This window comes from Oreochromis aureus, linkage group 3 (assembly GCF_013358895.1).
Source record: "Oreochromis aureus strain Israel breed Guangdong linkage group 3, ZZ_aureus, whole genome shotgun sequence".
NCBI classification, from domain to species: domain Eukaryota; kingdom Metazoa; phylum Chordata; class Actinopteri; order Cichliformes; family Cichlidae; genus Oreochromis; species Oreochromis aureus.
Window position 1 is genome coordinate 108,784,234 of NC_052944.1, and position 144,179 is coordinate 108,928,412.

Below are 144,179 nucleotides of genomic sequence, written 5' to 3' on the forward strand. Positions count from 1 at the left end.
CTGCAGAGCTGCTACTGTGATAAGCCAGGGCCAACACGGCTGACAGTTACTCATGTGCAGGACATCAAGTCTTCATTTGAGCATTTCATCCCAGATTCCATCCAGAAAATTATTCTGGATTGCAGTAATCTAGTAGGAAGATGTGTTTTTGGAGAGAGGTGGAAGGAGATGGACCAAATTGATCTAAGAACCCCAAAGGCCTACTTTGGGGTTCTTATCCTTGCAGGAGTTTTCAGGTCCAAAGGGGAATCCACAGACTCCCTGTGGGATGCAGAAACCGGCAAGAACCTTTCCGTGCATCAATGTCTCTGGAAAACTTCCACAAAATTTCCAGGATTATCTGTTTTGATAACGGAGACGACAGACCACCTCGACGGCAGAGAGACAAGCTAGCTGCCATCAGTACAGTGTGGGATAAGTGGGTGCACCACCTCCCCCTGTTTTACAACCCTGGGCCTAATGTCACCATTGATGAGCAGCTGATCCCATTTAGTTGTGAAACATATTGCTTCACGTGTAAATGTGTTGTGTCTTTCCACTCACTCCACTTGATTATAACTGATTTATTTTTTTCATAACATTTTATAAAAAATAAAAAAAAACAAGAAGCACATTAATTCATAAATGTGATCTAACAAAGGTAAAGGGAAAAAATTAACCATGTTTGCTGTTCATATGGCTTGTAATTGGGATGAAGTAAACATCTGTTGAGTAATTTAACATAAAATTGTTTGATAGTGTTAATTTGGAAAGCCAAAACTCTAGCGGGTCCACCAGACCCATGAACACTGGCTGAGTAACAAAAATATGAACACCACACAAGGGTTAAATCCATCTTTTACGTCACTGACACAAGACAGATGCCAATTATCAGCGCCGCCCAATCCCACCACTCCTGGTTCCAACTCCGTGTCCATATATACTAGTGATGTGTTGGTTGCGAACGAAATTAGAGCCGGATCTTTGAAGTGAACAACAGGAGCCGACTCCTTATTGGGAGCCGTGTTTCTTTTTTTCTTTCTCTCACCCTCTCACTTTTTTTCCCTTCACGCCGCACGTGAGCCTTGTGTTTGCGCTGAGCAGAGGGGGGAGGGGCGGTAGTAGTGATGGTAAATTCGATTCTTCTTACTGAATTGAGTTTGAATGAGTCACTCACCAAAGTGAATCTGTTTTTTTGAGTCATTTGAGTCACTGCGTCAGTTGACTAGAGAGTGCAAAAAATGTACATTTTTACTCAAACTTAATTTGTTTCTCTTTTCATGTATATCCTACTGCTAAGATGAGTAATTGTAAAAGAAAACAACTATTTTATAGAGCAAAAAAGATTCTAAAGCGAACATTTATTTTATTTATTTTTATTCATTTTATTAGTATTTTCCTTAAATGTGTCAAATATATATTTTCTCATCTTAATGTCCACTGAGCTGTGAGCCAGGGGGCGGTAATGCGTCTTAACATTGGTTGCCAACCAGGAAGAAGAAAAAGCTGTGAGCCAGGAGGGAGGGGGTGAGTGAGTGAGTGAGGCTGTGTCCCAATTAAGAGACCGCACGCTTGAAGTACACGCACTACGTGTACTACGTACGGTGCGTACTATAAGTACTCTAATCACATGAGCACATGAATGTCCACTGTGAGCGACCATCTTTGAACAGAGGCGGTGGTTTACGACACCAACTGTCTGCCATCTATAATCCAGTTTTGAGATTCTTCCCAGACGCCTTAACGCCCACTCACATCACACTTTGTCCCTCTTTGGGGGGGAACTCCCACTTGGGACCCTTAGAACTGAAGAAGCTTCTCGGATGAGAGGTGAAACGTCTTCAAGCAACTTAAAGACGTCCAGACGCTTTTCTTTGCAAACTCCTTTGACTACGAGGACCTGGATGACTGAGAACCTTCACAGACATATACAAACACATAACATCCTTATAGAATATGATGTAACACTATAGATCAGGGGTCGGCAACCCTAGGCCCGAAGGCACGAACATAGCTGGACTGGCCATCGGGCATACCAGGCATTTGCTCGGTGGCCCGATGATTTTGTTTTTTGTTTTTTTTTGTAACGGTATAAACAATGAAAGGTGGTGGATTGGTCAGATGCTGGCCAGTGTGTAAAAATAGCTCAGTTGTTTGGTGGTGGCTATGGCGGAGCTTCCACAGATTCAGTAAAATTAACAAGTGGTGGAGGCCAACAGGTGGATGAGGGAAAGGGGAGGCAGGAGGAGGAGAGACCCGAGGCGGCCGCCGGTCCGAGTGTCAGGTTAACTGAACTTCAGGTAAGAAGTTATGACCTGGAGTCTGTCTGGGTCAGATATAAAACAAGTTTAGGTGGAGTTTATTTTCATTGTGCTGACGTTTTACAGTCAGTTACAATAACTCGTACTGCGTGTTAGCTAGCATGACGGAGTGTCTATACAGCTGGGTGGGTGCTATGATGTTACAGATAGTGAACTTTATTTTATTCATAAGGTTAGTTAGTAGAGTTGCCAACCGTCCCGTAAAAAGATGGAATCGTCCCGCATTGAGAGAAAATATTATGTGTTTCGTGTTGAGCTGAGAAGAGACGCAGTTTGTCCCGGACTTCAGCTAGAATGAAAAAGACACAAAGCTGGAGTTATTCTGTCGTTATGCTGTCAGCTGCATCTTCTTCTCTCATTCTCTCCCCTCTCTCTCCTGTTGCTACTTCAATCATGAAACTGATCAATGATCAGCTGATCGGCTTTTCTCTCTTGTTTGTTTGTTTATCTCCCACTTTGCGCCAGAAAGAGGAAACCAGCGGATGTCTCGCTAAACAACAGCAGCACATTTAAGCTTGATCAGCTGTTGTTAGAGTTTCTTTAATATTACTTTCTAGTATCAGCTGATGTTTGCTGGAGCCACAGCTGTAAAAGCTGCTGGTCATAATATCGGTTTGTATATCTGGTGAGAGGGAAACATGCAGATGAAACCAGGAGATGTCCTTACTAAATCATCAGAGCTGAACAGGTGATGGAGAAACAGGTTTATCTTTTAGGTGACATGAATGAGTTGAAGTTATGAACTGTTTCTGAGAGACAAATAACACCAGGATCCTTTTCTAAGTAGCTGACAGCTGGTAACTGTGCAGGGGCGGATCTAACAACGTTTTGCCAGGGGGCCAGGTAGGGCATTAACGGGGAAAGGGGGGCACAAAGCAATACTTTCTTATTGTCATTTAAAATGTCTGGCTGTTATTAAATAATTATCTGAATCTTACAACCAAAGTTTTTATCTGATGTAAAATGTATAGAAATCATACATATACCAACAAGACAGTGTACATCACTGTCACAACAGCGTTTGTTTTCATTCAAAGGCTTTATGGCTTTAATACCTGGTGGGCCAGTCTCTAGTCAAAATGCCCGGGCTGTTTTTTTTTGTCCCAGTCCAGCCCTGGGCACGACACGCAGTGAATTAATCTGAGAAGGTGCATTAAAAAATAAATGGCCGCACCAGTGGTGCACATCGCAAATCAGCTCGCATAGTCACATTAGTTGTGCCTCATCTCAATGATGGTATCTTAGCTAACAACCCCAACTACCAGATTCAACTTGTAATTGGCTAAAAATAACTTAGCGTACTGGTGAGAGGGACGTTGTTAACTTTCTGCAATCCGAAACTTCAAATGCTTCAGGAGCTTTCCGCTCAGCACCACGGAAATACATGGATACATCCGTAGACTCGAGACACAATGCATTTTTGGGACTTTCAGGTGTATGGACCAAAGTTTTATTTTCTGATCAAACCACAAATCTTTAATGAGCAGCTAGATTTGTCTCGCATTAACTGGCTGAGTTAATGCCAGTTAATGCAACATCGAAGCAGCTGGAATCTACAGCTGTGCGTGTTCATGGAGCTTGCGTTTTCACCTGCTGGACATCACTACCTGACAAGTTTAACTGTCTTCAGAACATTGCAGAGGCCTTATTGACAGTATTTGGCTCTACATATCTGTGTGAGCAGATTTTCTCTCACATGAGTGTCCTCAGGTAGCTGTCTGAATGTTGGACACTCAGAGACCTGTGTCTCTGAGTGGGAGACCAGAGATCACATTAACATGTGTATCCCTGTATTAACAAACATGCCATATTGGCCCAGTTTATTTTTCTTATCATTGTTGTGAGGAGACCATAAATAAATTGTATTTTCTGTTGTACAGTTCATTTGCTGTTATGCTGTTTTGTTGTTGTTTTGTTGTTTCAAAATAGCTGATAACTATTCGCTGATAGCTGCCAACATCTGTGAACAAATATAATTCTATATATGTGGTTCTATATAGTGTGTAACTGTTAATATAGAGCATTATTAAATTTATTGCTAATGCAATCATATGGCACACTGACTTTTGGGCACCCTCTATCAACCTGGGTCATACCAAGTTTAAGGCTGCTACCACAGCGAGATTTGAGCGGTGAAGAGAGAGAGCGATATCAAAACAGCCATGAAAAGTCCCGCATATATGTGCCCAAGTGTTGTATTGAAGCAATCAAGTGATGAATAACTATTTTCCAGTATGTTGTTTGCGATGTTTTTGTTGTTGTTGTTGTTGTTGCATTATTGATTTGTTTTTCACTGAAGCAGCTAATAAAGCTAATGGAATACAGTTTTGCCTTTCTTGTAAGATTCTATAATAGAATGAAACAATAATGCCAGTTATAAATAAAGACAATAAATTGAATGAATTACAAAACACTCATTTCATTTCTATTAGATCTGAAAATTTAGTGTAATACTACAACCTGAAACGACAAATAGAAGCGTTGGCCTGTACAGGAGATAAAGGGAAAAAATTAACAACAGCTGTGAAATGGAATAGTCCAAATCACCAAAGTAAACTGGACCTGGGCTTGTTGCAGGGATCTGAAGTTACTAAACATTTTGTGAGTGTATGCACTCACACTTAGGACCATATAATAATAAATATGTGTGAGATGAAAGTTGGGCAGCACGCTAACGTCCTTACTCCATTCTGTATGCTCGTATGGGTCTAACTCTTTCACTCCTTTGATTATTTCCTCATACTTTTTTTGCCTTTTCGTCGAACTGTCTTTGTACGGACCTGCCGTGTTCTCCGTCGTTTTGTAAATAACTGTTTTTTGGAGCAAATAAAATGCAAGTAGGGATTAAAACCACAGAATTAATGATTACCGGTGCTAGAAAAGCTAGCGCTTGATGCAGTGTTTTGATTTTGTTGCCACGGGTACCCACAAAGCAATGCGCGAAAGTCACGTGGTCTGTCAATCTCTATTGTCTTCATGTGAGCTTCTACTCATAACTCAGATACTGGATGTTGTGTTTTTCTCCACAATTTTAATTATAAGCTAGATATATTTCTACTAATGAAATTAGTTTGCTAACAGCAACAGGGATGAGTCAGTGAGTCATTTGGGCTTGTGAATCATGATTCACGAGTCAGTAAAGTGATTCTCGAGTATTGAACGATTCGTTCATGATTTGCACATCACTAGGCGGTAGTTACACTCACAGTAGCACAGGAACAGAGCAGGAGGGAAAAGGAGAGAAAAAGAGCCAGGGACAACAGCAAGAGACAACATCATCATATTAGAAAGGTATAGTAATGAAAATGAGTGACACCAAGAAAAGAGAAAAAATCTGGAACCATTTCAATTTTATTGACAATACAAAGGCAGAGTGTAGAGTCTGCAAGAAAAGGATATCATATAGAGCCAGCTCCACAAACAACCTAGATAAAGCACAGTCAGTTGAGTGTGATATTAATGAAGGTACCAGTGTGTCTACAGCAACTGTTGCTGCTGCTGCTGCATCTACAGCATCTTGCAGTATACCACCACAACCACCTAAACCAACCCAGAGCTCTATGAGACAGTTTTAGCAGAAGTCTGTGATGCCAGCAAGACAGAACTCAATTGATAAAGACCTGGCAAAAATGATTGCACTTGATTTCCAACTATTTTCAGTTTTGGATGATAAAGGATTCAGAATGTTTATTTATGCAGTGAATCCTATGTATGCAATTCCAAGCAGGAAAAAAAACTCCCCAAAATCATCCCAGGCCTATATGACAGAGAACGTGTCAATAAGTTTGATGTGTCACATGGCCCTCTTCCTATTGAAAAAACAAAAGTTGTATCCAAGATGGCCGACTTCTAAATGGCCACCATGGTCACCACCCATCTTGAGAAGTTTGCCCCCTCACATATACTAATGTGCCACAAATAGGACTTTAATATCACCAACCATTCCCATGTTATTACGGTGTATCCATATCAATGGCCCACCCTGTATAACTCTGCACGGAGGTAGCAGTCACTGCTCCAGACAAGGCCATTGTTCTCTTTTTTCTCAGTGTCCTTCATTCTCTAATAAATTTGTCAAAATTCTGTTGGTTATGACTGTGCAGAAATTGATAGACTGCTGCAACAACACCTACTATTGTAGCTCTGTAGCCGCCTTTTTTACTCACGTAAACAGAGCGCGTTGTGTGTGAATTCTTCTTTTGCGCATTTGGGACACTTTTATGGCCGTGAACCGTTCACACTAGAGCGCTGTCATTTTATTTGTAGTGTGAACAACCAGACCAAAAAAAAAAGTGAGTAAAAACCTTCCTAAATGCAGTTAGAATTCATATCGAACTACTAATTAAATTTCTCTTAGCAATTATTGTTTTTTAATGTCACAATTCCAACCCTGCTCCTTTATCTGGGTGTGGACCAGCAAAAGTGACCCGAAATTGGCACTCTGGTGGAGTTACTTTGTGTGTGTGTGTTTATAAGTAGTTTTAAACCTTGTGATCCACAAAACAGCATAAGAGTAAAAGATGAACTGACTGCGTTACAGTCAGTGCGGGAGCAGCGGCTTCGCTCATGCGCGATTCATTTGCAGTTTGGACGCATAGGTGTGAACATCTCCTGCCCTGATAGCAGCTGGGTCCTGTGAGCGCTTTGGCATGGGTGAGGTGCCCACGGCAGCACCGCTGCTTATTGAGAGAGTGATACACGTTTTCACGTCAAAAAGTCATCATAAATAAGTCTCCAATTATACCAGAAAAAGTCGCCAGATTTGTCGCTAGTCGCTTTTTAGAAAAAAAGTAGCTAAGGGGGTCTGAAAACTCACTAAATATAGCAACAAAGTCGTTAAGTTGGCAACACTGGTTCCTATTCCAGCTCGGCCTGTTATTTTAGAAAGTTTCACTGTTTCACTACCTGAGCTGGTAAAAACTCATCTTTTGAGAATTTTACCTCAGAAACACAGCTGAACACTCGTCTCTCTGGAATGATTTCTCTACCTCCTCATATGTGATTCCAACTCTGCTAACAATAGTTAAACTTCCCACCGACATCCTGAAATATGGACAAAAGCAGCTGCGATAGAGCTTCAACTCCTGGACCAAACCATAATATTCTCCCTGCTGCTGAGAACTAGATGAACCCAGAATCTCAGTTTGTTCCTGTTCTTGTTTAGGAAGATCAACACCAACTCATCATTGCTTCATGTCCACTACGTAATTTCTAGTTTATTTTTTGAGGAAATATTTTACACAAAATTGCAACGTGTTTCGTCAGTTTGTGGGTTACACATCAAGTTTGGATCTGTAAAATTCAGAATTTTATGTAGTTTTTATGCATTTAGTTCTTTACAATAAACTTTTAAAGGTTGGTGTCCTACAGTCAGGTGACCTTTGTCCCCCTTTTCCCACCAGCTGAAACTCCCTCTGAATGGGTGACTGGAGCAAACTGTAAAAGGCCCAGGCCTCATCCAGTAGGTGGGGGAAGTTCTGGCTGGCACTCCTCATCTTCAGGATCCTGCTTCTGGGCACTGCGGTGGAATCTGCCTGGGGGGACGAACAGTCTGCCTTCACGTGTAACACCCAGCAGCCCGGCTGCCAGAACGTGTGCTATGATAAATCCTTCCCCATCTCCCACATGCGCCTTTGGGTTCTCCAGATCGTCTTTGTGTCAATGCCCACAGTCCTGTTCCTTACTCGTGTTTATAGTAGGAGGAAAGTTTGGAAAAACAAGAAAAACATAGATCTTAAGAGAGCATGCGAGCCAATTCCAGAAAATTCTTATTATAATAAATTTGATAAAAATGTTATTGAAAAATCTTTAAAGATAATAGAATTCATAAATAAACACTATGTAATTATGGAAGAAGACAGGGAAAAGGAGATGAGTAAAGAACTGTTTAAAATCTATGCAGTCAGTATTTTCTTCAAGTTTCTGTTAGAAGTGGCCTTCCTGGTTATTCAGTGGTGCATGTATGGCTTCACTCTGAATCCAGTCTACATCTGTGAGAGGGCCCCATGTCCACACCGGGTGGACCGTTTTTTGTCCCGTCCCACAGAGAAGACCATTTTCCTAATTTTCATGCTGGTGGTCTCACTGGTGTCATTGGTGGTCAGCATCATTGAGCTCTGCAGAGCACTCTGCAAAAAAAACAACCAGGAAGCTGATTCATGTGAGAGGGAGCAGAAAGAGGCCAACCATTCCTTAGAGCCGGACCAGTTTGATCAGAACGATGGTACAAACCCTCCATCAAAAGGTCATTCACAATATCCCCAAAATGCTCCTGATACCTACATCTACCTCTCACCAAGAGAGTATGTGGATTGCTGAGCTGTGATGAACTACAGTATTCGATGCCATAACAGCAGGAGAGTGAACAACTGGTCCGAAAGGAGCAGATATGTTTAAACTGTGGTTTCCACCTCAGACTGACTGACAGAACTTGTGTCTTCAACCAGAAACATCAGGACACATTTGATCTCACAAGTTCATGTGAGACTGACTGAACATCAGATCTTGTTGTGTTAAAGTGTCAAAGGTTTGAGTTTTAAAGGTGTTTTCTTAAATCATATTTTGTTAGTGTTGTAAACCCAACAGTTATGAGAGTTCTGAGTCTCAAAGAAACATCTGTTCAAGAACACAGACACACCGTGACACATCAAGTTTTACTTACCAACATCAAACAAAGGAATATTTATTGTTCTGGTTTCGGTCACAGTTCCTCCTGTTCTTCCAGCTGGACAGTTTTTGCACGACGTCTGAGAGTGTCTTTGTTTTCTTTACACCAGAAACAAATCAGTGTGTAAGATCAAATGTTTTCTTTGTGTTCAGTCATGCAGTGCAGTGTCACGTTCTGATTAATCTGAGGAAGCTGTATCATATCTGTACATCTAAAGTCCATAAACAGTCAGATTATTGAAATCTGAAACAGCACAATGACTTTGGGATACCAACAACACTGTTCACACCTGCAGTTTGTAGTCTGGGTTGGTATGTTTTATGAGCAGATGTTCCTTTAATTTTTTTTGTCCCAAAGATGTGTTTTTGCTGATGTACGGCGTCTCCAGTTTAAGATTCAGTTCATCTCTTAGTCTCATCAGAAAATTGTAATCCAGTTTTACAGATTTACAGAGAAACAGGTTTTCTATCTTAGTGTTTATTGGCAGGCATCTGTAGGACAACCACACCTTACATCCACTCCAAACAAACTATTTACTTATTGACAGAAAGATATTATTTTAACTTCTTCAGTCACCATGCATGTATTGCTACCTGATAAAATTTAAATGTTTTGGTTTAAGGTTGTTTTTTTGGGTGTACAGAGTGGCAGAGATGATGGTTTAGTTCATGTTTATTCCTTGAAGAGACTTTATTACTGTGCTAACTTTTATATTTGTAAAAAAGGACATGTTCTCAAACAGAATGACAACCTCTGTTCTTTTTAGTTCTGTGGGGATTGTTTACCACTTACTGCTTGAGAAGGGAATTTTTAGTTTTGTAAGTCAAGCAACAAACTGAAGTTTTTAGAAGACTGCATAGAGATGTGAACTAATATTTAGTCACTTATAATAAAAACATGCCAGTGTAGCTCTAAAACTACAAGCACTGGGATAAAACCACAACTCTCTTTATTGTAGGTTTGCTCAAACTGTCAGTTCATAATTATTTTGTGTGGTACTTACATGTGTAATGGATCTTTTGGGTACATTTATCATTTGCACTGAGAACTCGGTGATGGATATATGAGAAGAGTTTTGTAAAGTGTTTGATTAAACAGTTGTGGGTATATTGCTAAGCAGCAGAATGGGTCTGTGGGTTTTACAAAAATAATTATTTGCTGTTGTTTTGTTGTTTAGTGTAAGCAAACGAGTGTAAATGAAAACAGGTTTTACTTGTATGTGTGAAATGTGTGAACCAATACAGATAATACTAAAAGATAAGGCTGTGTTTCTTTGAGCTTTGATGTAGATTTTGTGTCACTGCGGGCTGTTACCAACCATTATCACTCCTTACCAGTTATCATCAGCTGTCAGCTTTTATCACCCTTCAGTGCTGTTAGAATAAATCAGCTGTCAGTCGAGCAATTCATACCATGTTAATCAGCTGTAGGCACACAACCACACAAACTTCCAAACCGCTTCCTGGTCCTTTGTCTTTTGGTTCTAATATTCATTTTCTGTTGTTTAGGAATTCTGCAGTTGGTTAATGTTTATACTGTTTCTTTAGTCATTTCTTTGGTATACTTAGTCTTGTTCGCTTAAACATTGTGTTCCTCCCTCAGTTTCCCGCCCTCTTGTGTCTAGTTTCTTGTGTTGGTTATTGGTGTCTCACTGGGAAGTCAGCCTTCTGTCATGGTAATCATGTCTCTGCATATCTGTCTCCTCCCTCCGTTCCCTCTACTTAGTCTGAGCCTATGTTTTCCTGTCTCTGTTTCCTGTTTTATTTTGATAGTCATGTGCATCCTGTTCAGTCTTGTACTCCTGGTACGAGAACTGCGGAAGTGAGAGGCTTGTGAAATCGGACAATCTGGCTATCGTCGCGCTGCTCAGGTTGATACTAACCGCGAGAAACGTTTCATACAGCATTGTTAGACAGAAATGAAGGACATCACTTTGATTAGTTGAGTATCTGAGGTTGAGACCACAGGACTCTAAAACATGATAGTTGTGCTTCATTTCTGTACTGAACAGTCATTTAAGATTAGTTAGGAAATAACAATTAGTTAGTGTTGTTCATGAGACTAAAGTCATCTCACTTTGGTCACTTTTGTAAATATAATATGGCCAATATCATATTTATTTTCAGATTATTATGATATATTACAGCAGTGACTGCTATAATATAAATGGGTCAAACTGGGCAGAAAGTACACAAACACATAACATCCTTATAGAATATGACGTAACACTATAGATCAACTTACCTCAGAATATATAAAGCATATAAACAATTACAGCAATATGATGCAACAAACACAGCAGTGCTACTAATCCAAAATACTCAAAGCTTCATAGAACTGAAACAAACATTTATCTTTAGCTCCATTCTGCTGCTGATACATACTTTAGGTTTCTGAATATTAAACTTGTTGCTGCCTTTCATAGTGTGTAACTTGAAGGCCCTGAGTACTTTCTCCCACACTGAAAACACTGGAATGATCAAATTATTTGAACATTACCTAATAAGACTGATTCAGGACAGACAATTAGTTATTTTAAACTTTTCTAGCAGTCCTTCACAAACAGGGAACAGTCTGTCTATTCTCTCCATCTGTCAGCTGCTGCTGGCTCTTCCTCCTCCTCTTCCTCACACACTGCTGAGTTTGTCCTGGTGGATCATCAGGGGTGCAAAGCCTCACAGATGATGTGCAGCAGTGGGTCCCTCAGTCTGTCCTCACTCTGGACACTTGCAGTTGTCACACATGGAAATCAAATGTGTGATAAGCTGCAGGATTCAAACACAAGTGTAACTTATAAATACATGTTCATACTTTTATTCCACAATCAGAGAGAAAGAAACAGAGAGAGAGTGCAGGACAGACAGACAGGTGACAGTCTCAGGTGTAGAGATGGGTACCGGTATCCGGTGCCATTATGGAATTTGATGAAACACCTGGCGACGCATAGCGTTTTTTTAAAAGCCGAGAAATGACCAAAGAAAAAGTGGAAAACAGCTAAACATGAGACGTTTTTGGACAAAGTTTGTGTTTTTCCATTGTTTAAGAACTGCTTCGAGCCAAAAGTGATACCATATATGCCCTATAGCTGCAGAAAAGGCTAACATTGTTACTTTTTTTTACAAAAACAAGCTAAACATGAGAGGGTTTTGGACAAAGTTTGTGTTTTCCATTCTTTAAGCACCGGTTCGAGCACCATTTAAGCACCGGCACCGTTTCAAAAGTACCGGTTTGGTACTGGTATCGGATAAAACCTAAACGATACCCATCCCTACTCAGGTGTATACACTGCTACAAAACAGCACCAGAGAAGGAGGATTTAGTGTTTGTGTTATTACGAGTGCTGAACAAGAAGAGTTCCCAGATGGTCCAGTGGACACATGTGTGACTCCTGTGATTAAAGCATCTTTCTTTCAGCTTAACGAGTGAACCGTCAGCTCGTTCAAACACACGTTAAAGTCCGTTTGGGACAGCCGTCGTCGCGTCGCTGTGACGTAATAGGTCTCAAAATGCGTACTGCAAGCGTGCGGTCACTGAATTGGGATACAGCCATTGACTGCATTTCCTCCTGTTCCTCGTTGTGATCTCTCTATTTTGCTGCGTGTCCTGTTTCTATGGTTATTCCCTGTATAATGTTGTGTGTTTAATATCTCACAGTTTAGTTGTTTGACTGTAAACTCAGCAATAAATCCATCCATGCGCAGTCCTTCCTGTCAGTCTGCATTTTGGGGCTGGAATGCTGCCTGCCACAAATAGTTTCACTTTTCAGCTTTATTAGTCATATGCAAGGTAACACTGGGTCTACATTGCAATGCAATGTGTTTGACGAGCAGAAGTCTCTCAGCAGTATATTACAATAATAATATTACACAGCTTATCATGCCATTTGTAATATTTAGTGTCAAATGAATAATTTTCACCAGTAGTGGCCAAATGAAGCTTGTATTGAAAACTGGCTCATTACTCAAAGCGTTTCTACACAGTCCTCTTTGGTGACATCTGGTGGCCAAATATATGAAGGGCAGCTTAACTCTTTAACTTTAACTCTTTAGCTTCTGTTTGGTATCATGTGACAGTTCTGGGGTGGGTGTGGGGGTGGGGGGGGGGGGATATGTTATGTTTATTTTAGTATAAATAATTTAGATGAACAGACCTTCATGGTTTAAACATGTGCCATGGTGATGGACAACATCTCCCACCCCATGCATGAGACTGTGACAGCACTGAGCAGCTCCTTCAGTGGGAGACTGCGGCACCCACGGTGTGGGACGGAGAGATTTCGCAGGTCTTTCCTCCCCACTGCTGTCAGACTCCACAATAAAGACTTTGACTGATCTAACACACACATCCACACATGTGCAATAACACTAAGTGCAATAATCTTTTCTGGCATCGTTGTATTTTTACTCAGTTGTATATAGCATTTGTATTCTATTTTTATCTTATTGTATATTTTATTCTATTTTATTCTACTGTATATAGTATTGTATTTTATTCTATTCTGTACAGTTGTGTACTGTATTTATTCTTATCTTATTTTATTCAAATTTTTCCTTCACAACTTTTGCACTGTCCACTTCCTGCTGTGACAAAACAAATTTCCCACGTGTGGGACTAATAAAGGTTATCTTATCTTATCTTATCTTATGGTGTGTTCTCCTCTTGTTTGTGAAACCTTTTTTTGTTTTTGTTTATGTTTTTTAGGAACAGGCACAGCGTCCTTTCTGGTTGTTCAGTTGCACACAAAAAGGCACTTCAGAGGGCCATTAACATAGCCCAAAAGATCATTGGACATCGTCTTCCTTCCCTGAAGGACCTATACAGCACTCGCTGTCTAAAGAGGACACCCAGCATCCTACAGGACTGCACACACCCAGGACATGGGGTGTTTAAGTTGCTGACGTCTGGCAGGATATTCAGGCTGCTGAAGTCCTGGAGAAACAGACTCAAGGACAGCTTTTACAACAGGGCTAGCCCTAACCAGTACAAACAGCTGACCAGATTGGCTACCTCTATGGGCAGAAATCTGTGCCATCAGAAACTGAATTTGAATAAGTTAAATTTGAATTTGAATTGCTCAGATTGAATCTGAATTGTAACTTGAATAAATGCTTTTGTAAGATTACACTGATAGTGTAATCTACAGCTGTGGCCAAACGTTTAGAGAATGAGAAGTGTTGTTTATTTACAAAGTTTGCTGTTTCAGTGATAGTTGTATATCATATTATATCACTTCAAACAGAGGTGATCCAGTAATGCTGCACTAATGAATTAGACTAACTATTCACTTTAGCTAAAGTTATTAAGTTAGCTAAAGAGTTGGGATGCTGTGTAAGACATAAATAAAGCTAAAATACAAAGGTTTGGACACCGTTTTGCATGTTTCCCTACTGTAGGGGTCTCTGCAAGCATACAGGGCTCTGACAGGGTACAAGATGACAACTTTGGAATTCTACTAGAAACAGTCGATCATATTTGTCAAAGCTAAATCCAGGGCAAACTAGGCTAAATTAGCGTTTTTAGCTAACAGCTACAATAAGCATAAACGTTACTGTACGGATATCATTTGTTAACATGACGCTTGTTCTTATACATGTAATACATTTATTACCAACCTGAGAGTTTATCAGCTGGTCATTCGACATGACGAATGACTTCTGAAGTCTTAATTCAGCTCAAGACGCTGTAGATTCCCGTCAGTAACACTTTCGGTAGTTCTATTAATCTGCGCTCGTTTACTCTTGAACCGGAACCGGATGTAAGTTCCAAAAAACTGAATTTTGGAACTGAAATTGAATGGTGCGAGTGAAACTGAAATTATTCGAGAGCTGAATTTTTAAAGGACAAAATGCAGTTTCAAAGCAAATGAATTCATTTTCAATATATAGAATTCAATTTCAATTAAGTGATGATCATTTTCAAACCATAAATTCAATTTCAAATTAGACTAATTCAAATTCAGTTTTCAAAAGCATTTTGGGGGGTTAACAACAATACCAAAAATAATACTTATTTTTACAACAAGGTGCAATAATGATCATAATGTGCAATACTAACAGTGTGCAATACACATTTTTATTACTAAGTTAAATAACTGTGTTGCCTTATGTTGTGTCGTGTTCTCTGAAGTGCTTGCGTGGTTTTCAAATTTCATTGTACTATTTTACCGTGTATGAATGTGCAATTACAAAGAAGAAGAAAGTTATCTTATCTTATCTTCCTGGTTTCATGTCTTATTATGTTTTAAGTAGTAACACAGGTGTGAAAAAACAAACTGGCGGGCAACCAAACCGGTTTGACAGGTTTTGTAATAAAGAGTAAGCAAAAACAGTGTTAGCTGGTTATAATTATTCATGGGGCGATCGTGGCTCAAGAGTTGGGAGTTCACCTTGTAATCAGAAGTTTGCCGGTTCGAGCCTCGGCTTGGACAGACACTTGGGCAAGACACTTCACCCGTTGCTTACTGGTGGTGGCCAGAGGGCCCGGTGGTGCCAATATCCGCAGCTTCGCCTCTGTCAGTGTGTCCCAGGGTGGCTGTGGCTACAATGTAGCTTGCCATCACCAGTGTGTGAATGTGTGCTTGAATGGGTGGATGACTGGTTCTGTAAAGTGCTTTGGGGTCCTTAGGGGCTAGTAAAGCGCTATATAAATACAGGCCATTTACCATTTACCACTAATCAGAATTAGCCGCTAATGGCAGCATACTTAGCATTAACTCCTAACATCGTTATAATGCAAGGGAAAAGTGTTAGCATTATCAGATAATGCTAACTCACATTAAATTAGCATTAGCCAATAACAGTCTACTTAGCAGTAGCTGCTCACATTGTTATAAAGCAAAGGAAAACGATATGACTATTAAGTTCTAATGCACATTTGCCTCGAATTAGAGGTACTAATGGTGGCCTACTTAGCATTAGCAGCTCAGATTGTTGTAATGTTGGGGAATAGAGTGTTAGCATTAGCCGTTCACATTGTTATAAAGTAAAGGGAAATAGTGTTAGCATTAGCTACTCACATTTTTAAAAAGTAAGGGAAAACAGTGTTAGCATTAGCGCATAATGCCAATTCACATCAAATTATCATTAGTTAATAACAGCAGCCTATTTATCATTAACTCCGCACATTGTTATAATGCAAGGGAAAAGAGTTAGCATTATTGGATAATGTTGACCTTGGCCCACTGGAAAAGTTCAGAACTCTGTTTGCTAAAGATTTAGGAGTGTTTCTCGATAGCTCTTTCTCATTTGAGAAACAAATAAATTCTATTATTAAAACCAGCTTTAAGGTTTATATTGTTGATTGTCATTTATACTTAGAATTATTTACTCATATATGCTTAGGGTTTTATAATCGATTGAGAGAGGTTTGATCATGGTAGTCTGTAAAAACTCTGTGTGCCTTCCAGAGTGCTCTGGCATGCACAGGCACCTTGGGGTCATGAGAGAGGTCGTACCTTCTCTTACTGATTTATGGTATCCGGTCGTTAAGTGATGACGTGACAAATCCTACTTCCGGGCCTAAAGCAGTCTGCGTTTAATATGGCTTTTGTGTTGTTAACATGTTTAATGTTTTGTATTTTCTTCTATTTAACCTCAAAAGGCTCCTAAAACAGTCAGTGATCACTGTTGACCTCCCTCGGCTTTTATTACCGCTAATCATTTATTTAAGTTCAGTTTTTAAAACCTTAGGATGTAACTACAGCCCAGCCCATGCAGCAGTATATGAATGACTAACCTCGTATTGTGGATGGATTATCTCAGTTGTTCTCCTGGCTGAAGTTTAATCCTTTTACAGCATCCTGCCATGCGATTACATTTGTTCCTGACCACCGAGAACACTCACGTTAACTTTTATCAGTGGAAAAAAGTTAGGTTGTTTATATTATGCTAACATAGTTGTGTCGCTAGCGGTCACGTAGCACATCATTATATACCAGCTAGCCAAACTTCAGTAACCCTACAAACGTCACGGCTGTTTAGTTTTCTGTCTTCATTTATGTTGGAAGTGATAACAGAGCTGTAGGTTTTAATTTGTTTCCAAAACCCCGCAGTCAGGACATGCTATATTGTATTTAGATAGAAGCTAGCGAGCTAACTTCCTGCTAACTTCTAACTCTGTTAAATGTCATAAATTCCGTTTTCATGGATGCCTGGATGTTAAACTCAATTGTTACACCTGGTAGAGCAGAACACTGATCATTTTATTAAAGATGAAAGACTTTAGACAGTTTTTCAACTCTCAGTAATGCCACAGTGATCGTTTGATATATGGACCTGCAGCGGAGTTTAGGCACAGACACGACTAGTGACGTCAGACTTTACGACCGGATAGGAGGACACCTACTCTGTATCTGCTTAAGTATGAGGGCCCTTTGTTAGGGCAACCGCTGGACTCTTAGCACCAGCTTTGGGGAGTCCTCACAGGGTCACATCTGGAACACACACACACACACACACACACACACACACACACACACACATATACCTACACTATGCACAGACTGGTACTCTTTGTTCATACCTGTGTAAGACTGTCATGGCCCTGTGCCTCCCCCGGCTAGCCCAGTCTGGCTACAAGTGTTTTTGCCTCTATTGTCCCTTCTCTCTTCCCTCTCGCGCTCTGCGCACCACCGGGGCAGAGTTCTCTGTAGTGATGGCCAAATGAAGCTTTCTGAAGCATTGAAGCTTGTATTGAAAAACGGTTCATTACTCGAAGCGTTTCAACACAGTCCACTCTGGTGACATCTGGTGGCCAAAAATATGAAGAGCAGCTAAAACCAACTGCTTCATAATGGTAGCCCACTCTACAGAGTGGAACTCTGTCTCATATTGGGCTGCTGTTGTGTTGCTTTGAACGCGTATTTTTTGGTGTTAAAAAATGTAGTTTATTTGTTTAATAAATAATTTTGACCAGTAAACTTCCCTTGTGTGAACATGCACCATGGTGTGGTCTTTCTTTGCTTGTGACTTCTTGATGCTGGTAAATACAATAATTGAAAAATACCACGTTACATATAACATACATATAATAATGCACATTATGGAGTATGCTTCTGCTGTGAGGTCCTGCCTCCATGTACTTATGCAATTAATCGCTAGACGGGTATATTTATAAATAAGATTATATTAGGGAAATTTTCCTATACATATTTTTGACCTGGGGGTAGAATTGATTGTGAAATGGAAAAGGAAATGCTTATGAACTTGCAAATTAAAACCATGATGCATTTAAGGAAACCCTTTTTCATTTTTATTTAAGAAGAAAATTAATTCCACTGTGCGATGGCCGAACCTGTTCCTTTTCGTGGAGATAATTTCTCCTGCCTTAAGGAAAATCCCTTCACATGGCACAGAGGAGGCTGGAGTGCAGAGAAACTGGTAGAGATGCAGTTATGGCTCCACAAACTATCAGCTAAAGAGAATAAATAAATTAAATTGCTGCACATTTTGTAGACTAACATTTTAAGATTATTTTTTTAAATAAAATACATCTTTTTATAACATTAAATGTTACGAGTCAAATGGAAGTTATTTGATGATATTTATATTATGAAAAGCAGATTTTTTACATTTTAAGTTTTTCCCGTTTTCAGATAAAATAAAGACGCACAAAACAAAAGCAAACACCCAGAACACAAAGCTGGAAAACCCACCCGATTGACCAGAATCAACTCAAAATACTCCCACACAACAGAACCAAATCTCTCAGTAGAATGATCAGTGGTTCGCTATCTGTCACCATCAAGACACTCCACAAATCCCGTGAATGATTCACTTCGTTCCATTTGAAACAGGTACCGAAGCAGTTACGTGCGTAATGAAGCTTCGGACGTCACTGGTCACGTGACTTTTGCCAAACGAAGCAAGCCTTGACACAGTGCTTCTGAACCAGTGTGTTGTTTTTCTCGACACACGCTCCGGAGCCTCAGCTTCAGGCGGGCCATCAGTAGTTCTCTGTGAGCTCCCGCCCCTGGCTCCTGCACCTGCGAACAATCTCCTGTGATCAGCGCTCTCTCTGGCTCGGTACTTAAGGAGGTGGCTGGAGGTGCCTCGTCGCTGGATTATTGTGTAACACTTGTTAGTGTCACTACAAATCAAGCTTTCTCTGAGTTTCACTCGTGCCGCTGCTTACCTGTTCTCCTTTCCTGTGTCAGACTTCTCGCCAGCCTGAGGATCGCCATTTGGTGAGCTAAAGCCAGAGTACGAGCTAGCCTGAGCGTCCGGGAGAGATTGTACATAGCCCGTGTGTTCCTTCCCTGTGCCTGTGTCCCTGGAGACCCTCCTTCCCGTGACCTCCCCCCCACTTGTACATATTCGCACCTGGTGTCTGTGGTTAATAAATTGTGAACCTTTGAGATGGTCTGCCTTTGAGTCTCTCCTGAGCCTGACAAAGACGTCATATGTTAATGAACTTATGCACATTCATGTAACCTCAATAAAGAGCAGTGTTACGAGGGAGCAGACGAGAGCAACTGAGGTCAAGCGAAGGAAAGGCGCTGTCACAGTTCTCTCTTAAACTCAACCTATGATCTCGAGATCATAGTTTGATCTCCTGCATGAGATCAAAGAGCTCTGCTTGGTGCTTTTTGCTGTTGTAGTAGAATTGTCTGGTTCCAGGGGTGGCTCTGTGCTAGAGAGACCCATCACCAGCCTTTTCCAGCTTTTTCCACTGGTTACCAGTACGTCGTAGAATCCACTTCCAGATCTTGTTGTTTGTCTTTAAGTCTCTGAGTGGATTGGCTCCATCTTATCTCTCTTTAACAAAAATAATCCAAGCAGAGCCCTCAGGTCTGCAGATAAGTAGCTTCTGACCCAGAACTAGACATAAAAACAGAGGTGAGCTTTATCGATCGCTGCAGCCAAACTCTGGAACAGTCGCCCTTCACATCAGGTCGTCACCAACACTCAACATTTTTAAAACCCGGTTGGAAACACATTTGTACTCTGTAGCTTTCAATTCTGACAAGTCTTTATAGTAATTACTGTGTATGTTTCCTATTTTATCTCTACTCTGTGCAGCACTTTGATTAACCTGTTTTTAAATGTGCTGATAAATAAATGAAGATTTCTCTGAATAAAACAGTGACTGACATCTTCAGTGGGGGGTGGACATGCTCCTGTACAGACCTCTGAGGAGAACCAAGGTGCAGTCAAAGAGTCCAGTCTGTCCTCACAGATGTGAACATGTGGTTTCATCAGGTCTGCTGTCAGCTAGCAGGCTCACATCAGAATCACTGTTCCTGAAAAACACAGTCTGTGTGACATCATCAGTCAGCTGATGGTCCCAGATCTGAATGGTTTCTGTCTCTACTGAGGAAGTCAGAGAATCTCACTGAGGTGTGGATCAGGTCTGAGTGACCTGTGGAGGGACAGCTTTAAACAGTCCACAGGTCTCACGTCCTGCTCAGTCTGGTAGCAGATACCTCGTATTGTTCCAGATGTGCTGACATCACCAGCAGCAGCAGCAGCAGCAGCAGCAGCAGCAGCACAGCTGTGTGATACGATGAATCTCAGTTATTGATCCAACACACAGTAAATACAAAGATCAGGATTTATGAGAGTGATCATTATGAGTCTGAACACATGATCACTGAATGTTAGTCTCCACAATAATAAGCTAACACAAGCAAACACAGCTTTCAGCTCTTATTTTGAAACTTCTTTAGAGAGCTGTGATGTGAGCGTGCCTGGCTCTGAGGCACTTGGGTCAGCCTCTGTTGTTTAGAAGTGTTACAGACTGTGAATGACACAGACCTGTCAGTTTCATGTTTGTAACACAGCTCAGGGGCTCCATGCTGAACGCATCCATCCAGTGTTATTGATCCAGGACTAATACCAGCATTGGGATCAATACTACACAATCACATGTGTCCACGTGATGGATTTGACCAGCTTTATTCATTAATGATCAATCAATGAATAGAGAGTGAAGGTGGTGACAGAGGAGGTTTAGAGGTGAGTGAAGGTGGTGACAGAGGAGATGCAGAGGAGAGTGAAGGTGGTGACAGGGGAGGTGCAGATTTTGGGTAGGAGAAAAGAGGGGGTGACAGTGGGTCAGATGAACAAAGAGAGAAAGGCTGCACATGGATGAGCAGGTGAAAACAACACAATAATTGTGCGTGCAAACACACACTGTCAGAACACTGAACTGATCTGTGTTTGGTTCACAACAGTCAGACAAATGAACAGGTGAGAATGCACCCACTGCACACCACAGACTGATCACTAAAACTACCTGATCTCCGTCCCGATGTCCAGATAGGACTGACTGTACTGAGATTCATGGATTCATATCAAATTGATTGATCAAACATTGCTGAAACATTGATCAAACTGGGTCAAACTGGAGCTCTTGTTGGGGGTAGAGGAAGCAGAATGGGGATGCCATACCCTGCATTTATGGACTTCCTAAAATCCACAAGGAAGGGGTCCCACTCAGACCCATAGTCAGTAGCATAAACGCAGCCACTTACAACATTGCGAAACACCTGGCTACCATCCTTGCACCTCTCGTGGGGAACACCCCACACCATATCAAGAACTCCACCGACTTCACTGACAAGGTCCAGAAACTTACCCTGGATCCAGATGAAACCATGGTGTCCTTTGATGTAGTCTCTCTCTTCACTTGCATACCCACCACGGAGGCAGTGGAGACTGTCAGAAAATGACTACAAGAAGACAGCTCCTTGGAAGACAGGACCAACTTCACACCCGATCAGATTTGCACACTGTTAGACCTCTGCCTTACCACAACATACTTCAAATACAACGAAGGCTTCTACAGACAAAAACATGGCTGTGCCATGGGCTCCCCCGTGTCACCTATTGTAGCCAATCTTTACATGGAGGAAGTGGAAAGAAAGGCTCTTGGCTCTTTTAAAGGGAGAGCACCCAGCCACTGGTACAGATATGTAGACGACACCTGGGTCAAAATCAAGACACAAGAAGTGGAATCCTTCACTGCGCACATTAACGCCGTGGATAAAAACATCAAGTTCACCAGGGAAGACACAAAGGATAACTGTTTGCCTTTCCTGGACTGCGCCGTCCACATTGAAGAGAATGGCAACCTCAACATTGAAGTTTACCGGAAGCCCACACACACGGACCAGTATCTCCTCTTTGACTCCCATCACCCTCTGGAACACAAACTTGGAGTAATTAGGACCCTACACCACCGGGCAGAACATGTTCCCTCTAAGCCTGAAGGGAAAAAGAAGGAACACACACACGTAAAGGAAGCACTGAAAACATGTGGTTATCCTAACTGGGCGTTCATAAAGTCAGCAAAGAGGCACAGAAAAGAAGATCAGACACCAGCGAGGGAGGATAAGAAAGACAGACGCAACAACGCTGTCATCCCCTATGTAGCCGGTGTATCAGAGAAACTCAGGAGAGTTTTCTCCAAACACGACATCCCAGTGTACTTCAGACCCAGCAACACACTCAGACACAAACTGGTTCACCCGAAAGACAAAACTCCAAAACACAGACTGAACAACGTGGTGTATGCTGTACAGTGCAGTGAGGAATGCCCGGACCTCTACATTGGAGAGACCAAACAGCCACTTCACAAGCGCATGGCACAACATAGAAGAGCTACCTCCACAGGACAAGACTCAGCAGTCCATCTGCATCTTAAGGATAAAGGTCACTCTTTCGAGGATGCCAATGTTCACATATTGGACAGAGAGGACAGATGGTTTGAAAGAGGAGTGAAAGAGGCCATCTATGTCCACTGTGAGCGACCATCTTTGAACAGAGGCGGTGGTTTACGACACCAACTGTCTGCCATCTATAATCCAGTTTTGAGTTCCCTCCCCAGACGCCTTAACGCCCACTCACATCCTGGGCCATCTGACCTCAGGAAATCACATGATAGGGTGGGGCCAGGTTTCACAATGAGCTCACCCGAAACCCTGGCTGATTAGGTCCCACACCCGCTTTCACACCTTGGCGCATGTGATTAGAGGATCACCAGGGGGTCCTTTGTCCCTCTTTGGGGGGATACTCCCACTGGGTTTAAATCTGGGACTGTCGGCCATTTGACCTTAGAACTGAAGAAGCTTCTCTGATGAGAGGTGAAACGTCTTCAAGCAACTTAAAGAAGTCCAGATGCTTTTCTTTGCAAACTCCTTTGACAAGCAGAATGAATAAACCCAGTGTAAGGTCTGAGGAGGTCACAGGAGGTTCATGCTGTGAAGCAATGCTTCAGTTTCTAACTGGAGATGCTGAAGAGGAGCGAGCATGAAGAGAATAATGTTTTTAAGTGGCAGGTCATTTTAAATGCAATGTTTCTATCAACTATTCTATCGACAAACATCAGCAAACATACAAACTATTTGTTTGCAGTTTGTCTCAAAGTGTGTTGCAACTAAAGTTCCATCTGCTGTATTTCACAAGGAGAGAAAGGACAGAGTGTTAACTTCACAAGAGATAGGAGAGGAAGAAGAGAGCTTAAATTTAAACATGAGGACTGCTCATTTAAAACGTACATGCCATATTTAATTGATGGCACTTTATAACAAAGCTCTAAAAGACATTTGTAAACATACGGCAGCAGACCTGATGGTATTTTCATGCTCATGCTTTTCAGCATCGTTTATTAGCACTCATGGTTGCTATCACAACAACAGCAGAGAGAGCACAGACTTTGAGCAGGCGAGGTGTAATGCGACTGGTTAGGCATAGAGCGCTGCAGGCCTGGTCATGAGCCAGAGCTCACAGGCAGCTGGTGCGCAGGACCACACAGCACGCTGGCCTCTGGTGGAAGCACAGCCTGTCCATACAGCACACCGACTTCGGACTGGGTATATCCCTCAACTTCATCCGGCTCAGGCTGGCAAGTCCCTCGCGCACCCTGTTGATCTCCACCTCTGGCTGGGGAGGTGCCTTGACCTCCAGTTCTGGTCGAGGACACAGTGGCTGCTCCGCGGCCCTTCTCCAGGGAACCGGAACAGGTGAAGGCCCCTGCCGGGCACCAGCTGCTACCACCCAAGGAGTTGGGTCGCAGGCTGCATCGTTGCTGGTCGCAACCTAGGGCCCGACATGGGTCCTGGAGCGGTCTAGACCTCAGCCACTCTCACGCCACTGAGGAACGCTGGCGAGGGTGGCAGCAGTGTCAGTCAGGACTGGATCAGAGAGGTCAAATTCTCCTTGTCCTGGGGGTCTCCCTGTTGGCGGTGTGACACCGCCACCTGCTCCTGCTGTGTGGCTGCCAGCTCGGCCACCATTTGGGCAGGCTCGTCCCCTTGCTCGCCCAGTTATGAGTCCCTTTTGAGAAGCACTTGATGAGTTATACTGAACAGAAATAAACTTGCAAGCACACAGCACATATCAGAGTAGCTAAAGGCTGCTTGAGCTAATATGACATTTCAGTGAGTCTCTTTCAAGAGTAAGATTTTCTGTATGTACATTTTTGCCCATAAAGGTGTCGAAAGCATGCAAAATGCATCAACAGAGTATGGATGACATGTAAGAATAAAAAACATTACATTTTTTAAAAAAAGACTGAAAAGAAGATTTTCTGCAAAATTCCATGCCACAAGCTATAACACAGCCAAAATGATCACCAAATAAAAAAAGAAAAATTGAAATAAGTGTACAAAAATGAGGGCATAAGCATTAACTGGATCCAGTTTATCTTGTTAAATTGCTCAGTAGTGGTAGATTTTTGTTTGGTGTGTGTTGGGGGTGGGGTTGGTATCTTCACTGCTTGCCTTTGTCTAGAAGTCACCACACACCACTGCTGTGATGTTGGTCTGTGGACGCCTCTCGTGTTCTTTCCATCCTGCTCAAAGTTTGCTTTCACCTTCCTTGACTTTGTGTTCGTGACTGATGATGATCATTTCTGAGTGAAGCTCCATATGAAGGTAATGTTTTTCAGTGTGTAATGTTTTCTTGGCTAACATCAGCTGTGTGCAGCTTAGCTCCAGCACAAACAGCACAAATCTGCTGCTCCATAGTTCATGGTAATAGACTCACAGCTGGACCAATGACCAGAGCATTGGACCAACCATTAAACACTCTTCCTCCTGATTGTGAGAATGTGTGTTTTAACATTAAATCTCTCTAAGCAGGTGTAAATGATCATTTCCACTCTAGACTATCTTCAGCCTGTGTATAAAAGATGGCTACAAACAGCAGGTTCATAGTTAATCTCATTGTTGAAGCATCGAGCTGAGTGTTTTGTCTTTAGTTTCTGGAAGTTTCAGCTGCTGTTTATAGAAATGTTTACTGTCCTGGTGTTTGTAGTTTGAAGCAAAAAAATGTAAATAATTTCCTGATGAACTGTAGAAAAATAACTGTTTAGTTAATAATAATTATGAATTGCATTTATATAGCGCTTTTCTAGGCACCCAAAGCGCTGTACAATTCCACTATTCATTCACTCTCACATTCACACACTGGTGTTTTCCGTACATTATGGAGTTTGTGGTTCAGAATGTGGGACATTTTCCAGATGTTTGAATGTTTGAAGGTAACAATTTTTTTTAACCTGTGCTATTCAGCAGTATTAGAAATAAGAATTATGGTCAGGATGCTTTGTAGTGCCAGATATATTTACTCTCCCAAGAGAAGCACCATGGACACTCTATAGGATCCTCTTGCTAATGTTTCTGTTTGATTTATTTACTTTTTAAAAATGTTTATGTCATTATGTAGTGGAGACTATGCCGGAGCATACAGGGTAAAGAACAAAAATAAGCAGAAAGCTGAGAAAAAGACTGGGATGGGGGAAAGTCATCACAAACCCCTGAGCCTGGCTACACTTACAGAAACTTCACAGATACTCATCCACCTCTAGTCCACCCTCTGAAGTGTGGATGGACAGGTGCCCTCCCGTAATTAGGAGTGATCCAGAAGGAAGCAGACAACCCGCCCCAGACCCAGCCAACCCCAGTGCCAGTTTTAAAAACGATGCAGTGTAAAAATTCTTTCCAATGGTTTTCTGTTGTCTAAAAGTTGATTTTGCAGCTAAACTACATGTAGACTGAAATCCAGTTATACAATGATTGTTTCTCTGATGTGATGAATGTGCAGCTGGAAACTATGATCAGCAGCTGAGCTGGAACAGCAGATTTGCTCTCAGCATTTCAGGGTTCAAAGACTTTTGAAGACTTCTGATCACTTCCTGTTAGAAATGTTTGACTGTAAACCTCTTGCTGAAATGATGCTGCTGATTTCAGAGAGGGTTCAGCCTTCACAGTGAAATAAAAGAGGAAAGATTTAAATGTTCCTATGCAGTGAGCTCCCTCAGACATTTGATTACACTCAGCAAACAGCAGCTTCACTGTATTTAGTTCATGTGTGTCTTTTTAGACACAATCACTGCTGTGTTTTAGTGTCTCTGCTGGAACTGCACAAAACTCCTTCATTCACCATCCCAACACTGAGAGGATGTTAGAGACATGGGGGCACCTTCACCCCTCCCCCTAGGTGAGGCCCTGGAGCTGAAAAAGTACCAGAACACAAACAGAAGACAAGATGTAATATCAGGAGCTCAGAAGGAATCACTTCAGTTTTCTTCCACTCGAGCAAAAAAAGCTAATCTTTGAAAGATCAGAAGTGAAAACATCAAATCTCTCAGGTGTTACATGAACAAGAAGATAAACTTTGACCTGAGCAGGAAGAAGAGAACAGTCTGAGGTTTCTCTGTTTTATTCTCCACCTCATCCTGGTCTGTGTGACATCAGCACAACTAGCAACAGCTTAGCAACCACATTTTCTGTTGTTTAACACCTGTATGGGCCCGTAAGTTGGACAAACATTTGCAGGACTATGATCACAGGAAGTGTACATATTCGGTGAAACCACATCCTCTTCTAACACAGGCAGAAATGCAGAGAAAGGTTTGCTCTTGGCTCTGTGGGTTTGTAGGTTTAGATCTGATTGGCCTGATTCTGACTTCCTGTGCAACTTGTTAGGACCCAAATAAAAAGTTCAGCTGTTACATTCTACAACACACAACACGGAAAAAGATTCTATGTAACTGATTCTTCCAAAATATTCCTTAAATTCAACAAGTACATATAAGGTAGCAGTAACAATAACAAAGATATGTTTTCAAACAGTTTCAGTAAAACATCCTGTTAAAACTGTAACTGTATTTAACAGGAACATGGTCATTCAAAGCATCCCTTGATGCTCCTGTCTCTTGTGTCTCTACAGAGTTTGAAGAAGAGAGCTGAACTCTTCTTCAGTCAAATGATGTTTCTCTGTCTCTGCATCTGTTTCTCTGAGTACAGCTGTGTTTGAAAGAACTGGAAAGCCCAATTCTCCAACATGTTAACTCTGCTGATCGTCTTTGAATCCTGGATCAGGAGGTACAGCTGGTGAATATTTGGTGTTTAAGTAAGGTTTCTGTCTTTGACTTAGTGTACTTTAAGTCTACTATTCACCTATACCAGGGGTCGGCAACCTGCGGCTCCGGAGCCGCATGCGGCTCTTTAGTCCTTATAGTGCGGCTCCGCGTGGTTTGGGCAAATAAATAGAAGTATTTAGCTGAAGTGTATTTTATTTATGTTAGTTCTTTTTAACTCGTAGTTCTAAAATGGAAGATTATTGTGATATTGAAATATAAAAATAAAATTATATTCTATTATTTTTTCATTGCTCAAAATAAGAGTCACACTCGCGGAAGCCGGTATACCGCTTGACAAACGCCGTGCATTTATCGAGACTTTCAACCCCAGGTAGGCCAATTATGGATCTTCGGATCCACATTATGTCAGCAGCTGTTCTCCACCGTGAACTATGTTAAAGACAAACACCGTTCACGCCAGACAGATGACAGTCCTGTGTAAACTGACTTCGTATAGCCCCGATTTGTGGACTCTGTGCACAGAGGTTCAGGAGCAGAAGTCCCATTGTAAACAAATCACGGCAGACCCGACCATGTTTCCATGAGCATGCTTTTCAGCATCTCTTTATTGAGCACTTTTCACACACGGTTGCTGTACGCATACAGCCGGCTGTAGCTTTTCAGCTCACAGCCTGACATACACCACCAACAACACAACAGCACAGATAGCGCAGACGTAAAGGCAGCGAGGCGTGATTGCGGGTGTCGCTCAGGTGCGTCCGCCTCCCCTGCAGCGGCGCTGCAAACCACGCCCCGCCGCACGCATTAACCAGGTAAAATACATATTTAGGCAGAATTTTGCAAATATCCATTTTTCAGCAGCATAGTGCTTTTTTCCAATTATTTTTTAAGAGTCAGGTCAAGGCTCCAACAGCCCAAAGGCGATATAAGGGTGGCGGCTGACAACAGTTTTTGTTTGCTACATGGATCATTTTAGTTCAGGTTGGTGTCTTTCCTTTTGTTATATTTCTTTAAGAGTTCAAAATGTGTTGATTACATAAATATAATTAAATTTTCTCTGTAGCACTTCATGGATTTCATAAGCAGCACACCTTAGTTGTTCACACAAAGCATGAAGATAAAACACAATATATACAGTGTTATCTTCATTTTAGATGTCAAAAAGTATTTGTGGCTCCCAGTGTTTTCTTTTGCGTGGAAACCGGGTCCAAGTGGCTCTTTGGGTGTAAAAGGTTGCAGACCCCTGACCTATACTGTCCTGCTGTAGGACAGTATAGGTGACAGCGTTGATGCCTCTTCCTTATTTCACCAAAGTTTATAAACTGTTGGCTAAATTTTCTTGTTGTCAGAGGTAAAGTGAAGTGAGAGGAGCAGATAATAAGGATTAAATGTAATGCTGAGTAACTAAGGCTACGTTCACACTGCAGACGAAAGTGGATCAAATCCGACTTTTTTGACCCTATGCAACTCATATCCGACCATGGTATGACAGTGTGAACGGCACAAATCCGATATTTTCAAATCTGATGTTTCAGAAAGCAACTGCTGTTTGAATGGTCAAGTCACATCAAATCCATCTTTTACGTCACTGACACAAGTCAGACGCCAATTATCAGCGCCGGAGAAGCGCCCGATTAGACATCGCAAAGGCTTCCTTGCCATCCGGTGTAGATGTTAGTGAAACTGTTGGGAAGACAACGTTGGAGAAACGTGAACATTCTATCTATACTGTATATGAAGCACTGCTCCTCTCTAAAACAGCAATAAGGATCATTATTAGGCCATATGTAAAAAACAAAACAACTTTATAACTTAAAGCAAAATTGGGAAACAAAGTCCGAAACAAGTCTTTATATTAATTAATATTAATCAGTCAAACAGTACTGTTTGCTCTGGGTCTAAACAGCGTGCGTTGTGTGTGACATCTTCTTTTGCGCATGCGGGCCGCTTTGAGGGTTCACACTAGAGCGCATTTGCTGTCACATTTTATTTGTACTGTGAACAAGCAGACAAAAAAAATAGGATTTGATAAAAAAATCGGAATTGAGCATTAAGACCTGCAGTGTGAACGTAGCCTAAATGCTGCTAGTCTGTGACGTCACTCACAGCAGCAGCATCATTCCCTTGCAACATGGAACTGGTGAAACATTTTTTTATGTCACACATTAAGGCCATTGGACTGTTTCTAAATTGACAAAACACGTAAGCTACTGTGTTAGTCAGGTCTGGACCTGTCAAAAGATGGTCATTTAGAGAGGTTTCTTGGTAGCGTGCAGAACAGTCAAAAACCACACGGATCTTGCCGGGTTTGTATGGATGGTAGACACCGTGTAGCATAGCATGTAGCATGCCAGTCGGTTATCTGGTTCAAACTGTGGCACCTTTTAATACCATTGGTTCGTTGTCATCACTTGCTAAATGTGAGAAACCAACAATGGTCCAGCCGAGATTAGTTCGCTATGCATATGGATGATTCTCATCACCAGACAGGTTCTCTGTTGGGTGAAGGGCTCGTTGACAAGCCTACTTGAAAGGCCTACTTCGCAATCCAATTGTGGTGGAATCTTTTCTGACAGTTGCTCTAGATGTTGCCATTTCAGAGGTTGGAATGTGTAATCCAGTGGTTCCCAAACTTTTTTTGCTAGGCCCTCCTTTGTTTTACAAGAAAAATGTTCGCACAAATGTTCGCGCGCACGCGCACGCACACGCACAAACACATCCTCCAAACACACAATTAAGCAAACAATTAAGCAAATACAAGTAATCTGCAATAAATTACAGGTAGTAGTAAAAATAAACTACTAACTCTTTCACGCTACATCCGCACCTACACTGAAAAAAAGGGATTGGCCAGCTCTTGGATTTATGTAAGCATCTTGCGTGTATTTAACACAATTGCCTCATGGTTTAAAGTTAAGTGTAACTATATAGTGTAGAAAATACATAATATGCAGAGCGGGTAGATTCAATTGGACATATGTTCGAGTGAAGTAAGTCAATGATATAGCAATGTTAAATCTCGCGACACTACACGGGATTTCAGTCTCGCACGCTTTGGATCGTGGTTTGAGTCAAGTCGTACAGCCGCCTCTACTTTTTTTGGTATACCGAAAGAAGTAAATTGGGTGGTTTTTACATTAAAAAAGTCTAACTTGTAAATTGAACACTAAATTTTCTTCTTTCTATCTTGAACGTAATTAAATCATGTAGGATCTGTACGGAATTCAACAACTTAATTTGTTCTTGTTGAGATGACATGATACAATCTTGTAGGAGTGGTTAATTGCTGGACTCGTGAAATTTACAAGATCACCTGAGATTTCAAACTGCAGGAAAATCACTAGAGTTATAAGAGGCAGATCACTACACACACACAACGTGTATGCTATTGCTTTTTATTGTGGTTTAACCTGTCAAGGACAAAAACGTACAGAAAATTCTGCATCAAGCCTTGAAATCATAGCTTTCCTACTTTTGTCAACCCTGGATTGGTGACATGGTGGTTAGCACTGTTGTCTCACAGTAAGAAGGTCCTGAGTTCAAATCCACAATATGGCTAGTTTGCACTGGTTTCTCCCTGGGTATTCTGGTGTCCTCCCACAGTTAAAAGTCATGCAGTTATTAGATTTAGCTTAGGTTGATTGGTGATTTGGAATTCGCTATGAATGCAAATGGTTGTTTGTCTCTATGTGATTGACTGGTGAGCTGTCCAGTGTGTACCCTGCCTAGTAACCCAGCGCCCCTGCAACCAGGATAAAGATAGGAGGATGTTAGTTGTTGTAGATCCATTCAACTTTTATGTTAACCAGACTCTAGACTTTGTTGAAAATTATGTAATATGAAGACAACATGTAGTATTTAAGTGATCAAGTAGTGCTGGGGTAAAAGCTATTGAATAGTGTTGAAATAAAATGACAAAATTGTGAAGGATTAAAATATTCCAAGAGCTCAATTTACTTAATCTAAACATGTTTCAATCGCGTTTTATGAACACAAAATGCACAGGTTTATTGACTATGAATAAGTTGTGTTGATTTAACTCAGTTGTTTAAGTTTCTGCCAAAGCAAAACATTTGTGTGCAACCAATGTCCACTATTGAATCAATTAAATCCAACATGGCCTTTTTTTCAGTGTACACGGGTATTTTTGAAAACGCAGCTGTTTTGTCCACACCTAAACGGCGTTTCGAATCACCGAAAAAGGAGATTTTTTTAAAAGTCCTTTTTTTCCCGCTTACGTGTGGACGAGGATTACAGAGTTCGTCACGCAACGTCAAAGGTATGTGCCTTTTTTCACGACACGCTGTGCGCCACGTTATTGTTTACGTGAGATGAATTTGCAGAATGGCAGATAGAGACAAAATACTGTTACTGTTAATCTGACTATCTTCAGGTTTTACACGCTTACATACACACACGCAGTTACTGTCCCTACATTTAGAAAGGCAGAGGCGTTGGGGTGTGATTATTTTACTGTAGTTATTTTTTTCATGTGTAATAATATTCAACATTGCTATCAATGCATTTTTCAAAAAATGTGCAAAATTGGTTTAAAAACATAAACACCTGTGGGATACTGTTTGTCCGTGATTTGAACAGCCCAGCGCTGCTCCCGACACAGGTAAAAACCAATTCTGCAGGGGAGACCTACCTCAGCACTTCTGCAGGTGAACCCAAAGGGAACATATGCTTCACCATATTTTCTAGTCTCTGGCTTAGAATTAAGTTGGTTTGGAAACATATTAGGCTATGCTTCATCTCCTGCTTTGCGTTTCTGTGGACGCCCCGTGCTAGCAGTGTCCAAGCGTTTTGTCCCCCTCTTTTTTTCATACCGCGTCCCCCCTGCAATGGCTCTGCGCCCCCCCTAGGGGGCGGGCCCCACACTTTTGGAAGGTCTGGTGGAGCCTGTTTACTGGGATAAACTGTTGTGTGAAAACTGCCACAGGCTGGGTCTGTGAACCAGCATTTTGCGTTTATTTTCTGTATTGTTGACTTATGTTTTTACTGAAGATATGTTTAGTTCTTGTGGCTTCTATTATTTGGATAGGATTGAGGTTCTTTGTAGCATGACATTATTTTGTTAGATTCATCTAGTTATCTTAAGCTCCTAATTTGCTTAGTCTTTAGTTCTGTTTATTTGGTCACTTTGTGACCAACTAAACTAAACACCTTCTGTGTTTAGTTTATCTTGTTAGTTCATGTCTTAAGCTGTCATGTTTCATGTCTGTGTGGTTAATGTTTGCCTAGCTCATATCAAGTCTGCGTCCTCTCCTGTTTCCTGTTTATTTTGAAAGTTTTGTTTCATGTTGTGTGCTTAGTATACATTTCCGTTGTGTCATTATATGCATTTGTGTAAGCTGTTTCCTCATGTGTTTCCTGTGTATTTAGTCTGTTTCCAGTTGTTCACTGTCGCGTCATCTGTTACCATCCCTGTCACTTAAGCTACACGTTATGATTCGTAGTTCTCCAGACTCTGGAGAATTATCTGCTCCTGTCATGTTTTCATAGTGTCATGAACTAGCTGTGTGCAGGCAGATGAGGACCCAAATGCAAAACTCACAGAGACAAAAGCTGAACTCAAAATCTCTGCTTTATTGCAGGCTTTACAAAGAAACAGAACTAAACTGGGAATGCTAAACTGAGGACCGAGGGAACACAGAGAAAGGCACACAGGTTCAGGGAAGAGACATTGATGACACGACACTGAACTGAGGGAGAAGTGGACATAAATACACAGAGGGTTAATGAGGGAAGTGGGAGCACACGGGGAACACAGGTGACACTGATAACCATAATGAGACACGGCAGGAGCAAACACAACACTGACACACACTGACGGGAGACTATCAAAGTAAAACAGGAAGCACACAGAGGCAGACCACAGGGAGAGAGAAAGCACGGGGAGAGCACAGACATAGCAGGCTGGGGAAAACATGCAATAAAACACAAGGAGGGGAAACGAGGACTCATAGATACACAGAGGGGCACACAGGGGTAAAGTCACAAGGGAAATCAAAGAAGCAACATCTTAACAGAACAATCTAGGAACCATGGCATAGATAAAGAACAAAATACAAAAACACACGAAAACTAAGAATGCTGGGTCAACATGACCCATGATCATGTCACATAGTCTTTCATGTACCAGTCCAGAATTCCGTTCTTTGCCTTTTCATGTCATGTCCATAGCTCATAGTTATAGTTCAAAGTCACAGTCTTAGTAATTCTTAGTCTTTAGTTGTTTCCCAGTTTAGGATCTTTGTTTAGGTCATTGCCATAGTTTATGTTTGGTTATTTTTGCTTTACTTTTTACCGGCCCTAATAAAGGCTTGCTTTGAGTTCAGTAAAAGTTTTGCCTCCTTCGTCTGTGTCCGCACCTAGGTCATCCAAACACCCTCCATGCGGTCTGCACCCGCAGATCGTGACAAAATCAGGTGGTAGTGGAATCCTTTTCTTTGAGTTTGATCCCCTCAATTGTAGACCTGACAGTTTCTGACATGGTACAACCTTTGACTAGGCAGACATTGTGGATATCCGCAGACTGATATTCTTTTTGGGTTTTTTTTTTGAAGTCTTGGGCTACTTCGTCTAGTATGAAGGTTGTATCGCTCTGCATGTCTGAGAGTGCATAAACTAGCGGTTCTTGATCTGACTGCTTAGTAGATGATACTCAGACTGGCAAGAAAGAGGATGTTTGTGTGCTTACACCCTCTTGGATGACTCTGTTGGAAGTTGCTGTTGCAGCCCTTTCTGTGGTGTCTGCCTTGTCCTTTGAGATGTTACCTCCATTTTGGCTTTTGACAGTCTTTGAACTTGTTATCATGCAAACATGTCAGATGTCTCCTTTGGCATTTCTCACATGTTCTTTTGTTATCACATTTTCTTGAGTGATGACCAGTCTTCAAACATCCAAAGCAAAGCTTCTGTGTGTGTTCAAAAGTAACACGATCCTGAACAGTTCGGCATTTGTCTAGGATGTATCCTATCCTTTTGCAGAAACACATGATGGAATACTCCTTTGCGTTGTGCTTGTGGTCAGAGTCTTTGCTTGAACTATTTGGATTCATGGATGCCTTGGTTTCTCACTTTCAACACTCTTGAGTGCTTGTATTGAGGAAATGGGATTACAAACAAGATTTGCTTCCTTTCATAGGAAGTCAACAAAACACCTTGAATGGTGGGTACTCAGCCTTCACTTGTTTGACTTCCATCACTTTACAATTCTAGCTGGAAACCAACCAAAATGGAAAGTTAAACAGAATCCTTTGACTTTCAGTGCAGTCATTCAAGACCTCCAGAATCTTAACGTGGGGGATCGCAGCCTCACAGCTCTTGAGAAAGTCTGCACATTCTCATAGCTCGTGAGCATCTTTAGAATATATCTTTGGCCATGCATGCAGCTTGTCCCAATTAACAATGGGTCTCGAAACGTTCTATAAAAGCTTCCAGGCTAAGTCATATGTTGCTTCTCTGCCCAGTAGAAGAAATACTTCCATGGCTTTCTTTGCTGTGCTATCTAAGTACTTTCTTAGGTAATATCGTTTTTCAGTCTCTGGAATGTTTTTTCTTTCTGTTAATGTTTCAAAGTATAATTGCCAGTCTTTAAATTTCAAGAGTTCTCCTGTAAACACTGCAGGCCCTGATGTTGGGAGCCGTGTTGCACTCATAGCTTCTACTAGCATATTAACCAGATCTGAGCTATTCTTCTAAAACTGAGGTAACTGTTGTGAACAAGGAGCTTGACTTGTAACCACTAGGGATTAAGGAATGAATAGGGGATTTGATGCATTGAGAGAATGGGTTGTGACTTGAAGCTCTGGTGGTATTTCAATACCATACAACAAATCAGTTGCTTCTATGTTTTCTTTAGCTTCATCATAGACCCTCACTCGAGCTCTAGCAGCATTGAGCTTCTTTACTTCTTCTGACGTGCAAGTTTTCTATGTGTGTGTTCGATTTCTTGCTGTCTGGCTAGGTTCTCAGCCTCGAACATTTGAAGTTCTGTTTCTTCCCTTTCTTGTTCCTCCAACGCTGCCAAGACCTTCTGAGTTGCAGCAGCTTCAGCTACAGCCTCTATTCTTTTGACTGAGTGGCTGCTAGAGATAGTAGACCTATATCCTGATTGATGAGACAGTGGTCTGGAAAAAGAACCTGTTGAGCCTAGCACAGATCTAAAATTAGGCCAAGGTTCTTCGTCTTCTCTTTATCTGCTTTTTGACCTTTAAGCTGTCTCTCTGCTCTTTGAAAAATGAATCCTGAGAATAACATGCATGTATCAACCCTGCACCTCAGGTCTAGTTCAGGGGTTTGCACTTGACGCAACTCCTCATAAACTGTCCTTATGTCTTCATCTGTGTTCCTGATTCTTTGTCCATCTCTTGTTGCTTGAGACTGAATCAATTATTTCACCAGGTCTGTCAGTTCATCCAGTCTATCACCATGGTTAACTTCTGCTGTAGTACCTTCACCATCTTCTGCCACTTCATTAACCCACTGGGGTCGCATCCCTCGACCCCAGTGGGTTAATGAAGTGGCAGAGTCAAAGTCCCATGACCAGTTTAAGACAAAGCAAGAAGATACAGCAACCCAGAGTCTCCATTCGAAAGTGAGGACTTCAAACTATATACCAGTTTTTAAATTGTGTTAATAGGCCAGAATTATGATTAAAAAAAACACGCAATGTTTTTTTCTGAATAAAACAGTGGCATTTACTATGGGTAGAAACAGTAAAGGTGTTCTCGTGAGACATTAGACTTTACACATTACACATGTACAAGTAATCCATTATCGATCAATCATCCAGATCATGAGCTTTACACAGAACATTGTTTAGCATCATGTGCAACTGCTTCATCAACATGGAGCTCTGAGTGTTTATTAAAGAATCATTGTGTGAAAGACGCTCTAACACAGCTGACTGCAGCCTTTAGCTGTGAGCACACAGTGTCTCACATTTACATTCACTTTCCTGTTAAATTCACTCAAAAACTTTAAAGAGCTGTTAGCAAGTGAAAATAGCAAAGATTTCAGGGCTGGGCTGAGCCCCAGTGTTTCAACATCATAGTAACACCTCACACAGTCACAACTCATCAAATCTCATCAAAGCTCATTATCATTAGGACAGATTTAAGTCAATATCATTTCACATTTCTGTGTCATCATCCATCAAATGTTGATACATAGTGGGTTTGTCATTCTCTCAGCTGACACTGAGACGAAGCAGGAAAGAAGCAGCTGATATTTGGACAGCACACATGATGGAAAGGAGGATTTCAGTTGATGTGCACATGAATGATTTGTGTTTCCTCTGCAGGTGAAGGTAGAAAGTGTGTGTGAGCTGAATTGAGCAGCATGGATCAGTGTGAGGACAGAGAGGAGGAGTCCCTCCTCTAAAAGCACTCTGTGTGGGGAACATGAGAGCCAGACCAAAGCTCAGAGGTGAGATGACCATCTCTAACTGTCCATGACTCTTCTCCATGTCACAGCTCAGCACTCACATCACTGCTCCATCATTATTCACAGGAACCAGCCTGGACCTCCACCCACTGTTTCATCTAAGAGCAAACGGATGAAGAATTTCTTTCGTGATTTAGGACGAAAAAATACATTGGATAAAAAGTAAGTTCATGTCATTGTTAAAGTATCTAAAATTTTCACTTTATGTGTGATGTGGTTTTTACTGAAGAGCTGAACTTTTTTAGGATCCATCAGAGACCTGGACCTGAACCCAGGACTGTGTCCTTAAAGAGTGACTGGTCAGAAGAATGTTTAAATAATTTTAAAGGAAAACAGTTTTCTGCTTCAGAAAGGTGAGCTGTTAGTAACATGAATTCTTGATGACTGTTTTAACTATTTGTTGTTCTATATAAGCTGCAGACACGTCATTCCCTTGATCCTATCTAAACTGTCTGTTTAAAGAACTTAAAATACACTTTGTTGTTTAGAAACATGAAATTAAATTACATTTTTAAAGAGCAATCTGTAAAGCTAACTGACGAGAAAACCCTGGTGTTTAACCTGCAGTGGGGTTGTTGGTTTTGAGGTGGTACTTAGAGTCGTTGACCTTGAGTCCCATGACCTTATTATTAGGGTCACATGAGTGAAGGCATGGGTGGGGGTTGAAATGTGTGGCCATGGGTCTGTGGACTCTGTTACAGGTGTCTGTGGTAACATGTATTTGCTGGACAAATAAACAGTTTTTGTAGTTTTGCATCTGTACATCACCACTGTAGATTAAAATCAAATAATCAATATATGATTCAAGTGCAGATTTTCATCGTTATCATAAGAGGGTTTAGAAAATCAGTTTTAACTAAATGTCCCTGGATAAACTAGCATTAACATCACCTAATTAATACAAGGGATGTCTCTTTTCCGTGTCTGTATTGACTTAATGAAGGTGCAGTTTATATAAGTACATATTAGTAAGAGTAGTTACTAGTCTGTGTGTGTTGTTTTCTTTGGCATTCAGGCTTTAATGAGCATAGTGCAGTCCAGGAATAATAACTTATTTTCTTTTATGTCCATCTGGTGAGCTTGATGGTTCGATCCAGTTTGTTGATGTGTTTGGTTAAAGCATGTAATTCTTCAGATGCTTATTGTTTTATTTTTTTTTCCTTTACTGTCTGGCAGTGTAGTAATCAGAAATCTTGTCTGAAGGTTAAAAAAAATAAGTGTGATTTATTTTCCCAAAACCATTATGGCTTTTGCTTGGATTGTTTTATTTTGAGTTATTAAAGTCACAATGGACAACAAAGTGGGACGGAAAAGAAAAAAAAGAGAGACAAGTTGGGGAGATATTTAACAGAAGAGCACAGAAAAATATCAAAGAAGCGGGCTAGAGGAAGAAAAGAAAATGTTCTTCATCACTCGCTGAAAAAAACAAACAACAGAACCCCCCCCCCCAATAACATCAAAACAGGGAAACCACAGCAACAACCAGAATAAGCATGAGTGACATTAAATAATAATTATTAAATGTTACTGAGCCACACACAGTATTAATGATACTTGACATTTTTAGAGGTAGCAGCTGACCAAGATAGTGTGCGTCTGTCAGTACCTGTTTATACGCCTGTGTGTGTGAGTGCAGGTATATTCATAAAGTTTATCCACACAACTGTCTAAAAGATGCAAGATGGCACTGGAGTGACGGCAGCCTTTCCAAGTAGCTCTAAAACACCATCCTTGTTTCTTAACTTTTAACTATCTTTAGACTAGTCTTTCAAACTTTTTTCACGGCAATGTGTCACGGTGTCACATAGGCTGTGTTCACTGTTTCTTCTGGTGAAATCATCTTCTCATGTTTTTATAGAAAGATGATGAAAGAACCTGTAGAAGAACCACTAATCAAAGCAGCTTCATCAGCAGGTAGGAGACCAGTGGTTTGTGCGATGAGATCTCTAGATATTAGGTAGATTCCTTTCCCTTTTTGTAATGTTTTTTGAAAAAATTGCCAAAGCATTTACACATCGTTATGTATATATAGTGGTCCTTTGCTAAATTCAATTCAATTTCAATTCAATTTTATTTATATAGCGCCAAATCACAACAAACGTTGCCTCAAAGCACTTTATACAGGGAGTGCAGAATTATTAGGCAAGTTGTATTTTTGAGGAATAATTTTATTATTGAACAACAACCATGTTCTCAATGAACCCAAAAAAACTCATTAATATCAAAGCTGAATGTTTTTGGAAGTAGTTTTAGTTTGTTTTTAGTTTTAGCTATTTTAGGGGATATCTGTGTGTGCAGGTGACTATTACTGTGCATAATTATTAGGCAACTTAACAAAAGAACAAATATATACCCATTTCAATTATTTATTTTACCAGTGAAACCAATATAACATCTCCACATTCACAAATATACATTTCTGACATTCAAAACAAACAAAAACAAATCAGCGACCAATATAGCCACCTTTCTTTGCAAGGACACTCAAAAGCCTGCCATCCATGGATTCTGTCAGTGTTTTCATCTGTTCACCATCAACATTACGTGCAGCAGCAACCACAGCCTCCCAGACACTGTTCAGAGAGGTGTACTGTTTTCCCTCCTTGTAAATCTCACATTTGATGATGGACCACAGGTTCTCAATGGGGTTCAGATCAGGTGAACAAGGAGGCCATGTCATTAGTTTTTTCTTCTTTTATACCCTTTCTTGCCAGCCACGCTGTGGAGTACTTGGACGCGTGTGATGGAGCATTGTCCTGCATGAAAATCATGTTTTTCTTGAAGGATGCAGACTTCTTCCTGTACCACTGCTTGAAGAAGGTGTCTTCCAGAAACTGGCAGTAGGACTGGGAGTTGAGCTTGACTCCATCCTCAACCCGAAAATGCCCCACAAGCTCATCTTTGATGATACCAGCCCAAACCAGTACTCCACCTCCACCTTGCTGGCGTCTGAGTTGGACTGGAGCTCTCTGCCCTTTACCAATCCAGCCACGGGCCCATCCATCTGGCCCATCAAGACTCACTCTCATTTCATCAGTCCATAAAACCTTAGAAAAATCAGTCTTGAGATATTTCTTGGCCCAGTCTTGACGTTTCAGCTTGTGTGTCTTGTTCAGTGGTGGTCGTCTTTCAGCCTTTCTTACCTTGGCCATGTCTCTGAGTATTGCACACCTTGTGCTTTTGGGCACTCCAGTGATGTTGCAGCTCTGAAATATGGCCAAACTGGTGGCAAGTGGCATCTTGGCAGCTGCACGCTTGACTTTTCTCAGTTCATGGGCAGTTATTTTGCGCCTTGGTTTTCCACATGCTTCTTGCGACCCTGTTGACTATTTTGAATGAAGCGCTTGATTGTTCGATGATCACGCTTCAGAAGCTTTGCAATTTTAAGACTGCTGCATCCCTCTGCAAGATATCTCACTATTTTTGACTTTTCTTAGCCTGTCAAGTCCTTCTTTTGACCCATTTTGCCAAAGGAAAGGAAGTTGCCTAATAATTATGCACACCTGATATAGGGTGTTGATGTCATTAGACCACACCCTTCTCATTACAGAGAAGCACATCACCTAATATGCTTAATTGGTAGTAGGCTTTCGAGCCTATACAGCTTGGAGTAAGACAACATGCATGAAGAGGATGATGTGGACAAAATACTCATTTGCCTAATAATTCTGCACTCCCTGTATTGTACAGTAGATTGCACAATAATAAATACCTTTCACGGCCTCACTGTTTTGCAGATATTTTTCTTTGTGCAATTTTGCATGCTTTGTTTTGTTTTGTTTTGTTTACAGTGCATTGTGTTCTGCGTCCTGATTCGCTGTAGACCATTGTCAATCAGTCTCGTGCCATGTCTCCTGTACAGTACAGAATGCGTTCAGCTTGTCAAATTTACATAAATCTTTGATCCCTAGCAGCGTGACTGTGAAGTACTGTTCTGTATCTTTGTTTGTAAGTTTTCTCCCTAACAAACACAACAATGTCAATAAAATGTTTTGCACCGTTAAAGGCACTTGCGGTAGCACCAAAAAGGCAGAGAAAGATGCTAACCATAAGCGAAACAAAACAGTCAAACTTTACTCAACTCATTCTTCTTGCTTCCTCCACTTCTGTACCACTGATTCATTAATGTTGAATTCTCTGGCTGCTCTATTCTCATGTTCTGGACCTGAAAATTCTATAATACTGGACTTGTTTTTCTACCAAGGTTTGAACTTTATGTTTAAACAAGAGAGGAAAGTGTGAAAATGTTCATGGCTGTCTGAGAAAAGTGGATAAAATGTGTAGTGAGGGGTTTTACAGCCTTAAAGCATCTATAATAATTGTAAAAAATAAAGCTGGCTACTTCATGGATTTCACCTATGGCAGGTTATTTTTAGAACGTCCGTGATAAGCGAGGGACCAATGTACTTGTCTTTAAAAAACAAACAAAAGCAAACAGTTTTTATGGTCATGTTGAAATGTGTTGCAAAATGTCTTAATCCTTCTTTGGCACATTTCCATTGCATGAGAACTGCCAGTCTAAGAAACCTGGAAAAGAAAGCAACTGGCATTTTTAAAAATTTTGAACCAACAGACCTCAAATTTCAGTATTTAAATATGAGATGATGGAAGATTTTTAAGATTCAGAGTTTCTACTTTTAAAACAGCAAAGTTTGAGTGGGATACATGTTCATGTCTCTTTCTTCTTCTTCTTATAGAGGAGGAGCTTGTCAGGGTGCGAACAGCCTTTGTTTGGAGGGTGTCAACAGAAATCCTTAAACAGCTCCTTGAGGCCCTGGTAACTGATGGTGTCTTAAATGAATTAGAGAAAGATTCAATACTGGAAGGGAACCCTGTCAGAGCAGATAAGGCCCGCTGCTTCATCGATACAGTAAGGAAGAAAGGGGACAAAGCCTCCAGGATAATGATCCGACATCTTCAGATCAAAGATCAATCTCTTTTCTCTCAACTGCATTTATACTCTGATCCATCTGCTCAGCAAGGTAAGGTCACTTTTTTTCTGTAAGAATGGTCTCTTTCCAGGGCTTGTTGAGATGTGACAGTGTAAAACCTCAAAGATCAATATAACAAAAAACAGAAGGCAAGAATTTCATTCTACAACATGCATTTGGATTTGTTATACAGTGCTGCTCACAAATAAAAAAAAAATCCAAAAGTCATGCAGGACTATGAAGAAATTATTTCACATATGTGTTTGACTTAAAACAGACTACACAGATTAGTTTTAAACAGCTGTTCATCAAACTGGAACTTCTTAGCTGTATTGACTTGAGAAGTCTTATTTAGTTGTTAAAATTGATTGCCTTAAAAATGTAAGCATCATTTGTGTGACTTCTTGAGTGCTTTAGAATCCCTCGAAGAAAAATTGATCCATTCTTCTGAGAGTCACAAGGTGTATATTCCCTTTTCTAATTTAGAGTTGGAATTTAATGTGAATTATTGAATTCTCCTCACATGCTCTTTTGAAAACGTGGTTGTAGCAGTAGGGACATCTTGACAATTCAATTTAATAATAGTTAGTGCCAAAATTTGGAGAAGAGGCTGTTGAGAGACAGCGCCGGTCTCTCCGATTCTTTTGTCTTGGTAGAGATCATGCAGAGATGTTTCCAAGTTTTACACAATCGTTTTATTACCCATTTTCCTTACAGATGCATCTGGAGATTAGTACCCTGCATCCTATGCATTCCTATGCTAAAGGCTGATCTGAGGAGCATACCTCACACACACGTTTATAGAGTAAGGGAGGCTGCCCTTTGGCACCCCCCTCAGTAGTCTTCCACTACTCTCTCTATTGCTTACCCTGGGGTTGCCCTCCCTCAGGCTTGTACCTGTGGCTTCCTGTCCTGGCCTCTGCAGTGGGGGTTGGGTGTTCTCCTGCCCTGCACCCCAGTTTTTGTTCCAATTCAAAGGATTTGAAAACAGGAACCTCATTAGTGATCTTTAGCACACATAGTGATATTTGTGCCCATCTTTCATCAATGTCAGAAGCCCATTTGAAACCAAACACAAACATTGTAAGGGAGATGGTGTTACTAGATATCAGTCATCATCATGCCTCCTGCCCTGTGTACAATCATTAAAACACACAGAGATGATAACATGAAAATATAAAAGAATATTTAAAATACATTAATCTGGTACCATAACCAGCTAATCTCATAGCATATTTTGGCAGAGATTAAAGTAGTAGAGTCAGAATAAAAAATTTAAAAAAAATTCAAATCCAAGATAGAAAATGTGCAAAGAACCACCGACCAAAATGTAAAGAGTAAGAAACCAAGAGTTCACAGTGAATGATAACAAAAGTACCTTTTGTCCTTTTCCTCTGGGCAGATACCCTAAAATTGAAGCTTTTCAGTTTAGTCATAATGTGACTGAAAGCATTTTCTCTTTACCTTAATAGCAGGATGGTGCTGTTATAATCCATGACATTTTGTCTTTGTTGTAATGATTTTAGATCTACATCAGTCTGAGGAAAACTCAGAGAAAAAAGCGAGAAGAAATAAGTGTGTTTACTATTATTGTATATATTTTTATTTATTCAGAGGCTCTTCAAAATTGTCAGCCTAGACTTAAATCTGCTCTAAGGAAGAAGTTCCAGTGTGTGTTTGAGGGCATCGCTAAAGCAGGAAACCCAACCCTTCTGAATCAGATCTACACAGAGCTCTACATCACAGAGGGAGGGACTGCAGAGGTCAATGATGAACATGAGGTCAGACAGATTGAAACAGCATCCAGGAAACCAGACAGACCAGAAACAACCATCAGACAAGAAGACATCTTTAAAGATTTACCTGGAAGAGATGAACCAATCAGAACAGTGCTGACAAAGGGAGTGGCTGGCATTGGGAAAACAGTCCTAACACAGAAATACACCCTGGACTGGGCTGAAGACAAAGCCAACCAGGACATCCAGTTCATATTTCCATTCACTTTCAGAGAGCTGAATGTGCTGAAAGAGGAAAAGTTCAGCTTGGTGGAACTTGTTCATCACTTCTTTACTGAAACCAAAGAAGCAGGAATCTGCAGCTTTGAAGACTTCCAGGTTGTGTTCATCTTTGATGGTCTGGATGAGTGTCGACTTCCTCTGGACTTCCACAAAACTACAATCCTGACTGACCCTAGAAAGTCCACCTCAGTGGACGTACTGCTGATAAACCTCATGAGGGGAAACTGCTTCCCTCTGCTCGCTTCTGGATAACCACACGACCTGCAGCAGCCAATCAAATCCCCCCTAACTGTGTTGACATGGTGACAGAGGTCAGAGGGTTTACTGACCCACAGAAGGAGGAGTACATCAAGAAAAAATTCAGAGATGAGGAGCAGGCCAGCAGGATCATTTCCCACATCAAGACATCACGAAGCCTCCACATCATGTGCCACATCCCAGTCTTCTGCTGGATCACTGCTACAGTTCTGGAGGATGAGCTGAAAACCAGAGAGGGAGGACAGCTGCCCAAGACCCTGACTGAGATGTACATCCACTTCCTGGTGGTTCAGGCCAAAGTGAAGAAGGTCAAGTATGACGGAGGAGCTGAGACAGATCCACACTGGAGTCCAGAAAGCAGGAAGATGATTGAGTCTCTGGGAAAACTGGCTTTTGATCAGCTGCAGAAAGGAAACCTGATTTTCTATGAATCAGACCTGACAGAGTGTGGCATCGATATCAGAGCAGCCTCAGTGTACTCAGGAGTGTTCACACAGATCTTTAAAGAGGAGAGAGGACTGTACCAGGACAAGGTGTTCTGCTTCATCCATCTGAGTGTTCAGGAGTTTCTGGCTGCTCTTCATGCCCATCTGACCTTCATCAACTCTGGACTCAATCTGCTGGAAGAACAACAAACAACCTCCCAGAGGTCTGAAACCACAGAATCTTCAGTGACTCACTTCTACCAGAGTGCTGTGAACAAGGCCTTACAGAGTCCAAATGGACACCTGGACTTGTTCCTCCGCTTCCTCCTGGGTCTTTCACTGCAGACCAATCAGATTTTCCTGCGAGGTCTGCTGACACAGACAGGAAGTAGCTCACAGACCAATCAGGAAACAGTCCAGTACATTAAGAAGAAGCTCAATGAGAGTCTGTCTTCAGAGAAAAACATCAATCTGTTCCACTGTCTGAATGAACTGAATGATCGTTCTCTAGTGGAGGAGATCCAAGAGTACCTGAGATCAGGACGTCTCTCTAGATATAAACTGTTTCCTACTCAGTGGTCAGCTCTGGTCTTCATCTTACTGTCATCAGAAAAAGATCTGGATGTGTTTGACCTGCAGAAATACTCTGCTTCAGAGGAGGCTCTTCTGAGGCTGCTGCCAGTGGTCAAAGCCTCCAACAAAGCTCTGTAAGTATATCTGCACATTTAAAATTTTTATTCTGACCTTTAACTCGTTGCTTCTAAATGTAGATAGAGGTTATTGTGCTTGGTTCTTAAATTTCTAGCTGGAGCCTATCACAGCTACCAAAAGGCAGAAGACAAAAGGGTACACTCTGGACAAGTCGACAGTCTGTCACACTCACACTTACATTCTCACCTATGGGCAATTTAGAAATATTAATGAACCTATTCCCACTAACTGCATATCTTTGGACTCTGGGAGGAAGCCGAAGTACCAGGAGAGAACCCATGCAAACACGGGGAGAACATGGAAACCAACCAGGGTCTTTGCCCCCAGGGATTCCACCATTTGTCAGATGTTGGTGGAAACGAACTAAGGACTTTGTTGTTGTGAAGCAACAGTGTTAATCACAGCACCACCATGCTGCTAAAATGTGCTGCTGAAAGGTGCATTGAAGGTGCTGTTTTATTGTTTAAAGACTTTAAGTCTTTAAACAATAAAACAGCATATTTGTAAAAATGATCAATAGATGGTCTTTTAAACTTATGAAACAAATTGTTTCATAAGTTTAAAACAGCAAAAAGAATTTCAAAATATTTTAACCATTATAATTTTACATTTTTACATGGATTTCAACTTTGATATTTTACCACCTTTTAATAAAAGACAGTTTAAACCTGGTTGCAAACAGATAAATTGATTAACTAAAATATATAAACCAGTTAAAGAAAAACAGGAAAATGTAAAAGTAACCAAAAACATTACACCTAACCCTAATTAAATCAATAGACTAACACAAAATAAATGTTCTTTGTTTATACAAAATCCATATTCATATAAATTATGTTGATTACAAAATGTTAATATTTGTAAATTAAAACATATTACATTTATTAATCATTTAAATTCCCTTTCCTAGACATCCTTAGGACATCTAAAAACATTACTCAGTACAAAGTTCAAATGTTGAACATCACATTGACCTCCAAGTTAGGTCACATTTGGCTGGCCAATTCATGGACCTAGTTTGGACGTCATGTAGATGTCCAGAATTAGTCACGGACCAGTGGATCCAGTGTATCCACATGACATAATCAATGTTCACGGGATAATAGCAGACAATTAAAAGTTGATGTCTACCATAAACCGATGTATATGGATTGGAATTCAAGGTCTGACTCTCACCATCCACACATCCTGGACAGAGAGGAACGCCGGTTTGAGCAGGGAGTCAGAGAGGCAATTTACATGAAAAGGGAAAGACCATCTCTGTATCGAGGAGCGGGCCTATCTGTCACCATCCTACAATGCTGTGATTGCAGACATTCTCTAACTCTCTGGGAATGGTACTCATGGCCATTGATCAGTGGTCATAATCAGTGATCAGTGGTATTTGATCAGTGGTTGTTGATCAATGGTCATGACAAATTGCATATTAAGGATCAAGGAACAGACCTCACAAACTCATTGTTCATTAATGGTGCTAATTTCAGTCATTATGCAAATGTACTGTTTATAAGAGTGGGGAAACCTGCAGTCAGCTGAGACTGAAGAAGTCTCTTGGATGTGAAGCGAGATCAATCAATTGGAGACCAGAACAACAAACGACGGAGGCCCCAGAAAAGTGCAATCAAACGATGAGTTTATTAACACCGGAGAGGAAACATCAGCATATGTCTTCCTCTGACAAAAATACAATGGATGCGGGTTTTATAGCAGTGAGGATCACACCTCCACGTAGGTCAACACAGGTCAAAAATACATTGTGTACAGTCATTGTTTACAGACAAAGGTACATCTTGTACATCTCTAATAACTATAAACAGACATATAACTTCTCTTTTCTATAACACTTGCCTTTTAAGGTAATAAACTTCAAGCTTCAGGGTCTCTAAGGGCTAATTATTGACCCTCGTCATCAATCACTAAGTAAACTAAATTGCAGCAGGTCTCAAAGAAAAGCAGAAGACACTTGGGCCTTCGCTCAGGCCTGTTGCTAGATTTATGTATTGTAAGCATGCATGCAATTAACCTGCTACGTTCTCATCTTCCCTCAACATGTATCACCTGGACACTCTCACCAGTGAAGCTTAAGACCCTCTTGGATGGAACATCAACTCCAAATCAGCACAGATATGCAATGTGTATAAAATGAACTAAACCTGTGAATAGAAAGGTCAATGTGATGACAAACATACTCAATGCAATATGAATCCTATAAGAAATATTACTGATAAAATAATACTGTAAAACATGTTATTAATGCATTTATCATAAGGCAGGTTATATAGCAGCAATAAAAGAATCTCTGAATCCCAACAGATGAGTGATTAAACGTTTCTCCCACTGCCAATGCTACATCCACATGAACAGAATCAGCGCTTGGGGATTTACTTACCTGGATAACTGAACGTGCATCAAGACATTTTTGCTATAATAATATCCCTTTCCCACTAGTATCTACGAGGTTTGACTTGAAGCAATTTGACTCGACACACATTTTGGTTGTTATCCATTGCAATTGAGTACCACCTAATCAGTGTAGGGTATTTATAGCAATGTGGCTTAAGGTCCCATGGCGGTATTTGTATATGATACATTTGCCACAACAAAGAACATCTAGTCAGTGATATATCTGCTGCTCAGTATATGAATTTGTGTCGAACAGAGGCAAGTTAGCAAACTATTGGAGTTGCAGAAAGGTGCAACTAATAAGGTGTCTAAGAAGTACAGCAAGCTGTTCATACCTGAGACCTTGGGAAACTGCCAGACGAACACTCACAGCCTGTACCACTTGAAGAAGTACGCAAGAAAGGCCATACAAGAACCATCCAAGGTGCACTCTCAGTGGCAGGGGAACAATATGAGAACAGCCGCACCATGACCGGAGACAGAGCAGTACTGAAAGATTATATGAGAGAAAGCTGCAATCTATAACAGCCATGCTCAGTGCTAATGGATCTAAGAAGAGACCACAAAATGTTCCTCTGACTGAAAACCTTACGCCTACATGAACAGAATCAGATTCTTTAGATCATAGCAAAAATTAATTTCACTAAATACTTGCTTTTATGTCATTAGTTTTTGAGAGATATATGTTCAAACATTGCCTCAGATAAAGTATCTCTGACCAAATCTCTCAGCCCCAAACTGGTTTCCATTTAAATATATAAAATGCAATTGTGGTTTTACTGAACAAATACCAAAAGTTGTCATCTGGGAAGCAAATATACAAGATTTGATTTGATTATTGTGTTAACTACATAAATATGTATTTTTCTTGTATATATTCAGTGCATAAAGGTATAAAGAGATTTCTTTTCATTACAAACTGCATTTGTTGTTTCAGGCTTAGTGTTCCTAACCTCTCAGAGACAGGATGTGAAGGCGTGTCCTCAGTTCTGAGATCCCAGTACTCCAGTCTGAGAGAGCTGAACCTGAGTATTAACAGCCTGGAGGATTCAGGATTTAAGATTTTTTCTGCTGCATTGGAGAGTCCACATTGTAGACTGGAAACGCTCAGGTCAGATCTTGTCTTAATTTCTTTTCATTCATTTAGAAAATCAACCAATTAAAGGATTTGGCTAAGTTCATTTGTATCTAATTGTTGTTGTTTCATAATATGCATGTCCATAATAAAGTAAACAGCCTTTTTTTTTTATTTTAACACAAAATAATAGGGATTCTTAAAAACAAACATAAAAAATAAATCAAAATTGAATATTGCTATTAGTAGTAGATCTTCACTATAACTTGATTATAGTTTGACACCAATATTTGTTTTGATGTTTGTGTTTTGTTTTGTTTTTTCAGATTGAATATTTGCAACCTCTCAGAGAGAAGCTATGAAACTCTGTCTTCAATTCTCAGTTCCCAGTCTTCTAGTTTAAAAGAATTGGACCTGGGTAATAATAAACTGCATGATTCAGCAGTGAAGCATTTGTCTATTGGACTGAAGAGTCTCAACTGTAAACTGAATACTCTGAGGTCAGATAAAGTAATATTTTGCTTTGCAGTAATTCATCTGTTATTTTCACATCTTACTAGGAAGTTTCTGAAGAAAAAAAAAATCAGGACTGAATGTTACTGAATTTTGTAACTCCTCACCGCACCTTAACAAAAGTTGAGTTAGTTTAATTGTTTATCTTTTATTTTTCAGACTGGACCACTGTAACTCCTTAGAGAGAAGCTGTGAAGCTCTATTCTCAGTCCTCAACTCCCAATTCTCTAATTTGAGAGGGCTGGACCTAAGTAACAATGATCTGCATGATTCAAAAGTGAATCTTCTCTCAGTTTCAGTGAAAGGTCCACATTGTAAACTGGAAACTCTAAGGTCAGGATTCAGACTTTTCTGTGATCACCTGTATAGATTTGTCTAATAATCTTTTATTTAATTTTGGGTTGAATTGGGTAGAAATATAAACAAAAGATTTTTCATATTCACATTTTTGTTTATCTGTTAAAAGAATTATTTCATGTAGTGGTCAGTTTAGAGATCTAGGACTTTTTTTTATTTATATTGCATGTTTAAGAAGAAAATGATAACTTTTATAGCAGCTTTATTCATAAAAGAAATGGCCAACTATTGTGGCTATTTATGTCTGGGGAAAAAAAACAACGAGTCAGGGCTTTGCTGAGCTTCCTGGAGCCTATTTTCATTGGCAGTATTTTTCTGTAAAATTAATTTCTTCTTCCCACCATCACCAAAACCTGCTCACATTGGATTGTCTGATTGTGGGTTAGTCTCTAACATTTTAAGGTGTTACCTATGAATAAAGTTAAATGAATTTGATTGGACTGAAGTAGTTAGCTGTTGTTATATCTGACAAACAGAAAATGATTGTTGACAGATGGATGGTTGTTTTGTGTGTCTGCAGTCTGTCAGGCTGTATGATCACAGGGGAAGGGTGTACCTATCTGGCTTCAGCTCTGAGCTCCAACCCTTCCCATCTGAGAGAGCTGGACCTGAGCTACAATCATCCAGGAAACTCCGGAGTGAAGCTGCTGTCGGCTGGACTGAAGGATCCAGGCTCGAGACTGGACACTCTCAGGTATGGAGAGAATGTCTGATAGAGGAAGAAGAGCTAGAAATATTTCCTGTGTCCTTCACTCACATCCTTAGTCTTTCATGCAAATGTAACAATAACAAAAATAAGTTTTTACTGGGCCATGTTAAAATAAATGTTTAGTTATTATTCTCTTGTTTGATATCAATAAGAGAGAAAATATGTACGAGAGATAATTTATCTTGGCTTTTGCATTAAATGTAGATTTTGTCAGACTATGGGTCGTGGTGTGTGAAAGGAGCGGACTCGAACGCAGATCTCCCTTTGCAATAAGACAGTAAATTTATTTACAGTGTGAAACAATAACAGTCCAGTGTGAAATCCTTCGGCCGTGGCTCCCTGTGGTCAATTCACCCAGCTCCCGAAAGTGGAGTATGGCGATGGCAAAACAGGCGACACTCCGTGCGTTAATTCCCTGCTCATGATTCAGCTCCTGTGTTCTCCTCTCCACCTCCTGGTGCGAAAGACAAAAAGAGTGAGAAGCAATCCAAAAGGGAGTATGAAAGAGCACACGATCAAAACACTACTAACGAGCTTAGTCTAATGATCCAGCGCTGACTGAAGCCTGGTCACAGCGTTAAGTACATTGGGGTTTGATGGCGGATAATTCATGGCAGCTGGTGAGTGTTAATTAATCGGCGGTGTGCAGAAACTCAGAATGGAGCTACTTCCGTGTTGGTGGACGTGCCTCCGGGGAAGCGCGGCTCCATCAAAATAAACACAAACATAAACAATCAGGTTGCCCAGCAGGGCTGGTCAGACCATGACACTATGTCATGGTTACCAAAATTTAGACAGAAGCAAAGCAGCTTTCCTAGCATTTACTACTCACCCAGCTAAAAAAGGAAGAGAATCAGCATTAAGTGTTGCTGAACTGTACAAGGTTTGTTAGACACTTTAATGTGTAGTATGCATGTCATGACATTAGTAAACAAATTTTAAAGGTCATGAATGAGAACAAAGACAAGGAAATGTCCTTTCCAGCTAAACAGGAGAGGAAGATAAAGATAATGAAGGTCACAGTTTAAATTGGTCCTATTTAATTCAATATAGTGGCGTACTGGCAGATCCAGGACCAGGCCAAATCATCAGCAGTTTCACCGTTTTCAAATCCACTTATGGACTGAAGTGTATTTGGGAAACTGTTGTACTGTTCCTTTATCAGTGTCTAGTAGTATGTGTATGAGAGCCATGTAATGTCCATGCTGACTGTGCTGGTCTGACACCCCCCCCCCCCTTCAGGGTGGAGCCTGCTGGAGTCCGATGGTTGAGACCAGGTCTGAGGAAGTGTAAGTGTGTTTTTAATGGGAGTCATGAAAATAAAGCAGCACACATTCAAACATCTTCATCATGTCAGGAGTCATCATCAAAGTGTCAATCAATGAACAGATGATGGATCAATAACTGCAGCTGGATTGTGTTTGTTCTCTCCATCAGATTCCTGTCAACTCACAATCGACACAAACACAGTGAACACAAAGCTCCAACTGTCTGACAACAACAGGAAGGTGACACATGTGGAGGAGGTTCAGTCATATCCTGATCATCCAGACAGATTTGATGTTCATCCTCAGCTGCTGTGTAGAAATGGTCTGACTGGTCGCTGTTACTGGGAGGTCGAGTGGAGAGGATACGTTTACATATCAGTGAGTTACAGAAGAATCAGAAGGAAAGGAGACAATGCTGAATGTGTGTTTGGATGGAATGATCAGTCCTGGAGTCTGTACTGCACTGATAATGGCCCTCATTCTGTCTGGCAGAATAACAGAGAAACATTCATCTCCTCCTCCTCTGTCTCTAACAGAGCAGCAGTGTATGTGGACTGTCCTGCTGGCACTCTGTCCTTCTACAGAGTCTCCTCTGACACTCTGATCCACCTCCACACATTCAACACCACATTTGCTGAAACTCTTTATCCCGGATTTTATGTCTCTTCTGGTGCCTCAGTGTCCCTGTGTTGAGTTGAATGTAAAGAGTGTCCTCCTGTTAGAGAAAGACTCTGACTGTTGAACAGATACTTCAGTCTGTACATATCTGTCTCTTTCACCCAGAAACATGTTTTCAGATTCATGGATTCAATTTTTTAAACTCTTCTAAATGATTCCTTGTAAACTTCTTCCTCTTCAGTCCTTTAAAGATGGAAGTTCCCATTATTCCAGGATCCACATGTTGTGTTTCAGTCTTTTTCCACTTAAAGCTTCACAGTGAATATCAGTATGTTGTGTTTCTCTGAAGCTCAGTTCACAACCAGCTCCTCTGCATTTTCAACAAGTCTGAGCTCATTAAAATGAATCCAAATGTTTGATTTCTCTTTCTTAATGGGATGTTTCCATCATGGCTGAATAAGTGGACATCCAATAGTAATAGTACATTCAGCATCTCTCATGTTTCTCTCATTGTATAAAAACAGCTGCTTTTAAAAACAGATCCAATCACAGAAACATGAACTTCCATATTGATCAGATCAATACGTACAGCTCTGATGTCACTGACATCTCCTTGAACTCTTCATTGATGGTGATTTGTGGCCCTCTGCTGGTGAGAAGATGAACTACATGATTTCAGTTTAATGAGCACAGATGACATGAAGTGTTTTAAAACCACCTTTTTCTAATTGTTCAGGGTCCTCCAGGAAACGGCTTCAACAAACTCTGGCTTTCAAAATAAGTCCTCAGTCTGAGTTATCAGTCCATCAATGGGCGTTATTAGCAGTTATCAACCACATAACTGTGGCTCAGATTGGCCCTCCTGCACCTGCTAGCAGGCTCGGTAGGTCGTTATCACCAATTGGTGAGCCAGATTGCTGTGTCGCTGTTGGAGGGACGACGATGAATCCAGATCCAGTACACACAGACTCCAGTTCACTTCACACTGAGACGGGCGCATAGCAGCTAACTACTGATAAATGCCTATTTAATCAGTTTGAATATAATTTCCTCATGAACAGAAACAGATTTAATAATGAAAAGGTTTCTGAACGTTACTCTTTTGCCACGAGCATCATCTGTATGATGGAAGTTGAGCCTGGAAATAGTTTTTTGCTAGTATATTATTTTAGCTGAGGCTAACTCCAAAGCACGCCATGAGAGTGTTAATAACGTTACTAATGTTCAGTTACACTTTACTAGGTCACATCTGTGACACACGTCACTTAAATAAAGAAGGAAATATTGGCTCTGTTTTATCTGCTGGGCCCAAAAGTGACTCCCTGTATTTAAACTGCTATGAATAACTTGTTGGTCTGTAATATGTGAAATATGTGTCAAATGTATCCATCATGAAAGATATCAGGTCATCTTGAGCCACAAAAACATTCCTATCACGAGGTAGAAGCTGGAATCAGTTTGTTGCAGAGGGATGTTTATATATCCGATATTTATCCAGTTAAAAGTCACATTGAGATTTAAAAATGTCTTTTCAAGAGTCGTCTGTCCGAGAGGAATAGAAACTGCAACAAATATAACAATAATTGTTTAAGGCAATTTTAAATGGCCAAAAAGGACCAGATTGGTTATAATACAGCTGCTTCAGAGGAACAAAGATGAAAAACTGTTTTTATTTTATGTATTATGTTGGGATTCAGAGATTCTTTTATTGTTACCATATAATCTGCCTTATGATAAATGCATTAATAACATGTTTTACAGTATTATTTTATCAGTAATATTTCTTACAGGGTTCATATTGCATTGAATATGTTTGTCATCACAGTGACCTTTCTATTCACAGGTTGAGTTCATTCTATACACATTGCATATCTGTGCTTGTTTAGAGTTGATGTTCCATCCAAGAGGGTTTTAAGCTTTACTGGTGAGAGTGTCCAGGTGATACATGTTGAGGAAAGATGAGAACGTAGCAGGTTAATTGCATGCATGCTTACAATACACATTAAATCTAGTAGCAGGCCTGAGCGAAGGCCCAAGTGTCTTCTGCTTCTCTTTGAGACCTGCGCCAATTCAGTTTACTTAGTGATTGGTGACGAGGGTCAATTATTAGCTCTTAACGATCCCGAAGCTTGAAGTTTATTACCTTAAAAGGCAAGTGTTATAGAAAAGAGAAGTTACATGTCTGTTTATAGTTATTAAGATGTACGAGATGTGCTCATGTCTGTAAACAATGTATTTTTGACCTGTGTTGACGTGTATGTGTGGGCGTCAATTTTCTATGCTATAAAACCAGCATTCAATATATTTTTGTCAGAGGAAGACATATGCTGATGGTTCCTCTCCTGTGTTAATAAACTCATCGTTTGATTGCATTTGTCTGGTGCCTCCGTCGTTTGTTGTCTGGTCTGCAGCTGATCGATCTCGCTTCAATTACTTAGCACTTAGTTCCACAAAAACGATGTGGGCTTCATAGATAATTGGCAAACCTTCTGGAGGAAACCTGGTCTTGTTAGGAGAGGTGGCATCCATCACACTTTGGATGGAGCAGCTCTCATTTCTGGAAATATGGACAAATTTATTAAATTTATTAGAAAAAGGAGTAGTAATTTCTGTCTGTATGAAACTTAAGAGTTATTAGGGAAGTTGAGCTGCAGCATTGTTGGGTGGAGTGGAAGATAAGAAAGGCACCAAAAGTGCAAGTCATGCAAGTGCGTCAAAGGGGCCTAAAGAGGAACATGACATGTCCATAGATGGTGTTTCCATCTGGAAGATGTCCAGACATGTCTGGACAGGTCCATAGAGGTGTATAAAGAGGGGAGGCAAAAGCGGAGAGGGGCTTTTTCCTCTAGTCCCGAGCCGGTGAGTAGGTTGAGAAGAGACTGAAGATCCGCGGTGAGAAGACGAGCGAGGGACGGCAAGAGGAGAAGTCATAACCCTTCACCATGGATCAACTGATTGAATTATGAGTTGTGAGCTGCTTACTCATGGTATGCTGAGTTAGGATCGGAATCAAGAAGGTGAAGTTCGGGAGCCTTGTACTGGGCTACACTTTATCTTTCCTTTGGACTTCGGTCAACACAGCGGGGAGCTGGATTCTATCAGTGCACATGATGATCCTCCTTCCCTCCTAAAAGAAGACCCACCTCAACAACAGTTGTAGTCATTTAGCAACAGAATAGTTAGGGTTTATAGTATGATAAATTGATTATTTGGATTTGATTAATTAAATTGATTAAATTGCAATAAAGCTGTTTGCTAACCCCTGCTGAAATCTTGCTTTAATAAAAATTATCTATCTGCATTCAAAGTCAGAATTGTGGACATTCATTCTATTACTTCCTTAAAACAGTAAATGGTAAGACTTTATGTGTGTTAACTCATAACATCAGATTTAGGGTTCTTATAGGTTATTCTAGTCAATCATTATAACACGTCCTGGGGACCTACTGTCCAGGTCACTAAATTTTACTCAGCACAATAACAAGTGCCATAGATCATTAGAGGAGAGCTGCCGTTAATAAGTGTGGCTGACAAATATGTTTCATTAAGGTCTTGATGCATTCTCAATCATCCAGGAAAGTAAATCTCCAAAAGTTGAATCTGTTCATCTGGACGTAGCGTTTTGTGGGAGAAACGTTTCGTCACTCATCCAAGTGACTTCTTCAGTCTTCTCCAGACTGAAGAAGTCACTTGGATGAGTGACGAAATGCGCCAAGGCAGTCTGCCATCTATAATCCAGTATAATCCAGGTCCCACACCCGCTTTCACACCTTGGCGCATGTGATTAGAGGATCACCAGGGGGTCCTTTGTCCCTCCTTGGGGGGATACTCCCACTGGGTTTAAATCTGGGACTCTCGGCCATTTGACCTTAGAACTGAAGAAGCTTCTCGGATGAGAGGTGAAACGTCTTCAAGCAACTTAAAGAAGTCCAGACGCTTTTCTTTGCAAACTCCTTTGACTACGATGACCTGGATGACTGAGAACCTTCACAGACAGAAAGCTGGTGTTCATTATTTAGCTCATGTATGCAGCACAGTGGACAAACTCTTTAACCAAACACTGTGATACAGAACATATGCAATGCTATATAGGAATGTTTACACATTTCTAAGAACATTCAAACAAAGCTGTTACCAACAGACTGCAAAATATTACTGTTGAAAATGTCTCTGTGAAAAACACAAGACTATCTTAAAATGAGGATTGAAGCCTTTGCTGTTTATTAGATTAGCCAGATGCATTTTAATCCCTCAATACAATCAGATTCTACTTACAATTGCATTCAAAACTATTGAGCCAATATTTTCAGCTTCTATGGCTGAAACATTTTCACATGATGAGCTTCCAACAACGGTAAGAGCATGTGGAGAGTTTGGAAATATCCCATTAAGAAAGAGAAATCAAACATTTGGATTCATTTTAATGAGCTAAGACTTGTTGAAAATGCAAAGGAGCTGGTTGTGAACTGAGCTTCAGAGAAACACAACATACTGAGATTCACTGTGAAGCTTTTAGTGGAAAAAGACAGAAAACAACATGGAATAATGGGAGATTCCATCTTTAAAGGACTGAAGAGGAAGAAGTTTACAAGGAATCATTTAGAAGAGTTTCAAATATCAACTGATTGAATCCATGGATGTGAAAACGTGTTTGTGAACTATTTGTTCAACAGACGGAGTGTTTCTCTAACAGGAGGACACTCTTCACACTCAACTCAGCACAGGGACACTGAGGAACCAGGAAACCAGACTCTAAACCCAGGATAAAGAGGTTCAGTGAATGTGGTGTTGAAGGTGTGGAGGTGGATCAGAGTGTCAGAGGAGACTCTGTAGAAGGACAGAGTGCCAGCAGGACAGTCCACATACACTGCTGCTCTGTTAGAGACAGAGGAGGAGGAGGAGGAGGAGGAGGAGATGGATGTTTCTCTGTTATTGTGCCACACATGATGAGGACCATCATCAGCGCAGTACAGACTCCAGGACTGATCACTGTATCAAACACACAGTCATAACTCACGTCCTTTCCTTCTGATTCTTCTGTAACTCACTGATATATAAACGTCTCCTCTCCACTCGACCTCCCAGTAACAGCGACCAGTCAGACCATTTCTACACAGCAGCTGAAACCAATAATCAAATCTGTCTGGATGATCAGGATATGACTGAACCTCCTCCACACGTGTCACCTTCCTGTTGTTGTCAGACAGTTGGAGGTTTGTGTTCACTGTGTTTGTGTCGATTGTGAGTTGACAGGAATCTGATGGAGAGAACAAACACAATCCAGCTGCAGTTATTGATCCATCATCTGTTCATTGATTGACACTTTGATGATGACTCCTGACATCAGAATGATGAAGATGGTTGAATGTGTGCTGCTTTGTTTTCATGAATCCCATTAAAAACACACTTACACTTCCTCAGACCTGGTCTCAACCATCGGACTCCAGCAGGCTCCACCCTGAAAGGAGGAGGGGGGTCAGAGCAGCACAGTCAGCATGCACACATGGACATTACATGGCTCTCATACACACACTGTTACACACTGATAAAGGAACAGTCCAACATTTTCACAAATAGACTTCAAATTATCCGTGGATCAAACTGCTGATGATTAATCTAATTCAGGTTAACTGTGACCTTTATTATAATCTCTGTCTCTCTTCCACAGCATGTCTTTATCCTGTTTTCCGTCTCTCACCCCAACCGGTCGCAGCAGATGGCCCCGCCCCTCCCTGAGCCTGGTTCTGCCGGGGGTTTCTTCCTGTTAAAAAGGAGCTTTTCCTTCCCACTGTTGCCAAAGTGCTTGCTCATAGGGGGTAATGTACATGACCTCAGTCCTCTGAGTGAGTGCAGTCTTATTTTCATGTCTTTTAATGCCACATGAAACCTGCTCGTTTTCTGATTTAACAGCAGATTTCTCCACCTGCGCACAGAGAAATTTCTGCCTCTGTCACGCAAACAGTCGACCATATATTTGTTTTTGAATATTTCATGTTGAAACTATTAAGGGACAAGTGTATTTCATTAGGAATCACTGTGACAGCTGACTCTCAGTGATGTCAGCTGACAGCTTGGGTTAAGCGATTGTTTTACAAGGGCGATTTATTTATTTATTTCCCAAGTATTCTAATAATTATGATCAACAGAAAAAAATAATAATAGCGCTGTTTTAGCAGCTCTTTCATCTGCGAGCAAATGCATCCTCCTCAGAGAGCGCCCAAATGCTTGTTGATGGAGCTGTGGAAACTGGTGATAGCCTAGCACACTCAAACGGATGGTGGACACGTACATGCTCACGCAAGTTAGTTGTGTTTGAGTACTTTGCTCACACTATATGTCTGCAAATGTGGGACACTGCTTTTGTTACATCCTTAGGTTTACCTCTTTCATCTGGTTTGAAGCCAAAGAAATCCCACCATGGTGACTTTTTTTTTAGTGCTGTCAGCATTAACGGGCCATCGTCATTAACAATGAACCCATCTGGAACGCAGACAGAGTCAAAATCCCTGAAATGTGTCAATGCATTTCAGGCAGTTTGTCCAAGTTTGTTCATTCTGTGCTCCAAATGGGTTGAACACTTTAAAAATTATAATCGCAGCATTAGCGTGATTATCACTGACAGCCCTATCTTTCTATTAAAATGTGACTGCTGTTGTTTAGCATACAATGTTAAAAATAATCAAAAATGAACAATAAAAATGAACAACAGCACCATCTCTGATTGTGGTAATACAAACTTAAATATGTGAAGAAGGCAGTTTACATTGATCCTTGAATATTTGATTTTTATACAGGGATCACTCGTTTATCACGGGAGTTATGTTCTAAACGTAACCTGCAATAGGTGAAATTTGAGAAGTAGCCAGCTATATTTTTTTACAATTGTTATAGATGTTTTAAGGCTGTAAATCCTCTTACTACACACTTTATACACTGTTCTCAGAAAGCATGAACACTTTCACACTTTTCTCTCTTGTTTAAACACCCTCAAATTTCAAACCTTCGTAGAAAAATAAGTGCAGTATTATAGAATGAAACCAAAGATCAAACCCTGTTTTCAGGTCCAGAACATGGGAATAGAGCAGCTGTCAGAGAATTCAACATTAATGAATCTATGGTATGGAAGTAGACGAAGCAAGAACAATGAGTTGAGTGAAGTTGAACTCATCTGACTGATTTGTTTCACTTAATGCGCCTGATAATCTGGAAAATACGGTAACTTCTACCTTCCTTTAGCATGTCCAGAAGTCCAACTTTTTGTGCGATGGTTAGCATCTCCCTCTGCCCTTTCGGTGCTACCACAGGTACCTTTGACAGTGCAAAATGTTTTGTTGACATTATTGTGTTTGTTGGGGAGAATAGTTACAAACATACAGTACAGAACTTCAGAGTCACACTACTGGCGACTGAAGATTTATGTAAATTTGACAAGCTGAATGCATTCTGTACTGTACAGGGGAGACAACATGGAGGAGATTGTTTGACAATGGGCAACAGTCAATCAACGGACAGACTCGACATTCCCAGCGAGCTGAGGAAGAAAAGACGGGGGTGTCGTGCTGAGAAGGAGACATCATCGACCATCTCTTCCTTCTGTAATCACTGGAAACGTAAGATCTTTGCCCAATAAGATGGATGAGCTCACGTCGCTAACCTGGTCACAGAGGCAGTACTGGCAATATAGCATCATGATGCTAACGGAGTCGTGGCTAACACCGCTAACTCCGGACACGAGTGTGACACTACCGGGATTCCAGATGCTGTGAGCAGACAGGACGAGAGACAGCGGTAAGAGGAAAGGAGGGGGACTGGCAGTGTTTGTGAATGACAGATGGTGTAACCCTGGGCACATCACTGTGAAAGAACAACTCTGCAGCAGAGACATTGAGCTGTTAGCCGTTAGCATGCATTCCTACTACCTGTCCCGGGAATTCTCGCATGTTATCGCGATAACAGCGTATGTCCCCCCCTCAGCCAACGCAGATGCAGCCTGTGACTCTCTCCACTCTGTGGTCAGCAGACTGCAAACACAACCTCCAAGAGCCCTTCTCATAATATCAGGGGACTTTAATCATGTCTCACTGGACTCCACACTGCCCACCTTCACCCAGTATGTGACCTGCCCATCCAGAGACAATAAAACTATGGACTTACTGTATGCCAATGTTGAAGAGGAATACAGTTCATCACTTCTCCTTCCCCTGGGCAGATCTGACCACAACTTGGTGCACCTTGTCGCTGTGTATGAGCCCTTAGTGTGCAGGGAGCCACCAGCCACCCGCACAGTACAGAGATGGTCGGAGGAGAGCGAGGAGGCTCTTAAGGATTGTTTTGAGTCGACTGTGTGGGAGGTGATCTGTGACGACCACGGAGAGGACATCGACAGCCTTACTACATGCATTACTGACTATATTAATTTCTGTGTGGATAACACCGTACCTACCAGGACTGTACGGTGTTTCTCCAACAACAAACCTTGGATTACCCCAGAAATTAAAGCTGTCCTCAAGCAGAAGAGGAGGGCCTTCAAATCCAGAGACAAACAAGAGTTGGAAAGGGTGCAGAGAGAGTTGAGGGGACTGATAAGGAATGGGAAGGACAGCTACAGGCAGAAGATGGAGAACCAGCTTCAGCAAAACAACGTTGGTGAAGTCTGGAGAGGCCTCAGAACCATCTTGGGCCACAAACATCAGAACTCTCTGCCTGGGAGGGATGTGGGGTGGGCAAATGAACTGAATCATTTCTTCAACAGATTTGATTCAGCCATGAGGCAGTCTCCAACATCGGCTGCAGACTCACCCACCCCCACTGCTGCTGTTCCACCTCTGACACCTCAGTCACCTCACACCTCCTCTATTCACCCTGCTCACTCCTCCCCACCCCTAACAACAGCATCCAATACACACTCAACACAAGGCTCCAGCCTGTCTCTCTCAACCACCCAAGTTAGGGGGGAACTGAGGAGGATTAATGGCAAGAAGGCAGCGGGCCCAAATGGCATCAGCTCAAGGGTCATCAGGTTCTGCGCGGACCAACTGCGTGGGGTGATCGAGCACCTCTTCAACCTGAGACTGGGTAGAGTCTCACAGCTCTGGAAAACCTCCTGTGTTGTACCAGTGCCAAAGACTTCATGCCCCAAGGACCTCAACAGCTACAGGCCGGTGGCTCTGACATCCCACCTGATGAAGACCCTGGAGCGGTTGGTCCTGGCTCAGCTTCGGCACCTGGTGAGCTCATCACTGGACCCACTTCAGTTTGCTTACCAGCCTGGCATTGGAGCGGATGATGCCGTCATTCACCTCCTACATCGTTCACTTGCTCACCTGGAGACCGCTGGGAGCACTGTGAGAATCATGTTCTTTGATTTCTCCAGTGCCTTCAACACCATTCTTCCCACAGTCCTGAAGGACAAGCTGGAGAACTCTGGAGTGGACCATCACCTCAGTACATGGATTTTGGACTACCTCACCGACCGACCACAGTATGTGAGGACTCAGGGCTGTGTGTCGGACAGGGTCGTCTGCAAGCACGGGGCCCCACAGGGAGCGGTTCTGGCTCCGTTCCTCTTCACCATCTACACTGCAGATTTCTCCCACAACTCCACACAGTGCTTCCTGCAGAAGTTCTCTGATGACTCTGCAATAGTCGGCCTCATCACTGATGGGGACGACAAGGAGTACAGAGGACTAACTCAAGACTTTGTGGACTGGTGCCAGCTGAACTACCTCCAGATCAATGCCAGTAAAACAAAGGAGCTGGTGATAGACTTCCGCAGGCACAAGCATCCTCCACTGCAACCACTGAACATCCAAGGTATGGACATTGAGACTGTGGACAGCTACAGGTACCTTGGTGTTCATCTGAACAACAAACTGGACTGGACTCATAACTCAGATGCCCTCTACAGGAAAGGGCAGAGCAGGCTGTACCTGCTGCGGAGACTCAGGTCATTTGGAGTGGAGGGCCCACTCCTGAAGACCTTCTATGACTCTGTGGTGGCCTCAGCCATCTTTTATGGTGTGGTCTGCTGGGGCGGCAACATCTCTGCAGGGACAGGAAGAGACTGAACAGGCTGATCCGAAGGGCCAGCTCTGTTCTAGGATGCCCTCTGGACCCAGTGGAGGTGGTGAGTGACAGGAGAATGGCGGCTAAGCTGTTATCCCTGTTGGACAACATCTCCCACCCCATGCAAGAGACTCTGACAGCACTGAGCAGCTCCTTCAGTGGGAGACTGCGGCACCCACGGTGTGGGACGGAGAGATTTCGCAGGTCTTTCCTCCCCACTGCTGTCAGACTCCACAACAAAGACTTTTGCAGCTGATCAAACCCTCACACGTGCAATAAGACTGCTATATGTGCAATTCTTTTTCTTACAAGTTGTACTTTTGTATTTTCTTACTCAGTTGTATATAGCATTTGTATTCTATTTTATTCTATCGTATAGATTATTCTATTTTATTCTATTGTATATAGTATTTTATTTTATTGCATTCCTGCTACATAACTTGCACGTAACTGCACTGACACAACTCTCCATTCAATTGCTCTGCTTTCTCCTACCGTAATACCTTATGCACACAATATACAAAACAACCTAGGGCTGAGTTTATGTAACCATGGTAATTCAGCCGTTTCTGCTCTGACGCAGATGCATACCATTGCAGCTAAAAAGCTGAGTCATTTGAATATTATCATCTGATTAGTTTGAATCCCTTTTCTCTTTGTGATAGTCCTTACTGCTAGTTAAAAGCAAGCTATAAGCACTATGTTAATTGTATTGCGGTGGATGATAATCATGTTAGTGGATTACCCACCATTAAATTAATTGATTTTGGACATGTTTACAGATGACAGATTAGGCCTGGGTATGTGATACTGTAAGGAAAAGCAGAATATTAACCAGGACAACTCATTCAATTCCATTATTTAAGTTGGCTAATAAAAACCACACCTGATCTCCTCATGCATTTACCTGATTCAGATTCAGATTCAGAGAGACTTTATTTATCCCCAAAGGACAATTAAGAGACTGACCTTGTCGACCATACATACAATACACAAACATCACACTAGGGAGACAGCTCAGGCTAGGTAGCTGGCAGGTCGACCGCACGAGCAGTGACTTGGAACCAAACAATGGAAAATGCACAATACCAGGAACAATGAGAAGAAAAAGAACTCCCCCCAGACTGAGCTCCAACAGGGAGATCAGTTTGAGAAACCATAGAAACACATGACAAGCAACAAGGATGGGTAAAAAGTGAGAGACAGCCGGTGCAGACAACGCATCCGGACCTGCAGCACATGCGCTGGTCCCCTCGACCCACTACCTGTCTAAGTCTACCCACTACCTGTCTAAGTCTACTCAGGTGTGTCTGACATGTTCCCTAATAAACAGCATTCCCCACTCTTAAGGTCCGTAGTCTACATGCTATATCCAAAAAAGTCTTTGTGGGGTCTTTTCCTGATTAGAGCTTCTTTCCAGCTTCCTTCCATATTCTGTTGTAGAAGAGTAGCAAAGCATTCAGTCCTTCATCCTTTAACTGCTTCATCATGTTGTAACACTTGATCATTCCCAGTGGAAGTCATTTTTATGCATTTAAGAGCTGCTTTGAATTCACACTGTTGGGAATAAATAATTTTTCAGTGCCCACATACGCCGCTGGACAGATTGGGCCGCGGAGGGGCGTGAGCGAAGTCTCTGCAGCAGAGCTTCTAAGCTGTGTGTGTGAAGCATGAGAGGTTAAATCTCGTGTCTCGATTGAAATCGAGCGCCTGGGGTCTTGCCTGGTGTGATAGACCCCAGCCTCTATGGATCTTGTGCTCAGAGCTTGTTCCTGTGCTGCCACGATTAGTGCCTCCGTGCTGTCTTTCAGCTCAGCTTTGTCCAGCCACTGGTAGGATTTTTTAACCTAACCGGCCGTACATGCTGTGTATGGCGTATTCACTGAGGACATGGTCGGTTGGGACCATCTTCCTGATGTACTGGGTTTGATCTTTGTTTTTCATCCTGGATAGTGGTTCTGACTCTCACTAGTGTTCAGTCTCCTTCCAGTTATCATGCAGTCTCAGCGTGCTGAAATCCTCCGTGAAATCCTGCAAGCATGGTAAGGAGTTTTCTTCTTTTTTTATGTCAGTGCCTACTATTGCCTTACTCTGCAGTCGTTGGTCGTGGCTGCGGCCTCTTTATGGCTCCCATTTGCCTGTGGGATTCTAGGCTCCCTGTAGCTATGCTCAATGTCTGCAGTGTCTGCTAATGACAGACAGACCGAAACCAGGCGTATACCAAGCTGTAGACATGCTTTGTAATGCAGTTTATTTTGGAATTTTAACACAGGAGCATCCATGGATTGACTCAGTATTGGAGTCAAAATCAAATGAGCCGCAACTCTGCTGCTTTCTTTGGCATTTCGACATCAGACACCTGAATGAAACTTTGGCAGTACAACTGTCAGACTGTGCTTTTAATATTTAGAGAAAAAGAAAAAAAAAAAAAAAAAAAAAGACATCGAGCGGCTAAATTCACCACAGTTTATTACACTGTATGCGTGTGGGCCCAAGTTCTTTCACCGGTTAGATACCAAGCTGAGGGCCGGGATTCCCGCTATGTGGATTTTAGATTGTGAGTGTGTATATTCGTTGGATAGTCTTTATGTTGCAATGGGGCCGCGCTCGTTTGGTTGATGTGAAATGCACTTCACACACGTACACACACACACACACACACACACACACACACACACAGTTCTTTATCGCCAGATGCCATGTTTATTTTATTTTTAGTTTTCATTTGTGGTGACAGTCCACAGTCTGACAGCTCCGGTCTCAGCTGATTCCCAGCCTCCCCTGACATTAAGGGAAGAATATGCAGTGCCACACTGGAGAGGAAACCGTGGGACGGCAGGCTGAATGAAACCCATGTTTTTGTGAAAAGGAGGGAAAATGTTAGAAATCAAAATGTTTAATTGGTTTTTGATTTCTTTTACTAAAATAAGCGGTTATAATCATTTGCATACACACATTGCGAATGTGCTCATAAGAGTTGGCACTGAGTCTTTCAAAGCTTCGTTAGGCATGACTGTCCAGACTGATATATTGTTGACATAGAGTGCAGAGGGGTAAATGCAAAAATGCTTACACACATAGATTATGATTAGGATAAGTCCCTGGGTCACAGAGTTCTGAACATGATATTCTAAACCAACTTTGAATCACTAGAAGAACAATGGATAATTACATTAGATTATCAAGGCGAGGAAGAGAGGTGTTTTGGTTTTCTGTCTCTTGCAGAAAAAGGAGTAGATACCAGACGTGGTCACGGAGATATGAGGATCCTTCGCAGCAGAGACAGACACAGACAGACACCAAGACAGCAACTGGGGTCAAGTATCATGCCGTTTGGGCTCCGGCTAGTCACCTTGAGAGGATGGATCCCATAAGCCCAGCAATAATCATGAAGGGGTTGGCGGAAACCCAGGAACACCACACCAAGGAGGTTTGAGAGGCTCAGATTGGGGGACGCAGCTGTGACCCCAGAACACACAGATTGTTTGAAATCGGGGCAGAATAATCCCCTGATCTGTGCAACGACTGAAGGGTGGTCTAACCCCTCACGTTGAAGAAAGAAGAGGAGAAGAGCGCAGAGAATCGCCCGTCCGGGAAGATTAGTTGTTTAACTGTGAAGAAGATCAAAAGCCCCTCAGACAGAGGTTCTAGTCTGAGCACAAAGGTGGAAGCAGGACACAACCAGAATGGGGATTGGGAAAGCTGAAAGTAATGGGGAATTAGCTTTAGTGATAGTCTGTGATTTTTATGTTATGACAATTGCCCAAACACAGTAGTCATCCCACATATGGTCCACCCGTTAAAGGGGCAGAGAGGGCCACAGAGGGAAAAGAAGCATAGAGAACTAACATCTAGTGGGTAAAAAGGGGTATGTGTGTAATGTTTGGAGAGATGTGTTGCACTTTCATTCTCAAGATGGTTCTGTAGCTAGAGCCCTGGGTAGACTCATAACATCATTTAAGAAAAATAATAAATTCATGAATATTTGGAATTGATAATAATCTGTTGGAGGAGTGGATGATGTCTGTCCTTGGGCAGTGGAAGGGGTGTATTAGGTCCATTAGGGTTCCTTATTCATTTTTACAGCATGGGTAATTTGTGGTGATTGTTGTGTGCCTTCTATCCGAGGATTTTTGCTAAGGTTGGTAAGCAAGGCTGTTGGGGATCTGAAGACAACATGATGATACATGATAACTTTAAGAAGTGTCGATCTGCTCTGATCAGATGGAAGGAGGGAATGTTGGGAATAAATAATTTTTCAGTGCCTCAATAATGCTATGCTTTTTTAGTGTTATAAAGTTATATAGAGTATAACTGGAAAATAAAGGCATTAGAACTTGTGTCCTTGGGGAGTAGAAAGCTGCAGACTCTCGCTCATGTTTGCCTGGGAAAATGTAGATAAGAGGGGACCATCTCTGATGGAAAGTTACTGAGACACTGTTGTTTAGAGCTTAGCTTCCGTAATAAAACTGTTAGGGGCACACCCCCATTTTGAGATCCGCGGCAGCGTGTCATACAGGACGCATCTCCCTTCTAGAAGTAATGTGAAAGAGAAATAAAGAGTTATATGGTCTACTGAGCAGTGTTTTGTCTTCCATTGAATGCCTCTGAGGAATCAAAAGAACTCGGTGAAGTGTTGATATTAACAACACATTGCAAGCTGAACATTAGGACTCTTCACTTCCCCCAGAATTTTCCAGATTTAACATTTCAGTATGATTCCATTTTGTTCTCTGTCATGTCTACCTTTATTACTTCCATTATTCCCATTGTTAATTTGGCTTAATTCTTGATTCTAGGCATCTCTATACATAGATTTTAATCAGGATCAGAGGGAGAAATTATTCATTGGGATTTATTCTCCCAAAATACTGCACTGTTAAAAAGGCTGAGACATATATAGCTTGTTACTGGTTTTCCTTGGAGAACTCCAACATTATTCTCCCTTGCTGTTTAGTTAAAATATGATCTTTAAAAATATTCCAGCATGTGATATTGTTCATATCACATCTGAATACAACAAACAGGTAGTAAGTGAAGGACACAGGAAATTTTTCCAGCTCTTCCTCCTCTATCAGACATTCTCTCCATACCTGAGAGTGTCCAGTCTCCAGCGTGGATCCTTCAGTCCAGCCGACAGCAGCTTCATTCCTGAGTCTCCTGGGTGATTGTAGCTCAGGTCTAGCTCTCTCAGATGGGAGGGGTTGGAACTCAGAGCTGAGGCTAGAGAAGTACAGCCTTCCTCTGTGATCAGACAGCCTGACAGACTGCAGACAAAAAAACAACAACAATCCATCTCTGACTCATGAATTTCTGTTTGACAGATACATTTTTCAAGATTTTTCAAGATGGCGCCACGGGAGAGGCTGCCAGTTACAAGAGCTCTGACCACCTTCCATTCTTTTAACCTATTTAATCTCTTTTCCTTGCTTTTTTCACTCTTTCTTTTAACCTGTCACAAGAATGCTAGCCAGAAGCAACTTTTGTTTTCAAATCATATATACTTTTTAACCCAGTACAGAGATTCATCAAGCAGCGGCTTCATTGTTTACACCCAAGATCAGCTGTTAGCACTTAGAAACCAGCTGATTCTCCCCAGAGAAAGACCAGAGATCCCTGGGAGTTACGGCAGAGGAGATGGGGCTGTAGAGCTGGAGCTAAGTGTCCAGAGCAGAAGAAATGCTAAAAACCATCTGGACCCTTAATCATTATGGGAATTGTTAGAGCTCTTCCTAATGAGATCGAGGAACTGGCAGCGCTGACCAGACTCCAGAGGGAGTACCAGGAGGTTAGCATGATGTGCTACGCAGAGTTGTGGCTAATACATCTCACGGGACTGCACCGGGATTTCACCCGGTGAGAGCAGATTGGTATGAGATAAGATAAGATAAGATAAGATAAGATAAGATAAGATAAGATAAACTTTATTAGTCCCACATGTGGGAAATTTGTTGGAAGGCTGCTGACCTTTGCCAGTGCAATCTTACCCGTCCAACAGGAAGATCAGTTTGAGAACAGAAAAAAACACCTCAATAATATGGTGTTTGGAGGGGGTGGGTGGTGAGTTTAGGTCTGTGTCAGTGTACATGTGTATCTGTGCGTGTGATTGTGTGTGTGTTCTGTGTTCAAGTGACAGGGTGAAAGTGTCCCTTCACTCGGTTAGCCAAAAGTCAACAGTCTTCGATCGATGCAGGTGGCCTTGAATGAGGAGGGAGAACGTCACAACACAGTCTTGTTATCTAAGAGAGAATTGTTATTCCCGTCAGCTTTTGCCTTGAGCATCCAGTTGGCGCCAGGGGGGCCACATGAAATGAAGATGGTAGCTGTTTTGGTTAGTGCGAACAAACTGCTTCCAATTTTACAGTTGGTCTAATGTCCATCACTGGTCACAGATTTCTCAATTCCAGTTGTTCTTTTTCAAGATCCTATCCATATAGCAGAGCCATGAGCTTCTCCAAGATCTTATCCATATTGTGTTCAATAAACACAGTCTTGAGTACAAACAGCCCTGCCCATCGTCTATCATGTCGGCCAGCCTTGTGTTGGGATTTAGAGATTCTTTTATTGCTGCCATATACTCTGCCTTATGATAAATGCATTAATAACATGTTCTACAGTATTATTTTATCAGTAATATTGTTTACAGGGTTCATATTGCATTGAATATGTTTGTCATCACATTCATTCTATTCACAGGTTTAGTTCATTCTATACACAATGCATAACTGTGCTTGTTTAGAGTTGATGTTCTATCCAAGAGGGTTTTAAGCTTCACTGGTAAGAGTGTCCAGGTGATACATGTTGAGGGAAGATGAGAACATAGCAGGTTAATTGCATGCATGCTTACAATACACATAAATCTAGTAGCAGGCCTGAGCGAATGCCCAAGTGTCTTCTGCTTCTTATTTGAGACCTGCGCCAATTCAGTCTACTTAGTGATTGAGGACGAGGGTCCATTATTAGCCCTTAGAGGCCCTGAAGCTTGAAGTTATTACCTTAAAAGGAAGGTGTTATCAAAAAGAGAAGTTATATGTCTGTTCATAGTTATTAGAGATGTACAAGATGTACCCTTGTCTGTAAACAATGACTGGACATAATGTATTTTTGACCTGTATTGACGTGTATGTGGGGTGTGATCCTCTATGCTATAAAACCAGAACTCAGTGTGTATTTTTGTCAGAGCAAATAAGCCATATGCTGATGGTTGTTCTCCGTTGTCAATAAACTCATCGTTTGATTGCACTTTTCTGGTGCCTCCGTCGTTTGTTGTCTGGTCTACAGTTGATCGATCTCGCTTCATTTTGGTGGAGGATGCGGGCAATCTGAAGACCAGTAGAAAGAGGTACAGGTGTTTGTTGTCAAGGCGGAGGTCGAGGCCAGATCAGGTGATCGAACGGCAGACGTCACGGTGATGGCCCGCAAAAAGGTAAGGCACAAACCTCTTAAACTGAAATTGTGCTGTATTGGATTATAATTCTAGAACATGTAGTCAAGTGGTCATCCGTTGATCTCTGTTTTGAGTTTTGTTTGAAACGAAAAACTTTGTTGCAACGAAAGTGAAACTTAAGAGTAGTGTTGTGTTCACGGTCGCTCGGAAAAAGCAGTACTGAGCTAAAAGTAACTAGAGATGTTGTTTTAAGGAAATAGAGAGAAGAGAGATTGAGCTGTGATTGAGGAATAAAGAGATTATAAGTGTTTAAAAGTCACGGAGCGAAGGACTCCACCCCGGGAAAGACGTTTCCTGGGTATTAAACTAGGGAGGGGCCCCGCTGAGATTTTGTGGCCTCAGATATAGCCCTGGTGATCGCAGAGGATCATTGTTGAGGAGACACTTAATTGTGAGAAAAAGAGTAAAATACCGGACGCAAGAGTCCGAGGAAGTTGATATATGATTTAAGAGAAACTCAGGCCAGCCGTAAGCTTGAGGTTTTGCAGTAAAGCCAGCCGAGCAGTAAAGTGAAACTAAGGTCTGTTGTGTTGAAGTAACTCTGAGAATAAATACTGTGAGCTATGAGAGACGATTAAAAGTATTACCTGTGCATTTGTGGACCACCATGGGCCGAGAAAAGCTGTGTTTTTGTTGATATATCTGGAGAATTTGCAGACCTGTTGACGTCTCTTAAAGACGAGCAGTGGTCTGTATATCCGGGTTGTGGGGACTCACTCATCCAGCTGGAAACCGTGACGTAAGAAACTGTCTGAAATGATTTAAGTGCCAGCCGGCTGCAGGCTGTGTGTGAGAGAGGCTGTAAAAGTCTCTTTTTCCGTTCTTTTTGCTGGGGAAAAGTGCTCAGTTAAAATTTGGGTGTGGTCACTTCCCCTTTTAATTTTAACAAAGAATAGATACATTGATTAAATGAGGGTAGATAAAAGGCATGCTCATTGTGCGGTGTTTCATTATAGGTGCTTGAAATAGACAGTGAGAGGCCCACGGGGATCCCATTAAGGCTGCTGAAGCATTTTCCTGTTTTGTGAGCGTGCCTTGGGTGATTTTGAAATACAGTATCACTGGACAGGGTGATTCTAATATAAGAGTTATTTTAATCCAACCAGAAACAGAGTAAGAATAAAGCTGTGAGCCTCCTCCTGAGTGGAGAGAATTTGCAGAATTTTTGAGTACCTCTTGTCAAAGAAAAGGGAAAAGAGATTCTGTGTACGGCAGACCGTGAAGTTTCTAGATTAGATCAGAGAGAACTAATGTGGCCGAAGGTTGGATCTGATATGAGGCGAACAGAGGACCGGTCTAAAAAGATTAAAAGGTACACACAAACCTGTTCAATAAGCAAATTTGTGCAAATTGGCTGAATTCTAAATTATCTGTTTGCTGAGTAGATGATCTTAACTACTAAATTGGCGCAGTAGGGGTAAAACTGAATTCTCGAGAATAAAGTAAAACGTCGAAGTAATGAATGAGTAACTTGGAAGTAATGAGAAGCTTTGAAGCAAGGATAATGAAACTTTGAGAAACAGACAGTACTGAGTTAAAAGGTTATATGGTATTTCATGGTAAAAAAAGAAAAAGAGACCAATGCATGTTTAAGAATAAAGAAGAATATAAAAGTTATTGGTCAGCTTATGGTTTAATAAGTGTCAAACTCACGGGATTGGAGAATCCTGTACCTCTTTGAGATTTCAAAGAGGAGCTCCAGCGTGGGCATATGTCAGGTGGTGTTGCCGAGAGTTGTGGGCTCGGTGAATAGCTAATGATCAAGAGGATCATTTTGGGAGACGCTCATTTGCAAGTAAAAGGATTAAGTTTGGACGAGGAAGTCCGACAGAAAACTCCTGGTGTTGTCAGGATGTTTAAGTGACACAGAAGTTCAGAAAATTGAGTCAGAAATGGGTTTTGTGGCTCTTGGTAAACTGATTTTGAAGGAAAATCAGTGTTTATTGTGCTGAAGTAACAGATCCGGCGTGGTCTGAGGAAAAGAAATAAATCGGTTAATGGCTGATATATTTATATGAATTTTGGTGGATCTGCTGAGGTCCAGAAAATAATCAAGGCGGACTGTGTTTGTTCGAACGTTGATAAATGATCCAGGAAGAATTGCCCTGGGTCTGTATCTGTGTGTGTTGTTCAGTGACAACATGCACAGTTTAAAATTGGGCGCTGTTCCTTCCTCTTTTTAGTTTCAAAACACAAAGGCTGTTGGATGAAGAATTACTGTGTGAGGAACGGCTTCACTTTTGACTAGGGAAATAATATGCTTACTTTTGGGTTTATGAAGATCTCGTAACAATTTGGGGGAGATGCCGGGGTAAAAAGAGGAGCTCGGACGAAGGGGTCCGAGAAAAAGACACCGTGAGTTGAGCAAGGTGTTTTAACTGACTCAGGATTTCAGAGAATCAAGTCAGCTGTGATCTTGAGTTTTAATGGTAAGTTGATTTTAAAGGAAAATCAATGTTTACCATGTTGAAGTAATTCTGATGATATTACTAGATGTGTTGTGATACAAGTAAAGAATAAGTTGTGTAAATGTGAACACACGATTGTGTTGAGATGTATGGATCGGCTGCGGTCCACCTGATAAGTTAATACTGGGTAAACTGAGACAATAAACTGTTTTTAAATCTTCACTGGCTGCAGTGAGATACGTGTGCTGAAGATTACTGGACCCGGCGAGGTCCATATGATGAAGTTCTTGGGGAGATAAATGACAGAAACAGTTTCTGAATTTTGAGGAAAAATTCTGAAGCACTGAGGTTGAATTTTCTCTGTGCTTGGTGCGTTGTGTGGACTTATATCAGAGTTATAAGTCCAAAGGTTATGACCTGGAGGTCATTCATGGTGTTTAAAGAAGAACAGGAATTAGAAAAGGATATTTAATGTCATATTTTGTGTAAATTGAGGAAAACTCACCACATGTGTTCACCTTTTTTCATTTAAAGGGACACAGACATTAACACACACACACACAGTTCTTGGGTGTGAGTTACTTCCTCTTTTAATTTTAAACTGCAACACATGTTCATTGAACTAGAATTTCAGCAGTGAATGAGACGGGATTTTGATTAGGGCTAGTTAAAGATAAAGATGACCTTTATTAGTCCCACAGCTGGGAAATTTGTTTTGGTTACAGCAAAAGTGCAAAGTTATGCAGCAGAAATTAGAAAACACTGGAATGCAATAAGATAAAGTAGAATAGAATAATATATACAATAGAATAAAATAGAATACCAATACTATATACAGCTGAGTAAGAAAATACAAAATACAACTTTGTCAAAGAAAGAATTGCACATATAGCAGTCTTATTGCACGTATGAGGGTTCTGGTAAAAGTACTAGTTCTGGTAAAGTAAAAGATTATGCTCAAAGTTTTATGCCCTGGAGGCCAAGAGTCGTGTGTAGAGAAGAACATGACTTAGAAACGGACATTTAAGGTCACATTTTGTCTAAGATGGGGAGAATTGTCCCATATGTATTTATTTCTCTTCTTTTTAAGAGGACAGACGCACTGAGTGTTGTCTACTTCCTCTTTCTGATTCTAAGCAAGCATGTTTGATAAAATACTCTTAGGAAAGCGTATTTTGAGTGCTTCTAAGTGTGTGAATGTTGTGAGTACTTGATTTGAATGATTCTGTGTGATTTGTACAAAATAATAAATAAGTAATAATAACTCATAGGAGAGTGCGTGAATAGAGGAGGCCTGAGAGAGTGTGTGTGCGTCAAACAGGAAGTCTGATTATAGCTGGGGAGAGACGTTGCAGCATGAAAACAGAGGAATTAGAGACTGAATGTCTTAAGAAAAAGTAATAAAATATATTAATTACATGTTTTAGAAAAAGAAAGACTGAGAAAATAAATACATGAACTAACAATTACATTAATGAATAGAAAACACACGTACACAAATTGTTACAGGTGAAATGTTGGGAATAATCAAGAAGTGAGATAGCTTAATATACTGATGAAATGAAGAAAGCAGCTTACACTCCTTTGATTTCCAGAGTCAGTGTGTCCCCTCCCTCATAGCACCCGTGCCCACTTGGCCCCGTATCAGGCGAGCATGGAAGGCTGGACAGCCCATGACGGGTAAGATCCCACCTCGAAACCCTGGGACAACCTAAGGCAAGGCGCAGTCATGATTGCTTGAACCTAGGTCCCTAAGTGAGCTTGGACTCACTGGAGGAGACGGGACTTCAAGGGTAAAGCCGCTGGGGCAGAGGGGGAAATGTCATTAACAATGACGAGTGATGAGCCAAAGAGGGGAGACACTCACTGTCTTTCAGGGTGAATTGTTCCCTGAACCTGAAAATCAAGCTCTAACTTCTGGCTGAGGACAAGGAATGTTGTTATTTAAGGAGGGAGATCAAATTTGGGAAAGAGAAAAACTGACTGTTTAAGTGGAACCTTGTGAGGGAGTCTGAAAAAACCACGAAAAGAAACATATACACAGTCACACACACAAATAGAAAATGCGTTAACCTTAGAATACAAAAGAGCTCATGAAGATCAGATAGCAGGTTTAGCATAGGAGTCTGTTTATCATGTTGTCCAACTCGCTTAGTGTGTAGTAAGTTTTCAGAAGAGAAAATTTAGAATTTAGTGTTGATGGTGTGCAAGTTGTGTGGTGTTTAACAAGATTTTCTGTGTATTGAGCAGCTGAGGTGATGTTAGTTGACCTGAGAGTGTCAGGACCCTGAAGAACTTGTGGCAAAATGTGCTGTGTTTAAGATTGTTGAGGTTGTTGTTGTAGTGATGGGTTACTTCTATCGGTTAGATTTGTGTTGTTTTCTTATTCTAATAGAGGAAGTTTTATCAAACATGCACATGTCGAAGGGGGTCCATCATTTTTGTAACAGTGCACTTAGAAAAACCTGTCAGGTGATTTTGTTTTGTGTTTTGATGAGCTAATAATCAGCTCTCTTCTTCTCATTTTTGTTCTAAGCAGGCCTGCAAAAGAGTGAATAACAGCGCTGACAAAGTCTCAGGACAACAAAGATAAGGTGACCTTCTCCAGATTACAATGGGCAGAGGAGAAGGCTAAGTCTCTGTCTAAAAAGGATTGCCATGAGCCAATCCAGTCCAAAAGCAGAAAGAACTATTTTCCTAAAAACAAAATAAAACAAATGAATGAGCGCATGTTGCTGAGAGTGAAGACTCTGATTATTTGCGAGGGAGTCCACACTATCAGCAAGACCTGATGTTAATGCATGTGAGTGAATGTGTGTAAATGGATGGTGACTGGACGGACGAGGCAGACCATAGGTTGGACCGACTGGACACTGAGATAAAGACTGGACTAAGGTTAGACACATGACTGATGACTGTTCTGTTTTAAGTTTCCTTTCTTATAACACAGGTCGGATCACAAGTGGGGAAAAACTGAGTATGAAATGTGAAGTTCTGGTTAACACACAGGTTTTTGTTTCTAGGAAGTTCCAAGGATGCAGGCTGGGGATGGAGCCAAGAAAAGATTTGACATAATGATTAATTTGATTTCATTCCTTAAACACAGGTTTGAAGGGCCGGAGTATGAATATCTAATATGATATGACTAACCTTTTTCTTTTAATCTCCTAAGCTCGAGTGAAGCATTTTGAGTTTGTAACACATAAGATGTGTCACAAAAGGGGGGAGTTACAGGATTTAAGGTTTAATTTGAAATGGGTTTTAGGATCGTTTTATGACGTTTGGGGTTTTTGATCATTTAGATATAGAAATTGTTTTGTGGTTCTTTTTGATCTGTTTCTATGCTCAGATGGTGATGGTTTATATCTTACCCTGGGCGTGTTTAATAAAACTAAAAGTGTTGCTCACACACATGAAGGGCATGGAGATTAAGTAAAGTTAATATAAAGGACAGAGCCCAGAACATGATATGGTGAAACAACTTTGAATGATTAAAGGAACCTTAGATGAACACAGTAGATTAGTGAGGTGTAGCAGAGAGAGGCTTTTTGTTTTCTATCATTTACAGGAGAAGATTTCAGGACCACAGCGACCATAGGGGGGCAAGAATCCTGGAAGCCCCAGACCGAACGGAACCAACCAGAGAAAGGAGAAAAACAGAGCACAAATACACCTAGTTGTTTATATTACAAAGAAGATCAAAAGCTTGTTAGACACAGGTTATAATGGAAGCATAAAAGGGATGAGAGGAACTTTACATAACATAAAAATCCTGCAACAATTCGTAAATTGCCCAAACACAGTGTTCAGACCGGATATGCGCTACCCGTTAAAGGAGGCGAAGAAATCAGGCCTAAGTTTGAAAAATGAAATGGGTTAACTCGATAGAGGATGTTTCCAAAGGTCGAGAAAATAATGTAGGACCTTTTACCAGGAGAAAGCTAATTGTATCTTTTACACTTTATAGTGTGCACTGAGGAAAGTCAGGAATAGTTTAAATTAGGATTGAAAAAATTAAACTAGGTGAAAAGGGGTGTAGCAAGTAGATTTAGGGCAGCTCACAGCCTGGTGTAAACGCAAGGTGCCGTCACACGGCTTAAGTTATTTGTTTGATTTATTTTTATGACAAAATAATAAGGAAACATTGAAAACATACAACCCATTGAGGAGACAGATAGGGTTGGGGAATTGAAAGGTTTTGTTTGTTTAGCATAATCTCTTTTGTTATATTTTAGCTTTAACAGGGAACATGCCTCTCTGGAGCTTCTCTCCTGATGCTACCCTGCCAAAGACCCTTATCCATAGAGACTATGTCAGCTCCCAAACAGACAACAACAAACCAAACCTAGCAATAAATAACTTAAACATCAATAGTAACAAAGCAAGAACAATACAGAATCCACATCTGAACCGAAGAATAAAACAGTGAAATGTGGATTATTAAATATTAGGTCTCTCACCCCCAGAAGATGATTGAATAAAGAAAGACAGGTACTTATGTATGTCAGCATAAGGTGGAGTCCAACAGAAGCAAGGCACCCTACATGCGCACAGCATGCAGCAGGGGTTGCCAAAATAATGTAGAAAACAGCACATGTAGTGAGAGAACACCCACTAAAAGTTCTGACTACACATAGTGTGGTGGCATATGTGAACTCGCAGGCATTCACTATGACATCATTAGCACAACAGAGACTGAGTAAAGTTTTAGATGCTCCAAATCTGACATTTACACATGAAAGAATCAATATGGCAGATTTAATGGGATCAGGAGAACCTCATGATTGTACTAAGAAAGCAGAAGTTGAAGGGAAAGTCAGGGAAGATTTAAAAGCAGAACCTATCCCTGGAGCTGAGGATTGGTTCATAGATGGCTGCTGTCATCGTGATGAAGAAGGATCGAAAGCAGGCTATGCTATAGTCTGCAAACAAGGAACTGAATTTGAGCCCACGAGGAACTCCAGCAGTGGAAGGAGCCACGCTGGACTGGTCCTTATGAGGTTGTTGCCAGAACAACTACAGCAGGTCAACTAAAAGGGAAAGGCGATACCTGGTATCATTGGTCGCAGTGTGCACCAGCACATGAGAGTTTGGTAGAGGAAAACTCCTCTACACCCAACACAGGTGGTAACGAGCAGAGGCAAAATAAATCCTCTCACCTGTGCAACGGGCCAACCAGTAGTCCACCTGGGAGGCCGAAGAAAGAAGAGGAGCAGCTTAGAATGTCGCCACGCCAGCAGAAAGGAGCGGTGACAAGTTGAGGACTCCACAAAAGCAGGGGAGTTTCATTCCAGGATACAAAGTTTATATAACATGATGCAAACACACGAATCAGAGACACGTAATGAGAAAACTGATTAGAATGTTCCTTACAACTACATGTTTATTGTATGCAATGATATTAACTATGGCTGTGTTGTTTATTGTCTATATTTTGCAGGGCACTCCGGACCACTTGTCTGAACACGGAGGCCAGTCCAGCCCAGCGCTTCCTGAGACTGTAGTTGCTAAAACGGGACCGGTAAAAAAAGACAAAAGCGCGAGGTGTCAGGTAAAGGTGATGAGTGTCTCAGCATGAATAATGGCAAAGAGTTGAATTATGTTAAAGGGTCTACCAGCTCATTCACATTTGATTTGTGTGACGTCATTAAGTGTACAGGAGCTAGTAGTAGCTGGAGAGCGTATGATGTATGGGTCTGCAATGACCCCATGATATGCTTAGGGTAAATTTAGTTGATGCAAAGTCTAAGCCGCTGCATGAAAGCTTAATCACCATTCTGACTGATCAGATGGTAACTTCGGGAACAGTAGCTCAAAAGGAACAGGAACCAAAAGGAGAGTACTTCTGACAACAGATTACTTTAGACTGAAGCCTAAGGACTTGATAAAAGCGCCACGGGTTTCAAGGACAGTAACCTCTGGCTTGATTGGGTGGCTCAAAATGCTAGAGAACAACATGTATCTGACTGTGTTGCCTGTGCTTCAGCTAGGCCACGTTTGTTTATAGAGCCCGCACCATTGCATTAGAGGATGAGTGGGGCTATGATTGTATGTTACAGTTAACTAGAAGTGCAGTGACTACTGGCAACTGTACTTTGTTGTCCAGACTTTTCCCTGCCGTTTCAAAGCAGACAGCAGTGGGATCATTTATGCCAAAACAAGATAACTACACATGTTTTAAGTTCTCTACAGATAATGAAAAGTACAAGGTGGGAGAGATCGACCCAACTTGGTGTGCTGTCACACTCACGGGACGAACCACCAACAATGTAAGCGACTCTAGCACGATAATTGGAACATGGTCAAGAAGTGGGCTCTATTATTACTGTGGGGAAAATACTCTGTTAGTTCGTGTTCCTATGGGAAGTGTAGGGACATGTGCGATGGTGCGATTGGGAGCTCCGCTCATGCTTATTGGGAATCAGGTAAAGGCTATTCCACAACACAACACACGTACCTTAGCCGCCAGAGGTAAGAGACATATTTTGGCCAAAAGAGGGACCCAGGGTACACATGCATATAGGTTAAACTCTCCGACCTGGATAAACTCTATTGGAGTGCCCAGGAGAGTTCCAGATGAGTACAAGCTGGTAAATCCGATAGTGGTAGGATTTGAAAGTATATTTCTTTGGGTGACACCTAATAAGAATGTTGATCGCATTAACTATGTTCATTGCAATCTGCTGAGACTCTCTAACCTAACCAGGGATGCCATGATGGGGTTCGCAGAACAATTGGGTTCGAGTTTGCTGATGGGAAATCGAATGGCCCTTGACATGAGAAGGGGCGTGTGCGCCATATTCGGAGACATGTGCTGCACTTTTATCCTAATAATACTGCCCCAGATGGCTCAGTAACCCGAGCTCTGGAGGGCTTGAAAACTTTGTCTAAAACTATGCATGAACACTCAGGTATCGAAAATCTGCTGGCGTCCTGGATGACATCTGTGTTTGGACAATGGAAAGGTGTGGCTATGTCAGTGATGTTTTCTTTGACTGTACTTTTGGGAATACTGGTCATCGCTAGTTGTTGTATCATTCCTTGTGTCAGAGGATTGTTGGTAAAAGTAATGGCGAGGGTTCCTAACCCTGGCTGGGTTGAGGCATCTACCAGATGAACTTAGAACCCATAGAGTGGGCCAGGGAGTGATACAACATGAAGTGTGGTGACATTCCTTGTTGGAATGTCAAAGAGAATGTTGGGATTTAGAGATTCTTTTATTGCTGCCATATACTCTGCCTTATGATAAATGCATTAATAACATGTTCTACAGTATTATTTTATCAGTAATATTGTTTACAGGGTTCATATTGCATTGAATATGTTTGTCATCACATTCATTCTATTCACAGGTTGAGTTCATTCTATACACAATGCATAACTGTGCTTGTTTAGAGTTGATGTTCTATCCAAGAGGGTTTTAAGCTTCACTGGTGAGAGTGTCCAGGTGATACATGTTGAGGGAAGATGAGAACATAGCAGGTTAATTGCATGCATGCTTACAATACACATAAATCAAGTAGCAGGCCTGAGTGAAGGCCCAAGTGTCTTCTGCTTCTTATTTGAGACCTGCGCCAATTCAGTCTACTTAGTGATTGAGGACAAGGGTCCATTATTAGCCCTTAGAGGAAGTTATATGTCTGTTCATAGTTATTAAGATGTACAAGATGTACCCTTGTCTGTAAACAATGACTGGACATAATGTATTTTTGACCTGTATTGACGTGTATGTGGGGGTGTGATCCTCTATGCTATATAATGTGAGATTATTCTGTTATCATATGTTACCTTATATCTGTAATCAAAGTAGTTGAATTATGATACTGCTGTAGATCATATTATACCCCTTAATATAGAGTGTGTGATCAGTATGTAGTTTTAGTTTGCATTATACTTCTGACTTAAAAGAGTGTGAAAATCATTAGATCTATTTGATTGACCTGTATTATTCGACACTGTTGAATGTGTTACACTGTTTCTTGACATTGCATACTGCTGAATCATGAAGAGAATGTTGTGTGCAGGAGACCTTGTTCTGATAGCAGAAGAGACGACCACATTCCATACCCCCACCTTTACGGAGAGCAGAAAGACAGGGAGCCGAGGTCATAACTTAGGCGCCGTGTGAGAGAAAGAATGTGAATGTTTAGGCTTTTACGACTAGGTGGGGGCTACTAGAGACTATAAAGGCTGACTAACCCGTCACCATTTTGAGACTTGCTGTGACCCTCTGCAGGCAACTCTCCCCATCATGATGGTTCTTATGCTCTTAAGTGTTGAATTGTATGGAAATAAATAATTGTTGATTGAGCATTTATACACGAGTATTGTCCTTCCTTCAGCCCAAAGATTAAAAGAATTGGGAGATTTTAACAACTTGGTGCGGTGACCCGGATCTTTGGTGTGCTGAGGAGGGGCAGATTTGGCCTGTGGTGAGATCGTGGGGGGCGAGGCGAACAGAGGGCGGCCTAAACAGAAAGGTAAGCACAGCCTGTTGTATTATAAATACCAAATGTGCATATTGGGCTTTCCAAATTAATCTGTTCGCTGAGTTACACGTATTTTCACATTAAATTTGTCGGTGTCTGGTTTTTGGCGCAAGATACTAACAACATAAGTTGAGGCTAAATTCCAGTGTGTTAAATGAACTGCTTCTAGCAAGATACTAATTACATACTACGTTGAGTCTAGTTGCAGCCCACTTTACCTTCCACATTTAACTTTGTCTAAGACTGGCTTCTGTAGCAATAATACATTAGAATCTTTGGAGACGCGGCCATATGTCCAGTACATTGAATAGAGGTTTTGAAGTTCGGTTATGGTGTCGGATATAAGCCCTCGTTGATGCGGTCATAAAATTAGTACAGAATTAAGGTTAAGCAGATACTGGCTTACGGTGTCGGTTAAGCGCTAGCAAGCAGCGTAATGCGAAACACGTCCGTAGGTTTTGGTTTATGATCTGGCCGTGTTCTGGTGATGCGGTCGTAAGTGCAGTAGTGAGGGGTGCTGGTTTCAGCACATTGAATAGAGGTTAGACGGTGGTTTATGGTGTCGGTTAAGCCTCGAGGGGTTGCGACCATAACATTATAAGTAAAATATTTACTTCACCCGATTAAAGGTAAAGCAGACCCTGGTTTATGGTGTCGGTTTTGAGCCTCGGGACGAGCATCACTTTTACGATGCGATTTTGCCCCGTGGTGGCGGTCATAAGCGCAGTGAAAGGGGTACCTGGTGTATGGTGCGGTTGTGCTTCGGAAGAGTTCTAACAGTTGAGCTTAAGAGGTTTCTGTGTAAATTTCCGCTGATGAAAAGCGCTCTCTGTGGGTCTCACTGCTGGTGAGGCGCGCTCTGGGCGTTGTGTGTGTGAAGCACGCTCTGGGTGCTGCTCTGTGTGAGGCGCGCTCTGGGTGTGTTTCCGTGTGTGAAGCGTGAACACAGTGACAGTGACGGTTGATGTGTGAATAGGAGGACATTAGTGCGAAGAGAATGCTTTAAGATCAAAGGTTGACGCCTAGTGTACCTGTGGAAATTAATTTTGTTCAAGGTGTGGCAACCCCCCTGTCTGTGGACGCACAGGCCGGTCCAGCGTCGTCTGGGTGCCGAGGTGGCGACTTGGGAACTGAGGACTCCCGCATAGCTACAGAATAACACTGGAACGGCCGTGTAATCACGGGTTCACATTTATTCTGGAATAGAACAAGAGAATGCTTTGTCATCTAAGGTTGAGTTCTATAATAGTCAAAAAGAAAACCGAGGTTAGAGTCCTCATTTCTTAAAATAGAGGTTAGAGTCCTCATTTCAGTGACGTTTCAGTGGTTGAAATTGTTGTGTGCCTGTCCCCTGATAGCGTGAAATTAAATAAAGAGGGAATTTGGAGCCACATAGAGACAGACGGGCATAATTGGGTGCATTACTCTGTGGTGTAATCTTAATAAAAAAAAAAAAAAAAGGAGTGAGAGATAGTAAGAGGTGTGTAGTGGAGAATTATTGAGAAGCAGAGAGAGGAATGTGTTGGGAGACTGGCGTGCAGTTTGCGCTGTCAAGGTGGGCGTGTTGCCTGCTTATCTGTTTGACAGTGATGAAAATGATATTAAATAAATCTCTTAGTGTGTTAATACAGGAAGCTACGGACCTGGACCAACTGCCCCCACAAGCACGGCGGCCGAAGCAAAATTATAGTAAGGGGAACCACACCCAGCAAGAATCAGCAGCTGTGAAACAGACAGCAGCGAGGAGAGAATTAGAGGAGAAATGAAGGTTTTAAGAGCACATGAAATTGGGTTGAATTTTGGGGCCAACGGACTTGTGGAGGTTGGGAAGGCGTCCGGAGCATCACAACAAGAGGTGAAACAAAAACACACACGAGCAGAGAAATGTGAGAGAAAGGCTCCTTTTAAGGTAACGCCTAGTTTGAGAAAAAGTTAAAATTAACCTGCCTACAAATGCACACACATGCAATGAAAAAACAGCTTACACTCATGAACATGTGAAGATTTTCCAGCAAGGTTAAAGCAGCAAAAATTAACATACTTTTGTTGTTAAATGATGAAGATTATGCATTACTGACAAATAAACCCTCTGGGTTGCAGGACAACAATTTAACTTCAAAGAAAAAGAAAATAAAGAGACTGGTATGACCAACCAGTGAGGAAACAACAAATTTAGTGGTTAACAGTCAAATTGTGAGATGTGTTCTGATGATTGAACAACACAAGTGATTACTGACGGAAAGAAAATTCTCTTTTGTGAGTTTAAAGATGATCTTAAGAATTTGAACATGTGCAGGTTGTCCTGTCAACTTGGTGGGTTATGAGTTGATTATATCGTGAGATCGTGAGAAAAAAAAGAAAAGAAAAAAAAAGGGGAGAGAAGGCTGACACAGGGCCTGGCCTGGTGTTTCTCCCCTCTCGTTGTAACACAGCCAACACAACATCATTTTCCTGTTCGTACACTTCTGTTTGTTTTTGTTTTGTTTTGTTTTTTGTTTGTTTGTTTGTTTTTTGTTTTCTCTTTATGTTTAATTACAGGCTGCTTTGCCGGCCCTGAAAGCCGAGGCTGACCTGGACTCCTGCTCTCCCCTCTACGTGACCCTGACCAAATGCTGCAACAGCTGGACCCACAACAACAACCTGAAAATGTCAACAAGTGCTGCAGGAATGCGATCTCATGCAGCAGAGACAGAGAGCGTTAAAACCAAGGCCCGTTTCACTACACGGGGGAAAATTCTCAGACAGCTTCAGCTGACAGAGCTGTGACGAGACGCCCGCCAAGCCCGAATGAAAAGTAAGGCCGAGCAAAAGAATGCTGACCTTGATAACTCTGCATTTACATTGTGCAGGACAGTGATGGACCAACACGACAGCAAAATGGGCGTGACAGAGACAGGAGGAGCAACTGAGGTCAACAGGCACCTCAGAATGGACAAAAACACAGAAGAAGATGCAGGTTTCACCTGCAGTGAGCATGGACATTGGAGAAAGGACTGCCCCGATTGGGGTCAGAACCAGGATGGACAGAACTTTGAGCAGCAGCAGCAGCAATGGTCGCAAATAGACTGAAAAGGAGGAGGGCAGGACCCCAGGGGATGCTTCAGGCTGTGGTTTACCCAAGACACCAGAACAGGAAAGTGATGAGCACAAAAACACACAAACACACACATCTACATACACTGATGAAAAGAAACACACACATGAACAGATGTGCACTTGTTTTTTGAGTGAGAAATGACACACACACACACACACACACGCACACAAATTGAAATGCTGATTCATTGAGAAGTGTTCCACACACATACACATACACATGCACACGCTTGTGCAACGAAGAGTGATGCGCACAAACATACACGCTGATGCAATGAAGAATGCTTTGCTAACAAATGCTTATGCTGATATGCAAAATGCTGCACACAAATATCCCAATACATAATTTTTATGAGGAGCCATTGATTACCATTGATTACTTAAAATGTGTTTTATGTCACCCAAAGGGCATTTATGTAGATTTAAGGAATAAGGTCTAAAACGCTTTGGTTATGAAAACAATGTCTGTGCGTGATGCCTGTTTATGGCTCAAGGCCTTGACTGAATTCTTTGCTGTGCTTCACACAGCCTGTTGAGGAGCAGTGGCACAGAGTGAAAATGATGAAGTTTTAGGTCGGAGTACTGCATTTTCTGTGATTGAAATTTAATTCAAGGAGGAACAAAAGGTGTTACGGTACCTGAGGTTCTCATTCCTACACAATATTGTCCCGGCAGGAAGCAAAACGTTCCTGTGAATTTCTGGTTGATTTTTTGGTTTTGCTTAGCGCTAGCTTGATTTTATCAGTGAGTTTTGGCTTGTGTTCTTTCTCGTAAGCGAGAGAGGGATAGTTTTATGCTTGAACATGTCTGCAACGGGGCCTAGTTTGTGTTATTTTTATTAGTATTTTGTTGATTACGTCTGTTTTCGTTTTTGTTACAGTGCACTGAGATAAGAAAATCTGAGAGGTGTGATCCACTGGTGGTGATATTTTGTGAGTTCATGATTTAACAATCAGCTCTTTAAACCAGGCCTGAAAGATTGAGATTTAAAGCGCTATAAAATATTATTACTGTAAACAGTTGCAAAGTGTGCTTCTCCATGATTGTAATTGGCTTGAGAGAAATTCACTTACAGGGGACACTGATCACGTGAGAAGTCCTGAGTCTAAAAGGATTGCAGCGAGTCAATCCAGTCCAAAAACAAGGAATTGTTTTCCTTTAAAATGATGACGTCATCTTGCTGGTGATGGATGCTCGAATAGCTCGCGCGTGAGACTCCATTATCAGCAACATCTGGTATGAATGTGTGTGAATGAATGCATGTGACTGGACTGTGATGGACGGACTAAATGTTTTGACTGACTTGATACTGAGACAATGACTGCACCAACTTTAGGATAAGTAAATGCCAACAAACAATTCACCCAGCCGGCAAGAGCAGAGTGGATGCTTCGCTTTGTTTTGTTTTGTTTTTGCAGGAGCAGGAGGATAAGAGAGACTGAAGAGGAGACGGTAGCTTCACATGAGAGTGTGGAACTGCAGATTTAACCCGTTGGTTGCTAATTTTGAGTTCTGAGATATGATGTCACTAACCTTCTCTTTTAATTTTCTAGCTCCGATGGATTGACACATGGGAGTGTGTCAAAAAGGGGGAAGTTGAGTCTGAACATCAAACAATGGTTTTATGAACAGTTTATGACCTTATTTGTGTGTTTAATAAATTAGGTATGGTAAAACTTAAGCTTAGGGTGTGTTAGACTTAGAAATGGTTCATTAATTTTTGATTTCTTTTACACACACATAGATTATGATTAGAATAAGTCCCTGGGTCAGAGAGTCCTGAACATAATATATAATAGATTATCAAGGCTAGGGAGAGAGGTGTTTTGGTTTTCTGTCTCCCACAGAGAGAGGAACAGACACCAGACGAGGACACGGAGATATGAGGACCCTTCACAGCAGAGCCGAGACAGCAACTGGGGTCAAGTGTCCTGGCGTTTGGGCTCCTCGAGAAGATGGATCCCATAAACACAGCAATAACCATGAAGGGGTTGGCGAAAATTTAGGAACACCAGACCAACGAGGTTCGAGAGGATCTTGGTAAAAAGGGGGACACAGCTGTGACCCCAAAATACACAGATCTTTGTTTGAAATCGGGGCAGAATAATCCCCTGATCTGTGCAACGACTAAAGGGTGGTCTAACCCCGGAGGTCGAAGAAAGAAGCTGAGAATCACCCAACTGGAAGATACTGGTAGCTGCAGCAATAAAATAAAGGTTAAAAGCTCCTGAGACAGAGGTTCTGGTCTGAGTACATTTGAAAGGTATAAGGTGGCATCAAAATGGGAGTGGGAAACTGTAGCACCAAAATAAAGCTGTGGGAGAACTGGGAGTGATGGGAGTGTCATCTGTAACTGCTGTTATGGTGGTAAATCTAATTTTTCTTGCATCTGAACTGCGTAAACACAGAGGTCATCCCACATATGGTCCACCCGTTAAAGGGGGACAGAGGGCCTCAGGACCAAGAAGAACTGGACCTTGTAACGCTGGAGTGTATGTTATAAGTGATCTCTTAAAAAAGAGATCAAAAGGGGGAATTGTGAGATTATTCTGTTATCATATGTTACCTTATATCTGTAATCAAAGTAGTTGAATTATGATACTGCTGTAGATCATATTATACCCCTTAATATAGAGTGTGTGATCAGTATGTAGTTTTAGTTTGCATTATACTTCTGACTTAAAAGAGTGTGAAAATCATTAGATCTATTTGATTGACCTGTATTATTCGACACTGTTGAATGTGTTACACTGTTTCTTGACATTGCATACTGCTGAATCATGAAGAGAATGTTGTGTGCAGGAGACCTTGTTCTGATAGCAGAAGAGACGACCACATTCCATACCCCCACCTTTACGGAGAGCAGAAAGACAGGGAGCCGAGGTCATAACTTAGGCGCCGTGTGAGAGAAAGAATGTGAATGTTTAGGCTTTTACGACTAGGTGGGGGCTACTAGAGACTATAAAAGGCTGACTAACCCGTCACCATTTTGAGACTTGCTGTGACCCTCTGCAGGCAACTCTCCCCATCATGATGGTTCTTATGCTCTTAAGTGTTGAATTGTATGGAAATAAATAATTGTTGATTGAGCATTTATACACCGAGTATTGTCCTTCCTTCAGCCCAAAGATTAAAAGAATTGGGAGATTTTAACAATAACCAGAACTCAGTGTATTTTTGTCAGAGCAAATAAGCCATATGCTGATGGTTGTTCTCCGTTGTCAATAAACTCATCGTTTGATTGCACTTTTCTGGTGCCTCCGTCGTTTGTTGTCTGGTCTACAGTTGATCGATCTCGCTTCACTTGTGGGATTTTGAACAGCTGTAGCTGCTTCTTGTTCTTCGATAAGCCAGGTCCGAGCCAGCTCCAATCGTCCAGAACTCTGTTATCGTGGTTCCGAATTGGTAGATGTCGTTCAATGTCCTCCATCACACGACGTAACTACCATTGAGTATCCAGCAGCAAACATCTCCGTAGGACAATCAGGCTCTCCCAAGCCCAGGAGTTGTCAGTTTCGTTAAGGGACCAGTTGATCAAATCCATAATTTTTCTTTAGTTTTTTAGAGAACAAGTCTGGGAGACTCTCTTTGGGTTAGAGAATAAGAAAGACTATACAGAAGACATAAGAAGCCATGCAGGAAAGATAATGGAGAGGGAGAAGGAGAAAGTGCGACCGCCTCCGCCAAGAGCCAAGATAGAATGATGGAGACCAGCAAGAAGAAAGGTGGGGGAATTGTGATGTATGTGAACAAGAGATGGCCGTGGCACTGGCCAAACAGGGTCTTGCTGGATGAACTGGGAGAGTGTGGAAAAGAGGAAACTCTCATGAAGTGAAATCTGGGGCATGGAGTCTAATAGACTAAGTTTCATCATCTGAGCGACATACGATGTGCTACCTTACCCAATAAATCTGCAGCTGTGGTCTGGAAAGGACCCGTCCTGCCCCCTGTGTACAGTCCAAGCAACACTCAAGTACATCTTGGTTGGTTGTAGGACTAGCCTTACTCAGGGAAGATAAACATGGAGACACAACCAGGTTCTCAGGTGTCTAGCTGAGAAAGTTCAGTGCAAAAGAAAATCCATCAATGCTCAACCTTTCAAGAACCAAGAGGACCATCGGTTTTCATCAACATTAGCCCTGAAGGGGAGACAAGCCGAGGACAAGCCCCAGACCTGGGCTCGCTGAAGGTTGCCAGGGATTGGCAGATGCAGGTGGACATGATTCAGAGGCAAATTTTTCCCACAGAGATCATAACAATAACTCTACGACTAGACCTCGTCCTCTGGTATAATTCCCAAAAAATAGCGTATGTCATTGAGCTGACGGTACCATGGGAGGAAGCAATTGAGGAAGCATTTGAGCATAAGAAGCTGCGGTATGCCAGCTTAGCAGCTGAGGCAGAGGACAGAGGCTGGAAGATCAAGTTGCACCCGGTGGAAGTGGGGTGTAGGGGCTTTGTTGCCAGTACAACAGCAAAACTGCTTAGAGAGATTGGGATCAGAGGACAGGTGCATCAACAGGCGGTAAGAGAACTAGATAACACTGCTGAGAGGACCAGTCACTGGCTATGGCTAAAAAGGGCTGGCATCACTTGGGCAGCTAAGTCAGTCAGCTAACCATGAGAGAAAAGAAATATTCCGCTCTTCTCCCCTCTGCTCTTTTTCCATTTTCTGGGAGGTGGTGGGGAGGTAGCGTGTACAACCCGATCCGGTGGGGAGGTGTGGGAAGCCAGATCGGGCGCCCCCTTCCAGCTCTCCATTCTGCTCTCTCTGATCCTGTCCCTTTTGTCTTGCTTCTATCACCGTTTCTTTCCCTTTGAAGAGGTTAGGCTCCATAAATGCTAAAGAGGTAAGTATTATTTCTCAGTTGCAGTGAATATATAGAAAATAAACTATAGGAAACTAAACAGAAGAAAGGAGAAGAAAAATAAAAATGTAATATAAACCAGTGACACACTCCAGGGCCTGATCAACTCTGGCAGGGCCTCCTTGGATGAGGGTGTCTAGTGATAATGGCCAAAACACCAGATGAATCCAAGGTCCACTACTGATGATCTTAAATGATAATCTAGATCAGATCTCTAATCCCTAAACATAACCAAGGAAGGAAAATGGCAGATTTGCCTGGGTAAAAGACCGAAATTTGAGGAACACAATGATGTGTGCTGCTGGCAAAGTTTCTTGGCTTTCCTCATAACAGCCATCCCTCAAGAGTCTCTCCATCTAAAGCAATGCATTATCAGGGACTGTAACATCTAGTCCTTTTACTGAATCATTATTATTATTTATTATTATTATTATTATTATTATTATTATTATTATCTGGAAAACACCAGGTCAACTGTGAGACTCATGTTTGAAATGACTCCAAGGTTCCTCACAGTGTTACTGGAGGCCAAGGTAATGCCATCCAGAATAAGAATCTGGTTAGATACCATATTTCCAAGTTTTTCAGGGCCGAGTACAATAACCTCATTTTTTTCTGAATTAAGAAGCAGAAAGTTAGCGGCCATCCAGGTCTTTATGTCTTTAAGAAGTTCCTGCAATTTAACTAATTGGTGTGTGTTATCTGGCTTCATGGACAGAGCTAGGTGTCATCTGCATAGCAGTGAAAATGTATGCTATGTCTTCTGATGATACTGCCAAGGGGAAGCATGTATAATGTAAATAGAATTGGTCCTAGCACTGAACCCTGTGGAACACCATACATTAACCTCAGTGGGTGAAGAGGACTCTCCACAAAGTCCATCAGACAGATATAATACAAACCACTGCAGTGCAGTACCTGAAATACGAACAGCATGTTCTAATCACACTAATAGGATATTATGGTCATCAGTATCGAACGCTGCACTAAGGTCTAGCAGGACAAGCTCAGAGATGAGTCCACTGTCAGAGGCCATAAGAAGATCATTTGTAACCTTCACTAAAGCTGTTTCTGTGCTGTGATGAGCTCTGAAACCCGACTGAAACTCTTCAAATAAGCCATTCCTCTGCAGTTGATCTGTTAGCTGTTTGACAACTACTCTTTCAAGGATTGTTTCATTTTCCAATGAAAATGAAACACCCACCGTTTAGCCTGCAGGTATTTACAGCTGGATGTCATTCACTGACATTAGTGCGGAATCTACATCGTACTTAAAGCATTCTGTAAATACAAATACTAATTGAAAACAATCAATTTTGAATCCAACCCAACACTGAACGTGACCTGAACCAGATTTTATGTTCATTATCAGTTACCATAGTGGTTGAGCCAAGTAAAGAGAGTTACTTTAGTGACAATGAAAACTCTTTAAGCGCACTATTTCATGCTAATCACCCTAATTTGGACATTTCATTTCTAAATATGTAATATGGATGGAAAATACCACTACATCTCTAAATTGAACACTGTATAAAGTGATTTTCTGATTAATAAATACAATATAAAATGTGATGACAAAAAAACTTACACACTAATTCCGTGCTATTCAATGGTAAATAAAACTCACTATATAGGCTGGCTGTTTATGTAGCGGTATAACTTTAATTTTATTTTTTATGAGTTTTAAAGTCTGAATCCTGACCTGAGAGTTTCCAGTTTGCAGCGTGTACTCCTCAATGCAACAGACAAATGTTTCACTCCTGAATCATTCAAGTCCGAGTTACTCAGGTCCAGCATTCTCAAACTACAGGACTGGGAGCTGAGAACTGAGGACAGCGCTTCACAGCTTCTCTCAGAGAGGTTAGAATTACTCAGACTGAAAAATGAAATACAAACAATAAGCATTAGTGAGGAATTACTAGATTTGGCAATGTTAAATACAGATTTTTTTCCCCCTGAATCCTTAATGTCAAAATAAAGTGTAAAACCATATGGCTGAAGCTGACATTTACTTTCTTGAAAATGAATTTGAAACACTTCAAACAAAATATTCCTTACCCCAGAGCATTTAGTTTACAGTTTAGGCTCTGCATATTAGCAAACAAATGCTTCATTCCTGAATCCTGCAGGTTGTTGTTACTTAGGTCTAGCTCTCTCAGACTGGAGGACTGAGAGCTGAGAATAGATGACAGAGATTCATAACTTCTCCCTGAGAAGTGGTAGAGACTCAGTCTGAAAATTAAAATACGGAAAATGAAAAAGACAATTAAAAAAAAAATGCAATCAGTATGCAGTAAGGAGCTACTGCATTAAATTATAGTTTATTCTGTTTATGTTATTATTTATTTATTTTTTTGAAGGAGTCCTTATTGTCACATCACTTCGATATGTGACAGTTGAACTGAAAATAATAAAATTACTTAAAGCCCAATTTTTTAATTGGTTAATTTTGCTGGTTTAATAAACAAAACAAAAAACAAAAGATGACCTCACCTGATACTTTCCAGTGTACACTGTGGACTCTGCAGTTCTGCAGTCAGAAAATTCCCTCCTGAATCCTCCAAGCTGTTGATACTCAGGTCCAGCTCTCTCAGACTACAGGACTGGGAGCTGAGAACTGAGGACAGAGCTTCACGGCTTTTCTCTGAGAGTTTACAGACACTCAGTCTGAAAAACAATGTGTGATGTTTTTGTGTACAATATAATTTAACATACAATCCAAATACGAAAAAAAAATATGCACATGAAATTTGCTTGGTAAAAATCTGATTACAGTGGAACCCCAACTTATGAATACCCCATTTAACAGAAACTTCAAAGTTACGAAGGCACTGAACGGCAATATTTCTGCCCGTGTTACGGCAAAATGCGCGTGTAACGAAATCCACTGTCTCTGGTTGGTTGAGCCTACAATGCCTACAATGCCTTCCGAATCATGTGACAATCACTTGGCTTTTGTAATTGCGCTTCGCTGTTCCACTTGAACGACGTATTGTTGTTCTAGTTAGCAATTAGTTCAGTTAGCCTATCGTTCAGCATCGCCTCACTCAAAAGGTGCAATGGGTGCTTCGACTTACAAAAATTTTCGACTTACAAAAGACCCTCGGGAACGAATTAATTTCATAAGTAGGAGTTCTACTGTATAACTTTAAAACTGAAGGATTTAGTACTAGTACTGTACCTGCTGGCACAGACATAATATAGTTGGTCACTTTCCTATTTCTAATGTCTGTGACTACATAGAGTTCAAATTAATCCTTATTTATCAAATAGTCCAGTGGTTCCTAAAGTGGGGGACATGGCCCCTAGAGGGGGCACATTGCAGAGGGGAGTGGGGGTGCAGTATGAATGAAAAAAAATGCTTGGAGGAACAAAATCAGCAAATTTTGTTGGCGATACCTTGGCACAACACTGATTCTGCGGCAATTTGTTGCCCTGGTTAAAATCACGGACAAACAGTATCCCACAGTTGTTTATGTTTTTAAACCCATTTTGCACAGAGAGATACTGTATTTTTTGAAGAATGTATTGATGGCAGTTTTAGTATTTACACAGTACAATAAATAAATAAATAAAAATCTGTACGAACAATAATTACACCATAAAGATGGTTTGTTTCTCTGCTATATGAAAAAGGTAGTCATTTATTTTAATGCAACCTGAAATTTATTGCAGTTAACTTTTATTTGTTTAATATTCCGAATTAGTGGAACTTGGTGTAGGCCCTCACTTAATCCTCTCTGAAATAGGTCATTTCATATCCTTCCATGTTCAGTTCATCCAAATAATAATATAGTTTTATTACCAATGAACCTTAAAAAAAATAATTTTGTCACTAATCTTAAGGAATAGTTGGCAATCCTCCTGGCATTACGTCAACTTCAACAACAGACAGAGTTTTTCCTGCTCAGAAGAGGCCTTTGGGAGATGAGGCATGATTGTCCAGCTTATATTTTGAATGATGAATCATTCTTGCCATGTCACACACAGAATTTAGTATGTAGTAAGTATTTCATGCTTGGGTAAATTAAACCCAATTTTAAAAAGTTTGGCTAAAACTTTTTTTTTCTTGGTTTTACAATTTTCCTTTTTATCGGAGGCCAAAACCAGCTGGGAAGGGTGCCAGATATTTTTTGTATGCAGTAACAAAAGCAGTAAATATCTGCTAAGACACCATGTTTGTAACATTTTAGGTATAAGTACAATAAATTTCATTATACCTTAATTTAGATGCAGGAAATTAGCAGTCATCCTGACTTGAAGTCAATTCGCTACAAGAAAATCTTATGCCATAAGTTCTTACCCTGAAGTTCAAGGACACTCTAGTTATGCAGCAGGACAGGGTATGACGGAGTTACACCGTCCCGGGCCGCAAACAGCTGATCTGGGCGCATACACGCACCACCACCATTAGTTGTACAATTACCATGGCTGCGCGTCTTTTAGTCGACCGGACCGATAAACAAAAAGGGGTGTGAGGTATATTTTGAGTGGCGCAGAGGGTGGCCAACATATTTTTTTTTTGTTTACCTTTAATAAAGCCAGTCGCGTAGAGCTGATGGTATAGTGGGTTCGCACGTGCTTGAAAGATCACGTGAACTGCATTATTTTTGTTTGGTTTTTTTTGTTATTGTGAAACACTGTAGGCTGCCTGGAAGTGGCCATAAATGTCTGTATATACATATATATGTATTGTAGGAATAGAGCTGGAAATAATCTGAGGAAAAAAAGAGTGTTTTGGGAAAAGAAATAATAAAGGGATGACTATTATGCCTAGTGGGAGGGGCAACGGGGTATAAAAGAAGGCTGTCAGGGCCTACCTGGGCATTATGTGAGATGTTACAGAGAGGGTAACATGCAGACTGGCTCAGCCGCTTGTATTTTGTATATAGATGTTTGTTTTGTGTTGAATTAAGTTAGTTTTCTAATTTCTTTGTAAATAATCTTTTTGTGCACCTGAGAGGCCGGCGGAATAAACTATCCACACTGAATGCTTCCTGACTAAGCCTGCATTTGTTCGGGAGAAGTTTAGGAGAGGACCCCGCGACACAGGTCCATCCTTGATAGCTCAAAAAAACAAAATGGTTTTGCGGTGGCCTTGCCAGTGACTGGAACTAAATCTGATTGAGATCCAATGGCATAACCTTAAAGAGAACATGAAATGCTACACATATAAAGGCTAATTTACACCATGGAGCCCCGCTCTCCATAACTGATAGAGGTAACACTGTTTGTGAAGCTGGATTTAAGAAATATGCATTTAAAGTAGTTCAGCACCATTTTCTGTCAGTAAGGAGTGTGACCACATGTGGTTGGTAGGTTGGTTGGTTGGTTGGTTGGTTGAGGCAAACAGAGTTATATTAGTTTATGTTAGATAACTAATGACAGAACTGATAACTCAGAGGAAATTAAGGAGACTAAAAGTAAAAATCAGTTTAAGGGGATCACTTTTGGGCTATTTAGTCTATTAGCCGCAACCAACCAACCACATGATGTCATGTTCCAGACTGGCAGAAGATGGTGTTAAACTGTTTTTAAAGCTTTAACTTTAAGCACTTATTTCTTAAATCCAGCTTCATAGAGTTCATAGAGTGACAGTTTTCGAGAGCAGGGTTTAATAATGTAAATTAGCCTTTATATGTGAATCATTTCATATTCCCTTGATCAACCCATTTGTGCTGAAAAACCTTCCAGCGTGGATGAAATAATACAATTCTGTATATAAGAAATTGTTAAATTTTTAAAATTGCTCCACAGTTAATTCAGTGCAGATTCAATGCTAGTGTCAGGGTTGAATGAATGAATGAATCAAGGCTTTATTGGCCACATGCAGGTTGCCCTGCAGTGGAATAGAACCCCCCCACACACGGGAGTCGTGGGGAGCATGGGGATTAATTGTGCATCGATATTTACCACACTGTAAATAAACGCACTGTCTACAAACAGAGCTCCGCGCCTGGGTCCTCATTCCTCACTTCCCCATGGTTGGCCATCCTCGACCGTGACAGCTAGCTGTCAAAAATTTTAAAAAAATTGATGATTGAAAAGATTTGTTTTAAAAAATATATGAAAATCTAAGAAAACAGGGAGGTGCAAATATTTTTACACTGCATTGTGTAACCCATGTAGACTACACACTGTTAAATGACTGACGTCAGCTGACGTGAGGTCCCTGACCTGACCTAAGAATGAAAACTGGCTGTGGAGGTATACTTTCAGGTTCAGCTCCTGCTGTGGTTGTAAGAGTTAAGGAAGGAAACACCGGTGTTAACACTTTAACAAAGGGAACCCTTTAGTTGTTAGTAGTTGGTAGCTGTATTGATTATTGTTATGTGTTGCCTTGAATTCAGCTATGCTGGTTGTTAGACAACTCTTCTTCGATCACTATTTCCATATTTGTTTGTAGCAAATACTACTTGAAAGTACAGATGGCCCTACGTACTCAGAACAATTACTAATTTAAATGAAACATGTTGCTGTTGTGAAATGTGATAATGCAATGATGATGATGAGATTATTGTATAGAAATGAGGAATAATTAATTTGTTTACTGGTAAACTGAATTGAAACTGAAATACTAGTGGACATTTTTCTGGCCCTACAGGTCAGGGTTTTTTTTTTATTCTAAAAATGAATCTTCTTCATATTGAAAGTAGAATAACCATTTTAAGGAATGAGTTTTTCCTTACAGAGCTTTGTTGGAGGCTTTGACCACTGGCAGCAGCCTAAGAAGAGCCTCCTCTGAAGCAGAGTATTTCTTTAGGTCAAACACATCCAGATCTTTTTCTGATGACAGTAAGATGAAGACCAGAGCTGACCACTGAGCAGGAGACAGTTCATCTGTAGAGAGACTTCCTGATCTCAGGGACTGTTGGATCTCCTCCACTAGAGAACGATCATTCAGTTCATTCAGACAGTGGAACAGGTTGATGCTTTTCTCTGCAGACAGATTCTCATTTAGCTTCTTCTTGATGTACTGGACTGTTTCCTGGTTGGTCTGCAAGTTGCTAACTGTTTTTTTTAATAGACCTCGCAGGAGAGTCTGATTGGTTTGCAATGAAAGACCCAGGAGGAAGCGGAGGAACAAGTCCAGGTGTCCATTTGGACTCTGTAAGGCCTTGTTCACAGCACTCTGGTGGAAGTGTTTCCCCACAGATTCTTTTGTACTTAACTTCTCAGAGGTTATTTGTTTGTCTTCCAGCAGATTGAGTCCAGAGTTGATGAAGGTCAGATGGACATGAAGAGCAGCCAGAAACTCTTGAAAGCTGAGATGGACAAAGCAGAATACCTTGTCCTGGTACAGTCCTCTCTCCTCTTTAAAGATCTGTGTGAACACTCCTGAGTACACTGAGGCTGCTCTGACATCGATGCCACACTCTGTCAGGTCGGATTCATAGAAGATCAGGTTTCCTTTCAGCAGCTGATCAAAAGCCAGTTTTCCCAGAGACTCAATCATCTTCCTGCTCTCTGGACTCCAATGTGGATCTGTCTCAGCTCCTCCATCATACTTGACCTTCTTCACTTTGGCCTGAACCACCAGGAAGTGGATGTACATCTCAGTCAGGGTCTTGGGCAGCTGTCCTCCCTCTCTGGTTTCCAGCACATCCTCCAGAACTGTAGCAGTGATCCAGCAGAAGACTGGGATGTGGCACATGATGTGGAGGCTTCGTGATGTCTTGATGTGGGAGATGATCCTGCTGGCCTGCTCCTCATCTCTGAACCTCTTCCTGAAGTACTCCTCCTTCTGTGGGTCAGTGAACCCTCTGACCTCTGTCACCATGTCAACAAACCCAGGCGGCATCTGATTGGCTGCTGCAGCTCGTGTGGTTATCCAGAGGCGAGCAGAGGGAAGCAGGTTTCCCCTCATGAGGTTTATCAGCAGCACATCCACTGAGGTGGACTTTCTAGGGTCAGTTATGATTTTAGTTTTGTGGAAGTCCAGAGGAAGTCGACACTCATCCAGACCATCAAAGATGAACACAACCTGGAAGTCTTCAAAGCTGCAGATTCCTGCTTCTTTGGTTTCAGTAAAGAAGTGATGAACAAGTTCCACCAAGCTGAACTTTTCCTCGTTCAGGACATTCAGCTCTCTGAAAGTGAATGGAAATATGAACTGGATGTCCTGGTTGGCTTTGTCTTCAGCCCAGTCTAGGGTGTATTTCTGTGTTAAGACTGTTTTCCCAATGCCAGCCACTCCCTTTGTCAGCACTGTTCTGATTGGTTCATCTCTTCCAGGTGAGGCTTTAAAGATGTCTTCTTGTCTGATTGTTGTTTCTGGTCTGTCTGGTTTCCTGGATGCTGTTTCAATCTGTCTGACCTCATGCTCCTCACTGACTTCTGCAGTCCCTCCCTCTGTGATGCAGAGCTCTGTGTAGATCTGATTAAGAAGGGTTGGGTTTCCTGCTTTAGCGATCCCCTCAAACACACACTGGAACCTTTTCTTCAAGATACACTTGATATGATGTTGAAATGCTCCAAGAGGCATTCCTAAACAAATAAAAGAGCAAAGATTTCAATCAACATTTTTTCTCAAGAAATTAGTAAATGGCTAATTCATCCAGCATCTATTAATACATGAATGTGTCAGTCAGTCAGCAGCTTAAATCTCTAGAGAAATCCTCTTACTCCTCTGCAGATCGTCAGCCAGCTTCTCCTGCTTCATTTTTCTCAAGAAGTCCACTGTGATCTTCATAAATGCATCTCTGCTGCTCCTCTGCTCATCATCCTCCCCCAGACTCTCTAAGCATTCTGGGTAATCTGGACTGACAACCTTCTGGATCTTCTTCAGCTCATTCTTCACAAAAGTAATGATGTTGTCCTCCAGCAGCTGGAACAGAATACTTAATGAATAACCCAATCAGACTGAAATCGTGGAGCCAAAAATCAGATCCATGTTGGACACTCTGACAATCCACTGGTCTCCAAAGAATAGCTTGACTATGAACAGAACAGATGTAAATGTAGTTGTTGTACATGTACAGACCATAAATATGGAGTCCAGGTGTGTTTGACGCTGCTGGGGAGACTGAACACTGGGCACTTCTGAGCTCTCCCAGTTGACTCTGCGGAAGAACAATGACGAATTTGTTAAAGGGCAGATCCATGAAACCATTTTTGACAGTCACAGCCACTTAGTTTAACTCTAAATGTTCACTAGTCCAGCTAATCCTACTGAGAATTAACAGCATCGTACCCTAGAACAACCCATAGGTAGCCAGGCTTGAACAGCCAAATGAGGTGAACCTCCTGTTAGTCTTGTTCATGAGTAACAGGAGGGAGGAGCGGGAGAATGACAGATGGATTGGTGCTGCGGCTGCAGTGATGGAGTTGTTGTACCTGTCTGTTGTGGTGAAGAGAGAGCTGAGTGTAAGAGCAAAGCTCTCAATTTGCCGGTTGATCTACATCCCTACCCTCACTTATGGTCATGAGCTGTGAGTAGTGACCAAAATGGTAAATGGCCTGCATTTGTATAGCGCTTTACAGTACATTCAGTCATTCACACACTGGCAATGGCAAGCTACATTGTAGCCACAGCTGCCCTGGGGCGCACTGACAGAGGCGAGGCTGCCGGACACTGGCGCCACCGGGCCCTCTGACCACTACCAGTAGGCAAACATGGGGTTAGCATCTTGTCTAAGGATATTTGGCATGCAGCCAGGAGGCAGCCTGGAATCGAACCACCGAGCTTCTGATTAGTGGCTGACCTGCTCTGCCACCTGAGCTACAGCCACCCACTGCCAAAAGAACGAGACTGCAGATACAAGTGGCAGAAATGAGCTTCCTCAGTGGCTGGCCTCTCCCTTTGAGATAGGGTGAGAAGTTCAGCCATCCGGGAGGCGGAGGGTGTGATCCGGGCATGTCCCACTCAGTGTTGCCAACTCCTCAGTAAGGAAAATCGCTATGGTCTGTCCTAAAGGTCGCTAAAAGTCGCTAAATGATGTCATCACCTAATTTGCATAATTGGTCATGCCTATGTAATTGTAACACACGCTGTAGGAGAGAGAAATAACATAAAGTTAGTAAAAAAACACCCTAATAGCATTTGAATACATTTGAAACTACAAATTAAATTTCGTTTAGCAATTATTGTTTTTTTAAATGTCACAATTCCTTTATCTGGACTTGGGAACGTCCAACGTGACCCTAAATAGGCACTCTGGTTGAGTTACTTTCTGTGTGTGTGTTGGGTGGCTGTAGCTCAGGAGGTAGAGCTGGTCACCTACTGATCGGAAGGTTGGTTGGTTGGTGGTTTGATCCCTGGCTCCTCCAGTCTGCATGTCAAGTATCCTTGGGCAAAATTCTAACCTGAACTTGCTCTCCAATCCATCCATCGGAGTATGAATGTTGTTAGAAAGCACTATGTATAGATAAAGTGCTTGTGAGAACAGGTGTGAATGAGGCATGTTGTATAGAGTGCTTTAAGTACTCCATGAGAGTAGAAAAGCGCTATATAAAAATCAGTCCATTTACCATTTTTAAGTAGTTTTAAACCTTGTGATACATAAAAAGTAACATTAAAAAAAGAAAATTTTTAACCATTTACAATCAAAATGGACATAGCAAGCCTCATCAGACAGCTTCAGTCAAAATCTGATTTGATCAGCGGCTTCGCTCATGCGCGATGGATTTTGCAGTTTGTATGCATAGGGTGAATATCTCCTGCTCTGAAATCAGCTAGGGGGGACTGCTGCATGAGGATTACCTTCCACCTGTGAGCGCTTTGGCACGGGCGACATGCCCATGGCAGCACCCGCTGCTTGATGAGCATAAGAGTGATACGTACTTTCACATCAAAAAGTCGTCATAAGTCTCCAATAACACCAGAAAAAGTTACAAGATTTGTGGCTAGTCGCTTTTTAGAAAAAAAAAAAGTCGTTGGGGGGGGGTCTGCGAACTCGCTAAACAGTTGCTAAGTTGGCAACACTGGTCCCACTGGGAGGAGGCCCCGGGGCACACCAAGGAAGGATGTTTGGATCTCTCGGCTGGCCGGACAAGCTGGAGGAGTTGGCTGGGGAGAGTGAAGTCTGGGCTTCTATGCTTAGGGTGCTGCCCCTGCAACCTGGTCCCAGACAATTGGAAGAGGATGGATGGATGGATGGATGAATGGATAGAAATCTGTTTGTTACATGCTGTTTGACTTTGTTGTAGTTTTCAATATAAGGTTTGAATGTAGGTTGTGTTACTTTGGTCTGTAAATTTATGTATTTAGTCTCAGTCTGTGTTAGTTTCCTGTTTTATTTTAATAGTATCTTTTAATAGTATCTTTTAATAGTATCTTTTCCTGAATGTGTCATGTTCAGTTCAGCTTCTCCTGTAGTCTGATTTAGCTCACCTGTGCCTTTTCTGCCAGCTGTGTTTAATCCCCTAATTACCTCCTGTGAATATTTAAGTCCTTGGTCTCCCTCTGCTTTTTGTTGTGTTGTCTCCTTATACTTACTGGTTTTCTGTTTTCTGTGAGTTCCATGGTTCCTTAGTAGTTTCCACTTTTAGTAGTTTCTTGTTTCAAGTTTCTTCCTGGCCCAATTTTGCTTTTTAGTATTTCCTTTGAGTCCCTAAGTATGGCAATAAAGCTCATTTTTACTTAAGTCTCTCTCTCTCTCCAAGCGCTGCACCTGGGTCCTGCCTAACCTGCTTGAATCATTTTGATGTTATGAGTTTTATGAGTAAAAGTGAAATCTGTACACCAAAGTTAGTGCTACCTCCTCTACCATCCTACAAAATACAGCACAACATGGCTGATAGAAGAAAAAAACACTTCACTGCACTTTATATCCAACAACATAAAACAAATAGCATATAGCAAATCAGCTCTCAAAGAGTTCATGTTACTAACAGCTCACCTCTCTGCAGCAGACACCTGCTGGACTTTAAAATAAATTTCAGGATCTTTGGACCGGTCACTCTGTAAGGACACAGAGCTGGGTGGAGGTCCAGGTTGGTTGCTGTGAATAATGATGGAGCAGTGATGTGAGTGCTGAGCTGTGACATGGAGAAAAGTCATGGACAGTTAGAGATGGTCATCTCACCTCTGAGCTTTGGTCTGGCTCTCATGTTCCCCACACAGAGTGGTTTTAGAGGGAGGGACTCCCTCCTCTCTGTCCTCACACTGATCCATGCTGCTCAATTCAGCTCACACACACTTTCTACCTTCACCTGCAGAGGAAACACAAATCATTCATGTGAACATAAACCGAGAGCTGCAGAAGTCAAGTCTGCTGTTTGACTGGATGTTTCCATGCAGACCAGACACCATGTCAGGAAATGATCTACACTCGATCTATAATAAAATAAATATAAATAATCACCCAGATGGGTTCTAAGAATAGAATAAAATAGAATAGAATAATCCTTTAATTGTCCCACAAGGGGAAATTTGGTTGTAACAGCAGCCAAAAAGACACATATACAAACAAACAGTACACAGGACACAGAACAGAAACATACACCATTTTTCTTAAATATTTACATCAAGGACAATGGTTACTATAAACAGAGCACTGTACAGTTATTAAATTAAATAAAAATGACTACAGATAAGAGGCAAACCAGGTTGCAGTGCGAATCGGTTGATTAACTTATTGCAGTTACAGCGCTGATGTAAACATCTATGATTGTTGGGAGCAGTTCTGATTGTACAGTCTGACAGCTGCAGGGAGGAAGGACCTGCGGAAATGCTCCTTCATGCATCTAGGATGCAGCAGTCTGTCACTGAAGCAGCTCTGCAGTTCAGCAACATTTACATGCATGGGGTGGGAGACTCTGTCCATCAGAGATGTTATTTTGGCCAGAGTCCTTCTGTCTCCCACCACCTGCACTAGGTCCAGGGTGCATCCCAGAACAGAGCTGGCCTTCCTGATGAGTTTATCCAACCTCTTCCTCTCAGCTGCCGATAAACTGCTGTTCCAACATACCACACTGCAAAAAATGACAGAAAGCGCTCCCTGTACTCCAAATGACCTCAGCCGCCTCAGCAGGTAGAGTCTGCTCTGACCCTTCCTGTAAAGAGCATCAGTGTTGTGGCTCCAGTCCAGTTTATTATTCAGGTGAACACCCAGGTACCTATAAGAGTCCACTATCTCAATGTCCACTCCCTGGATGTTCACCGGTGTCAGTGTGGTGGGTCTGCGTCTCCGGAAGTCCACCACCAACTCCATTGTTTTCCCTTTTCTCTTTTTTTTTTTTTCTTTTCTCTTTTTTTCTTCTTCTTTTTTTTCTTCTTTTTCTTTTTTTTCTCTCTCTTTTTCTTTTTTTCTTCTCTTTCTTTTTTCTTTCTTTTCTCTTTCTTGACATCTTCACCTACCACATGGCTGTAATGGAGCTGACTGGGGTCTTGGGCTTCATTGCATATATTTATGGCCCATCCACTAGTGCTAGAAATAGGATCACTTGTCTCTTTCACCCCTTTATACGGAGTGACTTTTTTCCATGTCCTGACCTGTGTGGAACGTTACTCAGCTGTTGTTCACCCCATCACCTACCGAGGACTAAGAAATGCCCATGGAGTTAGGATCAGAAACCTCAGCGCTGGATGTGCTTGGCTGTTCTGCTTTGGATTGGTGCTCCTCTATAACATCATTGTACCATGCATTTTGGGGTTTTCAGTAGTAATCATATCTTTCTGTTCTCTGTGTTCTGATTCGTCCAGGTCCAGTGGAAGAAGATAAGCAAAAGGAGCAAGTAGACCGATTAAAGATAAGAGCTTTTCACACCATCACAGCAATACTTTGGTTGGTCTTGTTGTGGTTTTCAGTCCTTTTTATTTCCAGTGTTCTCTCACCCCTGACGAACAGCTCTGTGAAGTGTATGGTGCAAATGACTATAGGCAACTTCAACATTCCCTGCAGTTTGGTATTACCTCTTCTGTATGTTCGAAGGGAAAGAAAACTTTTATATTGCTTTTTTTAGATGCTGGTAAACACGAGGCTTGGATTGGATTCAGACCTGGCTATTTACATATATATACACACACATATATATATATGTATACATATACATATATATACACATACACACATGTATATATATATATATATATATATATATATATATATATATATATATATATATATATATATATATATATGTGTGTGTGTGTGTGTGTGTGTGTGTGTATATATATATATCATGAATATACATATACATATTGTGAGTTGCAAAATTAGATTGTGAAGAAAACCAACATCGCTAAAGCCTGCCATAAATGCTGTAACATTGGATCAGTCTGCAATTGTATAGAGTCAAGTTAGGAATTAAATGAAAACTCTTTCTAATAATACAGCAAAGAACTGTGACATATCCGCAAAAATCACACAATTTTGTCTACATAGGCAAAAATTCCCATATCACAGAAATTCACATTTAATTTTTGCATTGCTCGGGAATCTTCCCATTCTATGTATGTAATAAGAAGTAAGACCAGCTGGCAGTCAGTTAAATCAAGTCAACTCAAGTTATTCTCATTGGCAAAGACTGCTGGCAACATCCCCAGGCAGATTTTTTCCTCTTTCTCTTGTATATGTAAGAAGGTTGATGTCGCACTTTTGATCATGTTTAGGCTTTAGCTTACTAATGAGATAGCTTTGACAAGAGAGGCGTATCCACTGTTGGATTATTTCTTAAGCCATTTTAATCCAGGTTTTCTTGACTACTGGTATATCAAGATTCACGTAAATGAATAAAATAAAATATGAATATTTGGTGTTGATGTAAAGATACATTATCACCATGCATAATATTGCTAAACTGTGTTATATTACCCCCCCCAGGATGAATGTACAATGACTGGGGCGGTATATTATCAAAGATTTCTTTTCACCCAATGACTGTAAATGAAACCGAGGGTTTGGGCAAGCTTTTAATGTGTGACACCTTTGTCCACCATGTACCTTTCTGTTTTGTTTGTTTGTTTGCTTGCTTTAATTGCCTAGTTGCAATAAAAGTTAAATGTCTGTGTTCTTAATTAAAAGTAATAAAAAGAACAAAAGGAGAATAGTCTGTCTACGTAGCCAGTCCAGTGCCCTGTCCATGGTGTAACCCCAGCCCCCCACCCTGCAGCCCTGACAAGGGAACGAGAATGAATGGATAAAAATGAGACCAAATTTCTTTAAAATTCCTTTTTAATCTAAAAGACAAAGTGCTATTACATTATGCTTCAAAATGAAAATGATCTTGCCTTTGGTGACATTTGGCTTGCATAATGTGTAGAAAATTTAGACAAAACTGTTGTGGCAAAATATTCTGACTATGACTAGTATATTTTTCTATTACTTTAGCCAGCCCTCTTTCAAGCAATATAATAGCATCATGGAAAATTCTTCACAATTCTTATTTTCTCAAGATGTATTTTCCACCTAACAAGCGTGCAGAATCAAGGTGTTCGATGTCCTATGTACACACAGTCTGCATGACCCTGCTTAATTTGAATCAACACCGACTTTGTTAACTGCTCATTTGCATAACATTAAGAGTAATGGTCTAATGTCACGAAAAAACAAAGATATGGAAACACATTAATGCTTCCAAGGCCTCAATCAGCTCCACTGCATGCTCATAACACAAACTTTTTTACTTCTTACATTTAGTTTTTTAATATTATAATTATTTAGTTTGCAGTTCCTGAAATATGGTAAATTGTAGCTTTTACCACCTTGACAGACTGAATATTAATGAGTCAATTAATAAACTCTCAACCTCTTCTATTTATACATATTTGGCTGACGCAGTAATAATACTTTATTTGTACTATATGTTTCGATAGTGATTAGAAACTGCTGATTTGAAATACTGCGATCTGACTGGCAGGTTGAAGAATAATTTGCCTGCTGTATTCCCACTAAATCGTGTTAGACAGTATTACTTGTTGAATATTAAATGCACTAAAATAAGATGATGGGATAAGTTACTCCATTGTTTTCCCGGCGTTGATCAGCAGGTGGTTCTGCTGACACCAGTCTACAAAGTCCAGAGTCCACTGTCTGTACTCTGAGTCGTCCTCACCTGTGATGAGGCCGACTATGGCAGAGTCGCCAGAGAACTTCTTTAGGTGGCAGCGTGGGGAGTTGAGTGTAGAGGGTGAAGAGGAATGGTGCAAGCACAGTTCCCTGTGGGGCCCCTGTACTGCAGACCAGCGTATCAGAGGCACAGCCCTGTGACCTCACATACTGTGGATGTTCTGTGAGGTACTCCAGTAACCACTGGGACATGTGGTGGTCCACTCCCGATAGATCCAGCTTGTCTCTCAGAAGTCGTGGCTGGATGGTGTTGAAAGCACTGGAGAAATCAAAGAACATGATCCTCACAGTGCTTCCAGGCTTCTCCAGGTGAGTCAGACCTCGGTGCAGGAGGTAGATGATGGCGTCCTCCACCTCAATGGCTGGTAAGCAAACTGTAGCGGATCCAATGAAGACCTCACCAGGGGGCGCAGATGGTTTAGAACCAACCTCTCGAGGGTCTTCATCAGATGCGATGTCAGGGCTACCGGCCTTTAGCTGCTGACGTCCTTGGGATGGGAGTTCTTTGGTATCGGTACCACACAGGATGTCTTCCACAGCTGTGGTACTTTCCCCAGTGACAGGCTCAGGTTGAACAGATATCCTAGGATGCCACACAGTTCATCTGCGCAGCACCTCAGGAGCCTGGAGCTGATGCCATCTGGACCTGCAGCCTTCCGCACCTTGATCTTGCGAAGCTCATTCCTCACTTGAAGTGCTGAGATAGAAAGAGTGGATTTTGGGGGAGGGGGGGTGTATGTTGGACTCCACAGAAGCCGGGGGTGGGTGTAATGACTGGGAGCTGGGAGGTGTGAAGCTGAGAGGTGTGAAGTCCTGAGATGAAGGACAGGCAGTCAATGAAGATGAAGGAGATTGCAGCAGGGGGGGACGATGCTGTGGGAGGGGTGGGTGGTTGATCAAACCTATTAAAATATTTATTTAGGTCATTCACCCACCCCAAGTCTCCTGCAGCCTGGGGGGTTGGTTTTTGTCCTGAGATTGTCTTCAGGCTGTTCCAAACCCCTCTGATCTTGTCCCGTTGCAACTCCTCTTCCATCTTCCACCTGTAGTTTTCCTTTCCTTGCCTTATCTTTCATTTCAGCTTCTTTTGGACATCTTACTTAAGGACAACTCTTAAGATGGCCGCCAAGCTGATGGACTTCCTTCTAGAATTACTTTGGTTTTGGTTAATGAGCTTTGAGCTACCAGCAGCTTTTTTTTTATGAACACAACACATCTATGACAACTTTCCACTGGTGTTACTTCCAGTATTACTATCTAGATACATCCTCAATGTTCCATTTAATGAAATCTCCCAAAAATATTTCTGTTCATTTGAATGTAGCATTTTCAGTGGGACAATCTTCATCCAAAAGACTTCTGCAGTGTCTGCTGACTGCAGGACTCCCCAATGTTCCAAAACATGATGCACCAAAAATTGTTCCACCCCAAGAATCGGATCCCCCGACACAAACAGAGTAATAGTGTAGGCTGTTTAGTGCCAGGAGGATTGCCATGATTTATATATCGGGGAAACCAAACAACCTCTGGTGAAGGGGATGGCGCAACAAAGAAGAGCTGCCTAGTTAGGCCAGGACTCTGTAGTCTGTTTACACCTACAGGCTAGTGGACACTCTTTCAATGATGAGGATGTACACATCTTCGACAGGGAGGAACGCTGGTTTGAGTGCCGAGTCAAGGAGGCCATTTATGTGAAAAGGGAAAGACCATCTCTGAATCAAGAAGGGGGCCTAAGGGTACATCTTTTGCCATCTTACAATGCTGTGATTGCAGCCATTCCCCAACTCTCTGTGAAGCAAGCACCTTGGCGACCAGGTTTCCTCCAGAAGGTTTGCCAATTATTTATGAAGCCCACGTCGTTTTTTGGACACCACTCAGACAGCCAAAAATAAAATTAAAAAAACATGCCGCTAAATATGTCACTCCTGGTGTGATTGGGAAAGGGACCAGAGAAAACTACAGAGTCCGACATTGTTTTGGCAAAGTTACACACCGATTCAATATTGATTTTAGTGACCTCCGATTGGCGTAACCGGGTGTCATTATTTTTATTTTTATTTTTTATTTATTTTATTTAAAAGGGACAGTACGGTTTAACATAGTCCAAGTACAAAACATGAAACTAATGTACTGCTGACGTGAATTATGATTATGTACTGAATTTACGTTTACCCTTAGCCAGCAGTTTTAAATTTCCTTCAATGTCGCCTGCTCTGGCCCCTGGAAGTCAATTGACTATGGTTGCCGGTGTCTTTAGCTTGACATGTCTGAGAACAGAATTGCCAATTACCAGAGTTTGACCCCCGGCGAGTGTGTTGCCAAGTTGGAAAAAACAGTTAGACAGGTTCGTGGTGTACCTGGGGCTTCTGTTTAAGACTATGCTTCCTCCTCACCGTCACACAGCCGCCCCCTTTCCCCAGCTGCTTGGGGTCTGCCGGGGAACAGCTAGCGGGGCCTACGCTATTTTTGGCTTCAACAGCTACAGGGGCCTGGCTAGCTACGGGTGAATGAAGGGTGCGAAGCCGAGTCTCCAATTCAGTAATCCTGGCCTCCAGAGCTGATAATATGCTACATTTATTACAAGTATCATTACCGCTAAAGGAGGCCGAGGAGTAGCTAAACATCTGACACAATGAGCAGGAAAGTGCAGGAGGGACAGGCTCATTTTTGATGTCTTTGTGCAGATTTGGAGGCAAATGTTGAACTGTGACTTCATGTGTGAGCTGTCAGTATCAGTAGTCTGACTGTGTTTAAAGAGTTTGAAAGCTGTGATTTGAAATTTACTGCTGGAGGCTTCCATTTGAATCCATGAATGAAATGATACATGGATGGATGCCTTTATTTGTAGGTTGCAGTTAGATGCAAGTGAGATTGAAGATCTTGCCAACCGTAGACACAATACACAAACATCACACTGGAGAGACAGGTCAGGCGAGGTAGCAAAAAGGAAAAACAGTGAACTGGGCAGATCAAGAGAAAAAAAAAAGAAATTCTGCTCATACTGGTCCCCAAAAGGGAGTCAGTGTGAGGAGAAAACAAAAACTCCGTAGCACATGAAGAAGCACAGACATCATCTCCCCATAACACCATGAAACACAAGATAAGCAACATGGTATGCCAATGTGCACAGCTGCATCTGGGATGCTGTGATCTTACGATTGCGCCTCCGGCTGAGCCCCTGTCCACATCGGATGGAAGGTAAGCATGGAAGGCGTTGGATTTGGGGAAGGAAGGGTGGTGGTAAGCGCATATTAGTACCAGTGTACATGTGTATGTGCATGTCGGGATGTGTGTCCTGTCTTCAGCCCGAGAAAGTTTCCTTTCGCCCGTTAGGCGAAGATCAACAGTCCGCAGCCTATGCAGGTGGCCTTGAGGAATCGAGCAGGAGAGTTAGTTCGTTCTCGTTATCGCATGTCAAGGAAGAATTGTTGTTGTTTTCATCAACCTTCAAGCGCTGTCAGCCTCGGCCTTCAAGCATCCAGATGGCACTGTCATCGGGGGGTGGCCACCACATGAGAGATTTTGATTATTTTGTTTTAGGACGAACAGACTGAATCAATTTTACAGTTGTTCTGAGTGTCCATCACTGGTTTCCAGGTGTATCTCCCGTTTAAGAGCTGTGAGCTTCTCCAAGATCTTTCCCATATTGCGTTCAGTAAGAATAGTCTGAGTACTCAAAGCTCTTCCCACATTTTTGATCATAGCAGCTAGCCTTGAGGGGTTTTGAACAGCAGTCACCGGCTTTCTTTAATTTCCGATAAGCCAGGGCCAAGCCAGCTCCGATCAGCAAGAACTTTGTTATCATGGTTTCGAATAAGTAGATATCTTCAATGTCCTCAATAGACAGTCCCACTAGGGACAAAACGTGCCACTTCTGCCGCCCATCCATTGTGTATTCAGCAAGGTACGTCACTCCAGGACACTCTCCCAAACCCAGGCTTCTTGTCGAGAATAGTGTCAACTGCATTAAGGGACCAGTTCATCAAATCCATAACTCTTCTTTGTGTTTTAGAGAACAAGACAATGAGAGGCTCTCTCACGGTTTGAGTCAGACTCTTGTCTGACTCGAACCATGCAAGGAAAAGGAAGCAGCAAGCAGGGAACAGAAGGGAAGGAGATGGTGAAGGATGTGTCCCCCGCCTCAGAGAGCCAAAATGAAGATCCAACAGATCTGATGAAGAAAAGTGCCAGATGAAGAAATGTTGCTTCATAAATGACACTGAATTGGAAATGAAAAATGTAAGTGTAGTTGCCTAGCTTTAAGGGACTAACTACAGGAGGGCTGCAGCGAATCCCTCAAAACCTCTATAAATCCATCCTACAGGTTCACTGGAGACTGACAGCAGCACTCAGAAGGAACCAGCAGGTGGTGCTCACTGAATCCTGTTAAATATTCTCCAGAAGAATATTTAACAGACAAAAATGAACTCTGATCCTTCATAAAACAACTTCAGAGTGAAACTGGAGTCCAAGGTCTGAGGCAGGTTCTCATATCATATCTATCATATCTGTTTAGAGTCCACATAAACACTGTGTGTGCCCAACATCACAGCACAGTCACACTTCCTCTGTGAAAGAGGGTCAAACAGCGACAGATGTGTGAGGAACATTTCATGATGTTGGTACCGACCTGCAGCACAGTCTGATGAAACCCCCACACAAACTGTTAGTCTGATATGATGTGAGGAGACCAAATCTGCACACTGTCTTTGAAAGACTCTGAGCTGGATGTTGGAGACTATGGAATCATAATTTTTTTTTTTTTTTAACCTGTCCCGTTTGGTTCTTTTGCCATCAGAATTATTGTCTAAAGGCGAAGAAAGATGCCCAACGGATTTACTTTACCAAATTGACCATCCCAGCCTTGCCGTAATGGTCCATTTGATTCACCTTTTATTGTTTATTTTATTTTCACTTGCTGAATACGGGAAAGACTTGACTGGGGGAAAGAAAGGGGAGAAAGAAAGAGGGAAAGAAAAACAGCTGAGAAGAGGGACGGGAAAAAGGGCAAAAAACAAAAACCAACAGAATAAGCAGACAAAAAATACATATATCGATCACCTGGATCACCTGTTGAGAAAGAAAAAAGAAAGCAAGCAGAAGAAAACGAGAGTAATAAACAACATCACAATGATATATGGGAATATGACAGTAAATACTAAATATTAAACATTATTGTGCAGCACGTAAGATCGACAGCGCACAGTGTGCTTTGAGGTAGGAGCCAAAAAGGATGTAGTTTGTGTGTGTGATCACCTGTGTGTACACCTGTGAGCATGGACGTGCTTGTTTTTTTAAAAGGTTCCTTCATGTAATGATCTGCTAGAGGGTGTGGGGGGGGCCACTGCCCCGTCCTCCAGGACATAAAGCAGGTATGGAGGAGATCAAAACTCCAGTGCAACTTGCAGTGACGTCCCCGTGAGCTCCGCCGGCAGCCAGCTGTGCCTGAGTGACCGAGCCCCGGGCCGAGAGGCCGAGGGCACCCCACCTCCGAAGTGGCTCGAGCGAGCCCCAGGCTCCAGGCCCCGATAAGCAGCCGCCAAGGAGTGAGCCGGTGTGTACCTGGGCGCCCATCCCCGGACACAAAGAACCACCAATGCACCGATGTCCGAGGGCGTCCGCCACCGGCAGGGGAAGTGGTGGGGGGAGATAGGCCTCCAAACCTTGGAGGGCCTGAGATGTCCCCAGAGAGGTGGCGTCTGATACCCAACCTGACATATAGACACAGACATACAGGCACACACAGATACAAACATCCATTCCCACCCTCATGCTCTCATAAGCAATTACTCCACACTCAATCAATGTGGAGACAGACATAAAGAGACGCTGTACACACAATCACACTCCCCAAGCGTACTCTAAAAACCGGGTCTAGGTACCCTTGCCCCTGGAGGGGGAAACTGCACCCAGACCCAGGTGGTGTTACCCTTTTCCCTGCGGTGGGGAGAAGCAGACCGCCCCGAGTCCGCAGCAGCAGGGAGGCCCCACATTCCAGACCCCAGTCGGATGGCTCCCAGCCCCCCCGCTCCAGCAGGCCACAGAGAACGGGGGTGTGAGAAGACTCCAAACCTCCCTCCACCCGCTCACATGTAGTGTTGATGTATGTGTGTTCTAAGGTGCATTTAAAACCCAGGAGGGCATGGAGCTACCTGCCAGAGCAGCAGATAAGCGCATAGCCCCACCTGATAGCCCTCAATGTCTACGTGAATTTAAAATTGAGAGGTGGGCAACGACGCCAGGGGTGAGGTGTACACCCTGATGGTAATTTGGATTCAGTGTAGCGTGCCCACTCCCAAGATCCTATATGTATGTGTAATGAGAGTGTCAGTAATGTGAATGTCTAAGTTGTGGGATAAAATTGAGGCAGAGGCAGCCAGAAGGGGACGGGGGGGGATGCCTCCTCTACACCCTGGTGACACACCCCTACCCCAAGGCCCTGCATGTGTGGGTGATTGTGGTGGAGCGGGAAGAGGGAGGCAGCTGGAGATGGGGAGGGAAGGAAGGTCAGCTCCCCCGCTGACCCCAGTAGGCACCCCCATACTCTGCAACCCGCCAGGGAAAGGGGGCCCAGGCCCATCCAGACCGGGGCCCAGTGCAGCAGCGCCGCCCGGCCCCACAGAGCCCGGGACAGCCCATCCGACCCCACCACAGAGAAAACTGCACCCACCCCATCATCCACTCATCTTCCAGACTACACAAGACAATAGACGCCCAGGCTGAGATCTTCCTCCACCTCTCCTGTATCTCCCCCTCCTGCAGAGAGAGTTCCTGAAGAGAGGAAAGCTCCTGCAAGATGTGACAACCTCCCCCACCAGTTTAAGAGCCCCCCCAGGAGGCTCGATGCACCCAGGGCTGGGCCCCCATACACCCACCCGCCCACAACCCCGGCAACACACCAACCAGGACCCAAGCCCCTGAGGCCCGGCCAGGGCCCCAGCCCAGAGACGGAGCACCCCTAGAACCTCACGCCCGTCCCGGACCGACCCAGGGGCAGCCAGGCTACCAGGTCAGTAACCCACGTCCGTCAGCACAGACCCTCCCCTAGCCCCGCTGCATGCAGCCACGAGGAAACTGTCACCTAAGAGCCAACAGATCCCCTAATTGGCCATGACCGCTACTCCTGGTTGAGCCCCCCAAGGAAGATGCTCCTGGGGAACCCCCCAACGCCCTAAACCCGTCCCTACCCCCACACCAATCACAACAGTGAAGGTGGGACCAAACTATGACCCCCCACCCCCACTAGGTGATGGAGCTGATCAAAGGAGCCCAGAGCAATTGATCTGATGTGGTGGCAGAGGCTGTATCAAGACTAATGTAAGATAAGATAAGATAAGATAACCTTTATTAGTCCCACATGTGGGAAATTTGTTTTGTCACAGCAGGAAGTGGACAGCCGGAGAGATTATGTAATCTAATAGATAATTTCTATATTGGTTAGAATTAAGATTATTTTTATTTTTCCAGTTCATGAGGACTGTTTTCTTGGCTATGCATAGGGCAGTGAAAACCATATGGGCTATATCTCCAAAAGTTGAATCTGTTCATCTGGACGTAGCGTTTTGTGGGAGAAACGTTTCGTCACTCATCCAAGTGACTTCTTCAGTCTCTGAAGAAGTCTGAGACTGAAGAAGACTGAAGAAGACTGAAGAAGTCACTTGGATGAGTGTGCAAACGTTCTCCCACAAAACGCCACGTCAGATGAACAGATTCAACTTTGGAGATTTACTTTCCTGGATGATTGAGAATGCATCAAGACGTTTTAACCCACTTTGGCAAGGACTGCCTAAAGCTTGTACGTCAGTATGAGCAAACAGCACGTAAGAGACTGAAGAAGTCACTTGGATGAGTGACGAAACGTTTCTCCCACAAAACGCTACGTCCAGATGAATAGATTCAACTTTTGGAGATTTTCTTTCCTGGATGATTGAGAATGCATCAAGACATATGGGCTATATTCTTTTCTGAAGTGACATTATCTAAGCTGCCCAACAAACACACTAAAGGGGAAGTTGGAATGTTACATTTCAGACACTTTGACAAGTCTTCACATATCTCGCGCCAAAACTTCTGAACTGGTGGACAGAACCAAAGAGCGTGGATATAATTGTCCGGTGAATTGGTTTGGCAGTGTGAGCAGTTGTTGGTGAGCGTAAAGCCCATCTTGAACATCCGATGACCTGTATAGTGCACTCTATGTAGTATTTTGTATTGAATTAATTGAAGACTGGGATTTCTAATTAGATGAAAGGTTTTAAGCAAATCTGAGACCAGAAGTTTTGGTCAAAGTTAACTGATAAATCCGCTTCCCATTTTGCAATAGGAAGTGATATTGATTCATCTGTTTTAGAAAGCATTCTGTATATTTTGGATAGTAATTTGGGGGTTTTAAGAGTAAGAAATTGAACCACACTTGGTGGTGTTTGTAGTTCAACTTGACCCGGTTTAAATCTCTTTTTTACTATGGATTTAATTTGTTGATATTCTAAAAATCTTTTCTTGTTGATCCCATATTGTGTAACTAGTCTGTCAAATGAAATAAATTCTGTTCCTTCTAGTATATGTTCTAAATATTTGATTCCTTTACCACTCCAATCTGAAAAGTTTATCATATTATTGTTTTGTAATATGTCAGGGTTGTTCCAGATAGGTGTACGTTTGCATGGGATTAATGAAGACTCTGTCAACTTCAGAAACTCCCACCATGTTGTCAGAGAAGACCTGATGTTGATGCTTTTGAAGCATTCATGTTGCTGGATGTTTGAGCTGATAAATGGTAGATCTGAAATCTCTAGATTATTGCAAAGTGCTTGTTCTACATCTAGCCAAGGTTCATCTAAGAGGGTATGTTTTTGCCATCCTGAGATAAACTGAAGCCTGTTGGCTAAGAAGTAGTGCTGAAAGTTAGGTAGTTCTAATCCTCCTTTATCCTTGGTCTTTTGTAGTGTTTTTAAGCTTATACGTGGGGGCTTATTTTTCCAAAGGAATTTGGACACATATGAATCTAGAGATCTGAACCAATCTTGCGGCGGTTTAGTTGGGATCATTGAGAATAAATAATTTATTTTTGGTAAGACCATCATTTTTATAGCGGCAACCCTTCCCATGAGTGATATGGGTAGACATTTCCACCTAGCCAGATCACCTTCTACTTTCTTTAAAAGTGGGATATGGTTTAATTTAGTTAGATCTGCAAGCTTGGGAGAAACATTAATATCTAAATATTTTATATTTCCCGATTGCAGTGGAGTAGAAGAGGAATTATGGAAGGAGCAATTAATCGGAAGGACTGTAGATTTTGACCAGTTAATTGAGTAATCTGATATTCTTGCAAAAGAGTTTATCAGATACTATGGAATCTTTATCTAACACCATACGTTAAACATGAAACGAGTCTTTGTGTGTTCTCTGCAGAAACATGCTAACAAACAAAAAGCAGCTGCTCTGTAATTATGAGGAAACCTCAGAGACTGGAATAAATCAAAGTTGCACTTACTCAGCTTCTTCTCATGAACTTCTTTACTCTGCAGATCTCTTGTGTCTGGACCAGGTCTGTGTAAAAACAGAGAAAATCCTCTGATTCTGCGTCATAAATCCTCTGTGTCTGCAGGCTGCTGTCACATGAAGCACACCATAAAATAATCTTAAGCTGTGGCTCAAAGGTCACAGATCATCTACCAAATTCTGATATAACATCCACACTGTTCATAGCAATTTGCAAATCATTTTCAAAAGTATACCGCCTGACTATGGGTGTCTCTACAAGCTTAAACACTTTAAACACTTCACACCATAAAACAGTCTGAAGCCACAGATCAAAGCTCAGGTCCTACACTCATGTGACCTTAGATCAATCATTAACATGCAGCTAATGTTCATAATCATCTTTTCCATCTATGCATATTTCACTTGGCTTTGTGGTGCTCCTGATTGAATACATTATCCAGCAGTTGCATAAACGTTAATCTATCCATCATAATCGTTCTGGTCTGCTGTGGATCAATGTTCAAAAGGTTTTCCACTCTGTTTCTTGAAACTTATGATATCCTTCAACTTGATTTCTCCAAAGGTTAGAAGAGTCCTGCTTTGCATCAGTTCTTTGTCTACATTAAATGCCATTGTCTGGGTCTCATCATAAGACAGCTGCATGTCAAATCATTTGACAGTGTTGTGATACAACAAAAGAATGTTTTTAAGTTCCTTTGCTGTGTTCACAAATATGTCATCTGCATAAAGTAGCTTGGTGATTTTATTGTGAACCAATTATGATGCTGTGATGTAGTTACTATAGTCTTAAGCCTATCTCAAGAATTACTATATTTGTGTAATAATATATTTTATACAGCCACTAAAAATGGCCACCTCATTCCTGACAGGACCATGACAGATACCTGGTGGATTCCTGATGACTGCGGGCTGATCCGTGACTGTAATGATATCCCCCACCTGTGATGTGTACAATGCAAACAGGAATGTTAACGCCCCCAAGCAGCATTTATGAAAACCACTGGTAAAGTCTTGTGCATCCACCAGATGGCGCAGTGCTAAGGGAACTTCATTCAGGGTTTCTATAAATATAAAAACAGTCGATGTGCACTATGAATAAGGAAGATACAGCAAAAAATAAAAAGCGATGCATGCATTCTTTGGTTATTGCTAAATAATGCTTTTAAACATGAAAGCATGGCACTGCAATGTTTTGTTTTTCTATAATTTAAAAATGGAAATCCAAATTTTAACAATAATTGATTATTGGTTGGGCCTGTCAGAGAAGAGTGTCTTTTAAAAGGTGATACAAAAGGGTATGTAAGGGAGAGAGAGCACCATATATGCTTGTGCATTCTGCCATAATGAAATTTGTTGCATATTTCTTGCATATTTAATTTTGGCAGAATTTCTTGCATATACAGTGGCTTGCAAAAGTATTCGCCCCCCTTGAACTTTTCTGCATTTTATGACATTACAGCCACAAACATGAATCACTTTTATTGGAAGTGGAACGAAAATCATACATGCTTCCAAACATTTTTTACAAATAAATAACTGCAAAGTGGGGTGTGCGTAATTATTCAGCCCCCTTTGGTCGGAGTGCAGTCAGTTGCCCATAGACATTGCCTGATGAGTGCTAATGACTAAATAGAGTGCACCTGTGTGTAATATAATGTCAGTACAAATACAGCTGCTCTGTGACGGCCTCAGAGGTTGTCTAAGAGAATATTGGGAGCAACAACACCATGAAGTCCACAGAACACACCAGACAGGTCAGGGATAAAGTTATTGAGAAATTTAAAGCAGGCTTAGGCTACAAAAAGATTTCCCAAGCCTTGAACATCCCACAGAGCACTGTTCAAGTGATCATTCAGAAATGGAAGGAGTATGGCACAACTGTAAACCTACCAAGACAAGGCCGTCCACCTAAACTCACAGGCCGAACAAGGAGAGCGCTGATCAGAAATGCAGCCAAGAGTCCCAGGGTGACTCTGGACGAGCTGCAGAGATCTACAGCTCAGGTGGGGGAATCTGTCCATAGGACAACTATTAGTCGTGCACTGCACAAAGTTGGCCTTTATGGAAGAGTGGCAAGAAGAAAGCCATTGTTAACAGAAAACCATAAGAAGTCCCGTTTGCAGTTTGCCACAAGCCATGTGGGGGGGACAGCAAACATGTGGAAGAAGGTGCTCTGGTCAGATGAGACCAAAATGGAACTTTTTGGCCAAAATGCAAAACGCTATGTGTGGCGGAAAACTACCACTGCACATCACTCTGAACACACCATCCCCACTGTCAAATATGGTGGTGGCAGCATCATGCTCTGGGGGTGCTTCTCTTCAGCAGGGACAGGGAAGCTGGTCAGAGTTGATGGGAAGATGGGCAATCTTGGAAGAAAACCTCTTGGAGTCTGCAAAAGACTTGAGACTGGGGCGGAGGTTCACCTTCCAGCAGGACAAAAAACCCTAAACATAAAGCCAGGGCAACAATGGGATGGTTTAAAACAAAAGATATCCATGTGTTAGAATGGCCCAGTCAAAGTCCAGATCTAAATCCAATCGAGAATCTGTGGCAAGATCTGAAAACTGCTGTTCACAAACGCTGTCCATCTAATCTGACTGAGCTGGAGCTGTTTTGCAAAGAAGAATGGGCAAGGATTTCAGTCTCTAGATGTGCAAAGTGGAGACATACCCTAAAAGACTGGCAGCTGTAATTGCAGCAAAAGGTGGTTCTACAAAGTATTGTAGACCCATTTCTGTAATATACTTACACATCTATACTATTGCTAATATATATTGTAATATATCTATATCGCGGCTAAAGCACTTCTGGATGGATGCAAACTGCATTTCGTTGCCCTGTACCTGTGACATGTGCAATGACAATAAAGTTGAATTCTATTCTATTCTATTCTATTGACTCAGGGGGCTGAATAATTACGCACACCCCACTTTTCAGTTATTTATTTGTAAAAAATGTTTGGAATTATGTATTATTTTCGTTCCACTTCTCACGTGTACACCACTTTGTATTGGTCTTTCACGTGGAATTCCAATACAATTGATTCATGTTTGTGGCTGTAATGTGACAAAATGTGGAAAAGTTCAAGGGGGCCGAATACTTTTGCAAGCCACTGTATTCAATTCAAGATTTAAGATACTTTATTTGTCATGTGCATGGTTATACAGGTATAACACAGTGAAATGTGACCTGATATGCTCCTTGACTATGCAAAGAAAAAAGAGAGAGACAGACAGAACTTTATATACAGTGAATGAGTATATACAAAGAGGACATTATGTGGAGCAAGTGGGTGAGTTATGTACATTTTATAAATAGAAAAAAAATGGGCGCTGATTCAGCAAAAGAATGGCCTGAGGATAAAAACTCCTCTTGAGTCTCTCTGTTTTTGTTCGGATGGTGCGGAACCTTCTGCCTCATTTCAGAAGCTGGAACAGTTCGCTACTGGCATGGGAAGGGTCCTTCAACATCTGTGCTGCTCTATTCCAGCATCTCCTGACGTAAATGTCCTGTAGGGAAGGGAGAGCATTCCTGTAGCAGCGTTCTGCGATACTGATCACTCTCTGAATAGCTTTTTTATCCTTGACACAGCTTTTTTCCCTACCAGGATGTGTTCTGTGTGAGGATGCTCTCCAGAGTGCCTGTATAGAAAGTCCTGAGGATTACTGGAGAGACCATGAACTTCCTCAGTTGTCGTAGGTGGTACAGGCGCTGCCTAGCCTTTTTGGTCTGGACATGAATGTGGTCAGACCACGTCAGTTCTGAGGAGATGTGGACACCGAGATACTTGAAGGACTGCACACTCTCCACTGGAGCTCCATTAATGATAATGGGCTTGTAGTCTCTGTGCTGACTCCTTCTGAAGTCCTTGGTATTTGCCGACGTTCAGCTGGAGGTGGTTGTCCCGGCACCACGATGCCAGATTCTTCACTTTATCCATGTAGGCTGCCTCATTGTTGTTGGAGATCGCGCCCAACACCACTGTGTTGTCAGCAAACTACACAATAGTATTGAAGCCGTGGGTGGCCACACACTCTGAAGTGTAGAGGGAGTAGAGCAGTGGTGAGAGGACCCCTGTGGGGCTCCTGTGCTGATGGTGATGCTGTTGGAGAGGCACCTACCCACCCTCACCACCTGAGTTCTGCCAATGAGGGAGTCCAACACCCATGCACACAGACGGCTGTTGAGTCCTAGATCCCTCAGCTTTGTGAACAGTCTACCAGGCACTATTGTGTTGAACGCTGAGCTGTAATAAACAAACAGCATTCTCACTTAGTTACAGTTACCCTGTTTCTTGTCCATGTGGCTAAGGGTGGCGTGCAGGACGTGGGTGATGGCGTCCTCCGTGGATCTGTTGGGTCGGTAGGCGAACTGGAGTGGATCTGTGGTGTCTGGGATGGAAGAGGACATGGTTTTCTTCAACAGCCTCTCAAACACCTTCATAACCACCGAGGTCAGTGCAACTGGCCGGTAATCGTTCAGGGATGAGGGCTTGTTGTTCTTGGGGACAGGGATGATGGTAGATCTTTTGAAGCATGTGGGGATCACAGACTTAGCCAGGGACTTGGTGAAAATTAAAGTGAACACATCTGCTAGCTAGTTAGCACAGCACCACAGCAGATGGCTGGTGATGCCATCTGGCCTCGCCGCTTTCCTTGTGCTCACTCTCCTCAGCGCCGCTTGGATGTCGTGCTCTGTGATGCTGATCGGCGGTCCCTCTCTAATGACATCACTGCTTCAGTTATCAGGCAGTCATTAGAATTAGCCACCTGGCTAACCTCGAAACGGGCGTAAAACTGGTTCAGCTTGTTGGAAAATGCAGAGTCGGAATTGTTCGGAGCAGTGTCCCTGGCTTTGTAATCTGTGATTGTGCGTAGTCCGTGCCACATGCTCCCTGTGTCGCCCCAGCTGAAGTGAGACTCCACTCGCCAACCAGCGTTTCACCTCCCTCATGGTTACTTCATCCCTCCGAATGTGTTGTTTATACTGAGGCATAAGGAAGATGGCATTGTTGTCATATTTCCCAAAGGTCGGGTGTGAAACAGCCTTGTAGCCCTGCTTGTATGGTGTGTAGCAAGCGTCAAGTGTCCTATCTCCCCTCGTCGGACACGTGATATGTTGGTGAAAAGTCGGCATGACTTGTCCGAGGTTCACTTTATTAAAGTCTCTGTTGGGTCTAAACTCAGACCCCGCTGTATCCAGGACTTATTCCCGTGAAAGAAAAACAAGGCAACAGTGTTCGATCATTTACTTGCGCAAGGGAGGCCTCGTTGGTATCTTAGCTCATCACGAATGACCCCAGCGATGGCCTCCTCTCGCTGCCTTTTATTGAGAAACAGTTCACACAAAACACAGCAAAGCAACGCCCACATGGTTCTAAGGCATTGTACGTAAATGTGTGAACTTCTATATGTAAGTAGGAATGTGTGTGTGTGTGTGTGTGTGTGTGTGTGTGTGTGTGTGTGTGTGTGTGGGGCCTCCTGCTGGGCAGGAAGCTTACATCAAAAAAGACCTTCACAAGGATGTTGCCTGTAATAAAAGACTACAGCCCCCCAAGCAGAACCTCAAGAATCTGGGGAGGGGGACAGTGGAATTCCTTTCATCCTACAGTGAAACAATGTAGAGATGGTAAGCATAAAAATGACAAACATTTAACAATTCACTCTAACAGTCTCCTACTACAATGAGGGCTGAGCCCGGATCCCTGTTTTGAAAGGCACTCAGCACATCATGTAGTTCGGATAGAGCCATACATGTTTCCACTTGGGGTGGGATGTAGACCACTGTAGTCATTACCAAGGTGAATTCATGGGGCAGGTAGAAAGGACGACACTTAATGCTCTTGTATTCCAGATGTGACGAGCAGCCGGTGGAGAGAGAACAAATGTTCCTGGGGTCATACCACTTTCTGTTTACCATGAAACACACTCCTCAACCTTTTGTTTTGTTCGACTCTCCCGTTCTGTCCGCACAGAGCACAAAGAATGAATCCGACGGAGTTATGGGACGGTCCGGCACGGTAGGGATCACACATGTCTCCGTGAAGCACAGCATGTTCCAGTCCCTCATGTCACGTTGGAAGGTGACTCTTGCTCTTAGGTCATCTAGTTTGTTCTCCAACGATTGTACATTAGCCAGCAGGATACTAGGCAGTGGTGCATGGTGCTCCTGCTGTCTCAGTCTGTTCCAAACACCAGCACCTTTCCCCCGGCGTTTCTTTGTTCTGTGCCTCGGGTGAGTGTCCTGTTCATTGTTGTTGGCCGTGTCGCATAGTTTCTCAGTCAGCCAGGATGGGTCAGGTTTGAAAGTGTCCAAAATCAAATGTGCAAACTTGTTACAGATATTTAGAAGGGATCTGCTGTCATAAACTATAAAACTAGAAGTTTCTGGAATGTATAACAAGATAATAAAAAAGTAAATAGCTAAAAAGGTGCATAGTCTGTGCGGAGCGGTCAGGAAGGCGTCTGGACCATCTTGTTTGCTTAATGGGATGTTTCCAAACTCTCCACATGCTCTTACATTTTCACTCATTGTTGGAAGGTCATCATTTGAAAATAATAGCAGGTTTCTATGTTTCACAGTGACTGAGATCTTCAGTGGGGGTGGACATGCTCCTGTACAGACCTCTGAGGAGAACCAAGGTGCAGTCAAAGAGTCCCGTCTGTCCTCACAGATGTGAACATGTGGTTTCATCAGGTCTGCTGTCAGCTAGCAGGCTCACATCAGAATCACTGTTCCTGAAAAACACAGTCTGTGTGACATCATCAGTCAGCTGATCGTCCCAGATCTGAATGCACCAGCTTTATTAATTAATGATCAATCAACTTATTTACTGCATCCGAGTCCAGCTTTATTTAAATGATCCAACCCATGAAAATGACATTAGTCCTACAGAAGCACTTAATGCTAACAGGAAGTCATTTATTAAGGTGGAATAACACAGAGAGACAAACAACCACTGACAGTTAACCTGACCCCACTAACTGCATGTGTTTGGACTGTGGGAGGAAGCCGGAGTACCGGAGAGGACGCACACAAACACGGGAGAACATGAAGCTCAGCACTGAAACAAAGATGGTGGATTTGACCTCAGGACCAGGCGTGTAATTTCCAGGGGGGTTACAGGGGTCATGACCCCCCATGAATCAGATCCAGCCAAAATAATACCCCCAATATAATTCCATCATTCCAGTTTATAAAATTATGAATTATCTTGCATAAATAGTTTCAGGGTTGGCTGAAGGAGAACCGAAATGCTGGACTTTTAGAATGGAGAAAGTGTGTTTATTTACACAAAAAAAACCCAGTGCCAACAGTCCACAGTGTGTGCTTTCCCAATTTCCCGTGCTGTGATTCCTCTCCGTGATACGTGGTTGTGCTTTGTCCTCCTTGGTGCCTGTGTTCAACTGTGTACTGCTCCCTCCACACGTCTCCGTAATCACCCTGGAAACAAGAGATGCCACAATGAGTACTGTCCCATACACTGGCCGACTAAACACGTTAACCATTCCAACAAGAGAGTATTGAAAACACGAGCTCCACACTAACTGTATTTCTAGTTTAACGATACCGCGCCAACTGCTGTTTCACTGCTCTCTTAAGTAGAGCCCCTTGATTAGGCAGATCAGCAACAGGTGAGTTATTATCACAGGTGTGGCTGGCTCCAAGGCAGGGACTCTCCAGACCTGGTGGGGGCAGCAAAACTGACACAACAACACAGAGGGAAACAAAGAACGAGGAGCAGATCACACCACAACCATAAGGAGGACAAATAAAATTCATAATATTCATTAAACTCAAAAAATAACCCATGACAAATAGCTTGATTTTCGTAAATCTTTTCAATTTTTACCAGCAAAATAGTTGCATGTTTAATTATCTAGTAATGTAATCCCCCCCCTCCTTCACCACATACTTGGTATTACCCAACCAGCTTTCTCTACCAAACCTTCACTATTTGCTGTATGTTTGTTAGCCCAGTAACTGGTGCTAACTAAATGCTTGCTAACTGAACTGTGGAGACATCAGACATGAAAAGAGGCGACAGGCAACACTATTTAATTGTTGGTCGAGACCACTTGTAAAAAAGAAAAAAAGTCCGACCCAAAGGAGGTAAATACCTGTGTTGTTAAGTTAGCTGATGGTTTGTTGACTGGAGATGGTTAATTAGTTGTTTGATTGTCTGCCGAGCCTCCTGTGAGGAAAAGCCAGAGGCTGCCAGTGATGTAGCTGACTGTCTAGGATCAATGTCAGTTTCACTGAATTGTAACTTAAGTAGCTGTTTTCTACAATGCAGTCACACGTGTTAGCATCGTTTAGCTATATCCCATTCCTCCTGCTTAACTCTGTCATTGACAGCCAGCTGCTGATGGTTAGTTCAGAGCATAGACAGTAAGGTTCAGAGACGACTCCACTCATGTCCAGCACACACGCCTGCACACACAGACCTACGGTGAATGATGCTGCATATTTGTAGGCTTGTTAGTTACACAAAGATGGAGTCTATGACTGAAACGCCGAGCTGAGAATTAACAGAAACATCTGGTTAGCTGTTCTTTAGCTTATCTGCAAAACATCTGAAATACTGAATGTAAAATAATTGTAATGTAAGAAAAAGGAAATATTTGCCCTGTTTGTTGACGTCTGTCACCACAAGTCACTGCAAACTTTGATGTTAACTAGGATGTCCTACATTTAGCTTGTTGATTAGCTACAATCACAGCATTATAGTGGCCACTGAGAAAACTCATTTCTTGACACAATAAAATCATGAAATAATAAATGTTTTCCTCAGAGGTAGGAACATTTCAAGGTGTAATAACAAGGAATTGGTGATTATATCCAGGAAAGGCAAAAGGTGTTTCAGATGCTTTTAACATCTGCAGGAAGCAAAAACCAAAACCATGTGAATATCCCACCTCTGTCAAACCATTTAAACATTAACTGAGCTTTTTATATCAGGTACAAGAGGTTTGCAGAGCAGGTGATCGAAGAGGGACACAAGAAAGCAGAGATGAGGAGAGAGGAGGCAAAAGAGGAGGTGCAGAAGAGAATGAAGGTGGTGACAGAGGAGGTGCAGAGCTTGAGCAGGAGAAAGGAGGAGGTGACAGTGTGTCAGATGAGCAAAGAGAGAAAGGCTGCACATGGATGAACAGGTAACATAAAAACAACACAATAATTGTGCGTGCAAACACACACTGTCAGAACACTGAACTGATCTGTGTTTGGTTCACAACAGTCAGACAGATGAGCAGGTGAGAATGCAACGATATATTCATCCATGTTTATTTAACAATGTCAATAATGTTGTTAATATGTGCAACACAATCATGTAATATTTTGTTACCTAAAACTTCCCTGTTTTTTTTTTTGTTGTTGTTTCTCTCTGCTTATGCAGACATAAGCAGAGAGGTCTCGCTGCGCTGTTCTTAGACAGTAAACGTGAGGAAACTATTGAGGAAAAAACGCCGCGTATATATTGTTTATCATGACTCTGGTTTTACGTGGCCTATCAACACAATTTATAAAATGGTATATGTCACCTTGTTGCTTCGTCTTTAAGTGGTCATGTGATTGTCTTACCACGACTACTTTATTCTTCCTCAGTCAAACAGCAGCACTCATGCGATTGTTTTGCCCCCTGAGCTCCAGGTGTTGTGCTAGACCAGAGGTCTGCAACCTTTAACACCCAAAGAGCATTTGGACGCGATTTCCACGCAAAAGAAAACACTGGGAGCCACAAATACTTTTTAACATCTAAAATGAAGATAACACTGTATATATTGTTTTTTTACCTTTAAGCTTTGTGTGAACAACTAAGGTGTGTTTCTTAAATCCATGAAGTGCTGCAGAGAAAATTACTTTTTTATTTATGTAATTAACACATTTTGAACTCTTAAAGAAATATAACAAAAGTAAAGACACCGAGCTGAACTAAAATGATCCATGTAGCAAACAAAAACTGTTGTGAGCCGCCAACCTTATATTGATATTTGCAAAATTCTGCCTAAATATCTATTTTACCTTGTTAATGTGTGTGGCGGGGCGTGGTCTGCAGCGCTGCTGCAGGGGAGGCGGACGCACCTGAGCGGCACCCACAATCACGCCTCGCTGCCTTAAAGTCTGTGCTCTCTCTGCTGTTGTGTTGTTGTTGGTGTGTGTCGGGCTGTGAGCTGAAAAGCTACAGCCGGCTGTATGCGTACAGCAACCGTGTGTGAAAAGTGGTCAATAAAGAGATGCTGAAAAGCGTGTTCATGCAAACATCGTCGGGTCTGCCGTGATATGTTTACAATGAGACTTCTGCTCCTGCTCCTCTGCGCACAGCGTCTGCAAATCGGGGCTGTACGAAGTCACTTTCATCTTTACGCAGGACTGTAAGCTGTCATTTGCTGTGTTTGTTTTTAACATAGTTCACGGTGGAGAACAGCTGGTGACATAATGTGGATCCGAAGGTCCATAATTGGCCTACCTGGGGTTGAAAGTCTCGATAAATGCACGGTGTTTCAGCGGGTATACCGGCTTCCACGAGTGTGACGCTTATTATGAGCGATTAAAAAATAATAGAATATAATTTTATATTTATATTTCAATACCACAATAATCTTCCTATTTAGAACTACAAGTTTAAAAAAGAACTAATATAAATAAAATACACTTCAGCTAAATACTTAAAAAAAACTCATTTATTTTCCCAAACCACGCGGAGCCGCACTAATAGGACTAAAGAGCCGCATGCGGCTCCGGAGCCGCAGGTTGCCAACCGCTGTGCTAGACAGTGATCGTGATTACCGTCCGCGGGACGCCGTTAGTAATGCCGTTACTTGTAACGCTGTTATTCCCATCACTGGTCACGACACTGATGTCCTGACTGCTTATCAGCTGATTGGTCCTTTCATAGTTTATCAGAGGACAAAGAAACTTGATTTAGTTTGGACAATCCACCAATCACAGAGCTCCATCAGGGACCTTACAGTAACTACATTCACCAGCAGAGATGGCGCTACTCTCCACAACCACTAGATGTCTCCACACTCTGTGCTGACTCCAATGAATGATCAGAACTGCTGAGCCTGTTTGCAGACCGAGGAGGAGCTCCTGGTGATCCGTGTGGGACTAAAAAGCTCTGATAACGTCCATCCAGCAGCTGATAACAGAGACATTTGGTGCCATGTCAGAGCTGCACAGTCAATCATCAGTTTGGCTCTTTAGTTTGAAGAGTTCAAAGCAGCAGCAAAGAATCTAAAGTGTGTCACACAGCACCAAGTTTCCTTTGGTCACATATGAAATGTGAGTCAGAGCTTCAGCTACACAGCAGCTGATTGTAACATGAGCTCATCTGAAAGCCACCAAGAAGAATCCAGTGATTTGAAAGTTGCTGCTTTGGATTGTTAGTTTGATCTGAATTAGGATCCAGTGTTTAATGGAAATCTCCTCCTGAAACAATGAACCAGGTTAAAATACTTTAAATCAGTGCAGATGTATAATGTAATTTAACATGTTGATAATGGTTGTAGTGGGCTTGTAATGTAAATGTGGTCTGATTAAATGTGACATTAATGGTGACGCTGCATAAACCTGATCAAACAGTTCTATTAGTGGGTCTGTGTGATCAGCATCAGTGGGTTAAGGTGAGGCCTTGACTAGTAGAACGTCATGTTGGTGTCTGACAACACATGAGCCAACATCAGACTCCGAGCGCTACGATGCTAAAGATCAGAAGATCCAGTGTGACATCATCGTTACCTGGCAACAGCAGCCCTCATCTGACTTTATTGGAGGATATTTACACCAGCAACACTGTTTAGTTTGATATGACGGATTGACAACATGCTGTGATATCCAGTTCATCTGTAATAGATACTGGATCTAATCAGTCAGCAGATATTTGATCAGCTTATTTATAACTATACTAGAAACAAACACAACTGTGTTGGTGATTCATGCAAACTTGCATATCAGCCTTTGAAGGTTTTGTAGTATTGAGAACAAAGAGGTTGTGTTAGGGCTGAAAAGCCCGACTTGTTCTCCTCTGCAGGTCATCAAATGCACCACAGAAGTTTGTATTTGCACAGCCTGTATATGTTTGATGGCTTTATTATTCTCTGTTCAAAGACAATAAATGTGGAAAATGTCTCATGTAGTATCAGCTTCATTTAAAATGACTGCAAACATTTAGAGAACATGTGCTGCTGTTTGTCCTACATTTCAACACTGAATGAACCCTGAAAACGTGATGGCAGGTGGCAGATTGGAGTCCACATGAAATATCGGCTGTATGAAGACTGGAAAATATAGATGATACAAATATGCAGCCACACATTTGTGGACATGGATAAACTCTCTGATCCAAAAAGCAGGAAGTGACACAGCTAGAAAATGAAAGTGTGTAACAGCTGAAGTCAAATGTAATGCAGAGTTGAATCTGCACTTGGATCCATCTGTGAAAGGTCCACATGTAGGGATCACATGAGTCCTGATGTTTGTCAGTGCAGCTTGATAACTCCATCTACTGTGGGCTACATATACTGGGCTGGTAGCTCCATAGTGTTGCAAAGAAACTATTAAATGTGCAAATTTAAAATCAGAGGCTCTTCTAACGCAGGAGCCATGTTGAGTTTAGATCACAGCGACCACCAGCAGTCTGAAATGGAATGAAGCCCATTGACAGCCAGCAGGTCTAAACAGGAACGCAGCCATTTGTATGCGTGGCAATGATGTGGCTGCAGCTGACACAGGATTGGTTCAAACTAAACATCAGACGCATTTCACAGAGTTCACAAATAAACTCACGTTTTTATCTTTGAAGATCATCATAAAGTAGAATTGATGGTCCAGCAGACAACAGCAGGAGGTTTGAGCCCTTCTGATGCAGCAGAAACAGATTTGGAGGAAGATGTTAATAGATTAGAAAGAATTGTACACTGTGAATCAATGCAAGTCTTTCTAGATAGACAGATCTTTAATAATCCCTCAGGTAGGTTCCTCTGGGACAGTCACAGATAGAGACACCAATTCTGACGTCCTTTGAAAGTTTTCATCACTCGTCATGTACACAGATGTTAATTCTACATATTCCTAGTACTGAACTCTAAATCAATATGAAGAAAATGCTGCTACTAATCTGCATATATGTTGATATCAAATCCTTTTCCAGCACATGGATAAATCTCTATAAATCTTTCAGTCTGATCAGAATGGGCACAGTGTTGTTATTGCAGCACTCCCTGATGTTTGAAAAGCTAAATGTCCATTTTAAAGTGGTCGTGTGTAGGATTGTGTTTCCTTCCTTTGTGCAGTTCTTACAGTAAACATGTTTGAATGTTTCCTGTTCCCCTGATGCTTCTTCCTGTTGGATAAAGTTGGTTTGAATAACATGTTCTTATAGGTTTCAATGAACTTCAAACTGTGATCCACTTACAAAACTGTCTCATTTTATTGGAATGATCCACATTTGCATCCATTCACGGTACATTTGACATCTGAACACGTTTGTACACATGATGAAAGGACAGATGGTGTTTGTGTGTCCTTCTTAAACTTAGTGTGAATGTTTCATCATGTAGAACTACTTAGAACAAAGTCTTTGGGAACATTTGGAGAACACGTTTAGGAAAGTAACACCCTGGTAGAACATTTTCTTAAAGCAAAGCAGAGCTGCAACATGACTGTGAGGATTCACAATAATAAAGTCAGAATACTTTATTATTATGAAGACTAAAGTGCACCTTAATGCTGCCAATGAATACACATGTTCTCTCTTGGTGGCGCTGTCACTTGGTGTTCGCTCGCTTTGTGGTAGAGTATCACTTCCTGTTCCTGCTCAAACACAGTGGTGTTTCTGAGTAGCTTTTCTGCTTAGCAATTTAATTTAAATCTTTTGATACATCCCTTTTTCATAGTATAATCTTAACGTGCTTCATCTGAATCACCCTTTCTGTGTACTCACTACCTAATTTATAGCCAAAGTATTCACTCACTGTCTCTTTACTGTTTCGCTAGCTTAGCTTAGCTCGTAGCCGACTCGTTAGCACCATGGCTACTTCACCTGTCCCTCCTGCACTTTCCTGCTCATTGTGTCAGATGTTTAGTTACTCCTCGGCCTCCTTTAGCAGTAATGATACCTGTAATAAATGTAGCATATTTGCAGCTCTGGAGGCCAGGATTACTGAATTGGAGACTCGGCCGCACCCTTCATTCACCCGTAGCTAGCCAGGCCCCTGTAGCTGGTGCAGCCGAAGATAGCGAGGCCCGCTAGCTGTTCCCTGGCAGACCCCAAGCAGCTGGGGAAAGAGGGTGGCTGGGTGACGGTGAGGAGGAAGCATAGTCTTAAACTGAAGCCCCAGGTACACCACCAACCTGTTCATGTGTCTCAACCGTTTTTCCCCACTCGGCGACACACCCGCCAGGGGTCAAACTCTGGTAATTGGTGATTCTGTTCTCAGACATGTGAAGCTAGAGACACCGGCAACCATAGTCAATTGTCTTCCAGGGGCCAGAGCAGGCGACATTGAAGGAAATTTAAAACTGCTGGCTAAGGGTAAACGTAAATACAGTAAGATCATAATTCACGTCGGCAGTAATGACACCCGGTTACGCCAATCGGAGGTCACTAAAATCAATATTGAATCGGTGTGTAACTTTGCCAAAACAATGTCGGACTCTGTAGTTTTCTCTGGTCCCTCCCCAATCAGACCAGGAGTGACATGTTTAGCCGCATGTTCTCCTTAAATTGCTGGCTGTCTGAGTGGTGTCCCAGAAACGATGTGGGCTTCATAGATAATTGGCAAACCTTCTGGAGGAAACCTGGTCTTGTTAGGAGAGACGGCATCCATCCCACTTTGGATGGAGCAGCTCTCATTTCTAGAAATATGGACCAATTTATTAAACCCCCAAAATATGACTATCCAGAGTTGGGACCAGGAAGCAGAGTTGCAGTCTTACACGCCTCTCTGCAGCTTCTCTCCTCCTGCTACCCCCCCAAAACCCATCTCCATTGAGACTGTGTCAGCTCCCAAAAGACAAAAACAAACCAAAACCAGCAATAAACAACTTAAACATAAAAATCACAAAGAAAGAACAATACAGTATCCACATCTGAACCAAAGAGTAAAACAGTGAAATGTGGATTATTAAATATTAGGTCTCTCTCCTCCAAGTCTCTGTTAGTACATGACTTAATAATTGATCAACAAATCGATTTACTCTGCCTTACAGAAACCTGGTTGCAGCAGGATGAGTATGTTAGTTTAAATGAATCAACACCCCGAGTCATTCTAACTACCAGAAATCTCGAAGCACAGGCCGAGGGGCGGTGTGGCAGCAATTTTTCACACCAGCCTATTAATTAACGAAAGACCAAGACAGACTTTTAATTCATTTGAAAGCCTGATGCTTAGCCTCGTCCACCCCAGCTGTAAAACTCAGAAACCAGTCTTACTTGTTATCATCTATCGTCCACCTGGGCCTTACACAGAGTTTCTCTCTGATTTCTCAGACTTTTATCTGATTTAGTGCTCAGCTCAGATAAAATAATTATTGTGGGTGATTTTAACATCCATGTAGATGCTAAAATGAGAGCCTCAACATGGCATTTAATCTGTTATTAGACTCAATTGGCTTCTCTCAAAATGTAAAAGAACCCACCCACCACTTTAATCACACTCTAGATCTTGTTTTAACATATGGCATAGAAACTGAACATTTAACAGTGTTTCCTGAAAACCCTCTGCTGTCTGATCATTTCCTGATAAAATTTACATTTACAATAATTGATTACACAGCAGTGGAGAGTAGACTTTATCAAAGTAGATGTCTTTCTGAAAGTGCTGTAACTAAGTTTAAGAATATAATCCACCCACTGTTATCATCTTCAATGCCCTGTACCAACATAGAGCAGAGCAGCTATCTGAACGCAGCTACTCCAACAGAGGTCGATTATCTTGTTAATAATTTTACCTCCTCACTACGCACGACTCTGGATACTGTAGCTCCTGTGAAAACTAAGGCCTCAAATCCAAAGTCCCTGACTCCGTGGTATAATTCTCAAACACGTAGCCTAAAGCAGATAACTCGTAAGCTGGAGAGGAAATGGCGTGTCACAAATTTAGAGGATCATCATTTAGCCTGGAGAAATAGTTTGCTGCTTTATAAGAAAGCCCTCCGCAAAGCCAGAACATCTTACTATTCGTCACTGATTGAAGAAAATAAGAACAACCCCAGGTTTCTCTTCAGCACTGTAGCCAGGCTGACAAAAGTCAGAGCTCTACTGAGCCAACCATCCCTTTAACGTTAACTAGTAATGACTTCATGAACTTCTTCACAAATAAAATTTTTATCATTAGAGAAAAAATTACCAATAATCATCCCACAGATGTAATATTATCTACAGCTACTCTTAGTACCATCAATGTTAAGTTAGACTCTTTTTCTCCAATTGATCTTTCTGAGTTAACTTCAATAATTAATTCCTCCAAACCATCAACGTGTCTTTTAGACCCCATTCCTACAAAACTGCTCAAAGAAGTCCTGCCATTAATTAATTCTTCGATCTTAAATATGATCAACCTATCTCTAATAATCGGCTATGTACCACAGGCCTTCAAGCTGGCTGTAGTTAAACCTTTACTTAAAAAGCCATCTCTAGACCCAGCTGTCTTAGCTAATTATAGGCCAATCTCCAACCTTCCTTTCATATCAAAAATCCTTGAAAGAGTAGTTGTCAAACAGCTAACTGATCATCTGCAGAGGAATGGCTTATTTGAAGCGTTTCAGTCAGGTTTCAGAGCTCAGCACAGCACAGAAACAGCTTTAGTGAAGGTTACAAATGATCTTCTTATGGCCTCTGACAGTGGACTCATCTCTGTGCTTGTCCTGCTAGACCTTAGTGCAGCGTTTGATACTGTTGATCATAATATCCTATTAGAGCGATTGGAACATGCTGTAGGTATTACAGGTACTGCACTGCAGTGGTTTGTATCATATCTATCTAATAGACTCCAATTTGTTCATGTAAATGGAGAGTCCTCTTCAGACACTAAGGTCAATTATGGTGTTCCACAGGGTTCAGTGCTAGGACCAATTCTATTTACATTATACATGCTTCCCTAGGCAACATCATTAGAAGACATAGCATAAATTTTCACTGCTATGCAGATGACACGCAGCTCTATCTATCCATGAAGCCAGGTAACACACACCAATTAGTTAAACTGCAGGAATGTCTTAAAGACATAAAGACCTGGATGGCCGCTAACTTTCTGCTTCTTAATTCAGATAAAACTGAGGTTATTGTACTCGGCCCTGAAAATCTTAGAAATATGGTATCTAAGCAGATTCTTACTCTGGATGGCATTACCTTGGCCTCCAGTAACACTGTGAGAAACCTTGAGTCATTTTTGACCAGGACATGTCCTTCAATGCACATATTAAACAAATATGTAAGACTGCTTTCTTCCATTTGCGCAACATCTCTAAAATTAGAAATATCCTATCTCAGAGTGATGCTGAAAAACTAGTTCATGCATTTATTACTTCCAGGCTGGACTACTGTAATTCATTATTATCAGGAAGTCCTAAAACTCGCTGAAAAGCCTTCAGCTAATCCAAAATGCTGCAGCAAGAGTCCTGACAGGGACTAGAAAGAGAGAGCATATTTCTCCTGTTTTGGCTTCCTTCATTGGCTTCCTGTTATATCCAGAATTGAATTCAAAATCCTGCTCCTCACATACAAGGTCTTAAATAATCAGGCCCCATCTTATCTTAATGACCTTGTAGTACCATATCACCCTATTAGAGCACTTCGCTCTTGCACTGCAGGCCTACTTGTTGTTCCTAGAGTATTTAAAAGTAGAATGGGAGGCAGAGCCTTCAGTTTTCAGGCCCCTCTTCTGTGGAACCAACTTCCAGTTTGGATTCGGGAGACAGACACTATCTCTACTTTCAAGATTAGGCTTAAAACTTTCCTTTTGCTAAAGCATATAGTTAGGGCTGGACCAGGTGACCCTGAATCCTCCCTTAGTTATGCTGCAACAGACGTGAGGCTGCCGGGGATTCCCATGATGCATTGAGTTTTTCCTTCCAGTCACCTTTCTCACTCACTATGTGCTAATAGACCTCTCTGCATCAAATCATATCTGTTATTAATCTCTGTCTCTCTTCCACAGCATGTCTTTCATCCTGTTTTCCTTCTTTCACCCCAACCGGTCGCAGCAGATGGCCCCGCCCTCCCTGAGCCTGGTTCTGCCGGAGGTTTCTTCCTGTTAAAGGGAGTTTTTCCTTCCCACTGTCGCCAAAGTGCTTGCTCATAGGGGTCATATGATTGTTGGGTTTTCTCTGTATTTATTATTGTGCTATCTACTGTACAATATAAAGCGCCTTGAGGCGACTTTTGTTGTGATTTGGCGCTATATAAATAAAATTGAATTGAATTGAATTGAATTGAAAGCATGAGCACAGCTGACATGCACCACACTGACCCCACTCGCCCCATTTCTTCATCCACTTCTTGCTCTTGTACTTGAAATGAGACGCAGACGCAGGAAAAGTCAGAGGCTCTAAAATCCACAAAAAGGGGGCTTGTTAGATCAGGATATTGATGTGATCCATAGAAAACATGGATAATACACCACTTTATTTGAAGACATCTGTAGCACTGCCTCTGGATGTTTCCACAGACTCCTCTGTGCACCTAAAGAAAAGGTCAAAGGTCAGCAGCACATGTAGTTGGGACGATTCTTCATTTACAAACAACAGTCGCACAAACTACACAATTATTTTCCTCCAATTAGGACTTTTCACTTGCAGAAATGGTCCTGTGTGATTTCTAGGCTGTGATATAAAAACTAGTTCCTACAGGGAGTGCAGAATTATTAGGCAAATGAGTATTTTGTCCACATCATCCTCTTCATGCATGTTGTCTCACTCCAAGCTGTATAGGCTCGAAAGCCTACTACCAATTAAGCATATTAGGTGATGTGCATCTCTGTAATGAGAAGGGGTGTGGTCTAATGACATCAACACCCTATATCAGGTGTGCATAATTATTAGGCAACTTCCTTTCCTTTGGCAAAATGGGTCAAAAGAAGGACTTGACAGGCTCAGAAAAGTCAAAAATAGTGAGATATCTTGCAGAGGGATGCAGCAGTCTTAAAATTGCAAAGCTTCTGAAGCGTGATCATCGAACAATCAAGCGTTTCATTCAAAATAGTCAACAGGGTCGCAAGAAGCGTGTGGAAAAACCAAGGCGCAAAATAACTGCCCATGAACTGAGAAAAGTCAAGCGTGCAGCTGCCAAGATGCCACTTGCCACCAGTTTGGCCATATTTCAGAGCTGCAACATCACTGGAGTGCCCAAAAGCACAAGGTGTGCAATACTCAGAGACATGGCCAAGGTAAGAAAGGCTGAAAGACGACCACCACTGAACAAGACACACAAGCTGAAACGTCAAGACTGGGCCAAGAAATATCTCAAGACTGATTTTTCTAAGGTTTTATGGACTGATGAAATGAGAGTGAGTCTTGATGGGCCAGATGGATGGGCTCGTGGCTGGATTGGTAAAGGGCAGAGAGCTCCAGTCCGACTCAGACGCCAGCAAGGTGGAGGTGGAGTACTGGTTTGGGCTGGTATCATCAAAGATGAGCTTGTGGGGCCTTTTCGGGTTGAGGATGGAGTCAAGCTCAACTCCCAGTCCTACTGCCAGTTTCTGGAAGACACCTTCTTCAAGCAGTGGTACAGGAAGAAGTCTGCATCCTTCAAGAAAAACATGATTTTCATGCAGGACAATGCTCCATCACACGCGTCCAAGTACTCCACAGCGTGGCTGGCAAGAAAGGGTATAAAAGAAGAAAAACTAATGACATGGCCTCCTTGTTCACCTGATCTGAACCCCATTGAGAACCTGTGGTCCATCATCAAATGTGAGATTTACAAGGAGGGAAAACAGTACACCTCTCTGAACAGTGTCTGGGAGGCTGTGGTTGCTGCTGCACGCATGTTGATGGTGAACAGATCAAAACACTGACAGAATCCATGGATGGCAGGCTTTTGAGTGTCCTTGCAAAGAAAGGTGGCTATATTGGTCGCTGATTTGTTTTTGTTTTGTTTTTGAATGTCAGAAATGTATATTTGTGAATGTGGAGATGTTATATTGGTTTCACTGGTAAAATAAATAATTGAAATGGGTATATATTTGTTTTTGTTAAGTTGCCTAATAATTATGCACAGTAATAGTCACCTGCACACACAGATATCCCCCTAAAATAGCTAAAACTAAAAACAAACTAAAAACTACTTCCAAAAACATTCAGCTTTGATATTAATGAGTTTTTTGGGTTCATGGAGAACATGGTTGTTGTTCAATAATAAAATTATTCCTCAAAAATACAACTTGCCTAATAATTCTGCACTCCCTGTAATGGCAGCGATTCACTCAGTAAACATGTGTTTCCTTCACCAACCTCACACACAGATCCAATAAGATCAGGAAGTGGGCAGTATAGTACAATATGTGTTATTTTGTACTGTGCTGCCCAAACTAAAGATCTGCTGAAGTGTTGGAAATGATTCAGATGTTTATTTTGGACGATACAGCAGAAGATCAGACATGAAAGTGGAGATAACACAGAAGACCTGCAGCAAAGGGTCAGAGGTCAGACTGGGCCACGTGATTCAACAATGAGCCAATGATCATCAAGTAGTGACTAAAGCAGAGCCCTGACGTTCTGACATTTATCACACAGTTAGAACAAATGTCTGCTGATGACTTCATCTCATGAAATGACTGATAGATGTCAATTCATTGATCAGCTGAGCTGCTGATCTTCATCGCACAGAAACATTCAGCTTGTTTCAATCAGTAAATAACTCCCACTACTCTCAGTTTGAACTGTTCCCCTCAAAATGCTGTCAGAACAATGATCATTGTAGAACTTCACAAACATCACGTGTTGTTTTCCACATGTAAGATCAGCAAACATACAGAAACTTCCTGTTTCCACACACGGCCTCTAAAATCTCTTCCACGGTTTCTGTCTGAAGTCCACTCTCTGTGTCGGATCCACAGGAAACAACAAGATCTTATTAACATGGTTTTCAATGTGTCTCCTTCCAAAAAGTCCAACCAATGAACAAATGTGTATATTTGTGGAGGCCGAACAAAAGCATGACACATTTCTCTGTTTCTATAAACTGGAGTCAAACACAAATATGAAGAGTTTCATTGACAGACTCCAAAATGCCCCCGCAGTGAATCAAAGGGAAATCCTACAGTGTGCAGAGAATCTTAATGGCTCCAACATCAACACATCCACAATGTTGGATCCAGTTCTACCTCACAGAGTTACTAAGACACACCCTCTGCCAGCATTACAACAGCTCCACCTGTTTCACTGAACTCCTTCAACTTTGTAAGAAAACCTTTGAGCCACATGGATGTAGAGTAATGTTGGCCAGTATTACACTTGGATCAATACCAGCATTATAAATGTTTGTAATGATGTCACTGATGAGATGAGATGAAGCCTTGCTCTTGTTCGCCATGTATGTGTTTAAAGACATGGCGAACGCAGCTACAGCCAGATTGGCGTCTCAGAAAAGGTTGTGTTATTAATTCTAAGTCAAATATATTTTGCTTGAAACAAAAACACAAACAAAAAAAAAGGAGAAAATGGCAAAGATGAGAAAAATTGAAGAAGATTTGGAGGAGATTAAGCTGTTGCTTAACTCGTTGTCAACACACGTCGAAAGAATAGTTGAGCAACAAGGAATGTTAAGGACTTTAATGGACCAAATCAAAGAATTAAAAAGCTTGATTAAGGAATAGGATAAAACAATCCAGCTCTTAGAAAGGAGAGTGGAGGATTTAGAACAGCATGCAGGACTGGAGGACGTGATTATTACCGGTTTGGAAACCAAACACAGGAGCTATGCAAGAGTTACTGAGACTGGGAGTGGTGAGAGGTCTGGTGGAGATGAGCCCCCGGTGGAGCAGCAACAAACATTAGAGTGTCAGGTAGTGGAGTTTTTTGTGAGTAAAAAACTTCCCCTACATAGCAACAACATTGCGGCGTGTTATACCCTGCCCAGAAAGAATGCCAGGTCACCTCCAGCAATAGTAGTAAAATTTGTGAATGGAAAACACAAAATTGAGCTACTGAGGCAGTCCAGACAACTGAAAGGGAGTGGAGTATATGTGAATGAACATCTCACAAAAAAGAACGCCGATATTGCAATAGCAGAGGGCGCTCGGTGTCTCAGTAGCTGACATCTTGATAGAAGAAGTGTAGTCAGTATAGCTCACGCACCGATTAGCTCCTGTTAACCTGCTGTTTCTCTGTTTTTGCAGTTTGTGCACAAATAAATGTGTTGCACGGGAGATGAGTTGGCCCATCATTTTCTGCAGTGTAACAAACACGACGCAGGCTGATGCACTAACAGCTGCTAACTTCCATCCAAACACACAGTCAGTTCTCTTCATGATGAGCTCAGAAAGAAGAGAGTGACGTACTAACCACAATAATTAGAGTAAGAGCAGCTCTGACTGTGCTTCTCTGTGACATCAGCAACAGTTCATATCAATGGGAGGAGGCTGAAGGAGGATCAATGAGTTCCTGCTGATAGAAACTGCTGGGACTGTGTGAGGTCCTGAGGGCTGAGACTCTGGTGGAGCCCAGATATATCAGAGGTTCTTTGTTTTCAGTACATTGAAGCATCCAGGCACGAATCTCTCCACATTTATTTATACTGGCCACTGAGATGCTGCCTATTTACCTCAACACATGTGATGATATTAAGGAACTAAATGTAATGGGAACAGACATTATCATAAGTCAGTTATCATATGAAACATTATTTCTAAAAGATAAAAAATCACGTTCCAATAACTATTAAAAAATGTAAAAACTCTCAGAGACATCGGGATTAACATTAAATCTTAATAACTGTGAACTCTTTACCATAAATGATGAACTAGAAAATGATTTCTGCAACATTCCTGTTAAAGCAGAAATCCGATATTTGGGAATTCATCTCACAGGGGACCAAAAACTAAATCAGTCATTGTACGTGGAGAAAAACTAAAAGAATGCCAAACTGAACTGGGCTTAATAGAAATTTATCAATTTTAGGGAGAATTTATCGAACAAAAATGGACAGTTTACCAAGATGTATCAATCCAATGCCAATGCCACTAATGCCATTCCAAATAAATGAACAGAAACTATTTATCAGATAAACTTTAATTTTATCTGGAGAAATAAACCTCATAACATGAAAAAGAAACATTTGATCCAAAATTCTAGAAATGGACTAAAAGCTGTTAACTTTGACGACCTTAAAGATAAACTGGTTGAGAATCTGCTCTATAGAAATGAAACAGGTGAGACAGGTGGTGTCAATATTAATGTTCTGTAAATATATGAAAACCAACAGAACAGTGAAAACAGTGTTTCTACTCATAGCTGCTCACAGACTATTTGCAAGTGACAAACTGCAATATCTAACTCTACAGTACATCTACAGTATATATCAAATATATTCTGTATTCAAATCTATTGAGTGATGTTTGAAAGTCTTTCCAGGTGAGTTTGATCCAGGAGGGTCTGAAGCCAGAGTCAGACAGAGACTGTGCAGAGACTGTAGAAGGACAGAGCAGCAGCAGAGCCGTCCAGATACACTGATGATCCTCTGTCAGATCCAGAGGGACACACAGGGATGATGCTGGACTCTACATTGTGTCTGACAGTGGAGCTGTTCTCAGAGCAGTTCACTCTGCAGCACTGACAGTCATCTGCACTTCATTCCTCTGTCAGTCACTGCTGGATGAAGCTCTCCTCTCCACCTCCCAGTAACATGGCCCAGTCAGAGCGTCTCTACACACAAGCTGCTGCTGCTTCAACCTCTCTGGATCATCAGGACACAGCTGCTCCTCTCTCAGCACACACACCGTCCTGTTTACCATCATCACCTCCACCTGCAGAGAGAAGAAGGAAGAGCAGAGGAGATAAACGAGTGTTTCCAGAGACTCTTCATCAGCTGTCAGTCAGTGATGCAGCACATCCAGTATAAAGAGCAGCAGGGACTTCAGTGCTGGGATTGTACTAGGACTCATTGTTGCTTCACTTTTTCTAATCTTTGGATTTTTATTGAAGTTGATGAAAATGTTTTTCCCTCCTAGTTTGAGTTTGGACTTTCATTCATTAGAAGAACCTTGGTGTGTCCACTCTGAGCTCTGTAGGAACCCCAACAATCCAGACGGACGGTTCCAGCTGTTAACTGGAGGAATTCCATCCAACCATCTGCTCTCGCTAAATTCTTCCTCACCTACAGACTGTGTTCTTCACTGCTTTAAACTTGGAAATGAATGCAGTCATTGGTCTGCGTGCTGCTTTGTTCTGAGAGCTAATTGGCTGTTGACAGTGTTTGATCAGAGCTTTTCAGCCGTTACTATGGTGACCATAAAGGTCAGAAACAGGAAGTGTTTGTGTCCAATCGTGAAGCCTGTCACCATTCTCCTCTCACAGCTTCACTGAGAAGCTGCAGCTTTACAGGAAACACTGGATCTTTGTTTCACACTGACTGTGTTTAGTACAATACTGCTGACAGCACCACCCACTCACTCCATCACTCTACTTACACCAGAGTCTCCAGTCTGCAGTCTGGACTCTGCTGAAGATCAGACAGCTGCTTCACATCTGGATCCTTCAGGTTGTTCAGTCTCAGGTCCAGCTCTCTTAGATGGGAGGGGTTGGACTTCAGCGCTGCTGCCAGATAATCACAGCTGATCTTTGATAAACCACAGTCCCTCAATCTGTATAAAGAATAAAAAATGTTAATTAGACAAAGTGTGAGCTCGAAATCATTCAGTGTTTCATAATCTGTTCAGCGCTGAAGAAGGTTCAGAATGTAGAAGTTTAGAAAATGGAAACTCCAAACAGCTGAAGCCAACAGGAAGCAGCTTCAAACAGGAAACAGAGAAGCAGAGTTTTCAGACTATATGTCCTGATGCAGCCAGTTGGATTTTAGAGATTTGAATCTCTGTTCTGTGACTGTTCTGTGATGTCCACTGAAGAGAGCTCAAACTGAGCACACAGTTGTTCCAGTCTGGACCAAAGACTCTATACTGGGACTGAGGGACTGCTTTGACTGCACCCACTGGTACTTTTTAAAGCATCATGTTCTCACTTAGATCATCGATTTCTACTGACATTTCTTTCTGGGGAAAATGGGGATTACTTTGAAAACAGGAACTATTTTCCCCAATAAGCAGCCCTGGATTAGTAAATCACTCCAACATGTTCTCAGGCAGAAGAAGCTGTCTTGTTATGAGGGAGAGAAGAAAAAGTCTGAGGCACAGAAACTTGTTCAAAGAGAGATAAAGCTGCTAAAATCAGGTGTAAAAGTAAAGCAGAGGATGAATAAAGGACACTCAAGGCTGGCTTGGAAAGGAATGAAGTCCATGGTGGGGATGCAGAACAAGGAGCAAAGATGAATGTGATGCTGAATCAGCAGAAGACTTGGACTCATTTGATTCCAGCTTTGATAACATTGATTTCAATGAAGAGCTTTGTGATTGTAGCAAAGGGCTGATAGCTCTGAGAGTCCCACTGATGAGGTGTTTGTGTGTAATGTTTCTTCCATTTGCGCAACATCTCTAAAATTAGAAATATCCTGTCTCTTAGTGACGCTGAAAAACTAGTTCATGCATTCATTACTTCCAGGCTGGACTACTGTAATTCATTATTATCAGGATGTCCTAAAAACTCCCTGAAAAGCCTTCAGTTAATCCAAAATGCTGCAGCAAGAGTCCTGACAGGGACTAGAAAGAGAGCAGATTTCTCCTGTTTTGGCTTCCTTCATTGGCTTCCTGTTAAATCCAGAATTCAAAATCCTGCTCCTCACATACAAGGTCTTAAATAATCAGGCCCCATCTTATCTTAATGACCTTGTAGTACCATATCACCCTATTAGAGCACTTCGCTCTCACACTGCAGGCTTACTTGTTGTTCCTAGAGTATTTAAAAGTAGAATGGGAGGGAGAGCCTTCAGTTTTCAGGCCCCTCTTCTGTGGAACCAGCTTCCAGTTTGGATTCAGGAGACAGACACTATCTCTACTTTCAAGATTAGGCTTCAAACTTTCCTTTTTGCTAAAGCATATAGTTAGGGCTGGACCAGGTGACCCTGAATCCTCCCTTAGTTATGCTGCAATAGATGTAGGCTGCCGGGGATTCCCATGATGCATTGAGTATTTTTTCTTCAGTCACCTTTCTCACTCACTATGTGTTAATAGACCTCTCTGCATCGAATCATATCTGTTATTAATCTCTGTCTCTCTTCCACAGCATGTCTTTCATCCTGTTTTCCTTCTTTCACCCCAACCAATCACAGCAGATGGCCCCGCCCCTCCCTGAGCCTGGTTCTGTCGGAGGTTTCTTCCTGTTAAAAGGGAGTTTTTCCTTCCCACTGTCGCCAAAGTGCTTGCTCATAGGGGGTCATATGATTGTTGGGTTTTCCTCTGTACCTATGAAGCGCCTTGAGGAGACTTTTGTTGTGATTTGGCGCTATATAAATAAAATAAATTGAAATTGAAAAAGAAACACAAAGAATGGCAAGAAGCTGTTGTATTATTAACTGCAATAGCCGGTCGCATGACAGCCATGGGAAGCCGACGGGTAAAGAGATCGGTTGTTATCAGATTACGTCGTGGAAGAGAAATTGTTTAAGCCATGTTTCCGAAGTAACAAAGAGCCGACGGATGGCCTGGATTGCAGCCATTCGAAGACCAAATATAACGTTGCAGAACACTCCAGCTCACGTTAGTCTGCTCCAAGCATTTCCACAAAGGTAAGTCTTCTGTTGTAGTTATTACGTAATTTATCATGACATAATTGTTGATGTAGGTTACAAATAAGTCTTATATTGATTTGAATTGAATTCGTTGTGCTATGCTGCTTTGTTCACGGTGGCTTTGCGGGCCAATGTTTGTTGTGTTTTGTAGGAAAACCAGCCTACAAAATGCTGGAATGCGATCCAGACTGGGTGCCCTCTATCAGCCTGGGTCATACCGAGTTTAAAGCTGCTACCACAGCGAGATTTGATCGGTTAAGAGAGAGAGCGAGATCAAAACAGCCTCCTCGGTCTGAGCGCTGCCTTCGACACTATTTCTCACTCCATTCTTCTCAGTAGGCTAGCCTCCATCGGTCTCTCCCATACTCCACTAGCCTGGTTTAAATCATACCTGTCTGATCGCACTCAGTTCATTCAACTCAAATCCTTTACTTCTCAGCCCTTTCCTCTGACCACTGGCGTGCCCCAGGGATCTGTCCTGGGGCCCCTTCTTTTCATTATCTACCTTCTACCGCTTGGACATATTTTCCGTAAATACAATATCCATTTTCACTGTTATGCCGATGACACCCAGCTTTATCTGTCCACTAAACCCGATTCTGCTCTTCCCCCATCCTCCCTCACCCTCTGCTTAGCTGAACTAAATTCATGGTTCTCTTCTAATTTTCTTAAACTCAATAGTAATAAATCCGAGCTCCTCTTGGTAGGCACTAAATCAACATTATCCAGAACCAACAGTTTCTCTATTACTATCAATAACTCGCCGGTCTCCATTTCTTCCTCTGTGAAAAGTTTGGGTGTCATCCTCGACAGTACTCTATCTTTCAATTCACACATTAATAATGTCACTCGGTCTGCATATTTTCAATTGCGCAACATTAATCGTCTCCGTCCTTTTCTCACCTCACATGCCACTGCCATTCTTGTCCATAGCCTTGTTACTTCCCGGATTGATTATTGTAATTCACTTCTTTTTGGTCTTACTCAAAAATCCATCCATAAGCTTCAACGCATCCAGAATTCTGCTGCCCGTATCATCACCAGGACCCCTTCTATCCATCACATCACTCCTGTTCTGCAGCAGCTTCATTGGCTCCCAGTCAAGTATCGTATCAATTTCAAAATACTCTTGTACGCATTTAAAGCTATTCATCATCTCTCTCCTCCATATCTCTCTGATCTGGTTAACATCACCGCCCCATCTCGTTGTCTCAGATCTTCTTCTTCCCTTTCACTCTCCGTCCCCTCCCCCCGTCTTGTCACCATGGGGAGCAGGGCTTTCAGCTGCTCTGCTCCTCGACTCTGGAATTCCCTACCTCCTGATTTAAGAAATATCTCTACCTTCTCTCTCTTTAAGTCCCAACTCAAAACCCACTTGTTCAAAATAGCTTATCCCACATAACCTCTCCATTCGGCTATTTTAAATTTGTTTATGTTTTATGATTGTGTAAACTCTTTGCTTTTATGTTGCTTTTTACTCTACTGTGTACAGCGACCTTGAGTGTTTTGAAAGGCGCTTTCAAATAAAATGTATTATTATTATTATTAACATGTTTATACCACTGTGAATTTTGCTATATAAATATGCTCAAGAGTCTAGAGTGTGACATCCAACTAAAAATCGAAAATATATATTTTTAAATCAGTAACTTTGCAAATTTTGAGGAAAGATTTTTGGACAACAAATGAGTCGCCTTTTAAACAGGGTTTGAATAATTAGCGCTGACAGACAGACATACATACATACCGTGTGAAAGGATGTCTTGGAGCAGAGAAGCCCGCTGTATTGTTGCTTTTCTCTTATGCATAAGCAACGTCAGCATGCCAGAAACGCTCTGTGCGGGCAAAACCGGTTCCAATGCACGTCGAGGCATCAACTGACCTTTCTGCCGGCTGGCTGGACCCTCAGCTTTCATGCTGGGATCTGCAGCACAACTTCGCACTGGCCACTGGGGCAAAACGGATTCTAAACTTTGAAGTACTAGTTTGGTTCTTCACTGCTCGCAGAGAATTAACAATTAAAGAAAGCGATCCAATACAAAACTCAATTCAAACAGCACAGTCGGTATTGTCCGCAACCACGCTCAGTTTCACAAATAAACAAAATGCTTGCACCAGCCATAGACACAGGAGGGAAAACTGAAGAGTTCCCCAGAAACTGACATTGTAATAAATTAATCACGCTAAAGTCACCTCTACGCTTTTTTGGAAAGGTCAAGAGCCTTTATACATAGCATATGCCAAGCAGACTTAGTGCGAGATAAATAATATGTAGCCTTAGAATTTAACATCTAGAGCTTAAAGAGACACACAGGTCAGTACCTTCGCTATTGTCTCTAAACATTAAGATCCATTAAAAAAACAAAACAATCAGTTTTATCAACAGAGGACCCATGAAACGAGCAAAGCTGACAGGTCTGAAGAGCACAGTGCATGGTCTCATGTAACAAGCTGACCTACATTTTCCAGAAAGACAGAAAGAGTCACACACAGTTAAAACCTGTAAAAATACTAAATTAAGAGTTTCGCACTTTGTTTCAACAAGTTAAAAAGCAAATCCAGCAAAGCTGCTTCTACCAAAAGCATTTATCTTTCAGATCAGTGTCTAAAAAGCACCATTAAAAAAATGTGATCCTGCATTTACAAAAGTAACTCCTATTTGTATATATTCACACTGAAAACTAAAACGCATCGGCTGATAAACACTAATTAAATAATGCATTGCACATCTGTGTTTTAAAGAATGTCTGGGAAAGCCCTCGCGTATTTTTGTTTTAATTATTTTAAATTTTAACTGAAAATTAATGCGAACTAACGGCGCTGTTCTTAGGTGAAAGGTTTTTTTTGAGGGGGGATGCAGTTATTTAATGAAAGGGATAAAAGTTTGGTCTCTCTCCACATCTTTATTCACCATTTCTTGAGATAAACGGCGTCTTAAAAGTCTGAAACAGCCAACAATGAGTTGATAGAAACAAAGGTTGGGGAGTCGCTTAACTTGCTGTAGAAAATCTGCTTATAAAACACACTGCCGTTTCAGCTCGATTGTCTGACAACAAAAGTCTTTCTATAGTGTCAGGATAAAAAGACAAAGTAATTCCTGTTTCTATAAATTTACCATGAAAAGCCAAAATGCCTACAGCAATGAACCTTAATTAAAACACATCCCGCTAGGAGAAGACAGAGCATGCGCAGTGGGCCACAGGAAGTGCCCCTTTTCGGATGAGTGAAAGCTCGTGCATGAGAGTGCATGCGCGCATGCTCGTACGTGCACAAGATGCCCTTTCTGGCAGTCACTGACGGGGGTGTGGGGCGCAACCCCCCCCCAGGCAAAACCCCCACCCCTCCCCTGACCCCTGACCCCCCCACAAAGGTGCCAGTTATATTCTTCTTCTGGAACATCAGACGCACGTC

General features: G+C 41.9%; 2 protein-coding genes, 1 long non-coding RNA gene and 1 pseudogene across 3 annotated transcripts; 3 read left to right on the plus strand and 1 right to left on the minus strand.

Moving 5' to 3' along the window:
* Positions 1-7,718: 7,718 nt before the first annotated feature.
* Positions 7,719-10,190, plus strand: LOC116324327 (annotated as a pseudogene).
* Positions 10,191-24,594: 14,404 nt separating this feature from the next.
* On the plus strand, positions 24,595-36,631 carry LOC120438819. Its single transcript, XR_005612180.1, has 3 exons — positions 24,595-24,841; positions 27,141-27,295; positions 36,608-36,631. It is a non-coding gene; the product is annotated as an uncharacterized LOC120438819 (long non-coding RNA).
* Positions 36,632-36,686: 55 nt separating this feature from the next.
* Positions 36,687-48,902, plus strand: LOC116310644. The gene is made up of 7 exons (XM_039603656.1): positions 36,687-36,732; positions 36,817-36,912; positions 36,996-37,103; positions 38,609-38,664; positions 41,448-41,732; positions 43,296-43,457; positions 48,898-48,902. Exons 2-7 carry the CDS (start codon positions 36,863-36,865, stop codon positions 48,900-48,902), a joined length of 666 nt encoding a protein of 221 aa, XP_039459590.1. The 5' UTR covers positions 36,687-36,732; positions 36,817-36,862.
* Positions 48,903-56,751: 7,849 nt separating this feature from the next.
* On the minus strand, positions 56,752-98,740 carry LOC120434976 (NLR family CARD domain-containing protein 3-like). The gene is given in 8 exon segments (XM_039603657.1): positions 56,752-57,293; positions 57,448-57,494; positions 90,112-90,285; positions 90,903-91,076; positions 95,099-96,896; positions 97,035-97,236; positions 97,393-97,471; positions 98,715-98,740. Coding segments are annotated over 8 exon segments (3,042 nt in total).
* Between the last annotated feature and the right edge of the window lie 45,439 nt (positions 98,741-144,179).

Coding starts and splice junctions, on each gene's coding strand:
- LOC116310644 (XM_039603656.1), top strand. CDS start 36,863: ATGAAGAATTTCTTTCGTGATTTAGGACGAAAAAATACATTGGATAAA. Junction 37,104..38,608: donor CAGTTTTCTGCTTCAGAAAG/GTGAGCTGTTAG, acceptor ATGTTTTTATAG/AAAGATGATGAAAGAACCTG. Junction 41,733..43,295: donor TGATCCATCTGCTCAGCAAG/GTAAGGTCACTT, acceptor TTATTTATTCAG/AGGCTCTTCAAAATTGTCAG.